At 35.4% G+C, this 137,184-nt stretch overlaps 1 protein-coding gene, 2 long non-coding RNA genes and 1 pseudogene across 3 annotated transcripts; 1 reads left to right on the top strand and 3 right to left on the bottom strand.

Annotated features, from left to right (window-relative positions):
- Window positions 1–29,613: 29,613 nt before the first annotated feature.
- On the top strand, window positions 29,614–45,875 carry LOC110709443 (annotated as a pseudogene).
- A 4,008-nt stretch (window positions 45,876–49,883) lies between these two features.
- On the bottom strand, window positions 49,884–50,213 carry LOC110709476 (uncharacterized mitochondrial protein AtMg00860-like). Its single transcript, XM_021887699.1, has one exon. It carries the CDS (start codon window positions 50,211–50,213, stop codon window positions 49,884–49,886), a length of 330 nt encoding a protein of 109 aa, XP_021743391.1.
- Window positions 50,214–67,411: 17,198 nt separating this feature from the next.
- On the bottom strand, window positions 67,412–71,957 carry LOC110709430. Its single transcript, XR_002508933.1, has 11 exons — window positions 71,803–71,957; window positions 71,612–71,704; window positions 71,404–71,541; window positions 70,346–71,282; window positions 69,927–70,183; window positions 69,190–69,442; window positions 68,918–69,103; window positions 68,707–68,828; window positions 68,527–68,612; window positions 68,315–68,412; window positions 67,412–67,974 (listed from the first exon to the last, which is right to left on the bottom strand). It is a non-coding gene; the product is annotated as an uncharacterized LOC110709430 (long non-coding RNA).
- A 2,854-nt stretch (window positions 71,958–74,811) lies between these two features.
- On the bottom strand, window positions 74,812–79,689 carry LOC110709431. Its single transcript, XR_002508934.1, has 3 exons — window positions 79,183–79,689; window positions 79,008–79,084; window positions 74,812–75,364 (listed from the first exon to the last, which is right to left on the bottom strand). It is a non-coding gene; the product is annotated as an uncharacterized LOC110709431 (long non-coding RNA).
- Window positions 79,690–137,184: the final 57,495 nt, after the last annotated feature.

Below are 137,184 nucleotides of genomic sequence, written 5' to 3'. Positions count from 1 at the left end.
CAACAAGGTGGTTATGGTAACCATAATCATAATAATCAAGGAAACTATGGGAATCAAGGGCAATTTCACCAAGGGGGAAACTCTAATAATCGGAACAATTGGAACAACAATAATAATAGAGGTTCTTCTAATCAAAATACGTCCAATTCGAATGTTAGAGGTAATAGGGCTTCCCAATACAACCACTATGCACAAGCACCACATAGTAGGTCTAGCTTGGAGGAAATGATGGAAAATCAAACTAAAATGTTCAATTCTTTCATGGCCTCAAGTGAAAAGAAATTTAGTGAAGTGATGACCCATAATAAAATGCTAGAGACACAAATTTCACAATTGGCCAATGCTTTGAAGGAAGGGACTAGCACTTCTAAACTACCACCCCAAGGACTAGATCCTAAGAGGCCCGTAAATGTTATATCAACAAGGAGTGGTAAAGTTTTGGAAGAAAGTGTTCCTAAAAAAGGCAATGAGAGAATGAACATGAGTGAGCCTCCCTTTAAAAGTGATTTAGAACAAGAGAGAGAGCAAAACCATGAGAATGAAAAGGAGAAAGAATGTGAGAAAGAAAAAGAATTTGAGAAAGAGAAAGATTTTGAAAAAGAGAGTGAAGAGAGAAGAGAAAAAGAGAGAGAAACAAAACAATTGCAAAAACTACCATATCCTCACAAATTTGTTAGAAACAAATTAGATGTGCAATTTGGAAAATTTCTTGAAACATTGAAACAAATTCACCTTTCAATTCCTTTTACCGATGCTATCAAGCAAATGCCTAACTATGCTAGGTTTTTGAAAGATATTTTGAGTGGAAGGAGAAAGTGTGAATTGGTTGAAACGGTGAGTCTCACCGAGAATTGTAGTGCAATCATCATGAACAAGATTCCACCCAAATTAAAAGACCCCGGTAACTTTTCTATCCCATGTGCAATATACAAGATGCAAATTGATAATGCTTTGTGTGACCTAGGGGCTAGTGTTAGCCTAATGCCATACTCGGTATACCAAAGACTTGGGATAGGGGAACTTCTACCCACCAACATCACCCTACAATTGGCCGATCGCTCTATTAAATTCCCAAAGGGTAAGGTAGAGGATGTTCCTCTAAGGGTAGGGAAGTTTGTAATCCCGGTGGATTTTGTTGTGTTAGAGATGGATGAAGATGTTAACATTCCAATAATTCTAGGAAGACCTTTTCTTGCTACTTCGGGTGCTTTAATAGATGTTCAAAGTGCTAAAATTTCACTAAAAGTAGGAGATGAGGTGATAGAATTTGATTTGAATGAGAGCATGAAATATCCAAGCTCTAGTCTTGATAATTGCATGATGATTGATACTATTGATTCTATTTTAACTTCTATTCATGAGCACTTTCTCACTACTAACGATGCCCTTGAGAATGTCCTTTTGAACAAGGAAAAGATAGGTGACCAAAGCAAAGAGATGGCATTGTATGAAGAAATGCTTGAAGGAAGTACAGAATCAAGCAATGAGAAAGTGTGCATGGGAATCACAACACATGATGCATTAGAAGTAGCTACCTCAAGAGAAGGTAAGGGTGTTCCAATGGTAGAGTTGAAACCTCTACCATCACACCTAAGGTATGAGTTTTTGGGCCCCAATTCAACTTTTCCGGTTATTGTGAATTCTTCTTTAAACGAGTGCCAAACTCAAATGTTATGTGGTGTTTTGAGAGATCACCAAGGTGCTTTAGGCTATACCATAGATAACCTCAAAGGTATTAGACCCGCTTTATGTATGCACCACATAACACTTGAGGAGGGTGCTAAGCCTTCCATTGAGAGGCAAAGGAAACTCAATCCTCAAATGGGGGAGGTGGTGAAGAAAGAAATCACCAAACTCCTTGATGCCGGCATCATCTTCCCCATTTCGAGTTCTAGATGGGTTTCCCCCATTCTTGTGGTCCCTAAAATGGGAGGAATGACCGTAGTTGAAAATGAGAATGGTAATCTCATTTCAACTAGAACGGTGACTGGTTGGAGGATGTGCATAGACTATAGACGTCTAAATGCATCCACCAACAAGGATCATTTTCCTCTCCCTTTTATCGACCAAATGCTTGAAAGACTAACCAAGCACAAGTATTATTGCTTTCTTGATGGTTATTCGGGTTTCTTTCAAATCCCTATAAACCCGGATGACCAAGAGAAAACAACTTTTACTTGTCCCTATGGAACTTTTGCATATAGGAGGATGCCCTTCGGGCTTTGCAACGCACCGGCAACCTTCCAAAGATGCATGATGAGTATTTTTGGGGACATGCTTGAAGCCGAAATGGAAGTTTTCATGGATGATTTCTCGGTAGGGGGCTTTTCGTTCGAGGATTGTTTGTCCAACTCGGGAAAGTGCTTGACAAGATGTGAGAAGGTCAATTTGGTTTTGAATTGGGAGAAATGCCACTTTATGGTGGAAGAGGGAATTGTCCTTGGTCACAAGATTTCAAGCAAAGGGATTGAGGTTGACAAGGCCAAAGTTGAAGTGATAGAAAAGCTTCCGCCACCAATCAATGTGAGAGGAGTAAGGTCATTTTTGGGGCATGCCGGGTTCTATAGGAGATTCATCAAGGATTTCTCACAAATTGCTAGACCCCTAAATGCTCTTCTTAAAAAAGATGCCATCTTTATTTTTGATGAAGAGTGTCTCCAAGCTTTCAACAAATTAAAGGAGGCTTTAATCTCAACTCCAATTGTGCAAGGGCCAAGATGGGATTTGCTATTTGAACTTATGTGCGATGCAAGTGATGTTGCGATTGGAGGAGTATTGGGGAAAAGGGTAGAGAAGAGGCTTCACGTGATTTACCACATGTCTAAGACCTTGAATGAAGCTCAACGGAACTACACCACAACGGAGAAAGAGTTTCTTGCCGTGGTTCATGCTTTTGAGAAGTTTTGGAACTACTTCATTGGTTCCAAAACTATTGTTTATACCGATCACGCAACCATTAGGTACCTTATTGCAAAGAAAAAATTCAAGCCACGTCTTCTTCGGTGGGTCCTATCTCTCCAACAATTTGATGTTGAAATCCGTGATAAAAAGGGGCCGAGAATGTGGTTGCGGACCATCTTTCCCGACTATAGAATGTGCAAGCTAGTGATGATGAAATCCCTATATGTGATGAATTGAGAGATGATATGCTTTACATCTTGAATGAAAAGGAGCTTCCTTGGTTCGCCGACTTGGTAAACTACTTGGCTTGTGGAGAATGCCCACCCGATTTCTCCAAGAATCAAAGGAAGAAGCTAAAAAGGGAAGCAAGACATTATGTATGGGATGATCCCATTCTCTACAAACGAGGAGTAGATGGTTTGCTCCGTAGGTGTGTCCCGGATGAACAAGTGCAAGGAGTGCTCAAGATGTGCCATTCCGATCCATGTGGAGGGAATATGGGAGCCAATAAAACTGCATTGAAAATCTTGCATAGCGGTTTGTGGTGGCCTCACATCTTCAAGGACGCTTGGGGATTTGTGAAGACTTGTGACTGGTGTCAACGAACCGGCAACATATCCAAGCGCAATGAGATGCCCCAACAACCGATTCTTGAGCTTGAGGTATTTGATGTATGGGGTATGGATTTCATGGGGCCATTCCCAAATTCTCATGGGAATCAATACATCCTTGTGGCGGTCGACTATGTATCAAAATGGGTGGAAGCCATTTCCTCCCCAACTAATGACCACAAGGTTGTCATGAAGATGTTCAAAAAAGTCATATTTCCAAGATTCGGTATTCCAAGGGCGGTGGTGAGTGACAATGGTTCACATTTTGTTCATAGTGCTTTTCAAAAGATGCTAAGAAAGCACGGGGTCCACCAAAGATTCGGCCTTACCTATCATCCACAAACAAGTGGACAAGCGGAAGTGTCTAACCGTCAAATAAAGCTAATCCTCGAGAAGACGGTTGCTAAGAACAGGAAGGATTGGTCAGAAAAGCTTGATGACGCTCTATGGGCATATAGAACGGCGTACAAGACCCCAATAGGCACAACTCCATATCGTCTAGTGTATGGAAAATCTTGTCATCTACCGGTGGAGCTTGAGCACCGGACCCAATGGGCGATCAAGAAGATTAATTTCGACTTGGCTAGCGCGGGAGAGCAAAGATGGCTTGATTTGCATGAGCTTGAAGAGCTAAGGTTGGAAGCCTATGAGTGTGCTAGCAACTATAAGAATCGCACTAAGGATTGCCACGACCGGAACATTGAAAAGAAAGCATTTCTAAAAGGCGATAAGGTACTCCTCTACAATTCTAGGATGAAATTGTTTCTCGGGAAACTTTTATCAAGGTGGAGTGGACCTTTTGTTGTCAAGGAAGTGTTTCCTCATGGAGCCGTGGAAGTTTGGGATATGGACGGCAAGAGATCTTTCAAGGTGAATGGGCATCGCCTCAAGCTTTACTACGAGGGTGCTCATGTGGGTGTTTTAGAATCAACTCAATGTAATCTTACCTCCTGAGTGTGGAGGTCGTCAAGCTATTGACGTTAAAGAAACGCTTCCGGGAGGCAACCCGAGTAAAAAAAAAAGAAGAAAAAAAAAGAGAGAAGAGAGAGTCAAGAAAATAAAAGGAGTGAAAAATAAAACAATGAATGAGAGAAGAAAAGAATATGAGTGTTGGGAATATCTGATTTTGGCCAATATTGTTGAATTTTGTTCTTGTGGTTTTGATATAGGTACTTGAAGCAAAAAGAGCCGAAGAAAACAAAACAGGAAGCTGTCACCGGCTTGGAGCGGGCGCTCCAACACAACTGCAAGCCCGCTCCAAGCTCAATGTACGAAACAGTAGGCTTCAAGACTGGTAGGAGCGGGCGCTCCAACTCAACTGCACGCCCGCTCCTGTCTGGGTTAGCAAACAGGTTTCCTACATAGCATTAGAGCGAGCGCTCCACTATCATTGCACGCCCGCTCCTGTCAAATGTCGTAGCCAAAATTGATTTCAGGAGCGGGCGCTCCAACTCACCTGCACGCCCGCTCCTTGCTGGGTCAGAAAGTCAGATTCTCAACTTCGGCTTGGAGCGGGCGCTCCAACATCTCTGCACGCCCGCTCCAACACGGTTTTAAAAGAGGCAGAAACTCTTTCTCAGTTAGGAGCGGGCGCTCCTACCCTTCTGCACGCCCGCTCCTACCTGTCCGGGTAAAAAAAAAAAGAGGAACTTATCTCTCTTTTAATCACTTTACCCATCATTTCTCACCTCTCATTCAAACATTCATACTCTCTCTCCTCCTTCCCATCTACTTCCCTCTCTAAAAACCTCATATTCTCCAACTTCTCTCTTCATTTTCATTATCAAATCTCAACTTTCTTCAACCGAAATTCACAAATTCTTAATCTACATCAAATTCTCTCTCCAAAAACCATAATTTTACAAAAATTTGGGCAAAAATTTCGAAGACCCACAAGTGGGAATTGAAAAAAATCAATAGGGAAAGGGGCAAGCTTGCTAGTAAAGGAGGAATTTGGGGAAATTGGAGGATTTTAGAGTATTTTCATACTCTAAGTGGTATAATTTTCTTCCTTACTTCACTTTCCCTCTTAAACCTAAGGGTTTTTCTTCAATATTTCTCTCAATTTGTTTATTTCATGATTGTTGTGTAATTAGTTGCATGATTAGGTGATTTAAACAAATTTTCTTGCCTTTGATAATTAAATTGTTGATTTTTGTGGATAATTGTGGAGTAAGGGAATGACTTGTGCATGAAAAATTAATTATAATTTGTGAATTTGTGAATTTTTGTGTGAGAATTGTTGTGTTAAGATTGTTGGTTGGTTGTGTGGAATTATTATTGAATTGTGAGCAGGTACCTTGGTTTAATTTGGGGGATTTGAAGTTAAGGAGGTTGTGTTTGTTGAATTTTGGTGCTTGTGTGAGGAGTTTTGAGTGAACCCTTTTTACTCCTTTTTCCAAATTTGTCAAGATGGTGCTAAGATTATTTGGAGGTGCGGGAGGAAATAAAAGAAAGACTTCCAGCATCCAAATATCCGAAAACCAAAACCAAAACCAAACTCAAAACCAAGACAATGCTCCTCCTCCCATTAGAATCCCCGAAATATTTAAAAAGTATCAGTCCGAGCTTTCAAAACGAAAAATCCTTCCAACAAGATTTTACGACCAATCAACTTGCCATCTTTTAGGGATAGATGAAGGAATTCGGCGAGTGGCCGATAATTTCGGATGGTTAAACTACCTCAAGAAGAGGGAGCTAACCTACGAATCGATCACTCTCGAGTTCCTTTCAACCTTAACCATGCGCCGAATCAATGGTGAGGGAGAGCCTCTTGAGTGCGAAATTAAGTTTAGACTTTTCAATCAAGAAAAGACTCTAACCTTAACTCGCCTCAATGAAATATTTGAGTGGCCCGTGTATAATCAGATAGACAACCCCGATAGTTTCTACCTTTCTAGCTACGAAGAGCAAAATTGGTGGAATACTATCGCGGAGTATCCTAATTTCACCACCCGGTCTAGCCACGCTAGCCACATTGTCCACCCCGTACTCCGTATATTCATGAGAATTATGGGGTACGCTTGTTTCTCGAAACAAGATCTCGAGAAGCTAACAAAAGAGGAGATCAAATGCCTCTTTATAGATTCCCGATTTGAGGGGGACCTTGAGGGTAATGTGAACATGGGATACTTGTTTATCCAAAGGTGCCTTGAGATTAAGAGAAGTACGGAGTTTAGAGGGGAGATAAAATGTGGTGGCATGATCACAATAATTGCCAAGGCTTTGGGTTTCTCTAATTGGGTTGAGCAATTAACCCCGGTGAACGGGTCCAATGTCCTTGACCTTGCCGGACTTGCCTCAATGCAAATGCTTGTGGAAATCCGTGGCAATGTCACCACATACTCTTGGTTGGTCAAGGGTAAGCACCGTTGCTTTCTCCCTAATGCGGCGGTAATGAACACCGTGGGGAACACTTGGCAAGTGCCAATTGAGCCACTCCCCGCGAATGTTCCCAACCCTGACCAACCATCTCAACCTCGTCGCCATAGTATTTCTACCGCTCCTAGGTTTTTCGGCGGCTCCTCCTCTTCTTCTTCTTCCTCCTTCGACCTTGAATCGGCTTTTCACCGCCTAAATCTTTCCAACCAAAGAATCCTCCAAGAAAATGAATATCAAAGTTATGTGTCTCAAATGACATATCAAATCCAAGTTGAGAGGGGAGACTTTCTCCCCTATGTCAATTATCCTAACCGCCCCGTTCAAGAGGGGCCGGTTGCGGGTTGGAACAACAACCAACCCACCTACTCTTATTGGCAAGGACCTCGTAGCTCCATTTCGGAGCTACGATCCTTTCCTCCCTACGATTATACACAACCCGGGGGTTGTGATTTTAGGGGGGACCCTTCTTATTACCACGTCCCCGAGACATGTGGTAATATGACTCCCGAGGAAATCGATAACCACCCCTTAAGGGGATACTTCGGGTTTCCACCCGGGTATGATGGTGGGTGGGGCACTAGTAATGCACCGGACTACGGTCACTATCGTAGTAGCCCCAACTATGATCTTCCTCCATACGTGGATCAACCTTCCTTTTCCGGCGATGTAGACCTCAACTATAACTACATGCCATCACCGCCTAGGGAGGATGATCGGGAGTAACCTTTAGACATTTGTTTTTACCATTCCCTTCTCTTCTTTTCCCATCATGTGTAACACCGAGGCCGGTGTCGAGTTCTGGCTTGGGGGGGAGATGTTTCTCATTGTGTCCATCTATCGTGGGAACGGTAATCAAATGTCTAGCTTGGGGGAAGTCTTGGGGTCTTTGTGTCTAGGGTAGTTTTCGGTTTTGATAGGAAATGTGCTTTCTTGTGATGCCTTTTGTGCTATGTATGGAGAAATTTGAGATTGTATGTGGAATGTTTGGCATGAAAGGCTTAGTCTAGCCTTTGGGACTTGTGGTAGGATTCATAAGGTACTATGTTCTAGTTTTCATGCCTATATTAGGTTGGTTGTTACCCTTTTCACGTTTTTATGGCATGCCTAGGCTAGAACAATTGCATATTGATGTTTTTGTCACACTTCTCTTTATGTGTGTGCTATTTGGAGCATCTTATCTATGGCTTTGATATGATCATGCTTTGGTTGGTTTGATTGTTGGTTGGTATCATGGTTGATTAGCATTGTTCTTGGTCTTGCTTGATGATGAATTTTGATGATGATTTCCCTTATTATCCAAATTTCTTTTTCTTATCCTCTAACCCCTCTAACATCCAAATTCCCTAATATCCAAATCCCTAATATCCAAATTCTTTAATTAGTTTCTCTTTCCCCCATTTTCAACCTTTTTCCAAAAAAAAAATAAAAAAAAAATAAAAAAAGGGATTTTGTTTGCCTGTGATCGGTTTGCAATGATGATATTGAATTGTATGTGGTGTGTTTCGGGCTTTTCTGATGTCCTGCGGGAGAGTTACAATTCCGAGACTGGAACCGGACGCCTGTACCTGCAAAATAACGGAGACTCCTGGTGGTGGGAGCTCCGCCTCCAACGGTCAAGTTAGTACTTGATTAAGGAGTAATTAATGCGGAAATTAAAGTGATTGGGTCTCTCTAGGTGAGAGTGTGTAATGTAGGTAATCTGCTTTGTTAGCGAGATCAGCCGGTTATTACTGTGTGTAATTAATGTGTTTTTTTCGTCATCCCCCTTAATGAGGATTAAGGGAGGTATTTATAACCTTGGGAAACGTGCCCATCCTAGGTTTAGGTTAACCTAGGGCTGATTGGGCTTCCCTCGGAAGTTGGGCCTGGGTGGCCGGTTTCTCCATTAGGCATGGAGTATGCCACATGTCATGACATAATAGGTCCAAGGTGGACGAATAAGCGCGTGCCACGTGGCAAGCCCTGACAGTTCCAACTGGGGGACACTTGGCAGGACCTGATTGGCCCACGTGGCGCATTCCGATTGGTGGGAGCAAAATCTTCTAATCATGGTGGATGTTTGTTTTCTTTTCGTAATAAAACTTCGAGCATGGTTTAGATGCCCTTGGTGGAACATAGAATTGGTTAGTTTAGGCTAGTGTGAGAATAACTTCCCCGAATGTGCGAAACTTAAAGTCTAGGTTTGTGGTAAGATGGAGTCGCCCATATCAAAGGAATTTGAACCCCGAAAGGTAGTAATTGATCCCACATTGTTCCCAAAAGTGAGGTTGTAATATTTTTTTTTCAAGCCTACTACATTTTGAATGAGTGGCGAGGATCCTCTTTGATTTAGTACCTAGATCGAGAACTTGAGTCCTGACTCCCAAGATCGCGGCCTAAACTACTCTTAGTAATATGAAGTTGTTATGTATTGTTCATTCGCACAAAGTTAAGGCATGTCATTCTTGTTTCCTTAGTTCAATCTTTAAGTTGTTGTAAATAATAGTTTGTGATGTAAATGCCCAAGTTTGAAAAAAAAAAAAAAAAGTAATGAATAGCACCACCCTAGCGATTAAACAAGCTTGGGGGTGCGTTTTTGTTTCAAGTTTATTCATAGTTTGTATTTTGGGTCAAAGTTAGAAACCTCTTTAGGTTTGCTCTTATATCTTAGCTTGACTTTAATTGCAAAGCACTTCTAGTTTTCTCTATGCCTTAACTTTGTGCCGTATTCCTTGAGTCTTGTAATGTTAGTAGAATAGTTGAAGCCATAGACGGTGGAGGGAGTTGGTTCACAAGCATATGGAGAGGGTATTTATCATTGAGATGTCAAGTGCTCTAAACCTTCTTTGGTCTATTTTTCTTTCGGCTCCTTCGAGGAGTCATGAGACATTACCATTAGGGGGAATTTGAACTTTGTGTTGGGGACGCAGTAAGATTGGTTGAATGGACCAAAGTTGAGTACATTCGGGAAGGTTAGCTAGGCCTTGGCTAGTCATGACCGTGGTTGATCTTAGGCATATACCTCATGCTCGAGTTTTATTGCTTAAGGATTCTCATATCTATGCATGTGCTTTTCTTTGAGCAAATTGATATTTGGGTTTGTTTTTGGGCAATGTGAATTGCTTGAGGACAAGCATTTGGCTAGCTTGGGGGGATTTGATAAGTGGTTTATTTGACCACTTATTGTGTAAATTTAAACCCGATTTTGCGATCATTTCCCCTCTTTCTAACCCAATTTTGAATGAAAATGTTTTGTCTCAGCTTTCCCCCCCTCTTGGTTTGTGTTTGTCCATGTTTTTCAGGTCTATGGACTCAATTAGGCAGGCTTTCGGTGCATGAATCGAGTTTAAGACAAGAGGATTGAAGATTGGAGAGGGCGCTCCAGGGGAGCGGGCGTGCACCTCTCATGGAGCGGGCGCTCCTCGACTCTAGCCACATTCTGCCCAAGTTCAGGTGCTGTTAGGAGCGGGCGTGCACCTCTCATGGAGCGGGCGCTCCTCGACTCTAGCTACATTCTGCCCAAGTTCAGGTGCTGTTAGGAGCGGGCGTGCTCCTCACCAGGAGCGGGCTCTCCTCGACTCTAGAGATTGAATTTGCCCATGCTGCTGGAACAGGGGAGCGGGCGTGCATCATGTGAGGAGCGGGCGCTCCTCCATGACACTTTCAAATCTGATCCTTCATTGAAGCATTCTGGAAAGGGCGTGCAGCCGAAAGGAGCGGGCGCTCCCAGCTTAGGAGCGGGCGCTCCTCATTGTGGAGCGGGCGCTCCTCGCTGGGAATCCGTTTTCTTTTGACGGATTTCCCTATGTGTTTCGGGGAGTATAAATACTTCCCCTTTAGCTCATTTAGAAAGGGGGTACAGTAACCTAGTTTTCAGAAACCTCTCTTAGTTTGAAACATTCCTTAGGATTAATTTAGCTTAGTTTTCATCAAATCAAATCATTGTATTAGTGAAATTCAAGAATTATTCTCAAAGTTTGGCAATTTGTATTCAACATTTGAAGCTTCAATTAGTAATTTCTCCAACCTTCTTCCTTTTAATTTCAGATTTTATTTGGTATTTGCATGTTATTTAAATCTTCTTAGTTCTTGGTAATTTGTTATTGGATGATAGTTATTTCAATTGTTAACCACTTTTCCCCAATTATTGAAGTATTTAGAACCCTAATTCTTGATTGCATGTTGATAAACATGAGTTGTGAGTAGTCTTCTTGCTAGGGGTTGGGTGAAGCTCGACCTTTTGGGTTAACTATGCAAATGTGGGAGAAGCATAGATGTTTGTATTGCAATTAAATTGATTATATGAGATTGCTTGTTAGTTCCTCATGATAGGTTTAGCTACCCTTGACTAAGGAGCTTGATAGTATGATATGCCTAATTTGACATGGAAGTGTAAATTGAGTACGTCATTACTTATTGTAATTTGATTATGTATCATCTATTGCTAAACTAATGAGGAATCTAAGTTTAGTAGTGTGAGTTGTTTTCTAATTGCATGAGGTTGATTTTACATATAGTCCTTGCTATATCTTGTCTATTTTACTCCCCGTTTGCCTATTTTCCTTGGTTGAGTGGATCTCATTCCCTAGTATCTTTAATTCATTGATTTAGAACCATAGTTTGTTTGTCTTCTTGACGAACCCCAATTCACCAATTGACTTCGAGTTAGCTTAAGTGTAAAGATCTTTGGCAATCATATCCCGTTCCTTGTGGACCGAACTCTTACTTGTCATTATGCTTGTTTTGTAAGGTGTTTGTTAATAAATGTGTTTGATTGAGTGTGGAATGTACGACCGTTCTAACGCCCATCATATATCTTTATTCTTATTGGTCAAAATAATGATATTTCTTACGTGGCAAACGAATTTTCAATTCCATAATAAAATATAAATTACGTGGCAAAATTCTTAAATCTTATTCGTCACTTTAGTTTAGGTGGCCAACGAATTTTGTAATTCCAAAATAAAATAGAAATCTAATTTTTAATTGGTCGAAAACATACCTTTGCTTACGTGGCGCGCCGAATGCTCTTTAAAAATGCCTACTTTATTTATATATATTAGATTATATATATTTCCCATTTTAGCTAACATATTTCTTTCATATAATTCTATACCTTTATATTAGGTATCTATAAATCATGATGAACTTAAATAAGGTAATAATAATAGGAATTATTAACTAAGATTTTTATAATTTTATTCTTTTCTTTCTTTGGTCATATATTTTATTTTATTGTAATTTATATATAGTCAAATTTTTTTGGTAACAAATATATGGAGTACTATGTACATAAGATAAAAGATGTATATTCCAATAATTTAAAGTCATAATAATTAGCAATGATGTGTCGAAATTTGGTGCACAAGTTTTTCATCAACTTATTTTGTACTTAAAAAATTAAGAATAACATGCAACATAGTTTTTTTTTATATGGAGTACTTTTTTAAATTATTCTTTTCCATCTAATATGCATATGTTTTTTAATAACAAACCCTTCAAAACTTTCGATGCGAAATAAATGCATGAGATTGCAACTATCTCTAACCTTATTAATAGTGCATTTCTTTTTTGTAAATATAATGCAATATGTAATTTTAACTAATCTATCAAAGATATTATAATTTACGTACAGTGATGCAGTTTCTTCAAAAAAAAAAAAAATTACTGGTGATAAGGAAAATTTTTCTATACAACTTCAGTAAAAAAAAACTCACTAAAGGTTGTAATCCATTATAAAAAATTTGTCAAAACCGTGCGTGGCACGGGATCTAAGCTAGTAAGGGTCATAAACAAGGAGCGAGCCCCAGTTGATCTCGGTGATAAACATTTTCGTTTATCTCAATGGAATTTATGTTAATAATACAAAATTTCAAAAGATGGGACCACTTTGTTCATGAAAATCGTGACTCACGGCGTTTACTTCAGACTTCCTTATTCCTCCTCCTTCCTCCTACTTATCACCATTATTGGAACAAACTGCCATCTCTTGGTTCTTCCGATAAACCACCACGGTAGTCCGGTAAATTTAAGTAAATTATTACTATATTTAATTATTAATTATATGGCTATTTTACAATGATCAAATATTTTATAAGTATTTCTAAAATATTAACACTAAATTATTTAGTCATTATTTTACTAATACAAGTTAAGACTCTAATCCAAATTACCTCAAAGCCCAACTTTACATCTTGTTTCTAACCCTTAGTATGTATTTGGGCCTAAACAAGCTATTCTAATTCTAATTGGATCAGGAAACCACAAAAACCCCACTTATTATTGCTATTTAATTTAAAACCCATCATTCTTCTTCTTTTTGCTCCCCTATTTCACGACACACAAATATATATATATATATATATATATATATATATATATATATATATATATATATATATATATATATATATATATATATATATATAGTCTTGCCTCCCTTCCTCCTTCCTCCCTTGTTTCTCCTTCTTCCTTATTATTATTAAAGATTGTTGTTTTAATTTATATTGTTAGTTTTAATTGCTTTAATCATGTTTAAATTCTTTAAAAACATGAGAAATTAACAAGTTTATAATTTATGATTTGAAGTTTAAATTTTCAGATTACATAATTTGTGAAATTAGGGCTTAAACCTTGATTATTTCATGATTTTAGGGCTTAAAACATGTTAATCTAGTTACCTAATCATACTATGTTTAAATTTTGTTAAAGCTTAATTATTTGGATTGATTTGTATTAGTTTCATATTTTCATGTTCCTAATTCCGTTAGATGATTATTATGGTTATGTTGTAACTATAAAATGTTAAAGTTTGAAGTTTAGTTTCATGACTTAATTTTCAGATTTTTGTCTATTATTTTTGGAGTCTTTAATCATTTTAAATTAATGGATTTTTGGGTTTAAAGTCTACTATTCTACTATATAATGAAAGTAGTAAGTAAGGATTTCGATAACTTCAAAATACTTGTTTAAATTAAAATTTCAGATATTTATAATGTTTTAAGCTTGCTGAAATTTCATAAATAAAGGTGTATTTTAAGGATATGGAAACTCATATTAATATTTCTAAACTACTAACCTAGACTTTAGGGAGGCTTAAAGTTGTCGTTTCAATGATTTTTGAAGCTTTTAAAGTTAATATTGCTGAAAATTTTATTACTTGGGTATTGATTGAATTATTGTTGTTTGGTTTAGGAGAGGACTTCGTAGAGGGCGATTTCTAGTTCCTAAAGTGGCCAACCAACTCGTTTACTCAAGGTACGTACAAGGATACGAAAACCTTGACTTTAGAAGCATGTTTAAGGACTTGAAAAATTTAGAATCATGTTAGGGAAACTTGTAGATTGGTTGAAATTGTATGGTAGTGAGTTTGATTGATGATTAATGTGATGATTGGTTTTGATTCGTGTATGAGAAATGCGTATTGATTTTTCTTGTAAGTATTATTTGTGCAATAACTTGCAAGATGAGCTAAGAGGCTAAAGTACATAAATATGTGGAATGAATTATCTTATTACTCGTTCATGTTTATGAATTTGAATGAGTAAAGGGATAATTAAAGTCGTATGAGACGAGGTTGAGGATTTGAGGTGCCTTATGCACTTAAGGTGTTTATACACCGAAATAGTTAAAGGATTCAACAATAAATATTGTTTATCACTAATAAATGTAGAATTGAATTGGAATTTGGATTGCTTCAATGATTGATGTTTGATTGGTTGTATTGCTTTGCATTTGAGTCATCACCAAGTTTAAACTTGTAAATCACGTACAGTGCAAGATGGATGAGCAATAAAACTCTGGATTTGTGCACATCTAGATTAATGACAAATAGGGGTTGGGGTACATGGGATATTAGCCGTGCACTTTTCTAGAGCCTGTTTGATCTACGAGTCTCTTGTTTTCAAATACTTTATAAAACTATAAGGAGTTAGATGAGATCTCATACTAGCTATGGCCACGGAGTCGCGCCCGTCTGCCATTGGATGTTTATTGATGTTTTCGAAAGGAGGCATGGGGTTTTTCTTCTACTGATGTTCCGAAATGAAGCATAGGGAGACAACCTTGTCTATTGCTTAATCCAATGAATAAAATGAAATGAAATAATCAATGATAGTTAAAGAAGTCTTAGTATTGTTAACAGATGAGTCATGTGTTCGAGTCAATAATTAAATCGTTGTGGGTTGATTTATAATTAGCACCATACTAGGAATTTTTTGTTATACTTCGTAGCTTGTATGTACTCAGCGTTGCTGATTGCGTGCTTTTGTGTGTCTTTTCCTGGTCATGGCCTTCGCCTTTCAATGACCCTGTAATGATCCAATCTTTACACTTGTAATATTGGGGAGCAGACTGATCACATGTGTTTACATATTCTGGACTTGCATCAAGGTGGTGGGATTTTGAGTGGAGAGTTAGTTATTGTTTGCAGTTTATTTCATTTCATAAGTTTGAATTTATTTAAACTCCAGTTTGATTTATTTACTACTTTGTTGGGTCTTGAATATGGGCCTTAATGGTTCCAATTTGTAAGACTTAATTTGATTTCGGTCATTTGTTTTGAAACTTATTTATAACTGAGTTAGTTTTTCCGCTGCTAAATTCTGAATTAGCCTTAACGTTATAACACGTGGCAGTAGCACATCTGTAATTCTCTTGGATTTTATTAAAGGAATTACAGGCTTAAAGAGAGAATTATTAGGGTGTTACATCCACAACTAAAAATCTAAAATCGACCACCATCTTGTTCTTCCCGCAACCCACCCACCTTCATCTTTCTTCTTCCCGCAACCAACCCACCTTCATCCTTCTTCTTCTTACGCCGACACTGGCACCAACACCGATATCCGCCAAAATTAAACGAAAACCCTATGAAAAATAGAGAAATTCAAGGCATAGTTAACCCCAAAGGGTAATTTATATTTCCCTCCTCCATTGAAATTCCACCATTGAAGTCTTGAAGATGAGTATGTTTTTGAACTCCATTGATAATGTTTATGAGGTTGTTTTATAATCTTAAACTAAATTTCCAGATTATAATCCTTACTTTAAAGTTGTTGGAATTTTATGTTATAAGCTATATTTTCATGATTTTTAACATATAAACTTATAATTGACTATTAAATTATTAACTTTGGCTATTGGGAACAATTTAAAAGCATTATTTCAATGGTTTAAGAGGTCTTAAAGTAAGTTAGTATTGCTGTAAATTATATTGCTTGGGTATTGATTGAATTATTATTGTTTGGTTTAGGAGAAGACTTTGTAGAAGGCGATTTCTAGTTCCTAGAGTGGCCAACCAACTCGTTTACTCAAGGTACGTATAAGCTACGAAACCTTGACTTTAGGAGCATGTTTAAGGACTGAGAAAACTTAGAATCATGTTAGGAAACTTGTAGATTGGATGAAATTGTTTGGTAGTGAGTTTGATTGATGATTAATGTGATGATTGGTTTGATTCATGTATGAGAAATGCGTATTGATTTTTCTTGTAAGTGTTATTTATGCAATAACTTGCAAGATGAGCTAAGAGGCTAAGGTACATAAATATGTGGAATGAATTATCTTATTACTCGTTCATGTTTATGAATTGGAATGGGTAAAGGGAGAATTAAAGTCTTACAAGACGAGGTCAAGGATTTGAGGTGCCTTATGCACTTAAGGTGTTTATACAACGAGGTAGTTAAAGGATTCAATACTAAATATTATTTGTCACTAATAAATCAAGAATTGAATTGGAAATTTGAATTGTTTGAATGATTGATGTATGATTGCGTGTATTGTTTTGCATTTGAGTTATCACCAAGTTTAAACTTGTAAATCACGTAAAGTTCAAGATGGATGAGCAATAAAACTCTGGATTCGTGCACATTTAGAGTATTGACAATCAGGGGTTGGGGTTCACGGGGTATTAGCCGTGTACTTTTTAGAGGCCGTCTGATCTACGAGTCTCTTGTTTTCAAATACTTTTTAAAACTATAAGGAGTCAGATGAGATCTCATACTAGCTATGGCCACAGAGTCGCGCTCGTCTGCCATTGGATGTTTATTGATGTTTCCGAAAGGAGGCATGGGGTTTTTCTTTTATTGATGTTCCGAAACGGAGCATGGGGAGACAACCTTGTCTATTGCTAAATCCAATCAATGAATGAAATGAAATGAATTATTGTTAGTAATTAGTGAAGTCTTAGTAATGTTAATAGTTGAGGCATCTGTTAGAGTCAATAATTAAATTGTGTGTGTCGAGTGTTTATTAGTACTATGCTAGGAATTATTTGTTATATTTCGTAGCTTGTATGTACTCAGCGTTGCTGATTGCGTGCTTTTGTGTGTCTTTGTAATCCCCCGTATTTTTAAATATTTTATAAATGAAATTTTATTTTATTTATAATATTTATTTTTATTTTTCCAGAATTTAATTTTCAAATTATTAATTTGGGTCAAAAATTATTTTAGGCTAAATTATTTTATGAAGCTATATCCTACAATCCATCGTTATAAAAACAAAGCCTAACCCATTTGTTTATTTAATTGGCCCATAATTTTCATGAGGCTCAATTTCACCCTACAATTATCTCCTATAAATACCCCATGTATCCCCAAATTTTCCCCCACACAAAAAGGTTAGTCTTATTTTCTTCCTCCCTCTTGTTTTCTCTTCTTTTGTTAATTCAACCCAAGTTTAAATCTTTATCAATTTTTGTTATTTAATTGTTATTATTATGGTTTGATTATGTATATGAATTATAAAAGATTATAAATTTATAAGTTTTATTATGTTTAAATTGTGCATCAAAATTTCAGATTTATTTAGTTAAGAAATTAGGGTTTAAAACTTGATTTTCATGGTTTTAGGGCTTAAAAACGTGTTGCTAAAGTTATTTAATTTAAGCATGATTATATTGTGATTCTACTATGATTATGATGATGTTTAATTCAAAAGCAAGTTTTCAGTTTTTCATAATCAATTTCTGATTTACGTTCTTAATTTCTATTAATTACGTTTTAATCACGTTTAGATTCTAACTCGTCCGAATTTTGCAAAAAAGTAGTGTTTTTCGTGTGTAAACGACGTTTTAATTGAAACTCACTACCTGTGGTACAGGTAGTGAGTACCACCCTCTCGTGGCCAAATTCGGCCTTTAAATATGGTTTTCGGGCAGTTTTTGATTTTTAACGAAGGTTTAATGTTTAAAATAAATTTTCAGATTTTTATAAAGCTTTAAACTTGCTGTAATTTTATGAATAAATATGTATTTAAATGTTTTTATGTAGGAAACTTTAAGAATAATATATAAGCTTTTAATTCTAGCAAAAAGGAAGGTTTTAAAGTGTTGTTTAATTGAATTTTGAAGGTTTAATTGAGTTTTTATGAAACTAATTGAATTCTAATTATATATTTCAAGTTTAGATTGTTGTATTCATACATTCTACTATTAAATTAAATTTTCAGATTTTTAATCTTGGTTTTAAAGGTTTTAAATCATGGTTTTATGATGGATTTTTAGGTTTTTAACATACTAACCTACTATATAAGGATTATTTCAAGTAGAGATGTTTATGAGGTTGTTTTATATTCTTAAATCAAATTTCCAGATTATAATCCTTACTTTAAAGTTGCTGGAATTTTATGTTATAAGCTATATTTTCATGATTTTAACATATAGACTTATAGTTGAACTATTGAATTATTAACTTTGACTATTGTTAGTAATTTAAAAGCATTATTTCAATGGTTTAAGGGGTTTTAAAGTAAGTTAATATTGTTGTTAATTATATTGCCTGGGTATTGATTGAATTATTATTGTTTGGTTTAGGAGAGGGCTTTGTAGAAGGCGATTTTTAGTTCCGTAAGTGGCCAACCAACTCGTGTACCACACTCAAGGTACTTACAAGGATACGAAAACCTTGACTTTAGAAGCATGTTTAAGGACTTGGAAAACCTTATAATCATGTTAGGAAACTTGTAGATTGGTTGGAATTGTATGGTAGTAAGTTTGATTGGTGAATAATGTGATGATTGGTTTTGTTTCATGTATGAGAAATGCGTATTAATTTACCTTGTAAGTATTATTTATGCATTAACATGCAAGATGAGCTTAGAGGCAAAGGTACGTGAAGATGTGGAATGAATTATTTTAATACTCGTTCATGTTTATTGAAATGGAATGAGTAAAGGGAGAATTAAAGTCTTATAAGACAAGGTCGAGGATTTGAGGTGCCTGATGCTCTTAAGGTGTTTATTCACCAAGGTAGTTAAAGGATTCAATACTAAATATTGTTTGTCACTAATAAATCAAGAATTGAATTGGAAACTTGAATTGTTTGAATGATTGATGTATGATCGGTTGTATTATTTTGCATTTGAGTCATCACCAAGTTTAAACTGGTAAATCACGTAAAGTGCAAGATGGATAAAGCAATAAAACTCTGGATTTGTGCACATCTGGAGTATTGACAAACAGGAGTTGGGGTTCATAGGGTATTAGCCGTGCACTTTTCAAAGGTCGTCTGATCTACAAGTCTCTTGCTTTAAATTCTTTTAAAATTATAATGAGTTAGATGAGATCTCATACTAGCTATGACCACGGAATCGCGCCCGTCTGCCATTGGATGTTTATTAATGTTTCCGAAAGGAGGCATAGGGTTTTCTTTTATTAATGTTCCGAAATGGAGCATAGGGGGACAACCTGGTCTATTGCTTAATCCAATCAATGAATGTAATGAAATGAATTATTGTTGGTAATTAGTGAAGTCTTAGTAATGTTAACAGTTGAAGCGTGTGTTCGAGTTAATAATTAAATTGTGTGTGCTGATTAATTTTTAGTAACATGCTAGGGATTCTTTGTTATATTTCTTAGCTTGTATATACTCAGCGTTGCTGATTGCGTGCTTTTGTATGTCTTTTTCTTGGTCATGTCCTTCACCTTTTCAATGACCCTGTAATGATCCAATTTTTACACTTGTAATATTGGGGAGCAGATTAATCACAGGTTTATACATAATCATAACTTGCATCAAGGTGGTGGGATTTTGAGTGGAGTATTGGATATTTTCACAGTTTATTACATTTCATAAGTTTGGATTTAATTAAACTCTGGTTTGATTTATTTACTACTTTTATTGGGTTTTGAATAAGGGTCTTAATGGTTCCAACTTGTAAGACTAAATTTAGTTTTGATTTTTGGTTTTGAAATTTATTAATAACTAAGTTAGTTTTTCCGCTGCTAAATTCTGAACTAGTCTTAACGTTTGAACGGCGGTAGCACGTCAGTTTTTCTCTTGCAGATTGTTAAAGGTATTTACAGGTTTTGAAAGAAAGAATTATTGGGGTGTTACATATTCATAATACTTCCTCCGTTTCTTTTATTGGTTATGTTTAGAATTTAAACATTATTCATTATACTCCCTCCGTCCCAAAATATATGAGACGTTGGACTTTTTTCACTATTCATGTATTAGTTTTGAACATAATTTTTTACTAACATAATAAAAACATATTTTATCATAATATATGTTGTTAAATAGGTATATATATAAAGTTTCAAAATATAATTTTTAAAATAATTTTCATTAATATTTAATTATATACAAATAAAGTCAAAGTAGCGCATTGACATGTGTGCAATGTTGACTGTGTCATGATTCTGAGATAGAGAGAGTATTAGATAATATTCAAATTTACTCACAAAAGTAAAAGAGTCATGTGAGATCATGTATGATTTATCTCAACGAATGCTCTATTAATATTCAATCGTTATAATTTTTTATAAAAAAAAAGCATGTAATGAATAATAATCAAATAGGTGTATTGACAAACGTGTAAAAGTCAAAATGCATTCAATAAAAGGGACAAAGGGAGTATTATACTTTAGATAAAGGGTAATTTTGTAAAAATTTAAGAAAATTTTACCAACAACTACCATTATAATGACTACTTTGAGAACAATAACTACCATTTATTTATTTATTTTTTTGTAAAAAAAAATTTAAAAAAAATCTACCACAAAAACCTTGGGTAACACAACTACATTTAATTTCTTGGCAATAATCTCCAATTGAGGGGGCTAAAAGTCGGTCGTTTCGACGACGAGGGAAGGGAGGAGGGGCGGTTTCATCAACCTGAGAAGGGAGGGGCTATTTTGGGGATGGGGGAAGGGGGGTGGTTTCGATGGTGTAGGTGGGTCGCCCGAGTGGTTTTAGGGGTAGGGAGGGGTCGACCGGCTGTTATCGGTTGTTAGGGGAGGCGGGCGGTCAAATTTCGATCGAGCTGGGGGTTAGGGCTAAGGGGAGGAAGGATGGTGGCTGGGAAGGGTTTTTAATTTATTTTTTTTCTTGTTTTACAAAAACAATTTGGACCAATTATGTTGCGACTCATCACACATGGCTTTTACAAAATAATATTCACCCTTTCTTTAAGTTACTAGTAAATCGACCTAGTGGAAGAAAATCAACCCAAAAGTTCATAGTGCTCCCTAATAAATGTAAGTTGGGATTGTTGAGAGTAAATCATTAAAAGCTCGGATTAATAAATTAACGTGAATTTTTCTAAAAAATAAAACTTAGATTTTGGAAGCACCTAATAAAATAGATCGAAAAGTGAAGACAAGTCGAATTCAGGGTTAATTGGAGGATGAAATGGAGTCGTTTAACTCTTGGAATTGCCCTTTTTAATCTCTTTAGTTTTAATAAAAATGTGTTCCTTTAATGGAAGTGGTGTTACTTATGTTTGTTGGGAGATGTAGCAAAATTTCAATTTCAGATTTACATAAACCCTTGTTGAAGGAGGATGGTAGTAGGTGTTGTTAAACCCATTTGTATGTGATAACGGTAAAAGTCATTACAACATCATGACCTTGTATGAGAATAGATACTCCCTACGTCCCACAATATAGTTTCTGTTTTCCTATTTTAGAGACCCAAAATTTTGTTCCTGTTTCTATTTTTGAATAGTATGTAAAGACCATTATACCCTTATTTTTTCACTCTCTCTCTCTAACTTTTGTCTATAATTGTACTTTTCACTTTTTTCCACTTGTATTGTACTTTTTTTCACTATCTCTCTCTAACTTTTGTCTATAATTGTACTTTTCACTTTTTCCCCCTCAAATTATCCACTTTCCTTGTACTTTGTCTTGCTTTTTTTCCACTTAACGTGAAAAAAACAATAGGAACTATATTATGGGACGGAGGGAGTATAAGATATGGTTTTGTCAGATCGCAAGAAATGTGATTGACATGTATGAAGCATAGATCTCAAGAAAATTTTATCCATTTGAATTATTGGGGTCCCTTAGGGTAATGCATACTGATTTTGGGTTGTCTCCATCATTTCAGCAACATTCATAGATTTTTAGTTGTATGTTAGAAAATACCTTGCACAACACGAAACATCATCACCATCTTCCCTTGTTCCATTAATAGTCTCATCGCATGTTTAAATGTATATTGGTAAGTCTTATATGTGTTGTCCTCACTCGTTGTAATAGCTTAAAGGTAAATATTGTTAATGACTTTAATTAGTATTGTGTAAGGACTTCTTATGCCAATAGTAACTTAAGTTACTTTACTGTCCTTTCGTTTGTTGTAAACTCAGTTTAATTAATGTAATTTCAGCAGTTTTTTTTTTAAAAAAAAAAATTCTAAAAAACTTACAAAGAATTGATACAAGCTTTGGTGTATGGAAATATTAAAAACTAGGTTAGGTCTCGTGCCATGCACGACAATTTTAAAAAATTAATATCAACTTTTCAATATAATTGGTTATTTTACAACAATAAAACAAAAAATCTAAAAACATTATGGACAATCTTTGATTAACATATGAAAGATAAGTGGATATTCTAATAAGTATAAATTGAATAATTTGATATTCTTAAATACAAAGTAAAATCGTCTATTAAGTAATTTAAATATTGATGTGTAGATATTGTATTCAAATATATAATTATATATAGTATCAACATGTTTTAGATGAGGGCAATAAATAATACTATAATATTGATCTTCATGAGATTTTTGTGTGTGTTTATATTAATATTATGAAGTATAGTCTAAGTAATTTTTATATATTAAGGTAATAATTAGTAATGTTTCTATAAATAAAATAAAATAAAATAATTTAATACAGTAACTCATTTTCACTTAGAGAAGGGAAAGAGCGGGGTTATTATCATTCAAGGGGTAGTAAAAGTATATGCACTACTCTATTGTGAATTCTAATCAATAAATAAACAACTTTAGGGGAAAAAAAATATAAATACTCTCGTGTAGTTAATCATTATATGTTGCAAATCATATTAATATTTTCTATTATAGTCATACATGTTTGTGTGAAAAGGTAAATCAAATATTTTATATTTAAAGTAATTATCTTTGTTATTAACATATATAATAAATTATTTTCGTATAAGATTTTATTCTATGATTCATTTTTTTTTTATAAAAAAAAAAATTAAGGACACACCAAGAAATGACACGTGTCATTGCTGGTGTGTCTTTGTTGATAATTTAGAGTGTCGGAGTGGAGCATTCGCTCTACGAAATCGCGCTCGCGCCAGCTACGCGCAACCCGCGACAAAACCGCGCATAAACCACGATGAGTTTCTGGAAAATCTGGAAAGTTTGGAGGCACGCCCGCGCCTCCGGATGGCGCGCCCGCGCCTCCGGATGGCGCGCCCGCGCCTCCGGATGGCGCGCCCGCGTCATGGTATGGCGCGACCCGCGCCCAAACTGCGCATAAATCGCGCTAACTTCCTGGAAAAATCGAAGTTTTTAGGCAAAGAAGGAAGCGCGCCCGCGCGGGCAGGTGGCGCGCCTGCGCTTCTTGCCGTTTTGCGGTTTTATGCAACGGTTGATTCTATTTTATATAGAATTGGTTTTTCGAAAGCAATAGATACAGAACATTATTCTCTATTCTTCTCCCTAAGAATTCTCCATATTTTCTCTAAATTTTCTTGCAAACTATTTTGAGAAAACTTCTTGATTTTAGCCTTCTTTGTGATTCATTCATCGGTTTTCGATTCTTTGTGCTAAGAACGGAAAGAGTTGTCAAGTGTATCTCAAAGGGAATTTCCGGATTAACCCTAGCACCGTGTGGGGGAAATTAATCCCTTTAGGAAAGTATTCATACGCCTTTGACAGTGTATCAAGATCAAAGTCTCAAGGGGCAATTTGATTCTCATGTTCATGTGTGGTTCTTCGGCTTGGAGTTTAGGCAAGTGTAATTAATCTTCTCACTAGTGTTTTTCTTTTGAAATTTCTGTAATTTCTAGATTATAATACTTGATTGGAACACCATTGTTGTGTTTGTTTAATTACATTACCTTGTTTTGTAATTATATATTTAGGTTTTGTTTCCCACACTCATATTATAAGTGTTTTCTAGTTTGAAATTCACTGTAAACCTAACAGTCATTTAGTATATAGTTATATATAATATTATTACTAGATGAAAGCCCATGCGTTGCACGGTTTTTTCATCAATATTTAATTATTTGATTTATTGTATTTAATAATTTCAGACAATAAAAGTTTAATTTTTTTTAGTATAATTTATAATGAATTTATTAAATCTAAATAAATTGTAAATATTATTTTTTCCGTTATATAAAATCTTTAATGTGAAATGATAAATTTTAATAATTTATTTCCTAAATCATTATTCATTGTTTTAGCATATCTTTTATTTCGATAGAATCACCAACCTCGTCCACAACCAACCTACTACATCAATGGATAAAAATGTTAGTCAAACTAAAATTGATATAAATTAAATCTTTACATTTATATAAAATAAATCAATATATTTACCAATAAATGAAAAATTGTTGCGATATAAAATCAAATCTATGCATTGGAATTTTTTCATCATCTTTAAAAATAACATCTAATCGTCCATATATTAAGTATATAACATCTAATCGTATGCCATTACATAAACAAATAATTGTTAAGTATCCTAAATAAATACGTAATAATAACAAATATAAATTTAAACATAAGATTTTAAAAATTACCCGGATATTGATGACCTAAAACTAACACAAAATTCGCTTGATGGGGTATTGTATTGATACGAAATTTTATTTGTGTCGTATGATGTGTTAGATCTGCATGTAAAAAAACATTTCGTAAATAAAACATAAACATATAATCGTTGAGTATCCCAAATTAATACAATGTAAGTAATAATTAGAAATACTAATTTAAACATAGGATTTTAAAAATTAAGCTAAAAATTACCCAACCATTGATGACCAAAAATTAACACAAAATTACTAACACAAAACTTGATGGGGTTTTTTATTGATACAAAATTTTGTTTGTGTCGTATGATGTGTCAATTTATAATGGTAGGTATCACAAATTTTAATTTAATTATAATTAACGAACAAGTTGTATTTCTTATCATAAATACTATAAAAATTTATCTTATATGATAGGTTTCAAACTTTATTATAAGCGTTATCATTTAAATATTTTTTAGTATATTTTTTTTGGATTTCTTATACTCGCAGTATTGAATTAATAAATTTATCTTTTCCTATATTTTTACTTTATTTTTTTCATTAAAATAATTTAATTCGTGGATTATAATCTACGTGGCATTAAAATATTAGATATATCAAATCTTATTCGTTACTTTTATATAGGTGGCAATGCATGGTTTTTATTTTCATACATAAATCTCAAGAAAAGATATTTTCCTATAGACTCTAAGTTTATATATATATAATTACTTGATTTATTTTACTACTTAATAATTTTAGATGGAAAAACACATAATAATTTAATTAAAGTGTTATTGCCTATTACAAAAGTATAACTTTATTTTTTGTTAATGTAATTTATTATGCGACTTTATTTATTGTTGTTTTGTATTTTATTCGTTGTTGTTAGTTATATGACAGCTAAATTTAATAATATGAATAAATTGTAAATATGATTACTAAAAAAAAAAATTGTAAATATGATATTTTATCAATTACTTATTAGGTTAAAATCTTTAATGTGAAAAGATAATTTTTTTTTTCATTTTTTGAATAATTTAAATCCTAAATCATTATTTGTTGTTTTTAAAAAATAGAAATAATAAAAAATAATAAAAACATGTATACTATTTATCTTCTATTTCAATAGAATCACCTACTTCGTTCACACCCATATCTCTTCCACCTAATAAAGTGGATAAATAAAACATGTCAGCAAAAAAAAAAAAATTATATAAAATTGATTGTTATAGTCTTATAAAATAAATCAATATATTTACCAGGAAGTGAAAAATTGTTGTGAAATTGATCTAAAAATTGTAATTGTACAAAATCAATCTAAGCGTTGAAATTTTTTCATCGTCCCTAATCGCCCGAACAATAGTATTTTGAAAAATTGAATCATTATTTTATTGTCACCGACAATGCCTGCAATATTGTAACCGTTATAGTCTTATAAAATAAACCAATATATTTACCAGGAAGTGAAAAATTGTTGTGAAATTGATCTAAAAATTGTAATTGTACAAAATCAAATCTATGCATTGGAATTTTTTCATCGTCCCTAATCGCCTGAACAATAGTATTTTGGAAAATTGAATCATTATTTTGTTCACTGACAATACGTGCAATATTGCTTCTTATTTGTAATGAATGAAAAGTATTTAATTGAGTAAACTTTTCTTTTAATTAATTTTGGACGAATTGTACAAAGTTTGCTTTAATTGAGGTATGAGCGTAATCAAGATTAAGTTAATTTGATGACTTGATTAAGCTACCTAAATCACAAAAAAATTGTTCTAATCATAAAATTAATTAATATAAACTACAAAGGTTTATACAAAAATTTAATAAATGCTAGCAATTTATAAAGATATAATACCTTCTCATCCAATAGGACCATCAGGCGAGAAACTCGTACTTTGATTTTCCAATCATTTTTGCTCAAATCTAATTCTCTGATTAAATCAGATCCGCGTGTAAAAACAAAATTTAGTAAACAAAACATAAACATATAATCGTTAAGTATTCCAATTAAACACAATGTAAGCAATAATCACAAATATACATTTAAACATGGATTTTAAAAATTAAGCTAAGAATTACTCAGCCATTGATGACTAAAACTAATACAAAATTTGCTTGATTTGGTTTTGTATTGATACGAAATTTTGTTGGTGTTGTAGGACGCGTCAATTTATAATGGTATGCATCACAAATTTTAATTTATTTATTATTAAGGAATAATTTTTATTTCTTATCATAAATACTATCTAGATTTATCTTAGATATATAAATCCTATATGTAAAGATGATTTTTTAAAAATAATTTTTAGTTTTTTAAATAAATTAAATCCTAATAAATCACTATTCGTTGTTTTAATTACGTGGCAAAATTCTTAAATCTCATCCGTCACTTTTTCTTAGGTGGCGAGTGAATTTATTAATTCTAAAATAAAATACAAATCTAATTTTTAATTGGTCGAAATAATACATTTGCTTATGTGGCGCGCCGAATCCCGTGCGATGCACGATTTTTCATATATATATCTCAAGAAAAAATATTTTCTATATACTCAATTTCAAACAAAAAAAATAAACCAAATAATAATTTAATTAAAATGATATTGCCAATCACAAAAGTATAATTTTTTTAATGTAATTTATAATGCAACTTAATTTATTATTGTTTTGTATTTTATTCGTGGTTGTTAGTTATATGACAACAATATGATATCTTTCAAAAAAAAAAAACAAAAAAAAATTGTTAATATGATATATCATTGATTACATATTAGGGTAAAATCTTTAATGTGAAAAGATAATAGTTTTTATTTTAAAAATAATTTAAATCCTAAATCATTATTCGTTGCTTTTTACACTTGAAATTAAACTCTCAAATGTATATATCATTTTGTATATTTCTTGTGATCTCTTGATATCTATATATCATTATGTATATTTCTTGTGATCTTTTGATATCTAACAAATTATCTGTCTTTTCAAATTTTTAGACATAAAATGTTTAAAGAAGGTAAAGTTTTTTTATTGCATTATAAGTTTTTAATTTTTTTTTATGAAAAAAACATCTTATTAATCGGTATTTAGATAAAACCATTAATTTCATAAGATAATTTTTATTTTTTTTAATAATTTAAATCCTAATATCCCACGGTTTTTTTTTTATAAATAAACTCTCATAAAAATAATTTTTGTAATTAGATCATACTCATAATATTTTTGAACATTAAAAATAATAGTTATTATATGTAATATTTCGATGTAAAAAAATTTGTATAAAAAAAAAATTCGATAGGATCACCAACTTTATTAACACCGATAACTCTTCCATCTAATAAAAGTGGATAAATAGAACATATTAGCAAAAATAAAATTTATATAAAATATAATTGTTGTGAAATTAATCTAAAAATTGTAATTATACAAAATTAAATCTATGCATTGGAATTTTTTCATCATCCCCAATTGCCCAAACAATAGTATTTTGGAAAATTGAATCTTTATTTTATTATCGCTTGCAATGCGTGCGATATTGCTTCTTATTTGTATCTAATGGAGTAAATTTATCCTTCAATCAATTTTGAACAAAATTGTAGTACAAAGTTGACTTTAATTGAGGCATGAACGTAATCACCCTGTAATTAAAAATAAAAAATTAAGTAAATTTTATGACTTAATTAAGCTACCAAAATCACAAAAAATTTGTTTTAATCATAAAATTAATTGATAAAAACTAAAAGGTTCATTAACAGATTAAATAAATGTAAACAATTTATAAAGATATAATACCTCCTCATCCAATAGGATCATCAGGCGAGAAACTCGTACTTTGATATTCCAAAGATTTTTGCTCGAATATAATTCTTTGATTAAATTAGATCAGCATGTAAAAACAAAATTCAGTAAACAAAACATAAACATATAATCATTAAGTATCTCAAATAAACACAATTTAAGCAATAATCACAAATATACATTTAAACATGGGTTTTAAAAATTAGGCTAAGAATTACCCAGCCATTGATGATCTAATAAAACTGACACAAAATTAATGACACAAAATTTGCTTGGTTTGGTTTTGTATTGATACGAAATTTTGTTGGTGTCATATGATGAGTCAATTTATAATGGTAAATATCACAAATTTCAATTTAATATAATTAAGGAATAATTTTTATTTCTTATCATAAACACTATCAAAATTTATCTAATAATAGTAGGTATATAAATCCTATATCTAAAGATGATTATTTTAAAAGATAATTTTTAGTTTTTTAAATAAATTAAATCCTAATAAATCAATATTCGTTGTTTTAACTTACGTGGAAAAATTTATAAATCTCATTTGTCACTTTTGTTTAGGTGGCAAACGAATTTTTTAATTCTAAAATAAAATAGAAATGTAATTTTTAATTGGTCGAAAATATACCTTTACTTATGTGGCGCGCCGAATGCTCTAAAAAAATGCCTACTTTATTTATAATATATATATATATATATATTAGATTAGATTATTATTATTATTATTATTATTGATATTTAAAACATGTTTACTCAAAACCTTTATAAAGCCCACCTGTCTCATGACTAGACAATCATATAAAGATCCGCCCCATTTATTTATCAGACCCATATTATAACTATGGCGGGTCATGGCTTTTAAAGGCGTCCATTCCTATTTCCTACCTCTCTGAGTTATTTCATTGAAGCGCACTCAACGTTCTCCATTGAAGCGTTCTCCGTTGAATCTAATTCTTGTATACCCCATTGAAGCAGCTTCTAAGGTAAGTTGTTTGTTGTTGTTATCATCACATCAATTTCACAATCTAGGGTTTATATTTGATCTAATCTAATTTAATTATCAGTGCTTTAAGTTTAGGGTTCGTAAATTCTTAGATTATGAAACATCATGTCCAAAAGAAAAGAAAATTACGAGCGTAATTTGATTATTGAATCAAATATCCCTAAAATTATGTATTTTTCGAGATGATTCAATATGAAATTAAATCTCTTTTCCCTGGGCCTAGGACGGCCGCCCCTCCTGCCCTGCCTCAGGGACGGGCCTGAATAACTTGTATCCCCCATTGAAGCAGTTTCTCAGGCAACTTGTTTCTTTTTGTTATCATCGTATCAATTTCACAATTTTAGGTTTATCTTTGATCTAATATAATTTAATTGTTAGTGCATTAAGTGTTCGAAAATCTCAACTATTGGTTCTAACTACTAAGATTATGAAACATCATAACCAAAAGAAAACAAAATTATGAGCCTAATTTGATTATTGAATCAAATCTCTCTTAATTTATGTATTTTTCGAGATAATTGAATCAAATTTGATTGCTAATGTATTTCACAACCCTTTAATCTTAGGATTCAACTATGAAATCTGGAGTTTACGGGCTTTGGCAGTGTGTTTTTGATGATTTTGTGGAATACTAGTTGTGCCATCCGCGCGATAGCTCAATAATGTGTGATTTGTTAGTGTTATTACAAATATGTATATATGTAGTTTGTAAAAAGTACTAACAACTATACCATATTAAAATGTCCGAGTTTGGTTTATGTTAATTGGATTTGTTTTAATGATTGTAATGTTTAGGTTTATTTGTGAATGGTAATAGCAACCTACTGGTTAAAGTACTTACCTAGGACTTCCTATTTTCTAAATTAAATTCTTCTGATTTGAAAAATTATACAATTCTTTAACTGTGATTGTTCTACAGCATCTGGTACATAATGTGTTTCTTATTTATTTTGATAAAAATGTATATCGATATTATAGTGTTTTATAATTCATTCTTGTTTTCACTCTAAAGTGATCCTTTATTTTTCTCTCTATTTATTCTTTTTATAAATTTGCAAATATTACAGTAAATCCCTACTTGCATATATACCTTCTTCAATTTGCATGATTTCACAAATATGAGAAGACTTATCTCTCTCGGTCTTATTAAATCTTATCAAATCTCTCGCCCCCCCCCCCTCTCTCTCCCTTTCTTTTTCGAGATATATATAACTATTTTTGATATTCTTATCAAATATTCAAAAAGCCATATGTTTCCATATTAGTGGCTCTACCAAAGTTGACAAATTAAAGACAAATCTTTATGCATGGTCCCCCAATTTGGTGAAATAAATTGACCACTTGCTCTCGGGAAATGATTTTAGCGATCGAGCGTCTTCTGTGTATAATAATCCCTAATTTTGGATATATGTTTATTAAGATTTAACATGGAAGGCATGATGATTTGTTTTTTCCTCATATAACTACTCATTCGTTTTTACAATTTTGCAAATTTCAAATAACCTTCTAAGATTTGATCACACCATTCCACCTCACTTTTATTCTTACTCGTTCTTTATGGTTTTGCATATTTCATAAATATTTGATTGTGTATTTTGTTTAGAATTTAGTTTTCATGAAACAAATCATTTTTTTCTCCTTCCGTTGCTCCCTACTTCCTTTCTTTATCTAATAAGTTAGCAGAGTTGACAAAGGTAATCCTTATTTGCCTTCTCAGTCCCCCTCCTCACCCTTTATCTTCATTTACATTTTAACACTTGACTTGTATGCTTTTATGAAATTTAAATCATTTCATTAATTTATCCTTGATTACATAGTAAAGATGGTCCTCTAAAATGTTCTTCATTTCTTTCTCCTTACTTGAAGCCTTCACTATTTTTTTTCTTCATATCACATTTCTAATTTCTCTTCCTCCATAGCTTCTCTCTTTCTGCCTGCCCTCTTTCTCTATGCCCCTTTTTCTCTCCCGACCCTTCTTTCTCTCTCTCTCTCTCTCTCTCTCTCTCTCTCTCCTGGCCCTTCTCTTTCCTGGCTCCCTTTCTTTATCTCTCGACACATCTTTTCTTCCGATCCCTCTCTTCCTTTCCCATCCCACCTCTTTAAACAAGGTAACATGCATGGGATGAATGACTCGGGTTCAGATTAGATATTGTCTACAGTGGAAAAATAGTTTTAAAAAATTATCAATACTGTGATAATTGAAATTATTGTAAATACCTGGGTAAAACGTTCATTAAAAAAAAAAAAAAAAAAGAAAATCCCCAATCAGTGTATAATTTTGCCCCAAGAAAAAGTGAACAAATACTGAGATAACTTGTAAGAACTCTTATACTCATTAAGAAACAAAGAGTAGTACAATGATCCTTGAAAATCTTACTGTTCTACAAAATGTTCCCGGATTACACGCGTTGAGATTTATCCAACAATCCAACAAAACAATGAACGGATAAAGAAATTGAAGTTACATGGTTTGTATACATATACTACTGGTTTCTGCATACTGCTATAGATGCGTCTAATAATCAAAATAGTGACTCACTTTAGTTAATCACTTAATTGCAATGAGTCTTTTACAGACTGAGCCACCCTCTTGTCTGCTTTCTAGACTTTAGGTCCCAAAATATAATTCACATCACCACTTGTCTGCTTTCTAGACTTTAGGTCCCAAAATTAATTCAACAAGTCTTTGAAAGCAGGTGTTCAGAGTTCTTTTATTGATGACTTGCTTGGTAGGTCGATTGATTTCTTCCTTGGTGTCAAGCAAGTTGGCTCATCCTCCTATTCAAACAAGAAGAATTAGGGATAGTCTATAGATTTACTGTTAAGTTACAGTTAAAAATGATCTTATTCAAACAAGACGAATTAGGAATCTTACTCTTCATAGAAAGAAGCAGTGACTTGTTTAGAGTTTCAGCCATGAGTATTTCTCATAGAAAGAAGCAGTGACTTGAGAATTTAAAATCCCTGTTTAGAGAAATACACCCTTTCAAGTTGGGAATTGCTACTCTAAAAATGTTGGACATGTAGTATAGTAAATTTATTCATGTTAACAATTACTATGCTAAGTTCACAACTTAGGAATTGTACCAATATAATATTATTTGCTTTACTGTAAATCAATATAAAATTTTTCAACAGGACAATGCTCTTTTTAGTAATGCTACAAAATATTTACATTGCTGCAATCAATCCCATGATATGAACATCAAATCACCACCACTTTTCCTAAACCCTAAACCCCCAGACATCTGCAGCAACCACCTATCAACAGCAACCCTAAACTCAATCACTTCCCTCCTCTTCTCATGGTAGCCTTCTTAATCTCAATTGAGCTCCTCACATTCAAATTTCTCAAAAAAATCAAATGCAATTTCTCAATTTTAATCACAGTTCAATTGAATCAAACTTCCCAATTTACCTAATCTTTCGGCTCAGATAGCTAAAATTCCCTTTTAAACTCCCATATTTTATCCTATAATTTCTCACACCAGTCCTAGAAACCAAACTACTTTACATTAAACACCACTACACCACTCCTTGGCTTTCCCTTCTCAGCTGCATACATCAATACAACCTGTTTATGGGAGTCCACTCCAATGTTTGACAATACCATGGGAAAAGAAGAGAGTACCTTTAGGAGAGGTGCAGAATATTAAGAAATAAAACATTCACCCAAACCAGAGTACACAAGTGTAGGAAATTTACGCTCTACCTAAAGATAAGAGTATAAGACAGTTCAAAATAGAAAATCAGGATATAGCTAAAGTAAAAAAAGAATTTATCAGTGAGTAGGATAATTTGTGCTGATATTGCAAGTTTCTTACCTACGTGTCCAATCCTTCAGCAATAGGAAGTCTAGCTAGAAGTGACATCGAAATTTGAGTAATGGCCTGAAAGAAATTAGAAAGTCATTAATAACAAAGAATATAATAAAGTAGCCATAAGTTAGTAATCATAGTCAATGTAAATCAGGTCCATATAAATAAAGAAAATCTTCAATACTTTGTATATGGGATCACATATCAGACTTCATTAGCAAAACAAGATATTGCCTCAGAAGCATATCCAAGATGATAAGTAGGGGAAAAAAAAAAAGATTTCCTATAGACAAATGTAAGAAAAAGCGCTAGCACAATGGGGAGCATGAAAATTTAGTGCAGAACATGGCTATGGTAAATAGGAGATAACAAATTAGAGAAAGATGAAAGAACCATATGTAAGTATACCAGATTTAACAGCTCCACAAACTACTCCCCAAATCAATAGAGGCCATGTAGGTTGTTGAATCTCCCATATGTTCTGTGGCAATAGAACTTGATAGTAGAATTGTGATAAGCATACATTAGACTAATAACAATTTTAATATTAATGCACTAATTATCAAGAACATGCTTCTTATTGTCAATATAAACACTTATTGTTAATATATAATGAAATTTGACCAGTTTCAATCATATGCAAATCACAATAAGCCTAACCTGAAGAAATGATAAGTCATACCATGTAATTCTGCTTAGAGTTGGTGACTGCAATCGAAAAGAGACGAATTAGTGGCCAGACCAATATTTCTTCTGTCCAAATTCCAATAGAAAGTAAATAACATTTTCCACTATGACACAATGTAGGAATTGTTAACATCACCAAAAAACCAAAAGAACTTTATATTTCACAAGACATACATACAAATAACCAAAATAACCATTCAAACACACATCAAGTGTAAATATCATACTCTGTATGATCCTGCATCCTTTTTTTTAAGCGAAAGTAGTAAATTTATAAGCCAACTGCAGAATCCTTGTAAATTCACAGCCTTGACCATCCAAAGAATCTGCATGGGCCAAAACTCACAGAATAACAATGCTATACATCACAAAACAACATGCACAACAAGAACTCAAAGATTAAAAAAAAATAAAAATTAAGAATGATACTCTAACAGCGTGAGTTATCATATTTCATATATAGCCATATTGAAAAAGAACCTAGGCCACCAATTAGATATGGATGCCGAACTAAACAAGTGCCTTATATGTATTTACTACTAATGACACTCACATAAACTTCAACTAACGAGCTAATTAAGAAGGAAATAGAAACCTCGGGTGATTTATTAACTCTGTGCATACCTATGACTTTATTATTCCCTTACCAAACACAAAATTCAAACCCCCAATATAAAAGCCCAATAAATATACTTCCACTGTAAATACAAAAAAAAATATTACTCTGACAGACAATACTGAAATTATATACCAATATATATCTGCTGAGCTTTGGATAATTTCACTAAAAAGGTATTACTCCTTCCTCTCTCGAGCTTTAGTAATTAAACACACACATAACTCATTCATTAATCAGTTCTTTCCTCAACAAAAAAATCACATAACATAATTGACCAAGCTCCTAAAACACAATATCATGATTATAGGGGTTCTGAAAACATTCAACAGTCTATCCATACAAAAATTGATCAATAGAACCCCTCATGAGACTGGAGATGCAGAAATTGTCAGTCTCATCATAAGTAGCAGGACGGTAGTAACTTCCATGAGCAAAAATTACAAACCACCCACAATTGGGAATCAACAAAATCAATCCACCTCTGTGAAGCTGCCTTTTCTACAAAGCAATCATAATCATGAATGAAGATACATGACATCACTTTCAAAAGCTGTTTTGACTTGCATGAGCTAAAAATCTAAAATTTATGTCTCAAATCAGCTGATTGAAATATCTTTCTTAATAATTGTGCATTATTCACTTCAATAAAGTAAATATGTCAAAAGGGAGGGAGCCACATTACTGACATGTAAATGAGGTTTGATCTTCCTGTCAGTGTAACTATGACAAAAACAGCATCATGTGGATTTTGATCCATAGCTTCTTTAAGTTTTCATCATACAGGGAACAAACTGAAGAGAGGGCAAACCCAGAGTTCTAATTGCATTTAAAATACTAGCAAACATTTTTTTGATGCAAGCCATAATAAACAAAACACTTTGAGGCAAACTTATATGGTATGAGGTCCCCGGCTAGCTCATCTCATTTGATATAACTTATCTTGCACTTTGTCATCAACATGGCTTCAAAACCTCACATACAAGGCATTATTAATTAACAGGAGCACAAAGCCACAATATTGACAATATTTCTATGGTCAATACCAATAAAAAAAATCACACTAATTATAGACTCAAGATCACGAAAAAAAAAAAAAAAAAATCAACAGCAAGACATTATTGTTTTACTGAAGTTGACAATAACAGAATGAGCAAAGGTAAATATCATACCTTCTTGCCAGGCCTCACTAGTCTTAAAGCAACTTCAGCAGCAGTGTTGGTTGCTGCAAGAACATCAGCTTTTCTGCCAGTTACCGGGCCTTATTGAATGACATGAGGGTGTGCAACAACAACAATAAAGCCATCAATATGACAACCCATATCACTGCAACAAAACAAACATCCAACTCTCATTACTCAATCAGCAAAAACTCATTAAGTTTATACTTAAACAAGATTAATTGAAAGAACAATTACGCATTAAAAACCTTACAATTTCACTAAGTCACCTTCTTTGAGCACTGAGTCGTCACTCGCAAGGGGTGAAATATGACAAACAACATTGTTGACAGATAAGCATGTTGGGAAAACAACACCTCGTTCAATATTCTTTCACATTCTTGTACATGTTACCAGTTTGCCTATACATCATAAACAAAGACCATTCAAAACATTGCATAGCCACTCAACATTCTATAGATATCATTAAAACAGAATAAAACCCAGACAACAAAAGTCTCATCTTAGTACAAACATCGTATAAGACCAAAAAAACCAACATTACAACCAAGGATACCACACTTTCAATCAAACCAAATATTCCAGAAAAAATAAATTAAAACCCAAATCAAGAAACTATTATGAGAAGGTATGATATTAAATAAAGGAGAGAGAAAGCAAATGGAAGATTGCCTATACATCATGAAAAAAAAAAAAAAAACCATTCAAAACATTCCCTTTGTTTCTCATAATCTTTCGCTTATTTTCTTGGGATTTCGGGTCCTCCAAATTCGACCTCGCCGGAATTGGCTTTTCTTCGACGTGAAACTATACCCAATTCTGCAAAACCATCACACTAATTGTCACCTAGGGTGCATCGAGCAAAAGGGGTGCGAAATTGAAGTAATTCCATCCCCCTATTCTATACTATCAATTAAATAGTTGTGAAATTAAACCAAACCCTAGATTGTCAAATTGATATTCCATGATTATAAAAAAAGCTAAAGATCATACTTCAGCTTCAATGAAAAACTTGGAATACGCTTCAATGGAGAAGAAACTACCCTAATATTCTGAAAGTTTCTGTTTTCGGTTATAGGGTCTCTATAGAGACTAGAAAAATTGGAGGGAGGAGAGATAAGTGGAGAGTGAAGAGAGAGAAAATGAAGTGAGAAAGGAGATGGCAGAAAGAGAGAAAGGAGAGATGGAGTGAGAGTGAGAAAGACCGGTTCAAAAGAGAGAGAAAGCAAATGGAAGAAATGAATGGTGGAACATAAAAAGGGGAAAAAGCAAGACTGAAGGACGACTAAGAACACAAAATGCTGAAATCAAGTGTCAACAAGCATGGAGGGCTATTTCGAAAATAAAAAATAGCTTGAGGGCATAAATGGAAGCACACTATAGATTTCAAATAGTAACGCATCTTGGGGCTTTTGAAAGGGTTGTAGAAGTAAATTTCTTTTTTTTTTTTTTTATTTTTTTTATTTTTTTTTTGGTTTTGTTCAGCATTCTTGTGTTTTTTATGATTTTTTTGGTTAATTGATTAAATATTTGAAGTGCGTATTATTAGATTGAATTGAAGTATGAAGTTGATGTTTTAATGGGTTAAGTTGAAATTATATAAGATATAATTTTGTTAGTTGATGAGTTAATTGATTGGATTAGATTGTTGCAAACTTGCTTACTTGTAAATATAAAATATTTTCTAATAAAACTTACTAATAATTAATAATGCTACATATGTCAGAAGTCAAATTCAATGAAGAGATCACAAGAAAGAAGTATTTCTAAGTTTTTTTTTCAAAAAGAACATAAAGAGAAAGTTCTCATCCGCCTAATAATCATCCCTCCAATCATCAAAACCCACACATTTTTTAAATTTGGTTTTGTATTAATTAATTTGTCTTAGCTCATTTTGAACTTATTATGCATTGCGCTACCCCTCTCCCCGATCCGCCACTGTTTTATGAGCCTTATTATAGGAGTCAATTTGTAATCTGCTAGAATTTAATCAAACTTTTGTTGCTTTTGTGTTGCAGGCTGTTGTTTACAACTGTTTAGGACGTAACTATGAAAATAGGTCTTTGCTCCCTGGGTCCAGGGCGGCTGCCCCTCCTGCCCTGGCTCAGGGGTGGGCCTCAATGTTCGGTTCGCTTTCGACCTTGCATCGGCCGCCCTAGGCCCAGGGGCAGGCCTCAATGTTCCATTCGCTTTCGACCTTGCATTGATATACACAAGGTTCATATACTTTATCTTTAAGACTTTCAAAATTTATGATGAAAGTTGTGAAATAGTTGATTTTATTGGTAAAACTATGGTGATTTAATGTATTTTTGGTAAATTAATTGTGGAAATTCTTATCCTTGTTTATGTGATTGTATGATTTACAATGGTTTTTGATGGGGTTATTATACATACACTGTTATTGGCCTAGTTTCGGAATTGCTATTTTATTTTTAAATGGTGAGCACTTTGATTCTTTTTGAGTTACACTGACTGATTAGTTGGTTTTATGTTGTTTTTTCTTTTCTAAATTGATGGTGGAAATTGTGAACCTTGTTGATAAGAATGTAAGATTACTGTAGGTTTTGATGGTAGAAGTGTCAATTCTTATTTATACACTTTTTGTTGTTTTGATAAATTTCACAGGGAAAAGTGAAGCAAATTGTTGGTTCCACCCTTTTGGATTTGAAAGAAGGAATCATCATCATCAGCTCTAGTTACCAATTTTGTTTCTGATAAGCCGTCAGCTGAATATGCTAGGTTGTACAAGGATGATGGGCTTTTGGGTGGTCATGTTATCATGCTTGGCGCAGACCCTTTGAGCAAAGCTGCTGCAATTGAAGCCTTGCATGCTTTTCCGGGTAGGTTTTTTTAATTTTGATGGAAATGATTATAATAAGGTTAACAATAACAAGATTATCGATGTTACTATTATAAAACATAGGTAGTAATTTATTCCATTCTATTCAACAGTTTCTCTTTCTTAATAGGAGCTTTCTCAAGTGTTTTTGGACTATGTCTTCTTTATTAGTCTTGGCCTGATCTTCTCAAAATATGAGATTCTATTGTCCTTTTGGGAAAATAGCAGCTTGCTCCTTACAAAGTTTCTTAGTAGCCTCATCTAGACAACCTAGTTATCTTTCTTTTGCTTCATAAACTTTTCAGTATATTTTTTGTTCTGCAAAAATGTTATATCTAGAAAAGAGAAATTTAATGGCTAATTTCATCATGACCACCTTCTCATTGATGATCAATATCTGTTCATAATCTGATTATTGAGGGGATTGTTAAGTGTGTATTTATCTCAACTTGATTCTGTTTTTGGCCACACAGTTTCAAAATTGTATCTCTAAAGATATGTCAAGAAAGACATTTCATCTACTGAACTAGAATGGTAACCTTCTAGGTGGTATGCAGGTTGGAGGTGGGATTAATTCCGAAAATGCGTTAAGTTATATTGAAGAGGGAGCCAGCCATGTCATCGTAACATCAGTAAGTGATTTCAGTTTGGTACTAACTTTATGCACCTTTTGTTTTTATGCATTGTTGGTGTGGAGATGGGGCAACCTAGATAGGCGTAAATTTTGGCTGACTGGGATTTGAAACTGATTTGAGTTGAGCTATTTATGATGACTATGGTTGCAACTCTTGCAAGTGTTATAGTATGCTTCCGACATGTGGTATAACTTGCTATATATATAACTAGCTGCAATATATCCGAACGAATATTTGTAATGAGTTGACTTATAAGTTGAGTGGAAAAAGAGACAAGGAAAAAAACCAAAAAAAAAAAAAAAACGAAAAAAAAATGGCTATGCAGCTTAACCTTGACCTATGTTTGATGGACTCGGGAACGGGTGTCAGACACAAATCCAATTGTCCATCCGGCAAGTTCCAGAATTTTTAGGACATGGGGACTCTACCCGATGTATGGACACACGTAATTTTACCTCCGTTTGAGAAGAAAAAAACAAAAATCCTATCCTTCTTTCTTCAAAATAGAAAAGCCCACTAGCCCAATCTATTACCTAAATGCCACCCAATAAAAATAAAATGAAAACACTCTTGATACCTTCCAGCCCCACCTATCCATTAAGAACCTTCACAATTGAAAGCACATAAATCTAACCCACGCGACTTTTTTACTCTTTGAACTTCCACTAATTTTTTTTATTTTTTATATCTCTTTCTGTAAATGTGTTCCTATCTTTCCCTCAAATATCCTATTTTTCTCCTCTTCCTCTAAGAAGCATTTTAATTACAATCTTCTCTTTTTCCCTCTTTAATGGAAGTGTCCAAATGCACAGTGACAAACACGGATTTCGTACCCATGTCCGTGTCATGTTGTGTCGACATGGGCACTCCGAGCGATTTGCCGTGTCCTAGTAACTTAGACCCCAACCACTAAGGGTAGCTATAAAATGTGCATAGAAAACTCACAATTGGCCGTCGCATTTTGTCCTCACTCTTGCGCACCTGGATCTTAAGCGTGCTTGGCTTGGAGTATTCTTGGGATGGATGACCTATTAAGTTGCATGAGTAAGGACAAAATGTGTGGGAAAAACTTATGTTGGTTTGTGGGCCAATTGTCACGATGCACATGTAGTAGATAATTAGATATCCTTGGTTGTTGGGGTGTCCCACATAAAATGTTTGATTATATCTATGTAAACATTTTTGTAAGGATTTTTTGACTTTTACCACCAAAAAAAATCACGAAATTGGTTTTTACCTCCAACACTTCTAAGTTCTATTTTACCACCAAAAAAATTTCTAAAAATTGATTTTTATCACCTACCGTCAAGAAAACCGTTAAGTCTAACGGTTATAAAAGAAATTCTTCGATTTTTGTGCGCTAAACATGTTCTTTGTAGGTTTAGGGGGGCATTTCGGCCCTATGGGTCCAATTTGAGGTCAGAATTGACAAAAAATGATCGGTAATGCCTCGTTTTGCGAGTTTCACGCAAATCGAGGTATTTTTTAGTAGGAAAAAGGAAACATTTCCGATCATTTTTGACAGTTATGACCTCAGATTGGACCCATAGGGCCAAAATGCCCCCCTAAACCCCTAAAGATCATGTCTTTGGCATGAAAAACAAAGAATTAAAAAAATTCCGATAGGTTTACCGGTTTTTTTTTGTGGTAAAAAACAATTTTTAATTCTTTTTTGGTGGTAAAATAAAAGTTTTAGAACTTTTGGTGGTAAAAAACAATTCGTGGTTTTTTTTTTTTTGTGGTATAAGTCAAAAAATCCTTTTTGTAATTAATAAATTATATTTGAGCCTATTCATTAGGCTTTTGATGTAGGCTTACTCAATTTGGTTTGTTAATGTTTTGAGCCAAACATGAACTCAAGTGAGCCAAGCTTTATTAAGTCGATCTCAAATAGTTCACGAACACGTTAGGCTCATTTTCACCCCTAGTTGGATGGGTGGGGTATTGCATACATATTTCAATGTTCATACCCATGTTAATGTTAGTGCTTACCAATACTCCTAATATTCAAGTAGTTAGTGTTGCTATGTACACTCAGCACCATGCACTTAATCTTTAGATGGTGTCATATAGGTTAATAATCCCTGAATTTGAGGGGTATTTGTAATTTGCTTTATTTATTTTAATAATTTTACAACAATAACAAAGCCTTAGTCCCAAAATACTTGCTTTTTTAACAAGTGAAAAATATTGACTTTTGGAGGGCCATGATATAAGAATATTTTTATGTTTGTGTTTCATGAAAAATGTTTCTACCGACGTGAAGTTTCTTATTACTTCTTGTTCCTTTGCATCAGTTGTCTATTAAAACTTTGCAAAGAGCTAAATGATTATATTTAGACTATTTATGTTGAAAATTTTAATTTTTTGTTACTTGCAATTGGGAATTTAAAACCCTAATTTTCTGTAGAATATCTCTGCAAAAGTTTACGAACTACTAGCTGAAGATGTTCTTTTTAATGTCTGCTATCTGGAGAGCTAGACTTTCTATAAAATGAATTTTGATTTGATGCACAGATCAATTAGACTAAGTGATTTTGTCCTTTTTTTTTAAACTCGTTATATTATAGTGCGTTGTTAGATGTATCATGTATGTAATGCCACTTGCTTATCCTTTTAATGCCATTAATTAAGGATTATGTGGCAGCTATGTGTCATTTAATAGACGAATTGCCTTTTTAAAATGCGAGTGAGTGGGATAAATTTTATGGTATCGGGTCTGAATATCCTGTTTTACCACTGCTAATATGTATCTGATTGCTTTTTAATCTCAGCTAATGGCGCTATTAAATTTGCCATGATGCTCTAAAATTTTCCCTTATGTTATTGCAGCTTTCTTAGACTGTCTTATTCAATTCATTATTTGCTCCATTGATTTTTTTTTGTTCAATTGTGCTTAACTTCTCTTAAGCAGAAACTAGGTAGCTTCAAATGACTACTGCACAGTGTTACTTCTATTTTTGGTTTCTTGAAAATTCTGTTTTCAATGCGTATTTATGCACTTCATGTTGACTTTACCTTACACGTGATTGCAGTATGTGTTCAACAATGGGCAAATGGACCTTGATAGGCTTAAGGATCTGGTCTGCACTGTTGGAAAAGAAAGGCTTGTGTTAGATTTGAGCTGCAGAAAGAAGGTACATCTCTCGTGTTAGATCCTTTCTCAAATCTAAAAATGTGATCTTTCAACCAATATAATAGGCACAATATCTAATCATTAAAGAGAATGCAGATCCTTAAAAGATTTAAGCAATTAGTTTGTGCAAGAGAACTTTTTTTTGACTGTTTCAAATGCTGATTTGCATTACTAATATTGTAACATAAAGCATATCAAAATATTATATGGTCATGGCTCATAGTAGTGTGCAACAGTTCAAATTTTTATACGAACGAACACTGTGCCCTAGAAAAAAAATGAAGGTCCAACCATTTCATATGGTAACTAAAAATTGCTTAAGTACACACAAAACATACCCTTCATTACCAATGCATTAAGAAATCATGTATATAGGAACAATAAATTAGAAGATACTGCGATACTCCCTCTGTTTTTTTTTTTTTTTTTTTTTTTTTTTTTTTTTTTTTTTTTTTTTTTTTTTATAAGCTAGAGTTGGGATTTTCCACTATTCATATGTCATCATTGACTTAATTTTTTTACCCATATATAAAACATAAATATGATTATATAATATGTTGTTGGATTTGTCATAATGTCTACTTTTATAAATTAATTTTTTCATAATGTTTACTAACCTCTAATTACAGATATTGATGGTCAAAGTTGTATCTTGGCAAATATGCAAATCCAACTCTAGCTTATAAAAAAAAAAAAAGAGGGAGTAAAATTTAAGTTAAAAGAGGCTCACTTAGCCATGTCCGGAAGTTCTTTCAGTTTGGAATTGTTAGTGGCACTAATTAGGGAAAATGAATATTTTTAGGGTTATAAATGTCCACACACTATTCTTAAGAGTTACAAAATAAGAACCAATTAACCTTAATGAGGGAAAATATATAAATAAATATTTTAGGGAAATTATCGTCCTATCCATAAAGTGTGGTCATTCCTTTAAGGGGTAAATACATAAATAAACACTTTTAGGGGTATAATAGTCTCAACACTATTCATAAGAGTTTATTTATACTCTTAAAAAGGTTGGGATTAAATTGTAAAGACAAATGATTAAGATTAAAAAAATTGACAATGATATATTAATTCACTATGATATATTAAGATTGACAACAACAAAGCCTTAGTCCCAAAATGATATGATATATTAAGATTGATAATGTGACAAAATTATACCTATGTTATAGATATATTTATTCACTATGTTCTCGAGATGGGACGGAATTTGCACATTAAATAAATAAAAAGTTTAGAAGAAATTAGCATTGGGGCTCTCTCTTTATGGGATGTAGGATCCTGCCAATGTCCATTTTGATCTTCCTAAGATATTGTAATTTGTGTTCCGTCAAGGTCATTCCACCTTAAGTTGATCATAAAGTCATAACCCTGCCAAGGGCTGAATGTTGATTGGTCTTAAGGCAGGGTTAATAGCCCATTTTTTCTCGTTTGTCAAGTGGCCTATGCTCACCCTTTCAAGATCCAAGGCTGCAATTAATCTGGTTGACTGTTCCCTAATTTCGTTTTATTCTAATAAAGAAATGCTGTTGCTGATTCTCTTGTAGGAAGGTAAATACGCTATTGTAACGGACAGATGGCAGAAATTTAGCAATGTATATGTTGATGAGCAGACTCTGGAATTTCTTGCTGCCTATGCTGACGAGTTTTTGGTACATGGTGTGGATGTTGAAGGAAAAAAGTGAGTCTGAGTTTCGTTTCTTCTTTGCTCTAGTCATTTCATTATCCTTGAATAATTTATGTCTACGTAGTACGTATAATGACAAATAGACTTTAGCCTGAAGACTTGTTAACTGTCACTTAGAAATTTTCTGAAGACTTGAAGAGTTAACTTTTGTTCTTGCTACATTAGATTGAGTATGGTATAATTTGACTGCTTGCTTATTGCAGATTGGGAATCGACGAAGAGCTTGTTTCTTTGCTTGGAAAATACTCACCAGTAAGTAAACAGTGTGTTTGGCTATGTTCTATACTTCTGATATTTAAACAGTCATATGCTCAGCAATTTAGGAATAACTTTTCTTTTCTTGAATTTCCATATTGATTGAAGGGAAGGTATGTTAATACTGCAATATATTAATGCGTTATGATGAGGTGTGCTGAAGTACACTTATGTGTAGACGGAAAACAAGGAGAATATTTTCAATCATGGTCTTTCTTTCTGGTTCTGCGTTCTGCATACGAAATTATACTACCAGACCACACAACATTATCTTGCAGGTGGTGTTAAAAAATAAGGGAAACACAAGATGAAAGAAAAACCTCCGTCTAGAATTGATACATTTACACTTTAGTATAATTAATCTGTCGCTGTGATAATGCTCAGAACTAATACCATGAAAACGTTATTGCAAAAGGACCTCTCAGATTCTCTTATCTTAACTATATAAAATTACCTTCTACTCCACATTGTTTACCCTTGGTCTTGGCGAACAACTGCTGATCTCTATTTCGGTGAAGCATTTTCTACTCATGGTTTAGTGGTTCATTGGCATGAGCAGTCTTATTCATTTTTGTTAAAACATGACACTATATATGGTAGTTACATATATCAGCTTGTCTTAGGGGTCAAGACACACAATTTCGGGATAAGGAGTTAAATCTTCCCGCAAGGTTCTTATATTATGGTGTAGAAATTGTACTATTTAAAGAGCATCTATAGAATATAAATTATATAGAATCAGCCAGGGTATTATAAATTATTGCTCAATAGTTCGATTTTTGCCTTTCACCTGAACAAGCTGTAGCCAACCCCATCTTTGGGAGGCTTCAATTGCTGTTGTTTTACCTTACCAATATGAGCATGCCACCAAAACTTGTACTGGTTATATGCTGATTTGATTTTTTTCTCAGATTCCAGTGACCTATGCTGGCGGTGTGACAGTTATGGAGGATCTAGAAAAGATTAAGGTAGCTGGCAATGAGCGAGTTGATGTAACTGTTGGTAGTGCTTTGGATATATTTAGGGGTAGTTTACCCTACAAAGATGTCATTGCATGGAACCTTAAGCAGGAGTCCGGCAGCTAGCTCTTCTCTATTTTTTGTCATCTTTGAACCGGTTCTCTTCTAACACCATTATTAAAGACACAGATCCGCTTCACTAATCAAATACACCTTGCTGCAAATACCATAATTTGCTTAACAAGGTGTTATTAATGACTCAATGTTATTGTTGTATTGTCCCTTTCGTTTTGTTTCGAATTGGCCTTGCCATTCTAAGTTCTCAATTTTGATGTTATGCTTCTTAGCTATTTGATTATTATTTTTTTGGCAATGGTTGAATAAAAAAGAATTTATTTTGACTTTTTATTGGAAGCTATTGAGAAAATATTGGACTGGGATTCTTAAATCGGATTGGACCGGACTAGACTCGGAATATTATTTACAAATTCAATGTGAGATTATATTATAAAGATTAAGGAGTATAAAATATAGCTAAATATAATACTGCCTCCATTTTTAAATACTTGCTCCATTTTTCCATGCGCGGAGGAGAAAATAATAAAATATAGAGGTGGTAGAATTGGTGGAAGAACAAAAAATTGTAAGAATAGGAGGAGACAGAATATGAAATCAATAAAATATGATTTATGTTGGGTTCACTAGTTCAGAGAAATAAATTAAATATTGTAAAAGCTTGTCAAATAAAGAAATGGGGCAAGTATTTAAAAACGGCCGAAAATGGAAAGTGGGGGAAGTATTTAAAAATGGAGGGAGTACTTGAAATCATCAATTGTAACACCCTAGACATTCCTAACGGAGGGAGTACTTGAAATCATCAATTGTAACACCTAAAAAACTTCTTTCCTATAAAATACCTGTTTTACTCTTTTTTAAATACGATATAGGAAATTTTAAGACATTACCGCCATTGTGAAAACGGCTAAGACAATTATCAAAGACACACAGCGGAAGACTTTCTTTAAAAACCAATTAAAACAAGTCAACTTAAAAATTCAAACCAACGAAAGTAAAGTCAAACCAAAGTGAAATGCAGTCAACCTACAACTTGGAACCATTGTAGCCTCTTATTAAAACCGAAATAAAACTTAAAACCTTTGTGTTATCTCACAAGCAAAATATATAATATTCAAAGCAATAAATCACATCACATTCTTATGGAAACTGAGCATGATTCGATCTTTACTCATGCCCATCATGAATATGGTTCATCACCTGAATAACTTCTCTTTACTTTGTCTCCACTACTCGCCATTAGAAATGAGTCGTCGTAGGGCCAAGATAAAAACAAGGCCAAACAAAATACAAACACACAATCAGCAATGCTGAGTACATAAGCGTAAACAGAACACACTATCATGCTTTCATTCAATCATCACAAAACTTAACTTGTTGCACCTGTTTAATTACAAGCATACAACATACAATATAACCAACTAACAAATTACTAAATTATTTATTTAGCATGATTACGCATTGAACGGGTTTCCCCCTAACCTGCCCCAATAAAGGGGTACTAACACGGGAGCTAACCGTGTCAGTATAAAAGAACCACTCGTAAGTGGCGGAATTTCTGCGCATAATAAAATACAGCGTCCTGTACTCCCAGTAAAAGTTATGGTCAAATATAAAGTCGCATAAATACCCATATATTCATACTCAAGGTATATATGTTCTAAGAGTTTTTGTGCGTAATCTCTTTCCCTTTACGTTGTTTACATATTTTTAGACTTGGTGATGACTCTCAAACCATAACACAATCAATCACTACAAATCATTCAAGCAATCAAACATACCAATTAAATTCTTGAATAATTAGTGGCCACATAATTTTTAATTTTGAACCCTTTTTAATCTATCTCGGTGTCGGTGTCAAAGACACCTTAAGTGCATAAAGCACCACAAATCCTATCCCTTGGTGTTTAGAACACCTTAAGTGCACTTAGGCACCAAAATATAATTTAATCCTCGCGTACATAGACACTTAATAGCTCCTTTCCCATGCTTATAGCACCAATAAAAATTATATGAATTATAATAAAATTTTCTTTAAAAATTCCAAACTTAATTAAACATGCTCTCAATCTTGCCAATAATAAAAGTGTGGTTCATATTCAACATGCCAACATAATTAATTACAATCATCAATTCACCACAAATAATCCATACTTCACAAATCATTCACCAACATCAATCCAAACAATAATTCCAATCAATGTCTATCTTGATACTACCTTGGAATTAATTGAGCAAAGCCTAACATGCTTCTATACACCTAAATAATTACCAAGTACCCGAACGTACCTTGAATATGATCTCAAAATCGCCACGACTACACAAAATCGATCACTTACTTGGAAATCTCCTACAACCCAAAATTACAAAGAGACATTAATACCTAATCAATATAAATTTTCAGCAATATATACTCTTTAAATCACTTATAAACCCTCTAAAACAAGCTGAAAATTAATTTAAAACCCCTACTTTTATACCCAATTAATGGGTAATTAAAAATCCTTTCAAGAAACATAATTCTAACCTTTATATAAAAATTCATGCTTTATGAAAACATGTAAAATTGTTGTAATTATGTTTAAAAATACCTATTTCAATAATATTAATCATCTACAATCAAATTCCATCAATATACATTAATTTAGAAACCTAGGGTTTTCAATTTGGGGCTTTTTAGCTTAAAAACAAAATCTAAAAATTATATACATAACAACTAAAATCAAACATCATAAAAATTATCACACAACCCAAAAACAATAATTAAATCAAGGCTAGATTAGAACTAAAAACAAAAGAGAGTTTTTATTTTTTATTTTTATTTTTTTTGGGTTGTGCACCTCACCACGGCAGGGCTGCTGCCGCGCGCACGCTCGCCGGTGCTGCTGCTGTCGGAGTTCGCAGGTAGCGGTGGCCGGCCGGTGGGTGGTTGTGGTGGTGGCCGGCCACGCGTGGTGGCGTGTGGCGTGAGATTGAGAAAAATAAAGGGGAGGGGGAAAATTAAGGGGAAAGAAAATAAGAGGAGAAAGAGAGAGGCCCTAAGATCATTTTTTCACTTATGTCATTCCGACATACAGGGCTGCGACACTTCGTTCCATATAATGCCTCAAATGGGGTCATGCCAATGCTTGCATGGTAACTATTGTTATAAGAAAATTCAATTAAGTCCAAGCTATCTTTACATCCCCCTTGGAAGTCTACGACAGAAGCTCTTAACATGTCTTCCAAGGTTTGAATAGTTCTCTCAGTTTGTCCGTCTGTGGCAGGGTGAAATGTTGTACTCATCTTTAGTGTTATTCCAAAGCTTTCTTGAACACTCTTCCAGAACTTTGAAAGAAACCTAGAATATCTATCAGACACAATATCCTTTGAAACTCCATGTAATCTCACAACATTCTTGATGTAAGCTTTTGCAAGTTGCTCCATCTTTTAGGTCTCATTCATTGGTATGAACACCGCAGATTTAGTAAGTCTATCCACCACGACCCAAATGGTATCATTTCCACTCTTTGACTTTGGGAGGCAAGTTACAAAGTCCATTGAAATACAATTCGACTTCCATCCAGGAATTTCCAATGATTGCACAGTTCCTTGCGGTCTCTTGTGCTCTATTTTCACTATTTAACAAGTTAGACACTTTGTTACAAATTCCGCAACTTCATTCTTCATTCTAGGCCACCAATACATATTTTTCAAGTCTTTGTATAGCTTGTCCCCTCCTGGGTGTACTGAGTATGGTGTATTGTGACCTTCTTCCATCAGATTTCTCTTTACCTCCTCGCATTTTTGTGGTACACACCATCGACCCTTGTACCTAGGCTTCCATCTTCATGAATTTTGAAATTTGTAGCCTTTCCTTGCTTTATATTCTCACGAATCCTATCCAACTTAACATCTCCTACCTGATTTTCCCTTATTTCATCAAATATTGTTGGTTGAATACTCAGGTTCGCAAGTATGCCTGCTGGTACTCCCCATTCTACCACATCCAGGTTCATTTTTTTCATTTCCCTACATAACTCATCAGCCACTATCAAAGTGTTCAGCCCATGGCTTAACTTACAACTTAGAGCATTTGCAACTACATTTGCTTTCCTTTCATGGTATTGTATGTCTAAGTCGTAGGCCGTTGTAAATTCTAACCATCTCCTTTGGTGTGAGTTTAGATCTCTTTGGGTGAAAATGTATTTCAAACTTTTATGGTCTGTGTAAATTCTACATTTCACTCCATACAAGTAATGCCTCCAAATATTTAGCGCAAAAATGATTGCAGCTAATTCTAAGTCATGAGTAGGGTAGTTTAATTATGAGGTTTCAATTGTCTTGATGCATATGCAATCACCTTCCCATTTTGCATAAGTACACATCCCAGACCATTCTTGGATGCATCCCTATATTCATCATAGATTCCACTTTCATCTGATAGTGTAAGCACCGCTGCTGTAATCAACTTTTGTTTTAAGAGTTGGAAAGCTTCCTCACACTTGTCATCCCATTCAAACTTCTTGTCCTTCTTCATTAGAGAGGTCATAGGCTTAGCAATCTTAGAAAAATCCTTCACAAAACACCTATAATACCCTGCTAAACCTAAGAAACTTCTAATGTCGACATCGTCCTTAGCGTAGGCCATCCTTTTACAGCCTCAATTTTGGCTGGATCTACTTCTATCCCATCCTTGGACACAAAGTGACTCAAAAATGCTACTTTCTTCAACCAAAACTCACACTTGGAAAACTTCGCATACAACTTGTTCTCCCTTAAGGTTTGTAGAATTGCCCTCAAATGTTTTACATGTTCCTCTTTATTCTTTGAATACACTAGTATATCATCTATGAACACCACGATACACTTGTCCATAAATGAATGGAACACTCTATTCATCAAGTCCACAAAGATTGCTGGAGCATTCGTAATCCAAATGGCATTACTGTGAACTCATAATGTCCATACCTTGTCCTAAATGCAATTTTGGGAATATCTTCATCTGCGATCCTCAATTGATGGTATCCAGACCTTAAATCAATATTAGAAAACACCGATGCGCCCCTCAATCGGTCACATAGGTCATCAATCCCTGGCAATGAGTACTTGTTCTTTATGGTGACCTTATTCAACTCCCTATAGTCAATACATAACCTCATACAGCCTTGGAAATGGTGCTGTTCCTAGGACCAGCTCTATTGTGAAATCATTTGCCCTTTTTGGTGGCATTGACAGGATAAAGTCGTATCACCTAATCAAAAGTAATTCCTAAAACCACTAACTAAAATAGATAGGAAAGTAGGGTCGAATCCACAGAGAAACAATGTTCTTTTATTTCTAATAAATTATTATAATTTAAATTATCAAGAAACGAGTATTTTTGTGAGAATTATACTACGACAATAATTAACTAAGGGAATAATCAATAATAAAAGACCTAGGGTCACTAGTTTACCAATAATTAATATTTCGGGATAAAACATAACAATCAATCATCAATGGATAAATTAACCAGATTATAAATTGCTTTCGCTACGTATTACAATCACAGAATTAACTTAGCTGTATTAAATCGCATATATCGAATCTTAATTTAACCATTTATAAATTAATTCTACCTATTGAAACTAGGCGTTAATATTAATTCTCATCTTTCGAATCTCGAATCAATATTGCGTTACTCATACAATTAAACATGCGCAAATCTAATTGCATAGCATTATAACAATCAATAGGAAATTAATCCAAAACATTAATAATGAACAATAGTAATTCATCCCTTCATATTAATCATGGATCCTCAAAAACCCTAGAATTAAACTACTCGTGCATAATTAAATCAAAACTAAACAAAGCAATTAAATTAAACATAATTAAAATCAATAAGCAATTAAATAAAATAATTAAAGTAAGCATATAAGAAACAATAATATCAAAACTCATACTAAGACAACAGTATATAAACTTAAACAAAACCACAAAGTTCCGTAAAAAACTAAAACTAATTACTAAAAACTATATTAAAGCAAAACTAAGAAAGGAAAATAAAGAAAAGTCAACTCAAACCAATAAATCAAGAAATCCAACTACTAAAACTAAGTCTACTGCAAATAATGAAAAGCTGCTGCTAATAACAATTCTCAAACAAAAGTAATAATGAAAAGTTGCCCCTAGTTCCCCAATTTACGGGTTTGTATAACTCACCGAATATGAAGACTGACTTAGTGAACTGTTATTCGAGGCTCCCAATTTACATGGTGACGCTTCCATTTAAATGTGAAATTACCGTTTTGTCCTTGTGTTAATTTGACCTATATAAGGCTCCACTATTTTGTCACATAGTATACCGAGCAGTTTAATATTATTCCCGAGCACTTTGACCCACCACTTGCATTTAATCAATTATTTAAAAAAATATTAATCACAACAAAAAAAACCAAAATTACATAACATTAATTATGAGTACAAAAAATTTAAGCACGAAAAAAAAACCAAAAAAAAAAAAAAAAAAACACGAATTTTAGGGACATCCGCCTGAAATTTCCGGATGTTCCCTTAGATCCGCCTGAAATTTCTGGATGTTCCTTGGGACATCCGGAAATTTTAAGAGGATGTCCTTTGGGACATTCAGAAATTTTAGGCGGATGTCCCTTAAGACATCCAAAAATTTCAGGCGGATGTCCCAAATTTTCAGGTTTTTTTTTTTTTTTTTTTTTTTTTTTTTTTTTTTTTTTTTTTGAATTTTCAGATTTAAAAAAAATTCTGTTTTTTTTAATTTTTGAAGAGAATTAGTTTTTAGAGGGAAAGTACGAGCGTAAAATGTGTTGTAACTGTCGTGAGTGAGTGTCGTGAGTTATTTATAAACGGGGCAAAAACGGAATTTCATGAAAAAAATGCGAGCGACGAGTTGTAATTTGGGAACGACGTTTAACAACACCCCTGACTTAACAAACTCGGTGGATGAAACAAGCTCGCCCGATCGATTATTGCGACGCCCGATCGGGCCCGCCTATTCTCACGCCAAATCAGCTGATCACCTTGGGGTTGGGCTTCCGTTTGCTTTAGGCCCAAACATCTTTCTAATCACTACTTGGCTCATCTAGTAAAATATCGTGATACTTATTTTGTCCATACTAGTAACATGAACTTTGTAGCTTGCTTATTTAATCGAGCCCTTAATCATCGGACTAAATTTATCTAGCTCGACCTTGGGCTTTTAACATACGGTCATAAAATACGATCTGACTCCAATGTCTTCGTAGTTGCTCAATAAGCTCAGGAATTGTCATAAATCTGCAAATTCCTACAAAATAATACCAACTCTACAAAACACTAGGAAACGTATATTAATAGTAAAAATAGCCCTGCAGAGCTCAAATAAGCACAAATATGACCGTGGGACGGGGAATATAAATACATATAAAATAGGCTCATTAGGCGTTCCTGAAATCTCTTCTGGAAACACATCCAGAAACTTGTTCACCACTTCTTGTCCTCAGGCTTAGCTGCCTCTTCATGTTCCAAATACCTCACACTACAAAAGTATATTGGATTCCCCTTCTTAAGATACTTAGCCAACTTTAACATAGATATGACCCTTGGGCACTTTGTTTCACCGTGCTTCCAATATGTCACCAACTCACCCTCAACTGTACTCATTTGTACTTTCTGTGATCGACAACTAATCTCTGCACTATACTTGCTCAACCAATCCATTCCCAAAATGATGTCGAAGTCACTTAACCCAAATTCAATGAGGTCAGACAGAAACACCTTTCCCTTGATCTCTAATGGCACATCCTTAAAAGTTTTGGTACATTGTACTACCCTTCCCGTAGGAATAACTATAGGTAAATCTATAACATCTATGGTTTTCAAACAGTGCGATAATTTTGAAACAATGGCTTTTGAAATGAAAAAAAAAGTTGCACTAAAATTAAATAAAACTTTAACAGAAATAGAGTTAATAGAAAAGGTACCAGTAATAATATCCTTTGTAGAATCAGCCTCATGCCTACACATCATATTCAGTATTCTTGGAGCTCCACTCTTCACCTGATTATTCCCATTATTATTGCCTTTCGCTCCATTCTGCTGTGCCCCCTTATTCCCTGAATAGTTGTTGTTTCCCTGAAAGTTCCTTTAAGCCCCTCCTTGGTTATTTCCATGCTTGTTTCGATTAGAATCTTTGGAGAAGCACTCGTTATCCCTATGTCCCAACTTGTTGCAAGCACGACAAGTAACTAGGTTGCCGTCACAGTCTCTTCCAGGTTGATTATTCTTGCACCTCTTATAGAAATACCATCTTCCTTATTATTTCCCTGGTTAGAGTTCTTAGCCCCTCCATTGAAGTTTCATCCACCTTGACGATTGTTACCTTGAAAATTATTGTTGTTGTTGTTGTGGTGGTATTTCTGCTTCTTGAAGTTGTTCTGGTTACCTTGCAGGTTTCCAGAGTTTTGCCCCATCTCTTTTCTCTTTTCCTTCCCTTCCACCTCAGCTAATTCTTTCTTTTTCTTCAACTCCAACGCATAAAGGTGTGCAGACCTCCCATACACATCATCCAAGGTTTTGCACACTTGTCTGCACAACTTTAGCTGCAAATCAGTGGTCAATCCACTCTCTAACTTCCTAGCCTTTGCCTTTTCTATAGCCACATACTCTTTGGCAAACCTTGACAGCTCAATAAACTTAGTATAATACTCAGTGACTGACATATCTCCCATTGTAAGGTTGGAAAATTCCTCAGCTTTCTGTTTCTGTGAGAAGCTAGGGTAAAACTTGTCCCTAACCTTCTCCTGAAACATAGTCCAGTTAAACCCAGGTAGTGCCTTAATGGTAGCCTCATTTTGTTGCCACTAAAGGTCAGCTTCACCCCTGAGGTAATAGGTAGCATAGCCTACTTTCGAATTTTCTAGGCACCCTACTGCCCCAAACAGTTTCTCAAACTCCCTTAACTAGCTTTCCAGCACTGTTGGATCAGGCTCACCTTGATAAGTTGGTGGCTTGCTTTGTGCCACCTTCTTAAACATCTCTCCCTAAGCATCTCCATTATTAGTTGAGTTTCTTGCTAACTGCAGGGCGACCGCTGCCAACTGCCTCACAACCTCACTCAGCTCATTTTCTTCGTTATTGTTCCCACTTCCTCCTTCCATCTTTCTTCGCCTGAATTAAAAGAAGGGGTCTTTATTAATTATGGTCGATCTTGGTTAGCTCTCAAGCTAGACACCCATCTAACTAACTTATACCCTCCCTACATACACATTTAACTTTAAGCTAACAAATTGAGATTGAAAAATTACAATTCCCAAAATGGCAGCTTGATCAACCAAATATTGATTGCTAACCAACCACACATTTAATAAAGCATCACAATAATAAATAAAAATAATTCCTAATGATTTCTCAGAGTTTAGAATTAATTTATTGGAATATTTGAGTAAGAAATGGCTTATTGGAGTAGTGATTTGAAATGAATGATTTGGGGAATGAATTATTTGGAAATAAAATGAATTATTTGATAAGAAAATAAATAGAATTTTATTGCTGAGTAAGAAAATGAATAGAAAATTGAAATGAAATGAGTTCAAAGAACCTACGCATCTCAATAGGTTTATTGACTCACTCTCACTGTGGACATGCCACTTATTACTTTACTGAAAATGAAATAATTGAAATGTAGAAATGAAACTAAGAATCCTAAGAGAAATGAAACTACAAAAATCTAGTTCTTTCGAACATTGTCCTTCTTGTCCTTCGATTGTTTGTAGCTTCCAGGATCGAATTCAGGATCATCTTCTTCCTCCATTGGTTCAGGTGTCTCTGGATTTTGCTTTACTTGAATGAACTCTTCATCTTCCTCATCGTCAGATGAAATGTCAATTATAATTGGAGTTGGGGGTGGATTAGGATTTGGAATCTCCATAATGGAACTATCTATAGTATGGTTACTCTCATCCATCATCTCTCCTTCTTCCTACCCTCCATCTGTTCCTGCTTGATTACCCTGTGGTGGAGAAGAATTTCTTGATTGATGACTAGTGGAAGGGGAATCATTCCCTGCTGGATTATCATAATAGTAATTGGGATATGGAATGTGTAAGCGCTCGCAATGATATTTCTCAACTCTAACGAGATAAGAAATCAAATATTTGTAATCAGGATACCATTGTCCATAGAAATCAAATATCTAGAAGACAGTGAATGATCATAGCTGAAACACGATCAGGAAGCTCATAATGCTTGTATCCTAGGACATCGCTCATATGAGAACAGTAGAAACGAAATTTCTTAACGTAGTAAAAGGGATGTTCATATTCTTTCTTAATTAGAGTACCAATCTGAGAATGTTTGCTAGGAAAGATTGACATCCTATAAAGGAAAAGACTTAGAAAAGAATTCCCTTCCCAAAGAAAATAAAATAACACAGTTCTTGCATGAATTTAGGTTTAATGTTCAATCAAACAATCTCAGTTATTTCTAGTCACATAATTACATGCTTCTAATCAATCAATTCACATGATCAAACATCATAACCTAAATATTAGTGCATACAAGAACATGATTAATTCTAACTTATATGCCCAAATTCTTTCCAACCCAAGTTCACCAACATGCTTTTTAAAGCTTTTAACACATAATTCTTACCTTAATCCTTGCTTTCCTGCAAAATGAACAACTAAAATATTTTTGATTCCTCTTAAAAAAAAATTTCGAAAATAAGTTCCGAAAAAGGCCAAGAATTTCGGCTCTCATAAAAAAAATTTCGAACACCCTATTTTTTTTTAAAAAAAAATCGGATGTTCCAAAATAAGAAAAAAAAAAAGTTCGGACCTCTCTTAAAAAATAAAATAAAATTCGGCCTTCTATAAAATAAAATAAAATAACTGACTTTGTAAAATTACTTGGTGTAGGGTATATTTCAAACATCAACTTTGAGCCCCACTGTGATCATGCATTTAAGCATGGTGGCTTCCAAAGGGAAAGAAGCTAGAGATAAAAGAGTCGCCAACAAGTTTTAGGAACTTGTAAACCATTCACGGGTGTGAAAGTTACACCCCATTCACGATCACGGAGATCGCTAACTCCATAGTGGTCCGGAACATGACCCTGGATATTCGGGGATGATGGTACGAATCCAACCTAAAAGAGATTGAACCTGCTTTAAATCGGCCTCTACTTAATTCTTATGATATTCATGTGCGCTTTCCGATCAACATACATACAATAAGTTAGTCCTAAACCTGTTTAATCTACGTTGGTTGATTATTAATGCACAAATAAACCTATTATTGGCAATCACTTGAATTAAAATCATATTAAGCCTAAATCAAATTATTAATGATCTTATTAGGAGTAATTTCAAGTACAAATTCCCTTTAAACTTGCAAGAAAGGGCGTGTCAAGCAATAACAATGAATAATAAATAATCAAGCAATGTATAATTGACACAACAATCATCATCATAATCAATATAATCATAATCTCATCAATAGTATAATTAGTAAGATCCTAGACATGATACTAAACGGATTAATAACAAACCCTAACATGTCACTAAATAAAAATCATAATCAAAGCATTAGCCTAAACATGATACTAGAAACCAACATAATATTAGAAATATTAATTAACACCCTAAACTTGACACTAGGAAATCATAATCAACATCCTAACATGATACTAGGAATCAAAATAACATCCTAAGCATGATTTCTATATCAAAAACAAGGAGTAAGGATAATAGATCTACTCACTTTGATGCCTCGTATCTCTTTCTATCAAAATAATACACACGTTAGTAACTTCAAGAAAGATTAAATCAAACAAATAAATCAAATAAGAATTGAAATATAGATTAGGGACTAAACCCTCAGAAATATCAACCTTTCACGTCGAGGTCGAAAGAAACTTCGAGAAGGGCTTGGAGTATACAAGACTCGTGAAAGGAGTATGGTGTTGGGATGTGTTTACGCTAAGGCTAAGAAAGAGAGAGAGAGAGAAAATCTTATAACTTAGAGAGAGAGATTAGATGATGATTGTTGGTGATCAAGCTTGTTGATGATCGAAAACGTGGTAAAAGACCTCTATTTATAAGAAAAAAAGAGGGTCGAAAGATCATAAAAGAGTCAGAATCCGACTCGGAGTAGAATTCCAATCAAATTAGGTTCATCGTATTTCTGTCGCGACGCGATATTTTCGTCGTGACGTGATATTTCTATCGCTCAGCGATATTTTTCAAAAGATAGAATCCGTACGGAATCCGACTTCCAATCAATTTGGGTTCATCGTATTTCCGTACGCATTCTAGTTTTATCAGAATTAAATTTATTGAAAAACAAGTGTTTTATCCGAAGTAAAATTCTTAAATTCTTTATCTTTTCAAAAACAGGATAAATTAGAACCTTCTAGAGAATTCTAGAAGCTAATAATAAATTCTAAGGGATTTAGGAATGATGTTTAAGGTTAATGGATCCTCCACATGTTCATTGGGTCGTAGGTAAGGCTCGATTTTGGCTCAATTTAGTATTTTGGCTATAACTTTCTCGTTGTAACTCGGATTTGGGCTTATGATATATCGTTGGAAAGCTCTTTTCAAACCCATCAAACCACACAATTATTGGACCTAGATTATGGACCAAAAAAAACTGGTTTGGACGTTTTATAAAAAGGACACGAAATGAGTGATTTTCAAAGACACGAAATGAATGATTTTGGGTTTAAGGGAACGAAATAAATGATTTTGGATTAAAACTCTTTGGAAAAGGATAGAGATATGGTCAAGGCTAAAGGAAATTCACGAGACTCTTCAACTCTTCACCTAACTCGATAATCAAAGACGTGAAAGGTACTCATCATTATGTTTGGTTTTTGGGGAGACACAATCAGGTGTCTACACTTGGTTAAATAAACACTTGACCAAGTTTTAAAACAAAATACTTTAAAACACGCTTTTGGCTTTAGTGGTAATACAAATCTCAACCAAAGCTCCCAGATACCACTTTGTAACACCCTAGAAACTCCTTTCCTTTAAAAATACCTGTTTTACTCTTTTTAAAATATGAAATAGAAAATTCTAAGACATTACCGCCATCGTGAAAACGGCTAATACAATTATCAAAAACACACAGCGGAAGACTATCTTTAAAAACCAATCAAAACAAGTCAACTTAAAAAAGGCAAACCAATGAAAGTAAAGTCAAACCAAAATGAAACACAGTCAACCTACAACTTGGAACCATTGTAGGCCCTTATTAAAACCGAAATAAAACTTAAAACCTTTGTGTTAGTCTCATAAGCAAAATATATAATATTCAAAGCAATAAATCACATCACATTCTTTTGGAAACTAAGCATGATTCGCTCTTCACTCATGCCCATCATGAATATGGTTCATCACCTGAAAAACTTCTCTTTACTTTTTCTCCACTACTCGCCATTAGAAATGGGTTGTCGTAGGGCCAAGATAAAGACAATGCCAAACAAACACACAATCAACAATGCTGAGTACATAAGCGTAAACAGAACACACTAACATGCTTTCATCCTATCATCACACAACTTACCTTGTTGCACCTGTTTACAAGCATACAACATACAACATAACCAACTATTAAATTACTAGATTATTTATTTAGCATGATTACGCATTAAACGGGTTTCCCCCTAACCTGCCCCAATAAAGGGGTACTAACACGGGAGTTAACCGTGCCAGTATAAAAGAACCACTCGTAAGTGGCGGAATTCTTGCGCATAATAAAAAGAAAAATATAGCATTCTATACTCCCAGTAGAAGTTATGGTCAAATATAAAGTGGCATAACTCCCCCCATATGTTCATACTCAAGGTATATACGTTCCAAGAGTTTTGGTGGGTAATCTCTTTCACTTTACGTCGTTTACATATTTTTAGACTTGGTGATGACTCTCAAACCATAACACAATCAATCACTACAAATCATTCAAGCAATCAAACATAACAATTTAATTCTTGAATAATTAGTGACCGCATAATTTTTAATGTTGAACCCTTTTTAATCTACCTCGATGTCAAAGACACCTTAAGTGCATAAAGCACCACAACTCCTATCCCTCAGTATTTAGAACACCTTAAGTGCACTTAGGCATCAAAATATAATCTATTCCTCTTGTACATAGACACTTAATAGCTCCTTTCCCACGCTTATAGCATCAATAAAAATTATATGAATCATAATAAAATTCTCATTCAAAATACCAAACCCAATTAAACATTTAGTTTAATTAAACATGCTCTCAATCATGCCAATAATAAAAGTGTGGTTCATATTCAACATGCCAACATAATTAATTCCAAACATCAATTCACCACAAATAATCCATACTTCACAAATCATTCACCAACATCAATCCAAACAACAATTCCAATCAATGTCTATCATGATACTACCTTGGAATTAATTGAGCAAAGCCTAACATGCTTCTATACACCTAAATAATTACCAAGTACTCGAACATACCTTGAATATGATCTCAAAATCGCTACGACTACACAAAATCGATCACTCACTTGGAAATCTCCTACAACCCAAAATTACAAAGAGACATTAATACCTAATCAATATAATTTTTCAACAACATATACACTCTTTAAATCACTTATAAACCCTCTAAAACAAGCTGAAAATTAATTTAAAACCCCTACTTTTATACCCAATTAATGGGTAATTAAGAATCCTTTCAAGAAACATAATTCTAACCTTTATATAAAAATTCCAGCTTTATAAAAATGTAAAATTGCTGCAATTATGTTTAAAAACACTTATTTCAATAATGTTAATCATCTGACAGGCTAAAGTCGTATCACCTAATCAAAAGTAATTCCTAAAACCACTAACTAAAATAGATAGTAAAGTAGGGTCAAATCCACAAGGAAACAAAGTTCTTTTACTCCTAATTAATTATTATAATCTAAATTATTAACAAGTATGATTTTATGTGAATTATTCTAAGGGAATAAACAATAATAAAAAGCCTAGGGTCACAGGTTCACCAATAATTAATACTCCGGGATAAAATATAACAATCAACGATTAATATTTGAAACATAACATGATTAAAAGGCGCTCGCAATTTATTAATCAACATAGATCTAACAGGCTCTCGCAATTTATTAGATCTAAGTTCCTATTGAAAATAGCCTTTAATATCAAATTAACTTCTGCTCGATTCATCAATTCAATATTGCAATACTGTTACAATCAAATCACATCTGCTCGATTCATAATCTAATTGTAAAGAACTAGAACAATTTAATAAGAAATTAGTATGCAATATCAATAATCAACCAAAATAATCATACCTTTATATTAATTATGGATCCCCCAAGAACCCTAGAATTAAACTACTCACACATATTTAAATCTAAACTACACGAAGTAATTAAATTAAGAATGATTAAAAACAATAATAATAAAGCTAATAAGAAAGCAATAACAAGGCTAATGTAAAAACGAAATAGATTAAACAAAAAGAAAAGTTAAAGATCCTCCAAACTAAATAAATAAAAGCAATAATAAAAACTAAAAGCTATAATTTGCGTAAAAACCAAAAACTAAACTAAAGTAAAGCATGAAACTTAATCTAAAGAATAAAAATCTAATCTAAAACCTCCTGCTCTTAGCCTACATACTACCCCCTTATATATCAAGAAAAAGCAGTGTGTGGTTCCTATAGACGTCTGTACCGTGCATCGTACAGAAGTTTCACGAAAAGAACATATCATACAAATGTAAAGAACATACAGCTGTAGTGAAAATAACATATTATTAAAATGTAATGAACATATACCTAAAGTAAAAAAAACATATTTGCACAAAAAAGAGTGAAAAGAACATATGTCCATGTTCTTTAATTGTCAATGTAATGTACTTTTATTTGTGATATAATGTTCATTGGTTATCGTGAAATGTTCTTTGAATTTTGTCTTTAAAATATGGTGGCTATATATGAATAATGGTCATTACATAATATTATCATGTTCTTTATTAATATTACAAATGTTCTTTAAATATAAAAAAAAAACATAAAATTGGATGTTCTTTACAAAACAGCTATATGTTTTTTACAAAACAGCTGTATGTTCTTTACAAAACAACTACATGTTCTTTTCGCGTTTTTTGTCTGTACCAAGCAAGGTACAACAGCCAAGCGCACACAATCGGGCCTTAGCCTGCTCGATCGGGCCCGGTATTTTTACTAGCCCAGTAGTATCCTCTTTGGATTGGGCTTTCTATTTGAGTCCAAATCTTTAGCTTGCTTGATTTGTGGTACTATCTTGTTCATTACTTGGTCCGATATATAAATTTGGACCTATTCACAAATCGAGCCCTTAATCACCGAACCAAATCTCTTTAACTCGGCCTTGGGCTTCAAATATACGATCATAAATGCTCTAATATTTTGTAGTGGCTCTATAAGCTCGAAAATTGTCATAATCCTGCAAATTCTTACAAAATAATACCAACTCTACAAAAACACCTAGAAAACATATATTAGTAATAAAAATAGCTCCGTAGAGCTCAAATAAGCACAAATATGACCATGGGACGGAGAATAAATATATATATAAATTAGACTCATCATCATCTACAATCAAATTCCATCAATATACATTAATTTAGAAAACTAGGGTTTTCAATTTGGGGGTTTTTTTAGCTCAAAAACTAAATCTGAAAATTATATACATAATAATTACAATTAAACATCATAAAAATCATCACACAACCCAATAATTAAATCAAGGCTAGATTTCTATTAAAACAAAAGAGAGTTTTTTTTTGTTTTTTTTGTTGGGTTACGCACACCACCATGGCAGGGCTGCTGCCGCGCGCACGCCCGCCGGTGCTACTGCTACCGGCATTCACAGGTGACGGTGGCCGGCCAGTGGGTGGCTGTGGTGGTGGCCAGCCACGCGTGGTGGCGTGTGTGGTGTGTGGCGTGAGAGTGAGAAAAATAAAGGGGAGGGGGAAAAATTAAGGAGAAAGAAAATAAGAGAGGAGAGAGAGAGAGAGAGAGAGAGAGAGAGAGAGAGATTTTACCTTGGGCAAAGTTTAATTTGCTCATATGATGGGTATTTATACCCTCTCTCAAAACCCTCCTTAACTTCGATTACTTTTCTACCCTTAATGATTCCTACTCCTATTCAAAGTAGACATTGACTTCTTTAAAATACCATTGACATTAAAACTTCCATTTATAAAATCATAAGCTCCAAAGTTTCTAACTAATAAAATAAAGTAATTTCAAAACTATTAAATAAATAACAATGGACCTTTAATTAAAATAAACCTTTTTAAATTAGTAAAATACCATAAATAATTCATTTTGAATTATTTAAATACTCTATGAAATACTGATTTAAATTAAAATAAGTATAAAAATACGGGGTATTACATTAATTATTGACTTAGTATCAAATGACTTAGAAATCTTCCTTTCAATAGAAATAATTGAACTATCGGCCAAAAACTCATCTTTCATCTTGTTACCCAGTCTTGTTTTCATGATCTTCATTGCTGAAAATGCTCCTTTTGTGGAGACAGAACGAGTCAAAAATAGACGTATCCATTAACTATTACTAAAATAAAACATTACTAACATTGTCAACTCTCAAACTATCTTATGTGTCATCCTTACATTAAAATTTGGAAAAATTGCCCGCAATAATCCCACCTTTGGGGCGTCCGCTAAAAATAATCTCACCTTTGGGATATTTTTAAATAAACCGACCTTTATACCCAATCCGCTCAAAATGGTCCCAACCGGTCATGTAACTTGTTATACCAGGTTACCTGACATGTGGCAGCTTGTGATTGGCAAAAAAAATAAAATAGAAAAACAAGTTAAATTAAAAATATTTAACAAAAATAAAAAACCTTTAAAAATTAAAAAAAAAAACTGCAAAAAAAGTAAAAAAAATTAATTAAAAAAAAACCCAGCCAGCCCCTCCTCTTCTACCAGCCCTTGCCGCCACCGTTAGGAGATAATGCGCCGGTAACCCTCCACTTCCGCCATCTCATTTCTGGCCCCCTCCCCCACCACGTTTTCCGGCTCCCCTCCCTTCCCCTCGCCTCGACCCAACCACCACAAAGAGCCATAAACAATGGTGTTGCTTCAATTCATTGATCCTCTCTCTCTCTTCTCCTTCTTCTTCCTCCCATCTTCAAGACTTCAACGCCTCTCCAGTCTCCTCCTTCAAAGACAACATCAACAACAACCCATCTTCTTCTTCTTCCCTCGACCCCACAACCACAACCAACCCCCCTCTCCTCCGATCCCATTTTCTTTCTCTTCCTCTCCTTTAACTTCTCCTCCACCGCCAACCGCCTCCAAGACGATATTTGTCACGCGAATCTCAGATCTGGGCCATCACCATCACCCAATTATCTTTATTTTTGGCTCATCACATTCACCCCACCATCACCACCATTTTTGTGGTTTATAGGCAACGAACTGGGTAGGAGGAGGAGCAGCGACTCCCTGGCTGGTCTGGGCTGATGGTGGCGGTGTGGAGGTGACTGGGGGTGGTTGTGGTTGTTTTAAAATAAATAATTAAAATAAATAATAATTAATTAATTAAAATTAAAACTTAATTTTTTTTTACCAATCACGTGGTGACACGTGTAAATTAAACTTAATAAAAAAAATTACCTACTTAACCGGTTACAGGTCACTTGGACCATTTTGAGCGGATTGGGTATAAAGATCGGATTATATAAAAATATCCCAAAGGTGGGATTATTTTGGGTGGAGGCCCCAAAGGTGGGATTATTTCAAGCAATTTTTCCTTAAAATTTTTTCCTCCTATGTGACGCCATCAATTATTAATGATTTTTTATTTTCATTTTTAGGCTACACTTTTGACTTCAATGCATAAGTGTCTATATAAAATTCAATTAACCAAGTTTCACTCCTAACTTATAGTTTCACATACCTAATTTGTTTGATGTTTGATCTTGGTTTCAATTTTTTTTACTTTCCTTAAATGTAAATTATTTTTATATCTAATCCTAATATTCATATACAATGTCATGCAACTAAACATAAATTACAAGAAAGATTAATTCTAATCTTGCATCGCACGGGAATAACCTAGTTAGTCTATCAAACAAAAAACATACATTTGATTTTCCTATTTGTGCCAAGTGTTCGCAAACTTCCTCCGAGGTAGAATGATTTTCAAACTAGGATCATATTTTGATTCACAATTAAAGTGTTGCAATCGATTATTGATACATCAAATTGTACCTTTCTTGCTCCGTAAAATTCATGGGGAATACTTTTTTGTAAGCAAGCAAACCTTATCATGATTAAAAATTTAAAATCCATATATCTTTGGGCTCTAATAAAGATGATGATAAAGCTAAGAGCTCTAAAGAATCATCATTAAATCTACGATTTAGCTCTTGTAGTTGTTTGCCAATTGCATCAAAAAATATTTCAACTCGATAAAAATGATTCATTGTAACTTGATTTTGTTGATGACGAGTTCGACCCCTACAAGCTATATAAGGAGAATTCATATTAGGTAACAAAATATAATGTTACTGATAGATTAAAACAATACCACTGACTCTAAAAAAATTTCCATCCATTTTCTGTCATATATTGAATAAGTGCATGATTTGTAGAGACTAATTTCACAACATTCACAATATCTTGAGACTTTTTTTGTAAAGCTTACCTAGAACACTAGAAAATTCAAAAATTTCTTCCATCAAACAGGCAATGAACACAAAATCAAAGGAAATCATTAGATCTAAAGCATCATCAGCATCCCCACATTGAGAAGAAGTACAATAATTATCATTCCAGATTTATTCAAGTACTAACATTGTTGCATCACAAATTTTCATCAAGCTGCGAATAGAGTAAAGATGTGAAACCTCAACGTGTATCTCCAACTCTATTTAAATTACTCATCTGATTAGCTCCTCTACCACTGGCTATTTCATCAATAAAACGTGTATCTCCAACTCTTTTAAATTACTCATCTGATTAGCTCCTCTACCACTGGCTTTTTCATTAATAAATAATAACCTTTTAATTTCATAAGATTTGACGGATTGCTATTCGTCAACACGTTTACGAGATGAAACAATGATACTGATAATGAAAGTCAAATTTGAAAAACTGATGTATTATTCTAACAACATTAGATGCGGCAACTAATGCTAATTGTAAGTGATAAGTGTCATTTATGTACTAATTTTTTAAGGATTTTCTAGTTAGTTTTTCATAGTTTTGATATCTTTTTAATTGGTTTTAATAACGTTTTATTACATTTGTCTTGTTTGCGTGTGAAATGTCGTTATTGCTCAATTTTGGCTTTTCTTGCATATTTTGGTTGCTTCTTGCATTAGATTAAACTTTATTTGTTTATTCTTATGTTTAGGAACACTTAGATAAGTTCATTGCTCAATATTGAAGAAATATTGAACATATAATTGAACAAATAATGAAGAAATGTGCACTTGATTTGCAAAGATCAAACTTCAAACGCCTATATCTTTTGATCTACAAAACATTTATGAGTGATTCTAATTGTAGATGAAATATTATCTTAAGTGCTTTCCAATGACAGGTCATATGCTCAATTCCGATGTAAAACGAGGGAGTTATGTTCGTTTGAAACTGAGCAGTTTTGTCCAACACGATAGGAGCGGGCGCGTAGTCTAAGAGGAGAGCCCGCTCCAAACTTTCTGGAATGATTCTACTTCTCACTGCTACAGCTAGGAGCGCCCGTGCACTGACTTTGGAGCTGTCGCTCCTATACGTGCTGCTCGACTTTTTGCGGAGCTTCCTAGGCAATTTAGTAAGGGGTATAAATAGATTTTTTTGCTCATTTTATAGGAAGAATTCATTTTTTCAGTAGTTTTTTTAGGTTAGTTTTAGGTTTTTAGAGAGAGAAACTCTCAAATTTTGGAGAGATAAAGTGAGAAACACAATGGTTTTCATGGATTTTGGGTAATCAAAGGAGGAATTTGATGATTTGAAGATCTCCATTTTATATCGATGAACATTTTTTACTCTCTCTTCTCTTTATGCTTTATTTAATTGCTTTCATCATGTTTGAGTAGTTTCCCTTCTATTAGGTGTTGAGTGAAGCTTTGTAATGATTAATTGAGTTATTTGAGATAATTTGATGATAATTGTGTGATTAAATTGATTGAATTGATGATGGCATGTTGTTTGTTTTAGATTGGATTGATCTCCCATGATAGCAAACTTAATTGCATATTGGTTCTAGTTTGACAAGGGATTGTGAATTAGAATTGATATATCTGATTGCATTTTGGGTAATTTCTTCTATGCACCTAGTCAATGATGGATCTAGGCTAGGAATTTGAGAGATTACTTTTGAGTGTAGTTAATTCTCATTTTAATTCTTTCTTTGCATGATTGATTATCAAATGGATTCTCTTTAGTTTATTAATTGTTCAAAGTGGATCTTTTCCCCTAGTAGACTTTATCATACCTTGATCTTTATATGTGTTTTAGTGTAGTGGTAGTGTCCTGTATCCATAAACCGACTTCGGCGTAGCTTAAGCATTACTACTACAAATATGCCTTAGAGACCTGTTAAAATAGGCATAAGAGACCTCTTCTTAGGAGGTCTCTAGCTCACAAGTCTCTTTGGTTAAGAGACCTGGTCAATAGAACAGGTCTCTTTGGTATTAATAAGAGACCTAAGAAGTGAGACAACAGGTCTCTTTACGCGTGATTATTTATATATTTCAGAAAGTAAAGAGACCTGTTACCATGGCCAACAAGTCTCATAGTTGTTATTTAAGAGACCTGTTAATAACGATAACAGGTCTCTTTGTTATTTTTTTTTTTAAAATTTTTTTTCCCGAAATCCAATTATATTTGTATTTGTTCATGTACGGTATATGAGCTGTCTTTGTTCTTATATGGCACCTGTAGGATATTTGTACCTATATTTTTCACCTTCTATATATATGCACATCATATACATTACTCCATAATTTTATAATATTCATGGAGCATACAATAATAAACAAAAGTTGACAAACACTTTTACAATTATCCATTAGTTATAGTATAACCTCCAAAAATACTATACATCAACATCTGTAAAATAAAATCCAGTATTCCCCAAAAATATAAACCACTAATTTAATTTCCATGCCATCTAAGATAATCTCCAAAAGTACTATACAAAAAATTCTAAAAATCGCAATACTTTTCCCAAAAGTAATGGACAAACTAAACTCACGCAATGTCCATACCATCTTCATTTCCTTCATTAACATCATCTTGTTCAAGCTCTAGAACATACTTAGCCCACAAGTCTCTAATTTCGTCAATATTTTCAGTTGAATATGTACAGGGGTCCTCTTTAAAAAACTGCAAGATAAACAATAAATCCCCGTATATAGTCATAACTCATTCATAATAATAATGGAAGATAATGCTATATTATAACTATATTAAAAAAAAGCAAATGAATATAATGATACAGGTTGAAATATGCAATGTCATGATTAAAATGAGCCATTTGAGGGTAATTTGCACCCGTGTTGTTTAAATAAGCCCTGAACAACCTTCACTTTATCAAATTAAGTGTAAAAATATCTAGAACCTTATTATAAAAGTTATTATGCATAAATGATATTGATTTTAGTAACTAGGATCGACTACTGCAAGGTTGAGATTGAAAACAATGCATAAATCAGATTAAACATACCTTATCAGAAACCCACAATACCCTTTTCTGTATAATCTCAAGCATATAGCGACAAACATAGTATCCACAAACCTGGAGTATTGAGGTTGTCGAGGACACTGTTAAAAAAGACATTCAAATTTTTAAATGCATGAAAATTTGGCATTATAACACAAGCATTTAAATAACACATTATTCTTTTAATATCAAGAGTATAAACTAAAATGACATACCTTAGGCTGCTTCCACTCAATATATGGATCCTTTTTTATCTTCTTGATGTCCTTTCGATGGACCATGCTGAATTTTTTTTAATCCCCTATAGAATTGTGACATTGTTTGACATAAATAATGAATTGAATAATTAATAATAAATCATATATAATACAAAAACAGATATGTTGGATAATTACCTAACACGTACTCATTTATGATCTTTTTAGCAAACTCATTGATCTTGTTTCCTTCCCCAGCCAGATCTAACCAACATACTAGTCCATTCCAGGTACTAATAATAGCTAACCTCCAATGCATACTACACATAATGATTGTGATTATATTAGCAAAATCAATGGTGAATATTGAATAGTAATTGTTTAGAATATGCATACTACGTACACTTACTTGTCATTATAAGGAGCAAAGAAGAGTTGATTGACATTCTTTCCCTCGTTGCATCCAAAAACACGAGCTAGATAGTCGAATCGAACCTCCTCATCTGTAGTTGGTGTCATTGGAGATAAAACATTTGTGTCACAGAATCCGTACATACCCGAGACACCTTCATTCTGACAATGACCTTTCAAGTACCTTGCCTCATAAAAAGTTTTATATGTTGAAGTTAATACACAAATAAATTCAAGACTAAAGGGGTAATTGGTAAAAAAGACACTCACTTTATGAAAATGTTCATTTGGGATTCTCCAACCTCTCTTTTAAATCACCAATCCAACAAGTCCTCGTAGTCAAGCATCACACCCACATCTTCATTAAGAAACATGCATTTTGGTATTGGTATAGAGAGTGTCACACCCCTTTTTTTCAATACCATAGCATGAGTATTTAACATACATAACCACGTGGAAGTCACCATCTCGTGAACCTTTTCGGTGATAACGTACTTAGGAGTTGTGGATACTTGAGATGACGCTGAATGTGGAGATGGTGTTGTTACAGTTAACATTTTTTCTGAGTGGGTAATGGTCTTTAGCGTGATGAATAAGAAACATTATAACATGAATATAGTATATATAAGGAAAATGCAGTAGTGATTACTTGTATTATGCAAGTCAATATAAAAATGATGCATGTCTGCATACAAATAGCATCATCATATTCAATACACGAAACATGTGCTAAAAGCACATCTTTTCATTTTCACCATAAAATAAAGTAAATAAAAGTCTAGAATATTCGTGGCATGATGGTTAGTGCCTAAGTCATTGCTTTCTTTTGATGAATGAATTAGAAAATAAAATTTTAAGTACTATATATGTTCTGACATTTCCTAGATATTTGGATGGATTAAGCTGAAATTTTTTAAAAAATTTGCATACATAACAAAGTGCCCCATTGATAACACATGCTGAATAATATTACACTGCAAACATATACCAGTTATTAAATTTCATACCTTTCTCGGAAAAATCAAGGTAATCGGCCAAGGTGTGTAGCTTTTCTTTGCATGACAAACATAGACTACTTCATCATTAGGACATGGCAAGAGAGCAGTTGGCACAATATATTCTGTAATTGTGACTCGAGCATGACCTGGTGGCATTAATCTAGAATGAGTAGCTCTAACATTTGTTGTTTTCTCTACCTGTCCGTTAGCAACAATTTGCAACTCTTTGTTGTTTCCTTCGATTGCTAAACAACAATCACTCTACCCTGAACATAAATACACCCATTTTCATCAAAAGGCAAAACTTACAAGAGTATAACGTTTAAATTTTTGCAACTAATCACCATTTTTTATATATTGAGTTCATTTCCTTTGTATTGGTTTAAACAATTCAGTCATGAGGACTTAATTAGAATGAAAAGGCATACCTTGGGAAATTCTTTCAAATCACAACTCTGATTTGCAAGGTTAGTGGTAGGCTTAAGTTGATTGTTACGATCTGTTTGAGGCCAGGGAAAATGATATGCCTCAGTCTCTAGGTTTTCAGTATGAGATTACGTTTTTGCGCAATTATCTTCTTTCCCATTACCTTGTGTACCATAAATATCTGCCCCCCCCTAATGAATCAGGGGTAAACCCATGCCCTTTTCTCCCTTGCTTGAAAATTTTGCCTGTTAACAGTTGAGTTAGAGGGATACCTTGAAGTCCTGACCAAAAGTATCATTCAATTGCGGAGCACGTGACCCACCTGCCAGACCACTAGACCCACCCTCCAGGCCACCAGACCTACTAGCCAGGCCAAGAGACCCACTACCTTGGCCACCAAACCCACCTATTAGGCCACCATACCCACCTATTAGGCTAACACCCAGGCCACTAGACCTACCACCCAAGCTAACAAACCCACCAGCTAAGCTACCTGTCAAGCCACAAACCCACCTAACCCACCTGTCTGGCCACCAAACCCACGTAACCCACCTGACCCACCTGTCAGGCCACCAAACCAAGCATCCAAACTACTAGCAGTATTGTCGCCACCAAAAAATCCACCTAAACGAACTTGTTGACCTCCAACAGCCATGAAAGATTTTATTTGCTCTTGGCTGCAGCATGAAATCAAGAAGGACATCATAAAATTTGTCTGTTATCCATGGAGACAAGTTTCGATTTCATCATGCCTATTTTAGCATGCAATTGGCTGGGTGGAGCAAGTTTGTTATAACCAAAATAATCCTTCACTGTAATGCCTGAACCAACAACTCTCACTGAACCACCATGCTCACTCTTATGCATTGCTTTTGCTAAGATATCATCCCGACCCTTAGCAATGATTTCACCTCTTTGAACTTGACTCTCTAATGCTATCTGAAAAACATACAAAAGATCAAGTTTAAAAAAAGTATTTGCAAAGAATATTATTATGAAAAGAAAAATTTTAAATGCTTGAAAAGTAAAACATTTAAAAAGATTAAATATACTATCTTACTATTGCATCATGGATTTCTTTATCAGCAAGATTGACAAATGTTATAACTCCATCTTTGACATGAGAATGAGCTTTAATCCAAGTTAGATGCCGTGGAACTTGTGACACATGGACTCCTTGCTTTTCAAGTTCTTTTACCTAATAGTACAGAAAACCAATTTTAAATATTTAGTTAATATTACAAAAACATCATGTAATTAACACTTACAATCTCCTCTTCAAAATATTGGTACCCAAGTCTACCGCCATGATAACTTGAGGACTTCTTCTTTGCCTTTTCACGATTCTTTTCGCTTAATTCCTACATATTTTTAAAGTTCAAAGTCAATTGATAAAACTGTTTACATGTACATATGTGTTCACATTATTCTTTAGATGATGCAATAAATCAAAGCATACCTTAAATTCATCAGAAGTGCAGATTTGAACAAAGGTATCCCAATCCGATTGTAACACCCCAATAATTCTCTCTTTAAAAACCTGTAAATACCATTAACAATTTGCAAGAGAATTACTGACGTGCTACCGCCACATGTTCAAACGTTAAGGCTAGTTCAAAATTTAGCAATGGAAAAATTAACTCAGTTATCAATAAGTTTCAAAACCAAAAATCAAAACCAAATTTAGTCTTACAAGTTGGAACCATTAAGGCTCTTATTCAAAACCCAATAAAAGTAGTAAATAAATCAAACCAAAGTTTAATTAAATCCAAACTTATGAAATGTAATAAACTGTGAGATTAACCAACATTCCACTCAAAATCCCATCACCTTGATGCAAGCTCTGATTAGGTAAGACCTGTGATTAGTCTGCTCCCCAATATTACAAGTGTAAAAATTGGATCATTACAGGGTCATTGAACGGCGAAGGCCATGACCAAGAAAAGACACACAAAAGCACGCAATCAGCAACGCTGAGTACATACAAACTACGAAATATAGCAAAGAGCCCTTGCTTGTTACTAAAAATCAATCTGGACACACACAATATAATCATTGACTCGAACACATGACTCAATGGTTAACATTACTAAGACTTCACTAATTAATAATAAATAATCCATTTCATTCATTTATTGGATTAAGACAATAGACCAGGTTGTCCCCCTATGCTCCATTTCGGAACATTAATAAAAGAAAACCCTATGCCTCCTTTTGAAAACATTAATAAACATCCAATGGCAGACGGGCGCGACTCCATGGCCATAGCTAGTATGAGATCTCATCTAACTCATTATTATTTTAAAAGTATTTGAAAACAAGAGACTCGTAGATCAGACGGCCTCTGAAAAGTACACGGCTAATACCCCGTGTACCCCAACCCTGTTTGTCATTACTCTAGATGTGCACAAATCCAGAGTTTTATTGCTCATCCATCTTACACTTTACGTGATTTACAAGTTTAAACTTGGTGATGACTCAAATGCAAAACAATACAACCAATCATACATCAATCATTCAAACAATTCAAATTTCCAATTCAATTCTTGATTTATTAGTGACAAACAATATTTAGTATTGAATCCTTTAACTACCTCGGTGTATAAACACCTTAAGTGCATAAGGCACCTCAAATCCTCAACCTCGTCTTATAAGACTTTAAATCTCCCTTTACTCATTCCATTTCATTAATCATGAACGAGTAATACAATAATTCATTCCACATATTCATGTACCTTTGCCTCTAAGCTCATCTTGCATGTTAATGCATAAATAATACTTACAAGGTAAATTAATACGCATTTCTCATACATGAAACAAAACCAATCATCACATTATTCACCAATCAAACTTACTACCATACAATTCCAACCAATCTACAAGTTTCCTAGCATGATTCTAAGGTTTTCCAAGTCCTTAAAAACATGCTTCTAAAGTCAAGGTTTTCGTATCCTTGTACGTACCTTGAGTAAAAATCGCCACTTTAGGAACGAAAAATCGCCTTCTACAAAGTCCTCTCCTAAACCAAACAACAATGGTTCAATCAATACCCAAGCAATATAATTTACATCAATATTAACTTACTTTAAAACCCCTTAAACCATTGAAATAATGCTTTTAAATTACTCACAATAGTCAAAGTTAATAATTCAATAGTTCAACTATAAGTCTATATGTTAAAATCATGAAAATATAGCTAATAACATAAAATTCCAGCAACTTTAAAGTAAGGATTATAATCTAGAAATTTAGTTTAAGAATATAAAACAACCTCATAAACATCTCTACTTGAAATAATCATTATATAGTAGGTTAGTATGTTAAAAACCTAAAAATCCATCATAAAACCATGATTTAAAACCTTTAAAACCAAGATTAAAAATCTGAAAATTTAATTTAATAGTAGAATGTATGAATACAACAATCTAAACTTAAAATATATAATTAGAATTCAATTAGTTTCATAAAAACTCAATTAAACCTTCAAAATTCAATTAAACAACACTTTAAAACCTTCCTTTTTGCTAGAATTAAAAGCTTATATATTATTCTTAAAATTTTCTACATAAAAACATTAAAATACATACTTATTCATAAAATTACAGCAAGTTTAAAGCTTTATAAAAAATCTGAAAATTTATTTTAAACATTAAACCTTCGTTAAAAATCAAAACGTGCCCAAAAACCATATTTAGATGCTGAATTTGGCCACGAGAGGGCAGTGCTCACTACCAAAAGTAGTGAGTTTTGATTAAAACGTCGTTTACACACGAAAAACATTACTTTTTTGCAAAAATCAGACGAGTCAGAGTCAAAACGTGATTAAGAACGGAAATCATAAATTAACTACGAAAAATTGAAAACTTGCTTTTGAATTAAACATCATCATAATCATAGTAGAATCACAATATAATCATTCTTAGATTGAATAACTTTAGCAACACGTTTTTAAGCCCTAAAACCATGAAAATCAAGTTTTAAACCCTAATTTCTTAACTAAATAAATCTGAAATTTTGATGAACAATTTAAACATAATAAAACTTATAAATTTATAATCTTTTATAATTCATATACATAATCAAACTATAATAATAAAAATTAAATAACAAAAATTGATAAAGATTTAAACTTGGGTTGAATTAACAAAAGAAGAGAAAACAAAAGAGAGGAAGAAAATAAGACTAACCTTTTTGTGTGGGGGAAAATTTGGGGTTTCATGGGGTATTTATTGGAGAGAATTGTAGGGTAGAATTGGGCCTCATGAAAATAATGAGCCAATTAAATAAACAAATGGGTTAGGCTTTGTTTTTATAGTAATGGATTGTAGGATATAGGTACATAAAATAATTTAGCCTAAAATAATTTTTGACCCAAATTAATAATTTGAAATTTAAATTATGGAAAAATACAAATTAATATTATAAATAAAATAAAATTTCATTTATAAAATATTTAAAAATACGGGGGATTACACCGATTCACATATAAAAGGATACTTGTGTGGTGGCTTTTGACGAAGTGTTTTATCTCTTTCATATAGCCACTTGGTTCTTAATCTAGTCTTAAAAGCTTTCCATTGAATCGATGCTCGTGTTAGTACATAACCTTTGCGATTCTCAGGAACGTAAAACCCCTTCTATGTTCAAATAAAACAAATTTATAAGTTAGTACACAAAAAATAAACTTAAATATAAAATGATCTTGCCATTCTAATACATGATTAGTATATCTTATCGAGATAAATCCATAAACTTCATCTAACACTCCTATTGGAACTTCATGCCAATCTTTGTAGGCAATGCTTATTCTTTCACGTGCCATTACACCAATGTAGGTGGAAAAATGAGTCTTGTGTTCACCAGTGGGAATTCTTTTACTTGGATGCCATTGTAATGGGATTTGGGTGCCAACGTGGATAGTCTTCCCCACCTTTTTAAGTACAGTACGACCTCTCTCCTCACAACTTGACTCTTCAGAATCATCATTCGGTTGTACTTTTTTATTCTTTCTGGCCATGTACCTACATTAAATTGACAAGTTAAATTCACTTTGTTAGTTATATAAAAGAACACGACACATTATTAAAATACTTGAGTAAAAGATAGCTAGCATGGTACGTGAGAGTATAGGATCTGAAGAAGCATGCATAACCCTACTAAATTCAAAGTTATTAGTATTTAAGAGGAAACATTCTCTTTTGTAATAAAAGTAGATATATAAAAGCAAAACTCACCTTGAACCCCTTAAGAGTTTTTACGACTACACAACGCTTTCTCTTTCGCTTTCGCTTCACTTTATTATTGTTATCATCATCTTCCCACAAACCTTCATTGTGGTCATCTCTTGCGTAGATCAAAGAATCATCAGCAACATCATCATCAACTAGTCCCTTTCCCAGCAAAGAACTACCTTCCAAAACACTATCATCGCCCCAATCATCTATGTCATGTCGTGGTCTCGGTGTTATAACAACTGACGTTCTCTTATTTGATGGATCGGTCATATAAAACACTTGTTTAGCTTGACTAGATAAAATGAAAGGATCTTCCTTGTGACCAATCTTATTAAGGTTAACAAAAGTCATTCCAAGGCTACTATGATCAACTTCGTTGTTATTATCAACCCATTGACATTTGAAAACTGGTATTGAAAAGTTGGATTAATGCAACTCACAAATCTCTTCAATAAATCCATAGTATCGCATTGTGCTAGAAACGGGATGCTTGTCTTTTGCACTAGCAAAATGAATAGCTTCAGCCTCTACAGTAACCCCACTATCTTGCAACCTTGTGTAAAATGTGAAACCATTGATAACATAACCTGAATAGTAAGTAGCGTTGAAATTAGGTCCATATGCTAAACTCTTAAGTCGATCAGAAATAGAACTCGGAGAATCCTGAAGCTCCCTCAAAACTTGATCTTTGAACCACCTAATGAACGATCTATTGTGTTCATCAGCTATTGATTTCTCATTTGCTCTTCTATTGTATTTCCTCAAGTCTCTCATGTGTTTTTGAATATATGGCATTACTTCATCCTCATTGTGAAGAATGTACGAATGGGCCTTGTGCCAATCGTCATAAGACATGTCAAGTTGTTTACGGACTAGGATCCCCTGACCACCCAATCTTCCCATATGTCGAGAAACGAGAAGCCCTATCTTCATAGAATTTGATATAAATTCACTAGTATATGCAAGAACTTCTTCATAAAAAATTCGTTCAGCGATACAATCTTCAGGGTGAAAAGCGTTCTTGACATAACCACCATATGTTTTCATTTGCCTTTCAAAAGGCCACTGATTTCTCAAGTACACAGGACCACAAAATCTCACCTCTCTAACCAAGTGAACTGGTAAATGAATCATGACATCAAAAAGCGATGGTGGAAAGTACATTTCTAATTGGCACAAAGTTACAACAATTCTATCTTCCAATGCAGTCAACTCTTTAGGATCAAAGACCTTGCTATAAATTGCATTAAAAAATAAACAAAGTCTGGTTATGGCAAAACGAACATTTTTAGGCAAAATTGAACGAATAGCCACTGGTAATAGATGTTGCATTAGAACATGTCAATCATGAGATTTAAGGCCCACAAGTTTCAAGTTTTCCATATTTTTACAAGGTTGCGAATATTTGAAGAATAACCCTCTGGCACTTTTACTCCAGCCAAGCTCTCACAAAACTCAATTTTCTCTTTTCTTGACAATGTATAAGCTGCTGGAGGCAAGTATGCTCGACCTTTGTCATTAACAACAGCATGGAGTTCACTTCTAATCCCCATGGTTTGTAAGTCATCTCTAGCTTTCGTGCCATCTTTAGTCTTCCCACGAATATTCAATAAAGTACCAATCAAACTATCACACATTCTTTTCAATATGCATCACGTCAAGCGAATGTCTCACAAAAAGGAATCTCCAATAAGGTAGGCGCCATAAATATGAACACTTCTTAAAGCCTTGCGTAGGAAGAGCAGACCTATGCTTTTTCCCATAGGTAATTTGAATGTCTTTAACCTTTTCAAAGACCTCTTCACTTGACAGAACTGTTGGGCGACCTTTAAAATCTTGTTTCCCATTGAAGGCCTTTTTCCTCTTACGAAATGGATGACTCGACGGAAGATATTGCTGATGTATAGGGAACACATGCTTGCGTGATGCGCTCAACCATTCTCCCCCGCAATCCTCCATGCCTATGGGACAAGGTTCTTTCTCTTTCGCGGTATACCCAGAAAGATTACCGTAAGCAGGAAAATCTTGGATGGTGTTAAACAACATTGCTTTCATGATAAAGTTCTCGTTACGATGTGCGTCAAACACCTATATACCATCCTCCCAAAGAATATTCAAATCATCAATGAGAGGTTCCAAATACACATCAATGTCATTTCCAAGTTGTTTAGGCCTAGAAATTAGCAATGCTTACAAAATATATCGTGGTTTCATGCACAACGAAGGAGGTAAGTTATAAGTAGCCAATATGACGGGCCATGTCCCCTATATGTGCTACTCAAGTTCCCAAATGGATTGAACCCATCTGTAGACAATGCAAGCCTTAGATTACGCTTCTCTTTTGCAAAGTACGGGTATTTTTCATCAATAAACCTCCACTGCGGAGAATCGGCGGGGTGTCTAAGCATTCCGTCATCTAGTAGCATGCTGAAGCCTGTATCAGTCCAACCATGACCTGCCTTCAAGTTGTATAACTTGATTATAGCAGACAATCTAGTATACTTAGTGCAACCGTCATACAAAGGCTTTTCAGAGTCATTTAAAATGCTCTCAAACATGGTAGGATTATCATCAAAGTTATCCTTCACTGAATGCAACAAATCTTCTAAATTATCTGCCTCATTTGTGCTATCACCTTCACACACACTACCCTCTACATTACTAGCAAGAGGTTTTTCCCTACATTATCCATGCCAAATCCAATTGGTATATGTTCTATCAAATGCCCACTTACTCAAGTGATTAAGTATTTCGTCTGACCTCTTACGTAGCAAATTGTGGCACATATAACAAGGACATGGTAGCTTGGGACGGCCACCACTATTAGTAGCTGCAAAATTAATGAACTCTGTAACACCTGCTTGATATTCTGGGTCACCCAGTTTTTTTGTTGGATCCAACTTCTATCCATTCTATATGCACCAATAGCAATTCAAGACTTTATAATAATCATAATATTTTCGAAAGTGATAATGCCTTCACATATATGTACATGTAAGTCTTGATTATAGCGAAGGGGGTGACAAGATATTAAATTAGAGAATACAACAAATATTTTACTAGATTAGACAAAATATTTTTATCAACCGAACAATGACAAAACCATACTTTTCACGGGAAAATCAAATTTGAAACCATAACCCAAGCAGCCACCATATATGCAAGCATAATTTTTAAGGTTATAAACTAAACATGAATCATCTGAATTTAAATATCATATTAATTCAGAACATTGTATTAAATTAGAGAATAATAAAAAGAAATATTAAATCCATTTACAGTACAGTAGACTTTAAAAGCAAGACAAAATTAGTATATATATACAATATATAAAAATTGAAACTAGCGAGTAGTATAGGTTTAATTAAGAAATCAATTTTAACCTTAGTATCAATTATTTTTTTGGGTAAGGGGCAGGAATGAAAAATACCTTAAAAAGAATAAGAATTTTCTGGTTGTGGCGGGAAATCGATCAAATGTAAAGTAGTGCAATTGCTTGTATTATGGCTGGAAATTGAACAATCTTTATCAATAATTAATAGTGAACAATGAAAGAAGAACGAATTTGTGGTTGGGGGACGTGGCCCGGAAAGCAAACGGCTTACCTTTGTACAATTGCCTGAAACGAAGTGGTTGATAGTCGTGACCCGAGTACGCTTCAGATGGTGGCAGCCTTGTAAACTAGACGACGGTGGCGGCCTTAGATGATGGTGGACACAATCTTAAAAATGATCGCCTCTAATTAGGTGGTGAAAAACTTGGGAGGGAAACCATGGAATTTCAAGGGTTTTGGATTATTGGAGGAGGAAGACGAAACTATTCAAACTACTACTGAACTGCTACTAGAAACTCCTTTTAACTCCTTACTTTAATTTTTATTTTTTTATTAGGAAGTGTTAGTCTAAGTTAGTAGTACACATTTCCTCAAAAAAAAAAAAAGAAGTTAGTAGTCTTTAATTTTTATTTTATTTTTTTTAACAAAATTTTACTCAATATTTCTAGAATGCTTCTTAGTATTTGATACTAGTGTACACGTGATACTAGTATATAAGAAATCATAAATAATTTTAAGATTAAACAAATAATAATAAAAACAAAGAGACCTCTTAACACTAACAATAGGCCTCTTTGTTTTTTCCCCCCTAACAAAAAGCTCATTAGAGACTTGTTATCAGTAACAACAGGTCTTTTTGACTAAAGAGACCTGTTAAGTCTTGTAACAGGTCTCTTTTAATAGATCTCTTTGCCTATTTTTGTAGTAGTGAGATAAAAAATAATCTAGTATTACCGTTCCTTGTGGTTCGACTCCGAACTTACCACTAGACTTGTTTAGGGGTTAGTTTTAGGATTTATAAATTTATTTGACGGTTAGGAGGTTAGTCAACAACCTAATTTCCCCGCGTTCAGTAAGCGATATGAAAAACAATGGACATAACAAGCACATGGACAATAAAAAAGAAATAATGCTTGCAAACCATTCCATTCACCTCTCATGTTACTAACAACACACCCTAGAAATTCCTTTCCTTTAAAATACCTATTTTGCTCTTTTTAAAATAAGAAATAGGAAATTCTAAAACATTACCGCCATCGTAAAAACGGCTAAGGCAATTATCAAAGACGCACAGCGGAAGACACTCTTTAAAACAATTCAAAACAAGTCAACTTAAAAGTCAAACCAAAGTCAAACTAAAACAACCTAAAACTTGGAACCAGGCCCTTATCAAAACCGAAATAAACATTAAGACCTTTGTTTTAGTCTCACAAGCGAATATACAATAATCAAAGCGAATAACACACATCATATTATTATGGAAACTAAACAGGAATCGCTCTTCACTCATGCCCATCATGAACCTGCTTCATCAACTGAAAAGCTTCTCTTTACTTTGTCTAAACTACTCGCCATTAGAAATGGGTCGTCGTAGGGCCAAGATAAAGACAAGGCCAAACAAACATACAAACACACAATCAACAATGCTGAGTACATGACATAAGCGTAAACAGTACACACTAACATACTTTTATCCTATCATCATTCAACTTACCTTGTTGCACCTGTTTACAAGCATACAACATACAACATAACCAACCAATAAATAACTAGATTTCTTATTAAGCTTGATTACGCATCGAATGTAACACCCCAATAATTCTCTCTTTAAAACCTGTATTAACCTGTAATAACCTGTAGTAACCTGTAAATACTTTTAATAACCTGTGAGAGAATTAATGGCGTGCTACCGCCACGTGTTCAAACGTTAAGGCTAGTTTCAAATATCAGCAGCGGAAAACTAATTTAGTTTTAAAAGAAAATGTAAGTTTCAAAACTAATAATCAAAACCTAATTTAGACTTACAAGTTGGAACCATAACGACCCTTATTCAAAACCCAGTAAAATAGGAAGCGAGTAGAGTTAGAGTCAAAATAACATTATCAATTTATGAAATGAAATAAGCTAAATGATTAACCAACGCTCCACTCAAATCCCATCACCCTAATGCAAGTTCAGTTTATGCAGAAACCTTTGATTAGTCTGCTCCCCAATATTACAAGTGTAAGAATTGGATCATTACAGGGTCATTGAAGGCGAAGGCCATGACCAAGGGAAACACACAAAAGCACGTCATCAGCAACGCTGAGTACATACAAGCTACGAAACACAGTAAGGAGCCTTAGCATGATACTAACAAGCATTCCATACACTCAATATAATCATTGACTCGAACACATGATTCAATTGTTACTTATTACAAAGTTTTTATCTAAGTAGAATTGACCACTTCATTAATTGATTGGATTAAGCAATAGACCGGGTTGTCCCCCTGTGCTCCATTCCGGAACATTAAATAAGAAAACCCTATGCCTCCTTTCGGAAGACATTAATAAACATCCAATGGCAGACGGGCGCGACTCCGTGGCCATAGCTAGTATGAGATCTCATCTAACTCATTATAATTTTAATAGAATTTAAAACAAGAGACTCGTAGATCAGAAGGCCTCTGAAAAGTGCACGACTAATACCCCGTGAACTCCAACCCCTGTTTGTCATTACTCTAGATGTGCACAAATCCAGAGTTTTATTGCTCATCCTTCTTGCACTTTACGTGATTTACCAGTTTAAATTTGGTGATGACTCATATGCAAACAACATAACCAATCATACATCAATCATTCAAATCATTCAAGTTTCCAATTCAATTCTTAATTTGTTAGTGACAAACAACATTTATTATTGAATCCTTTAACTACCTCGGTGTATAAACACCTTAAGTGTATAAGGCACCTCATATCCACAATCTTGTCTTATAAGACTTTAAATCTTCCTTTACTCATTCCATTTCAATACAGATGAATAAGTAATTAAAATGATTCATTCCATATGTATACTTGTAGCTTTACTTCTAAGCTCTCCTTGCAAAGTATTGCATAAATAATGCTCATAAGGAAAAATCAATGCAAATTTCTCATACATGAATTAAAGCAATCATCATATTTATCATCAATCAACTCATTACCAAACAATGTCAACCAATCCACAAGTTCCCTAGCATGATTCTAGGTTTTTCCAAGTCCCTAAGCATGCTCCTAAATCAAGGTTCCTCGTATTCTTGTACGTACTTTGAGTACACAAATTGGTTGGCCACCTTAAGACTAGAAGTCACCTTCTACGAAGTCCTCTCCTAAACAAGACAACCATAGCTCAATTAATACCCAAGCAATATATTTTACAGCAATACCAAACTACTTTAAAATCCTTTAAATCATTGAAATAATGCTCTTAAATTATTCCCAATAGCCACAGTTAATAATTTAGTACTTCAACTATGAGTTTATATGCTAAAATCATAAAAATATAGCTTATAACATAAAATTCCAGCAACTTTAAAGTAATGATTATAATATGGAAATTTAGTTTAAGAATATAAAACAACCTTATAAACATCTCTACTTGAAATAATCATTATATGGTAGGTTAGTATGTTAAAAACCTAAAAAAATCCATCATAAAACCATGATTTAAAACTTTTAAAACCAAGATTAAAATCTGAAAATTTAATTTAATAGTAGAGTGTATGAATACAACAATCTAAACTTAAAATATATATTTAGAATTTAACTAGTTTCATAAAAACTCAATCAAACCTTCAAAATTCAATTAAACAACACTTTAAAACCTTCCTTTTTGCTAGAATTAAAAGCTTATATATTATTCTTAAAATTTCATATATAAAAACATTAAAATACATACTTATTCATAAAATTACAACAAGTTTAAAGCTTTATAAAAATCTGAAAATTTATTTTAAATATTAAAACTTCGTTAAAAATCAAAAATTGCCCGAAAACCATATTTAGAGGCTGAATTTGGCCACTAGAGGGTGGTACTCACTACCAAAGGTAGTGAGTTTTTATTAAAACGCCGTTTACACAAGAAAAACACTATTTTTTTTTACGAAAATCAGACAAGTTACAGTCAAAACGTGATTAAAACGTGATTAAGGAGAATTACGAATGGAATTTAGAAATTAATTACGAAAAAATTTAGAACTTTCTGTTGAATTAAACATCATCATAGTCATAGCAAAATCACAACAAAATCATGCTCAAATTGAATAACTTTAGCAATACGCTTTTAAGCCTTAAAACCATGAAAATCAAGTTTTAAACCCTAATTTCACAAATTATGTAAATCTGAAAATTTAAACTACATATCATAACTTATAAACTTGATAATTTCTCATATTTTTAAAGAATTTAAACATGATTAAAGTAATTAAAACTAACAATATAAATTAAAATAACAATCTTTAATAATAATAAGGAAGAAGGAGAAACAAGGAAGGAAGGAGGAAGAAAGAAAACCGGCAGCCTGGTGGTTGGGCGACGGTGGTCAGGCGGCAGCAAGGGTCCTGGGCGGTGGTGGTTACGGTGGCAACAAGCTTCAACCCTTTTTTTTTTGTTTGATCGTGAATGCAGTAGGAGGGGGAAAGCTTGGTTTTTTTTTTTTTTTTTTTTTTTTTTTTTTTTTTTTTAACGTGAGATTAGAGGGGGAAATAAGGGTTTTAGTTTTTCTAGTTCTAATAAAACTAAGATTAAGGTTTGGGCTTAAAGTAAGTGGGTTTTAGGTAAAAGAATGGGTTTAGTAATTTATGGGTTGGGCTTGCATATTAATGCATGATTACAATATGGGTAGGGAAATAATTTAATGAAATAGTTTTACTAGTTTTATAAACATTAAATTTATTTGCTTAAATCATAGTAAAATAATTTATGTAAATAAATAACTATAATCAAATATTCACAAAAATATGTTTAAATATAATTTTAAATTTCACAAAATTACGGGGGATTACATCGAATGTAATCCCCCATGATTTTGTAATTACTATAATTATATTTTATTATTAATTATATGATTATTTTACGATAATTATATAATTATATAAATATTTTGAAAATAATAAATTAATTTTAAGTTATTTAGTCATTACTATCTATTGTCAATAATCATTCTATCCATACAAATTAAGAGCCTAGTCGAAATTACCTCAAAGCCCAACTTTACTTTTTATTTCTAAACTTTGGCATATATTTGGACCTAAACAAGTCATCCTAATTATATTTGGATTAGGAAACCCCAAAACTCACTTCTTATTATTTATACCGACCTAAATTTTTCCCCTTCTTTCACACCTCAATCTCACGTACAAAACAAGGAGAAATCCCAAAATTTCTTTTGCTTCCTACTGCTTCCAAACTCACGAACAAAAAAAATAAAATAAAATAGTTGCACTGTACACTGTTGCTGTTGTCGACGCACCATCACCACCGGCGACCATCGCGCCGCCCAGACCACCTCCGACCACCATCACACGCCCAACTGCCGTTTTCTCGTATTCCCTCTTTCCTTCCTTCTTTTTTTCTCTTATGTTAAATTATTTCAAGTTTTAATATTTATTAAGTTTTTGTTTTTGAATTGTTATTATTATTGTTTAATAATTTTTAATCACTCTAAAAGACTACAATTTTATGAATTATACTATGTTTAGTTTATTGAATAAAATTTCAGATTTGGTTTGATTAAGAAATAAGGGTTTAAATCTTGGTTTTCATGATTTTACGGCTTAAAAACGTGTTAGTCAAGTTACTTAAATATAGAGTGATTATAATATGTTAAAATTATATTTTTGATGATAAAACTAGTTTTCAGATTATTAAAGTTTTAATCTTGGGTTTAAATTTAATGTGTTTCAAGTCTCTAATTTCATTAAGCAAAGGTTTTGGATATTTTATGACTATAAAGTTGGGAACTTTAAAGTTTGATTGCAAGAATAAATTTTTGATTTTAGGCTATTGTTTTTGAAGCCTCTAATTGCATTAAATTGGTGAATTTTTGGGTTTAAAGCCTACTAACTTTATATATAATGTAGGTAGTTTCAAAGATTACTATAATTTTAAAATTTCATGTAAGAAATAAATTTTTAGATTTTTATAAAACTTTAAACTTGCTGTAATTTCATGTATAAGGGTGTATTTTAAGGTTTTGTTGAAGGATATTCAAGAACTATATATAAACCTTTAATTTTAACTAAAGGGAAGGTTTTAAAGTGTTGTTTAATTGGGTTTTGATGGTTTTAAAGTAAGTTAGTATTGCTGTAAATTTAATTGCTTGGGTATTGATTGAATTATTGTTGTTTGGTTTAGGAGAGGACTTTGCAGAAGGCGATTTTTAGTTTCTAAAGTGGCCAACCATTCGTTTACTCAAGGTACGTACAAGGATATGAAAACCTTGACTTTAGGAGCATGTTTAAGGATTTGGAAAATTTAGAATCATGTTAGCTAGGAAACTTGTGGTTGATTGAAATTGTATGGTAGCAAGTTTGATTGGTGATTAATATGATGATTAGTTTTGATACATATATGAGAAGTAATCATGTGGATGTTTATATGTGTATTGATGTATCTTGTAAGTATTATTTATGCATTAACTTGCAAGATGAGCTTAGAGGCAAAGGTACGTGAATATGTGGAATGAATTATTTTTATCACTTGTTCATGATTATTGAAATGTAATGAGTAAAGGGAGAATTAAAGTCTTATAAGACGAGGTTGAGGATTTGAGGTGCCTTATGCACTTAATGTAATACCCCGTATTTTTGAAACGTATTTTCTAATTAATTTATTGATTAATTAATTAGTATTTTCTTAAAAGGTTTATTTTAGTAATTTATTTTACTATTTGGATTTTGGAGCCAAAACGATATTTGAATTTTGGCGCCAACAACATTTTTAAAACTCAATGATTATTTTGGATTTTGGATAAGATTTATTATCCATTTATTTTATTTTAATAACCGGATTATATATATATATTTCGGATATTTTAATTAAGCAAAATTTATATTTTCTTATTTAATTCAAAGGGCCGAATTTCCATATTTAATTAGCTAGGATTTTTGGATTTTATAAGTGTAGAAAATCTGATTTTTTTAGTTAAATTAATTAGTGAATAATTGGTATTTTTTCTAATTAATTATTTTATACAAAATATATTATTTACATAATCATTTTTGTTTTCCTTAAAAACTAGCAAAATAATTGCCTCAATATTTAAAGGGAGGTCCGATAAATATTAGCTTAGGAAAGCTCAAATTTTCGGCCACCATATTGTATTTTGAGCAAAATTATCTTGGTAATTTTTGTATTTTAATTATCTTCCTCAATTCTATTATTTTCCTTCATTTTTATTTTCAATCTCCTAAATATTTGATCATCTTATTTCCCTACCTTAAATCATTCTTGGTTATTCCCCAAGTAAAGCTATTTGCCATATTATTTTTCATGACAACACTCTTTTCATAATTAATTATTTCTTAGTCACCATAACCTTCCTTAATTTTAAAACTTTCTTCTCCAAGTAATTTCCTTAAACCAATTTACCAGAATTCTTCCTACATTCTACTACCATAATTCTTCTCCTCTTTTCTAAAAGAAAATCTGCCCATATACATTTGGAGCCAGTTTTCGGGCACTTCTGGTCAGTTTTGGGGTTTTTCTATTTCACAAATAAAATTTTCTCTCAAAAAACCCTTGAGGTTAGGCTTAAGAATCACCCAATTCGGAGTTATATTGAAGGAGTTATGGCCTCTGCAAGTTCTGCCTATTCTTTCCGACGCAAATCCAATTTTCTTTAATCCTTTCCTTTATTTTCTTCATGGTTAGTTTTCTAAAATATAAATACCTATTTCAAAGTTATAATTTTATATTAAATTATTATTTTAAAAGAGTTTTATAGTCCATGCACATAAGATTTGGGTTTATGCCTAAAGATGTTGTGATAACCTTATGGTTATGTTAATTGCAAGGCGTATTCGTTATTGAACATTGAAAGTGCAAAGTGTTGATTGATATTCGGAATCAAGGTACGTTTAGGTGGCTAGATACCTTTGAAAGAGATTGGTTTGAATAACATGTTTTATTTGATTTTACTGGTGATTGAATTAAAATTGATTTGAATTATGATTTATGAAATAAAGTATGGTTGGAGGAATTGATTTTAATATTTGTTTTAATAAATATATTTTTGAAGGATTGAATTTATTATCATGTTTTGAATGGTTTGAAATTATTTATTATGTTTAAAGAAATTTGGTTTAAAAAAGTATGTTGGATTATTTTAAATAGTTTTTAAAAAGGTTTGATTTTAAAAGCTTACTGAATTAAATACAAAAGGAGTTTTTGAGTTATTCTATTATAAAGGTTGATTTTATTCAAAGAGGAATTTCATGAGAATTATTGAATTATTTATAAAAGCTTTACAAGCATGATTATTATATTAATCCCACTATGCGGATTCATTGAAGACTATGGACTTTGTATGACATAGTCTTTCCTCAAGAATAGTCTTGAAATAGTAGGAGACTAGCTTGGGGGGTGTGCACACTTAGAGAGGAAATTGGGTTTTTGAAAAGAGTTGATTTTAATAATCACTATTATTGAATTATTGAGTTATTGGAATTGTTTTGAGAATATTGAGAATTGGTTTTGAATCATGAGTTTTGGAATTATTGAATTAATTATTGGAATTGGTTTTAAAAGCATGTTTGCAAATAAATTGAGTTTACATTATCTTGCACTTATCGTCTCAGCATATTTTGCTAATCTATATTTCCTATTTGTTTTGGTTCGCCCTTTTTACCGTAATGGTAAGCAATGTTGACTCTTTTCAGGTGGAGTCATGAATGAGCATATGAGAGTCTCAGGATTTGCTTCACCTAGTTTAGGAATGTTGGTTTTGTCTTTATTTTGAGCACTCATAACAATGTTACTATTTTTATAAGCATTAATAATAGAAAGTTGAGTTTCCGCTGCAAGTTTGTTATTGACTTAAGTATTTTTGAGTAGCCTTGCGTAATCACGCGGCGGTAATACGCCTAAGTCTATCTCTACGATATAATTATACGTATTATACTAGTATTTCCATAGAGGGAGATTTGGGGATGTTACACTTAAGGTGTTAAAACACCAAGGTAGTTTAAAGGATTCAACACTAAATGTTGTTTGTCACTAATAATTCAAGAATTTAATTGAAAATTTGAATTGCTTGAATGATTAATGTTTGATTGGTTGTATTGTTATGCATTTGAGTTATCACCAAGTCTAAACTTGTAAATCACGTAAAGTGCAAGATGGATGAGCAATAAAACTCTGGATTTGTGCACATCTAGAGTATTGACAAACAGGGGTTGGGGTTCACGAGGTAATAGCCGTGTACATTTTAGAGGCCGTCTGATCTATGAGTCTCTTGTTTTCAAATACTTTTTAAAACTATAAGGAGTTAGATGAGATCTTATACTAGTTATGGCCACGGAGTCGCGCCCGTCTGCCATTGGATGTTTATTGATGTTTTAGAAAGGAGACATGGGGTTTCTATCTATTGATGTTCCTAAATGGAGCATGGGGAGACAACCTTGTCTATTGCTTAATCCAATGAATAAAATCAAATGAATTATTTATTATTAATTAGAGAAGTTTAGTAATGTTAATAGTTGAATCATGTGTTTGGGTTAGGAATTAAATTGTTTGTGTGATGTTTGATAATAAGTAGCATGCTAGGAATTTTATTGTAATCCTTCATAGCTTGTATGTACTCAGCGTTGCTGATTGCCTGCTTTTACGTGTGTTTTCTTGGTCATGGCCTTCGCCTCTCAATGACCCTGTAATGATCCAATTTTTACACTTGTAATATTGGGGAGCAGATTAATCACAGGTGTTTGCATAGTGGGACTTGCATCAAGTGGTGGGAAATTGAGTAGAGAGTTGGAAACCACTTGTGGTTTAATTCTTGCATGACTATTAAATTTCTCTTATACTCTGGTTTGATTTATTTACTACTTTGATAATTGGGTTTTGAATAAGGGCCTAGATGCATGGTTCCAACTTGTAAGACTTAATTTGGTTTTGAAACTCTATTTAAACTGAGTTAGTTTTTCCGCTGCTATGAATTTGCCTTAACTTTTGAACACGTGGTGGTAACACGTCAGTAATTCTCTTACATTATATTAAAGGTATTTACAGGTTGAAAGAGAGAATTATTGGGGTGTTACAAAGTGGTATATGGGAGATTAGGTTAGATTTAATTACCACTAAAGCCAATTAGTATGTCTTAGGCGCCTAACTAACTTAATAAGGATTTTGAATTTAAAAGTTAAAAATGATTTTTGAAACATAGTGTGTTTGAAATAATTGTTTTAAATGTTTATAAAATTGTTTTGAAGTTTGAATAATTATTTGGTGAGATTTGGATAGAATTAGAAAGGTCATGCAGGCATGCATATTGAATACCTTGTATCGTATTTAATTATTTTGCAAGTTGCTTATTTAATAAATTGTATGATTGTGTTCTAATTGTTTTTCTTTATGATGTGCTTGTGTCAATTCTTTGAATGCATGTTATGTTGGGATGGCGTAGAGAGATGGACAAAAATCCAGTGAATATAGGAAGCGATGACAGTATGGATACTTGGGAGTGGATCTTACATCCAAAGCAAAATGATGAAAGTGAGGAAACATACTAGGACTGGTACGAATATAAAACAACTAAGAAAAAGGACAAAGAAAAGACCTTTTGGAGGATCCTTCACCAGATATCAGATGACGAGGAGGACTTAGAACAGTTGATCATAGAACCGCCAAAACCACAAGTTGGGAAGACGGCTACCAGAAATCTTAACCCACTCTACAAGGCTGTTATTGAAGATTCTGACTATGAGAATGAGTCTAACTTTGACACTAACACTTATGAGGAAGAGAAAGACAAGAATTCAAATGTCGTCCCTTGAAGTTTATACTTACTAGCATAGAAATAACATTAGTAGTTCTTTATTCGCTAATAGCGATTATTAGGATTTTCATGGAATAAATTATTTATTTTAATAAGTGGCTGAGAGCTGCAAAACTATTATTGGGATTAGTATTTTCACCTGAGTTATAATAAGAGTTGTTATTTTATTTTAAGGATTCCATTTCTATTTATATTCTTGAGTCAAGACCAAGTTAAATTTTTGCGGCTACTTATAATTTTGAGGCAAACTCTTTTGTTTATGATTAAGTTTAGTAAGAGTAGCGCGGGATGGGAATTATTTTCTTTACTTCATTTACTCCTGCGTGTGGATTGTATTTTCATTCGTTTGAGTTTGCTTGGGGCAAAGGGGTGCAAAGACTAAAGTACCCTTTTAAACCAATTTATGTGATTAAATGTAGTTTTGTGATTAAGTAAATACATGTGATTGGTGTTTGAATTATGTTTAAGCTGGAGTGAATGTTTACTTTCTTTTAGGCGTAGAACTAGAATGAAAAACAATGCTGCCTTAGCTGAGGCTATACGTATGTTGGCTGAGAACCTGAATCAGAACCGGGCAGACCAACCTGAATCAGAACCGGGCAGACCAACCTGATCCCCAAGCTGAGATGTTTAAGAAGTTAGCTCAAGTTAGGCCATCAGTTTTCAAGGGAGGTGCAGTTCCTACTTTCTTGGAAAACTGGATTCGAGAGTTCGATAAGCTATTTGTGGCAATGAAATGACTTGAGGGTATGAAAGTTGACCAAGCTGCTATGTATCTTAAGGATGAGGCTGGCATTTGATGGAGAGATAATGCTGAAATGGTTAGAGCCAAACCAAATTTCGGGTGGGAAGTGTTTAAGACTGCATTGAGGGACAAGTTTTACCCCCCATTTTTGAAGAAGCAGACGGCTCAGGAGTTTATAAGCTTAGGGATGGGCCGAATGTCAATTTCAGAGTACTACAATAAGTTTATGACCCTTGCTAGGTTTGCTCCTGAGGTTGTCCCGACTGAAGAATTGAAGGCTCAGAGGTTTAAACAGGGATTGATCAAACAGTTACAAAAAGACTTAGCTGGGAAGGTTTTTAAGACCCTAGATAAGGTATATGAGAGGGTCGCACACATGTACCATCTGAACTTTAGGGATGTGGGTGAGAGTGTCAGGATTGGGGAGAAAAGAAAGGACTTTGGGAATTTTGAAAACCAAGGTAATTTTAGGAGGTTTAGAAGTGGGAATTTAACTGAGAGGGGTAACGAGGATGTTAGCAGTTCAACCAATGATAGTAATGGGGAGAGGAAATTCTTTTGCAAGTGGTGTAGAAAGAACCACCTTGGGAGAGATTGTGATGGGAATTTGGTGACTTGTAGGCTGATGAGTCTATTTTATATATATATTTATTCCCCGTCCCACGGTCATATTTGTGATTATTTGAGCTATACGGAGCTATTTTTTTTTACTAGTATACGTTTTCTAGTGTTTTTGTAGAGTTGGTATTATTTTGTAAGAATTTGCAGAATTATGACAATTCCCGAACTTATTGAACCACTACAAAATATTAGAGTCGGATTGTATTTTATGGCCGTATATTTGAAGCCCAAGGCCTAGTCAAAGGAATTTGGTTCGGTGATTAAGGGCTTGGTTAAGTAAGTTAAAAATGTCCAAGTTGCAATCATAGACCAAGCAAAAGAGTAGAAGATTAGGCCAAAGCATAGAATGGCCCGAGCTTACTAATGCTCTTGCTAGGCGTGAAGACTAACCGGGCCCAATCGGGAGATTGTGCTGCAAGGTGCATTAAGTCAATCTGATGTTTGATTTGGGTTTAGATACACTCCGTATCTAATTGGGGCCTTTTCATTATAATTGAGGAATCCTTGTTTTAGTGGGAGTTAGATTCTTGGATTATGTGTTTGACTTTTCTTATATAAGGAGTTAGTAGTTACGTAGGTGGAAAAAGTTTTCTTAAATTAGCTTTTAGAGTAGTTAGTTTTCTTAGAATTAGTTTTAGTTTAGTCTTACGTTTAGTTTTGTTATTGGTTAGACTTATGTTTTTTTATACTTTTAAATACTTTGTTTTATGTTTTTTTTTTAAAAGAAATATAAAAAATAGAACATTGTTTCCCTGTGGTTTCGACCCTACTTTCCTATCTATTTTAGTTAGTGGTTTTAGGAATTACTTTTGATTAGGTGATACGACTTTAGCCTGTCATAGGTTCTGCAATAAGAAGGGGCATAGGGAGTATGAGTGTTATACTATGAAAAATCAACAGGGAAATGGTGGAAATAACCAACAGAGGTCTAGCAATTCCTATAACTAGGCAAGAATGAGTAATGGGCAGAGTGGTGAGAATGGAAAGGCTGGGATTGGTAACAATAGTGGCAGTAATAACACTGGTAATGGCAACAATGGTAATCAAGGAAGGAGCAACACTTTCGGGCTTTTATTAGTAATAGGCAAAGGAGAGGTTGAGAAGTCCTCATATGTAATCACTGGTACTTTCACTATTTGCTCTATCCATTTGAATCGAGTTATGTTAATGTGTCAGTTAGTCTGCCTACAAGCAAAATTGTTCAATGTGATGTACTATTTAAAGGCTAGCCTTTGAAAATAAGATAATATATCTTTCCATCTAGTCTTATTGAGTTTGATCTAGGGGAGTTAGATGTTATTCTGGGAATAGATTGACTAAGTTTATACATGGCCAAAATAGATTGTGAGATACAGAAAGTACACTTGAGAGATCTTTTAGCAAAGTTTGTGCCTTATAGATGTTTTGGGAAACCTATGGGTTATGAGATTGTTTCTGCCTTGAAGGTTAGGAAGTTGTTAAGTAAAGGGGTGTCCATTGTACTTTTGTCGTGTCCAAGACTTGAGTATGGGTGAGAATAAGCGGATTGAAGATGTTCATTTTGTGAATGAGATTTTAGACGTCTTTCCAGAAGAAAAGAGATGTTGAGTTTACTATTGAGTTAGTCTGAGGAACTACACCTAATTCTAAAGCACCTTATAGGATGGAACCAGCTGAGATGGGAAAGTTGAAAGTCTAGTTCCAGGAGTGGTTAGATAAGGGGTATCTTAGGCCTAGTGCATCACCTTGAAGAGCACAAATTTTATTTGTGTATAAAAAGAATGATGTGAATATGAGATTATCTATTGATATGACCATGAGGAATAAATACCTATTGCCGAAGATCATTGAATTGTTTTATCAATTGACAAGTTCTAATATGTTTTCAAATAATGACTTGTGGTTGAGGAACCACTAATTGAGAGTAGCTAATAAGGATATGCCTATAGCCTCTTTTAGGACTAGGTATGAGTACCATGAGTTATAGTCTTGCCTTCTGGGTTCACCCATGCTCTAGCAATCTTTGTGGATTTGATGAATCGAGTGTTCCATGAGTATTTCAACAAATTTTTTATTTTATTAATGATATTTTGGAATACTCGAGAAGTTAAGAGGATCATAATGAACGAACATTTGAGGAAATTGGAGAAAAACAAGTTGAGGATAGTCATTACAAAAAGAAGTGATGAAAAAGAAGCATACTGAATTATTTATTGAGGTGAGTTACGGGGGCGTAACTCTTTTCTTTAAGAGGGGTAAAATGCAATATAATTTCGCGCTTTTTACCTTATTCATGCTATTTATTGCTTAATTTTGCATGATTTTTCTCGTTATTGCATAATATTATTGTGTTTGCATGCTATTAAAGTATGTAAACTTTGGCCAAGTACGAGTTTATTGAGTATAAGTTCGGTTTGTTGAGTATATGTGTTGAGAAGTAAGCAATTTACAACAATACAAAATAAAAAGTTTTTGAATAATTTTCAGAATATGGACTTTTGGGTTAAGTTTTGGGGCGAAACTTCTTTTAAGAGGGGTAGATTGTAATTCTCCATGATTTTGTAATTATTATAATTATATTTTATTATTAATTATATGATTATTTTACGATAATTATATATTTTTATAAATATTTTGAAAATAACAAATTAATTTTAAGTTATTTAGTCATTACTATCTATTGTCAATAATCATTCTACCCATACAAATTAAGTGCCTAGTCCAAATTACCTCAAAGGCCAACTTTACATCTTATTTCTAAACTTTGGCATATATTTGGGCCTAAACAAGTCATCCTAATTATAATTGGATTAGGAAACCCCAAAACTCACTTCTTATTATTTATACCCACCTAAATTTTTCCTCTTCTTTCACACCTCAATCTCACGTACAAAACAAGGAGAAATCCCAAAATTTCTTTTGCTTCCTACTGCTTCTGAACTTACGAACAAAAAAAATAAAAATAAAATAGCTGCACTGTACACTGCTGCTGCTGCCGATGCACCACAACCACCGGTGACCATCGCGCCGCCCAGACCACCTCCGACCACCGTCACACGCCCAGCCGTCGTTTGCTCGTCTTCCCTCTTTCCTTCCTTCTTTTTTTCTCTTATGTTAAATTATTTCAAGTTTTAATATTTATTAAGTTTTTTTTTTTTGAATTGTTATTAGTATTGTTTAATAATGTTTAATCACTCTAAAAGTGATGTGATTTTTAGTCCGAAAACTAAGCCTCACAAAGATATGAATCTAACCTAATTCTATACAGAAAATTCACCAAGAATTAAGCAAGAAACTTAGATTAATTAATCAAGAATCCACCTAATTAATCAACCTAGGTGATTGTTTTAACTAAAACAAACAAAACAGCAAATTGGAATCCACCAATCAAGAATTTAAGTAATCCCACTTAAACAAAAGCAATAATCAATATTATTATGAATGTATAATAAAACTTCTTATTATTCGAAGATTACAACCCTATATATATAGACTAGACTCAACCATCTATCCTATTCCCACTCAAATTAGAACTCTAACCCTAATCGAATTAGAAATCCAATTCACCTTGGAAAGCAAGGAAACAAATCCTTGATCCTCAAGTTAAGACTCACAGATTTGTATAACTTAATCAAGTCAAGATATCTTTGATTTAGTTATTCAATCCTACTTAAACTCTAACTACCCTTAAGATAGAATTTGATAATTCCATCCTAACTTAAGCTTGTTGAGCAAGTTCCTTATTGACGCCTAACTAGACTAGAAACAACTCCTAATCAACTTAGGAAATTACTAGGCTAAAACAAGTCCTAATGCAATTAGAAATCCTAAGTGCTTAAAACAAGAAAAACCCTTTCAAGTGAAAGGTAAAAACTTGTAAGCAAACTCTAAAATTAAAACTAAGTTAAGACTCTATGAATTAAGCTAAACAAGGAAGGCTACAAGGCAAACCGTAGCCTTACTTTGATGTCCCAAGAAGTGACTATGCATGGCGTGATTTGAGTCCAAATTTAGAGCCAAAGTTTCTTCATGTTGACTTAGCAAATCTTCCAAGTTCTTGCTCGTATCATCCTCCTCTTCTTCGAAGGAATTTGTCCTCAAATCGTCAAGTTCTTCATCCGGAATGTACTTAGCCAAATTTCCCACATTGAAAGTAGCACTAACTCCATATTCTCCAGGAATTTTTAACTTATAAGTATTGTCATTGATCTTCTCAACAATCTTGAAAGGTCCTTCACTTCTAGGCATCAACTTGTTTTTGCGTTTTTCCGGAAATCTTTCCTTCCTTAACTGTAACCAAACTAAGTCGCCTACATTAAAAAATTGTTGTTTTCTATGCTTGTTCATCCTTGCTTTATACATGTCATTAATCTTTTCTATCCTTGCACGAATTTGAGCATGTAATTTAAGCATTGATTTTAACTTAGATTCGGCATCCTTGTGTACTAGTTCGCCTCTTGGTAGTGGAACAAAATCAATTGGAAGTTTTGGATTCAATCCATAAACTACCTCAAAAGGAATATGATTAGTAGCATATGTAGGTGATCTATTATAAGCAAACTTTGCATGAGCTAACTTAATATCCCAATCTTTTTGTGTCTTGCTTACTAATCCACGCAAAAGTACACCAAGAGTTCGATTAGTTACCTCAATTTGTCCATCCGTTTGTGGGTGATAAGAAGTGCTAAAAAGTAGCTTAGTTCCCACGAGCTTCCATAGAGATTTCTAAAAGAAACTCATGAACTTTGTATCACGATCACTCACAATGGTTTTAGGAACTCCATGTAATCTAACAATCTCTTTGAAGTAAAGTTCCGCAACTTTCATAGCATCATCCACTTTGTGGCAAGGAAAAAAGTGAGCCATCTTGGAAAAACGATCCACAACAACCATGATTGAATCCTTTCCCCTTTGTGTTCTCGGCAATCCTACAATAAAATCCATAGAAACATCTTCCCATGGTGAATCTAGAACAGGCAAGGGTGTATACAAACCTTGATGAAAAGTAGCCTTTGCTTTTTGACTATTTGCGCATCTAGATATAACAAGTTGTATGTCCAAAAGCATTCTTGGCCAATAGAAGTGTTCTTGCAACATATTCAAGGTCTTTGTAATGCCAAAATGACTAGCAATTCCACCTCCATGAGCTTCTCTAACTACTAGCTCTCGAATAGAACATTTAGGAAGACAAAGTCGATTTCCCTTAAAAAGAAAACCATCTTGCAATAGGTATGAACCTACGGCCCCCTTTGAACATTCTTCAATGATTGAAGCAAAATCATCATCTCCCTTGTAATACTCTTTAATCAATTCAAAACCAAGCAACTTGCTATTGAGAATTCCAAGCAAATTATATCTCCTAGAAAGTGCATCCGCCATTACATTCGATTTCCCTTCTTTGTACTCGTTCATCAATCTCATGAAAGTGCTTGGAGCATTGGTAAGACCAAATGGCATCACCAACCATTCATACAACCCAATTTTTGTCTTGAATGCTGTTTTCCACTCATCTCCTTCTCTCATTCAAATTTGATGATATCCACTCATAAGATCAATTTTTGAGAACAATTTCGAACCATGTAATTCATCAAGTAAGTCATCCAATCTTGGAATAGGAAAACGATACCTGATTGTGATGTTATTCATACTCCTACTATCAATACACATGCGCCAATTTCCATCCTTCTTTGGAACAAGTAATGTAGGCACGGCAAAAGGACTCATGCTCTCTCTAACATAACCTCTTGTCATAAGTTCCTCAATTTGCCTTTGCATTTCTTTGGTTTCTTCTAGATTACTTCTATAAGCTGCTTTTTTAGGAAATGGTGCTCCCGGAATCAAATCAATTTGATGCTCTATCCCACAAATTGGAGGTAGTCCCGAAGGTAACTCCTTAGGGAATATATCTTGAAACTCTTCCAAGACTTCTTCTAATTTAATTGGCCTCTTCTCTTGTTCTTCTTTGTCAATTCGGACCTCATTAGAAACAAGTAGATACACCATGTTATTATTACCAATTTCTTTCTCCACTTCCTTCTCACTGATCAAATAGGAACTCTTAGAGGTAGTAATAGAAGGTTTATTGTTTATCAAAGGTTTCAATGCAATCGGCTTCTTGTTTTCTCCTTTCCTCACAACATACACATTATTCCTTCCATCAAATTTCACAAATCTATCATATTGCCAAGGACGGCCTAATAGTATATGACATGCATCCATAAGACAAACATCACACAGAACTTTGTCATGAAATTTACCAATTGAAAAGGATATTAAAGCTTGTTTATTCACCTTGACATCACTCGAATTATTGAGCCAATGAAGCTTGTAAGGGTTTGGATGCTCGGTAATTGGCCACTCTAATTTATCTACCAAAGTAGTAGACACTACATTGGTGCAACTTCCCGTGTCTATGATCATATCACACAACCTATCTTTCACCTTGCATCTTGTGAGAAAGATTTTCTCCCTTTGATTGCTTCAATAGATATAGGTTTTGAGTGTAGTGCTCTCCTTAGGACCAAACTTTGACCTTGAGTCTCGGGATCAATTTTCTCCATGTTTTACCGGAACCTGGCTTTGATACCAAGATGATGTGATTTTTAGTCCGAAAACTAAGACTCACAAAGATATGAATCTAACCTAATTCTATAAAGAAAATTCACCAAGAATTAAGCAAGAAACTTAGATTAATTAATCAACCTAGGTGATTGTTTTAACTAAAACAAACAAAACAGCAAATTGGAATCCACCAATCAAGAATTTAAGTAATCCCACTTAAACAAAAGCAATAAGCAATATTATTATGAATGTATGATAAAACTTCTTATTATTCGAAGATTACAACCCTATATATATAGACTAGAATCAACCATCTATCCTATTCCCACTCAAATTAAAACTCTAATCCTAATCGAATTAGAAATCCAATTCACCTTGGAAAGCAAGGAAACAAATCCTTGATCCTCAAGATAAGACTCACGGATTTGTATAACTTAATCAAGTCAAGATATCTTTGATTTAGTATTCAATCTTACTTAAACTCTAACTACCCTTAAGATAGAATTTGATAATTCCATCCTAACTTAAGCTTGTTGAGCAAGCTCCTTATTGACGCCTAACTAGACTAGAAACAAGTCCTAATCAACTTAGGAACTTAATAGGCTAAAACAAGTCCTAATGCAATTAGAAATCCTAAGTGCTTAAAACAAGAAAAACCCTTTCAAGTGAAAGGTAAAAACTTGTAAGCAAACTCTAAAATTAAAACTAAGTTAAGACTCCATGAATTAAGCTAAACCAAGGAAGGCTACAAGGCAAACCATAGCCTTACTTTGATGTCCCAAGAAGTGACTATGCATGGCGTGATTTGAGTCCAAATTTAGAGCCAAAGTTTCTTCATGTTGACTTAGAAAATCTTCCAAGTTCTTGCTCGTATCAAAAAGACTACAAATTTATGAATTATTCTATGTTTAATTTATTGAAAAAATTCAGATTTGGTTTAATTAATAAATAAGGGTTTAAATCTTGGTTTTCATGATTTTAGGGCGTAAAAACGTGGTAGTCAAGTTACTTAAATACATAGTGATTATATTATGTTAAAATTATATTTTTGATGATTAAAACTAATTTTCAGATTGTTAAAGTTTTAATCTTGGGTTTAAATTGTATTGATTTAATGTGTTTCAAGTCTCTAATTTCATTAAGCAAAGGTTTTGGATATTTTATGATTAATTTGGGAACTTTAAAGTTTGATTGCAAGAATAAATTTTCAGATTTAGGCTATTGTTTTTGAAGCCTCTAATTGCATTAAATTGGTGAATATTTGGGTTTAAAGCCTACTAACTTTATATATAATGTAGGTAGTTTCAAAGATTACTATAATTTTTAAATTTCATGTATGAAATAAATTTTCAGATTTTTATAAAACTTTAAACTTGCTGTAATTTCATGTATAAGGGTGTATTTTAAGGTTTTTATGAAGGTTATTTAAAGAACTATATATAAGCCTTTAATTTTAACTAAAGGGAAGGTTTTAAAGTGTTGTTCAATTGGATTTTGAAGGTTTTAAAGTAAGTTAGTATTGCTGTAAATTTAATTGTTTGGCTATTGATTGAATTATTGTTGTTTGGTTTAGGAGAGGACTTCGCAAGAGGTGATTTTTAGTTTTTAAAGTGGTCAACCAATTCGTTTACTCAAGGTACATACAAGGATATGAAAACCTTGACTTTTGGAGCATGTTTAAGGATTTGGAAAATTTAAAATCATGTTAGCTAGGAAACTTGTGGTTGGTTGAAATTGTATGGTAGCAAGTTTGATTGGTGATTAATATGATGATTACTTTTGATACATATATGAGAAGTAATCATGTGGATGTTTATATCCGTATTGACGTATCTTGTAAGTATTATTTACGCATTAACTTGCAAGAGGTTCTTAGAGACAAAGGTATGTGAATATGTGGTGTAGACATCTACTTTTGGTCCCCTATCCCGACCGGAAGTGCTATGACGATAAATAAAACCATCTTTGTGTTGGATCAACGTGAAGAATACTTATGGATTGTCGATTAAGGCTTAAGCACATAAAACAACTAGCTTGACCTAATATGAAATAAACAAAAGCTAACTAAAACTAAGCCCGATCAATAATTAGGCCTAATCCTGAGATTAAATCTAATTTTGATGGATTTAGAGGTGCCTAGGTTAAAGTCCGAGGCTGCCGCAGGAACAACCGTGCGCAACTCAGGGAGTTGCGCTGGCCTTGCGCGCGAGGGTGTTGTCCAGCGCAACCTTCAGTGGTGCGCTCGTGGAAGATTAAGAATTTTCTAAAAATACTGAATCGAATCTTACCAGGAAGTCTCGCGCAAGACAATTGGTTGCGCTGCCCTTAGTAGTGCGACTCAACTACTTGCGCGCAGCAGCCACGCGTGACCTTTCGAGATGCACGCGCCACCTGCTGCGGTAGAATGTTTAAAACCCTAAATTCATCCATTCCCTTTAAATAGGGGTGCAATACGAAGCTTTGAACACACAGAAATTAACCCGAAAGTCAGCAGAAACCTTTTGATCTTATGCACTAATCATTCCCCTTGTCCTAAACACCAACCATTCAATCATTTGTTCTTACGGTGGAGGTTCCCGAACAAGAAGGAGTCCATAAGTGTTCTAAACAAAGATCTAGCAAGGAAAAGTGGTAAAATCCCGAGCACTTAGATAAACCACCTTTTTCTTTTCTTGCTTAAACAACCTTTAATCAACTAATCAGTGTTGTTTGATCACTCTGAACGAAGTTTAATCAACTAATTCACATAGGATTCTTTCGTTAATCAAGACTAGAATTTGAATAATTAATTGATTGTTTTATCACTTAAGCCATGGCGAATCTTGTATACTTTTTGTTCTTTCACGGAATTGAATAAAAAAGAATAACGACTTTTGCGATGTAATTCTTACGTGATCAATGCTTGTAAATAAAATAAACTAACTTAGTTTTAGGTATCCCATTGCATATATGGTTTGGTAATGAAATTGTGAAAAAGGAAGAGCTAGTAGAGGCCGCACTTGGGCTAGAATAGCAATTCCTCCCTAAAAGGAACGTTATTTTAGTATCCTCGCTCCCGAACGCATTTCTGGTACACATAGACCAATTTGGGCATGGGTAAACTTATGAGTCATGCTAAATATCCCTTGAACCCTGCTTGGGAGATAGGCATGAACGAGGTTTATGAGTTTTCCTAAAACTCATTGGCGACTCCTTACTAGTTTCTTACAAAAAAGTATAATGATAGGATCAACTCTAATTCAAGATCCCCCTAAAAGTCAGGAATTCAAATCCTAACACGCGTTAAAATGGTGAAAGTCCTAGGCTTTTAAAGGGCCATGGGCATAGAGGAGAAGGATCCCCAACGACGGGCACACCCTCCTCACAGTGGCAACTCCACTGAGGACTTAGAGGTTACAAGATCAGTTCTTAGTTATGGTCCAAGGTTTCCAACACCAGGTTACCTATGGTTTCAACGAGAGCTAACTTGGATAATCTCTAGTTAGAGAGCGAGATTTGAAAGCATAATATCTTCCTTTTTCACAAAAGTAAAAACCAAACAAGCAACATTGCATCATGCATAATCATAAGCACCTTCTAACCATTGGGGATTGGCTCATTGACTAGGGGCTACCAACACCAGGCCTCTATCTCGAAATCAATAACAATCATCCCACCCATATCGCCAACAAAATGTTGGGAGAACTATGTCATGGGTCAACACGTTGAGTGATTGATTCGTGCATCATTTCTTAAGATATGTACCTTTGGACACCCGAGCCTTGACCTTAGAATGGCATTATGCAATTTAAAGGCTCTCTCGTATGCTTATATGATACATGACTATTTGCGACGTGTTTAGGATAGATTTTTTCCTTTTAGTCTTAACTTAGGTTCCTAATTACAAAGTTGTCCCTTCGTAATTTTGAGTCACATTTAAGGGGTATCATAAAAAAAAATCGTCAAAACATGTATATAAAAAGAAAATCGTTCGACAAAAATAGAAAAATCCTGCTCGAATAGGTGGCGCGCACAACTCATCGAGTCGCGCGACCACACCCCGCGCAAGTACTAGGGCTGTGCGCGCCAACCACGCGCTACCTAGTATCTTGTGCGCGCCTTCTACTACGAGACCATTTTGAATCCCCATGAACAATTGGCTCGTTTAAACAATATCATTATTAATGAATTGTTAAAAAGTGATGTTATCCCTTCAAATGTGATTTACGTCTTTTTCTTTCTTCTTTCTTTCTTTTCTTTTCTTTTCAAAAACGAGCGTGTCGGTTTTCATAACTTCTCGTACTTCCTTTAGGGCTGGTTACCAATCTTGGGAACGAAGACACCCGGGCACTCGCATTCTACGCTTACCATCAAACAATCCACCCCTTTCGAACCATCTCCCTTTGTCAACTCATCCTAGTCCAACAATGTCAACCATCGAGCAACTCCAAGATGAGATTGTCCGCATGAGAGAGGAACAGGCTCAAGAAGCCGAGGTTAGGAGAATTAAGAAACTTGAAAAGGCCGAAAAGAAAGAGGCCGAGGCTTTAGCTTTGAAACAAAAAATGGATGCTTTGGCTGAACGAGAGAAGACGTTAGAGAAGCTTGTTGTTCGCTCTACAATGGGGAACAAGTACTTTGACACAGAAAAGTTTGCTCCTCCCACAGGACTTACTTTACCTGAAAAGTTCGTAGCTACGGACTTACCAATGTTTAAGGTGACCAATAATCCAAAAAATCATTTAATGAGTTTTACTAGCACCATGGCTTTAAAGGGAGTTGATCCTAAGCTCTACGCTTTGACATTTCCTTTATCTCTAGACCCAACGGCAAGAGAGTGGTACTATGGGCTAGATGCCAAGTTCAAAAGCACATGGGAAGATGTAGTTTCAGCTTTCATCACCCAATATGAGAGTAACGTAGAGTTCAAATCAACTTTACGTGAACTCGAAATGCTTAAGCAAGGTGACGACGAAGGTTTCCTTGCTTTCTATGGTAGATGGCGTGAAAATGTGGCTCACCTTGCCTAAAGACCGCCCGAACACGAGTCAGTACAAAAGTTCATTGACAATTTCATGAAAAGTACAACAAACATCTATGCTACCTTGGTCTAGACACTTTTCAAAAAGTCTATTATGTGGACACTAGGATTGAAGATGATCTTGCTAAAGAAAAAACAAATAAGCCTCATCATCATTAACCTAAAAATAACTACAAGAAGGGGAATGATAACACTTCATCGCCTATCGATGTTTTTGCAACGTCCACACAATATAATAATACAACACAATATAATGATCCTCGAAAAAGATGGACAAAAGAAAGAAAATTCACGCAATTCCCTGTAAGTTATAAAGAATTATTAGAAAAACTAAACGAAAAAGGATTGTTGTCACCAACAGGGCCAACACCTCCTGCTCCTATAGAAAGAAGATATCCTCAATGGGATGGGAATGCTTATTACACTTACCATAGGGGTGTTGGGCATGATACTGAACGTTGCTTTGTTTTGAAACACAAGATTCAAGATCTAGTAGACGATGGGAAAATTCCAACGCCTAAACCTAATAATAATGTTTCCCCATTGGGAATATTTCATATTGATGAGGACCATGTGGGAGCGATGTGTTCAATCCCTTGGATTACATCACTCCCATAGGGAAACACCTAACCACAACATTCATAGGGGCAACTAATGAAGTGCGTGGGCTATGGGACGACGACTTCAAAGACTTATATGTCTAAAAGTATGCCGCAGTCCCACCTCCACCTTGTCTCCAAGTCGAAACAAGTGGAGTGCTTGATTGGGATCATTTTTTGGGAAAGTGACAAGATTTGTCTAACCTTTCCCTAGATGAACAAATGCGTCAAGCACAACTCATGGAACACTTAGAAATGGAGGCACATTCAATGCCTCTAAAAGAAAATTGGTTCACAAGTACCAAGACTAGTCCAAACGAGATTGATCACTTAACTCGTTCTAGGAGAGTCTATCAAACACAACCAAAATGGACATTCGACTGATCAAAGTCAAACTCAAATCCAATACCACCTCCACCTGAGGTAGAAGATCCATTGGTCAAACAACTTCATCAATTTAAGGCGAATGTTAGCATTTGGGAACTCTTAAGTACCTCTAAGGAACATAGGAATTCTCTAATGAATGCACTAACTGCTTTGTCTGTAAGTACAGACACAACTCCCCAAGATCTCGTTAGCTTGCTTACTAGCGAGAAATCCGACAAATCAATCATCTTTACTAGTGATGATTTGCCATCAAAAGACACTACTCACAATAATGCACTATATCTAACTGTGGGGTGCAAGGGATACAACATCCCTCTTACTTTAGTCGACAATAGGTCTGCCGTCAATGTATGCCTATTACAAACTGCAAAATATTTAGGCCTAGACCCAGAAAAAGATTTTCATACGACAACACAAAGCATTAGGGCCTACGACTATTCAAGGAGATCGGTGTGTGGAACTGTTAAGCTACCAGTCACCACAGGCCCAATACAAAAGATGGTTGGATTTCATGTCATGGACATAAAACCTACATTTAACCTTCTTCTTGGATGTCCTTGGATACATGAACTTGGGGCAATACCATCCTCGCTCCATCAAATGATTAGGTTGAACTATTAAGGTCTTCCTATGACTATACATGATTCTCCCCTCAAAGTCGCAATAAGTGATTAATCTTTTCTAGAGATAAATCATGACAATGATGAAGAAGACATGTGGGGATTTGCCGCGGAGGATATCTGCACACTAGAAATGGATGAAAATCTTGAAGAACCCTTCAAACTTGATCCATATTCCACCCCAATAGTAAACAACATCTTGTTAAGAGTAGTTACTTTTCTAGGATGCCTTTGGGAATAGGAATGAAGGAATCCATCTTAGTTCCTATCCCAAAGAAAAGTTCTCCTTTAGATTGGGATATGAACCAACCAAAGAAGAACTTAAGGCTCACGATGTTAAAATAAAGGCACGTAGAAATATCAACAAGAAAGGAAAAATTTCCTTGCTCCCATCTTATAATCAGAACCTTAATGGACAATTCATTAGGGAGGGGGGAAATTACCCGTGCTATGACTTTCCAGAACCACTAGTTCTTGAAGGTATCAAGAAGCCTGGATTTGAGATTTTTCACGATTGCTACTTCTTGAATGACGACTTAAATATCGTTCAATCAAAGCACCCAATCCCAGGGTGCTGTGATAGGCAAGCCTTTAACTTGCTATTTGGACTAGAGCGAAACCATGTTGCTGCTATAACTAATCAAAACGCTATCCAAGATGAAACTTTTGACCCAACCTCATTGATCACCCCTTCCAATAACACTTTTGAGCATGGATGTACTTTCTTTTGATTTCAATAATATGAGCTCTATTTTCGAGTATATGCCTTCTCTTGAGTCTTTTGAATGCTATAATAATCAATCTGATGAAAATGATGACATTAATAAATTGATTGAAATAATGAATGAACTAGAACTAAAGAATCCTGTGATTGAAGAAACTGAAACAATCAATATAGGAATAAACAAAAACAAGAAAGAAGTCAAAATTGGCTTAACTTTAAATTCGGAAAAGCGATCGACTCTCATATCGACGCTTAAAGAATTCGAAGACGTGTTTGCTTGGTCATATAAGGACATGCCTGGAATAGATAGGGAAATTGCGGAACATACCATTCCCTTGAACCCTATGTCGTAAAACAAAAACTTCGACGAATGAAACTTGACGTTGCCTTAAAAATAAAAGAAGAAGTGCAAAAGCAATTGGACGCAGGTTTCATTCGCGTATGTAATTACACGGAATGGGTAGCAAACATCGTCCCAGACCCTAAGAAGGATAGACGAGTTCGCATGTGTGTCGACTTTAGGGACCTCAACAAAGCTAGTCCCAAAGATGATTTCCCTCTACCCCATATTGATATATTGGTAGATAATACGGCTGAACACACAATGTTATCCTTCATGGATGGATACGCGGGTTACAACCAAATTTTGATGGCAAGAAGATGATGAAAAGACATGCTTTATTACCCCTTGAGGTACTTATTGCTATACAGTCATGCCATTTGGTCTTAAAAATGCAGGAGTTACGTACCAAAGAACGGCTACGACTCTCTTACATGATATGATGCACAAAGAAATAGAGGTATATGTGGATGATATGATCGTAAAATCCAAAGATAGAATGGGTCATGTAAAAACTTTATGTAAATTATTTACTCGAATAATAGAGTACAAGAGGAGATTAAACCCACAAAAATGCGCCTTCACAGTAACTTCCCGCAAGTTACTCAGATACGTAGTAAGCACACGTGGCATTGAGATCGATCCCTCGAAAATAAAGGCAATTATGGACATGCCTCCCTCACAAACTAGAAAAACAACTTAGGGGGTTTCTTGGCAAATTACAGTACATTAGTCGATTCATTAGTAAATTGACAATGACTTGTGAGCCAATATTAAAAAAAAATTAAAAACAGAGGAAAAACATGAATGTGACGACCAATGCCAAGAGGCCTTTGAGAAAGTCAAAAACTATCTCAAAAGTCTTCCAGTTTTAGCGACACCAGTACCTAAACTGCCTCTTAGACTCTATATCACTGTCACGGACACGGCTATAGGGGCCATGCTCGCACAAGAGGTAGATAAAATAGAACGTGCAATATATTATATATGTAAAAAGTTTATTCAATATGAGATAAAATATAGTACTTTAGAAAAAACGAGTTTAGCATTACTGTGGGCAACGAAAAATTAACGACATTATATGCTCCCCCACACTACTCATGTGATTTCTTAACACAATCCAATAAAGTATTTGTTTGAACAACCACCCATACAAGGAAGAATATCTAAGTGGTTGGTGATGTTGGCCGAATTCGAACTCAAATATATTCCCGAAAAATCAATAAAAGAAAAGGTAACATCCGATTTTCTGCCTCAACATCCTATTCAAACAAGTCATGCAGAATCCACTCATCTTCCGGATGAAGAAATTCTCATGACACAAGACGACAAATGGGTAATGTATTTCGACGGCGCATCCAACCAAAAAGGATGTGGCGTAGGAGTGTTACTCATAATTCCAGCGGGAGCACATACTCCAATCTCTGTCGAACTAGACTTTGAGGCTATTAATAATGCCGCAAAATGTGAAGCGTGCATTATTGGATTAGAAGCAACAGCTACCATAGATGTGCAAAAATTAGAGGTATATGGAGATTCCAGTTTAATAATAAATCATATACTCAAAAAATGGAAAATCAAAAACTCCACAATGATATTATACCAAGCACACCTAGAGCAACTCATCGAGCAATTTTATTAATTGATTTTAAGTATCTCCCAAGGGATGAAAATCAATTTTCTAATGCGCTAGCAAAATTAGCCTCAATGATCAACATTCCTGATCAATTAAATATGATGCCATTATACCTTGAAAGAAGAGATGAACTAGCTTATCGCAATGCAATAGAGGAATTAAATGACATCGAAGGGGAAAATCCTTGGTATGATCATGTCCTCCAATATATTACTCATGTCACATATCCTACAAATACTTCATCAAAAGACCAGGGCGCCTTAACAACGCTCGCATCCCAATATGGGATGGTAAATGGTCGATTGTGTAAAAAGGGACCTAATGGTCAAAACTTGTTGTGTATAGACCAACCTAAGTCCACACGCCTTATGGAAGATACCCACAAAGGTGTTTGTGGACCTCACATGAATGGAAAAATGCTTGCTAAAATAATCTCACGACTAGGGTACTTTTGGTCCACAATGGAACATGATGGCATCCAATATGTCAAGAAATGTCCAGAGTGCCAAATGTTTGCTAACTTACAACACCTTCCACCATCTGAACTACATAATCTCACTTCCCCTTGGCCATTCTCAACTTGGGGAATTGACATTATTGGTAAAATTTCTCCAACAGGAATGGGAGGACACGAGTACGTATTAGTAGCAATCGATTACTTCACAAAATGGATCAAGGCCGCTTCTTACGATCACTTCTCAACATGTCGCAAAGTTTCTTGAACGAAACATATTTGTAGATATGGAGTTCCACATGAACTAATTAGTGACTAGGGATCTCAATTCAAAGCAGAAGTTGAGACCCTCTTAGCTCGTTACAAAGTAAAACACCATCATTCTTCCCCATATTGACCTCAAATGAATGGAGTAGTAGAATCGGCAAATAAATACATAACAGTCATCATTAAGAAAATGGCTGAACATTATAAAGACTGGAAGAATAAACTACACTTTGCTCTTTCGGGTTATAGAACGTCCATACGAACATCAATAGGAGTAACTCCATACCCCTTAGTTTTCTGCATGGACGCAGTTCAACTAATTGAGCTAGAAATACCATCCCTACGCATCGTACTCTAAAGTAAGCTACCAGAAGCTGAATGGGTGCGAGCTAGGTATGAAGAACTTTTATTCCTCGACAAACGACGATTAAAAGATTTGCATCATGTACAAGTCTACCAACAACGCATTGTGCGACACTTTAACAAACAGGTACGCCCCCGTAATATTAAAGAAGGTGACTTTGTACTAAAAGAGGTTAGAGGTCCTCCAACTGATCCAAGAGGGAAATTCAAACCCAATTGGATAGGACAATACCGTGTATTTGAAATTCTATCAGGAGGGGCTGTTAGATTAATGGATATTGGTGCGACGAAATCCGTCAATTAATAAATATTAATCGCCTTAAAAAGTATTACATATAAATTCTGGATAAACTTGTTCATTTAAAATTCTAAATCAAATTTCATAGCATTCAAATAAAAGATTCTAAGTGTTATGAATTTTACCGAACTCCACGGTAAAACTCATAACACTTGGGGGGTAAAAAAAAATTCACAACGTTGGTTAAAAAAAAATACACTAGTAGCACAGGTGCGGCGCACAACTCACTAAGTTGTGCCAGGCTACCACGCGCAATCAAATTGGTGGCGCACAACCTAATGACGAACTACGAGCCTGAAATTTTTCGCTTGAAGAAATTAATTACAATTTTCACTAGTGATAAAATAAAGGTGTATTCAATCTTACATATATTCAGAAAAAAAAAAATTAAACTTTGATTTGAGCTATTAAACAAAGTTTAATCAACTTTTCATTTAATTTCTACAAGTAGGATTATAGAAAAATAAAACAAAAAAATAAATTTGCACAAGAACTACACGAGACCTAATTTCGTAATACGAATACATAGGTAATCTTTGATCCGGTCAAATAACAATAAAAAAATGAGCTCTTTAATTTTATTCAAAACATAAAATAGTTCAAAAGTACATTTTGGAACTTAGATAGTGAATAATAATGAAAAAAAAAAACTTCTAGTAGTGATTACACTTTATTGAAAAAAAAAGAACTACTAAATATTGTGTAACACTCTAAGGTTTTACTATATCCTCGATCGCGACAGTCAAAGGAGGAGTAGTATCCATTGCAGTGTTTTCAGCAGCCTTAGAACTTTCGCCTTCTCCCTTCTTTCTAACGCAAACATTGTTCTTCAATTTGGGAATAGGAGCCCTTTCTACCTTTCTCCCCTTATCTTTGGAGTTCGAAGGAACCTTTTTTCGAGGATTTGAGGATGGCTCCTTAATTTTTACTCCTTGTTGCGCATGTTTAGGAGCAACCGTTCTCTTAGGTTCTCTTGGACGAGCCTTGGGAGATGTGGAGAAATCTAATTTTCTCCTCACTCCTTTGTTTTGGCCACTAGTAGGAGTAGTGGTGGCCGATTGCATCAAAGGCTTGCGTGGATTACAAGCCAAAGCGACTTGATTTTGTTGACGAGCCTTGTTTAATTCTCCCTTGTCAGCCACGTTCATCCAAGCCTTATAAAAAGGAAGATAAAACTATGCTTGTTGTGGGATTATGCACTACCCATTTAGGAAGGCTAGTCTAATACTCGATCCAGCGGGGAATTCTTTTGGCCTTAAAATTTACATCCTTGGGAGCATCACAATCTTGTGGAGGGATATGTTTCATAACCCATATTGTCTCATAACCCTGCAAGGAAATATGTAAATAGTACTAGAAGGGCCTAAAAGGCGAATATAGGGATAATTAGAGCTATTCCCAACCATACTACTTATGTTCCACCAAGGAATCGCGAAGCGTATGTTAGGAACCTCGTGACAGAAAAAGGTCGTCCATTCTTCTTCATTCCTATGCTTGTAAAGAATACAACGACCAGGGAAGGATCTCACTCCGTCAGCTTCAAGGTTTTGTGGCTGATCAACAATTCGCAAGCGCTCCATGAGCCAAATCTAAAAAAAACAAAATAAATAAATAAAATGAAAATTAGATTCGAATATTACAACAGCAGGTGAAGTGCGCAAGCCAAGCAGTCACGCATGTCATCTGCGCGCAACCTCGAAGATTGCGCTGGACCTACCAGCGCAACTTCCGGAGTTGCGCGCATTGACGAGTACGTTAAAAAAACGTACATGTAAAAATAGTGGACTTCCGGTGAAACCATTCTTGTTTGGATCCCCTCTAAGGCAGTTCAAACACAGCACCGTTTCCGCCAACGCCAATTGGGCGGGTGAATGACATCCCTCTATTTTCTCTACTATGGACACCATCGAATAATCTCCATATTCTTCGCTTGTCCTAAGAAAACAATTGACAATAAGGCAAAAACATAAAGTACGAATTTTAAAACGTTGTTTCGAGGAGTTACAAAGTGTTTGAAGAATTGAATCAAATTCACGCCTTTCTCTGTATCAATCGTGGCCATATCATTGTCATTCAAGCCAAAAAAATCGCTAAAAAGCAGGTTTGGAATCCGACAAGTTAGGGGGCATAAGTCACAGGGAGAGTATTTGCAGGGAAGCCTAGTAGAGCCTCAAACTCGCCAGGTAGTGGGGTTATTTCATCCCCTTTGAAGAGAAGAAGATGGTGGTTTGAGTCCCAATGGTTAATGGCAACATGAAAAAAATCGAAATTGATGTTGAGTTGCATGTAGCTTAATAAGGCATCTAGGTGGTATATTTTGAAAGACAGTTTATCCTCATTAGAAAGAGAGGTGACCCATTGTTTCAATCGTTGTTCAAAGGTTTTCACCATTGTACTAATTAAAAGGAGAGTAATGAAATTCTTTTGAATAATACTATTGTCGAATGAATGTGAGATGATCAAAAGCCTAGACATATTGTGTTTAAATAGACCAAAACGGTCCAATTTTTGGCAAAATTCGCCAAAAGGAAAGTTCACCCGCAGGTGACGCGCGCAACTCAAGGAGTCGCTCACGCCATCCGCGCGCAACCAATTAATATGCGCGTGCCTTGTTTGTCGCAGTGTATTTTTGGTTACTTCCGTATTTCGTTAAACGAATAATGGAAACATTATTACGGCTCTTATGATTCATACGCTTGCCTTTTTATTTTTTTTTACTTCTTTTTTATTTTATTTCTTTTTTCTTCTTTCTTATTTCTTTTTTCTTTTTTCTTCTCTCTTATTTCCTCTTTCTTATTTCTTTTCTTTTTCTTAAGTTTCGGTCTCTTTCCTTTTTTCGTTCTTTTTTCGAGGGGAGTAAGTCGGGAACCCTTTCCCTCCCTCAAGATCTTTTGCAAAATTTTGCACACATATTTATTGAAAATAAAATACGATAAATGGCGATATATACAAAATACATCATATATACACAAATCGTATCCAAAAATAAAAAATAAAAAATATACATATACATTTTCCATAATTCAAAAATATACAAGGAAATCAAGATGCTCGGCGGCTCTCGGAAGGCTGCTGTACATCCTGTAAAATCCAAACCAAAGATTAATACACATACGTGTAATAACTTTGATAAAAAATTATATAAAAAACTTACCGCAACTATCCGATCATCACGGTATGAAAAAGCCACGAGGGCCTCCGATAAGCAGCTCGGAAAGCACGTAGAGTCCTCACCATGCCGTTCACGTTCTCCCGCGAAAACTGTTCCAAAAAATATAGGACAATTATAAAAAATGTATATGATAAATAATTAAAAACAACAACTTATGTACATATACGAAATAAAACGTACCAACTCGACCGTCTCTTGAACGAACGGTATGTCCTCATCCTACGCTGCTTGAAGAGTCTTGTGAATCACCGATCCGAAGGCATCGGTATACAAGATCTCTGCCATAGGAGGCACCCAACCACCCAGCTCGACCCTCTAAAAAATAAAACAAAAACAAATAGAGGGTCAAAAGTCTAAACGCCAAAAAAAAAAAGAAAAAAAAAAACAAAATAGAATCCAAAGAAAGAAAGGCTAACCGGAACGAAAGCCGGAAATGGAATCAGTCTGGATGCAACAAATGTCTGCTAAGACACTCCAGGAAACACCTGCTGCTCCGCTGGTTAACCAAGGATCGCCTGAGCCCGATCCTCGGTAGACAGCAGATCCGGACGCAGCATCCGGATTGGAGGATCCGTAGGAACCAAAGGCTCCTCAGACGAAAACTGCCAGATGATGCGCTCACCCTAGAACCACGCGTCCGTCCGGTGAAGCACAGAAAGTCCCTGATAGAGTGCTCGGAAATGGCAGCGAACAGCGCCTGCTCGGACAGCCTTAGGAACCACAACGATCAAGCCTCAAGGGCGAAGATCGACCTACAAAATACAACTTTATGTCAAAAAAACAAAAACAAAAAAAAGGCAACTGAAGAAAAAAGACATATGTTGTAAAAAAACTATACTCACCGACGCACGTGTCACCGAAAGAATCCTTTGGCGGAAGTTGCCGGCTGCAGTAGCCTGTTTCTTCTTTATCATGACCAAACGATGGCCGATAGGGAAACGAGTCGGCCCGAGTATCCAAGGGGCTAAGAAAGGCAAGTACGAATACCCCCAGGCCTAAATAGAAAAATACAAAAGGAAAAAAGTGATCAAAAGAACCATAAAAAGAAACAAAAAAAAAATAATAAAAATGAACACGTTCCTGAAGGATATGGTTGTGCCATGAAATGGAGATCCGGGGCACCTCAGTAGCTGCCGCTAAATTCATCACCCGGATCGCCTTTCCCATATCAGTAAGCATACGGGCATACGACACCTCCGCCCAACTCAAGTTACCCACCTGCCCCAAGTCACTAAGGCAAATAAGTAACCCAATGGCGAAACGCTCTCCCCGATCACTCAGAATAGTAACGGAAAGAACATGAACAATGTATATCCGAGTCAATTGCTCAGGACTACACTGTCGGTCAACCTCATCAGCCGACAACTCATCGGCAAGAACTAAGTACGGATAAGACAGCGCATACACATGGAGGGTCGCCGCAAGACGACCTACCACGAGATCACGCAGTCTCTCGTCTGAACCCTTCACGTTCTCCATAACCACAGGCTCACCTTCAAAAGGAAAACATGTGATCATAGAGAAATCGTAAGGGGTAACCGTCATCTCTCCCCACGGGAAGTGAAAAATAGTGTTGGTGGAATCCCACCAAAACTCCAACAACCCGCGAAGGAAAGCTAGTGACGCAGGCTGACTTGATAGATCCCGAAGGGCTGCTAGCTGGGGACCAACTCCCGAAAGCTCTATCACCTCCTTCACTACCTCGGGCAAGCTCTTAAAACGACCTCTCATGTCACCCGAGCTGTACAGATGCATGCTAGGCTCACTATAAAAAAAGAAATTCAGTTATGACAGGTCTCGAGAAAAAACAAAAAGAGAAAAGAAAATAAAAACGTAAAGAAACTCACGATGCCACACCAACCTCGAACCGACACGTGGTGGTCCAGGTCTCATCTAAGGACATGTGGAACCCAATTGGGAGGAGCTTCCCAAACCACCTCCTCGTGACGACGTCGCTCAACACCGGCGCGTCACTCAGCACCGACATGTCGCTCTTGACCCTCCTCGCGGGGACATGTCACTCTCTTTTGAGGGCGAGCCGCCTTGTATGGAACTGATCCTCAGGGAACCTTCTCAGCGTCGACAAATGGGGAAGAGTCCATGCTATAATCGATGAAATTTTTAAAAGAAAAATATTACACGATTAAGCACAAAAATGAAACTAGACCTAATACTTGGGGGTTACGACACCTGCAATTGAACTTAGTAAACGGAGGCTTAAAACACCCATAAGGCCAACCTATACCAGTTCAACTAACAATTCTAAAGATTATTCCGTAAATCTTAGGTATTAATTGTTTATAGATGAATAAAAACATAATTATCCTCTATCAAACAATTATTTTGAAACATGAAAATGGCAAAAAATTAAAAAGAAAATGCATTTCACGGCATTTCTTGAAGTCAAAATTTTTTTGGAACATGATTCATGAAAGTAATTGTAGGCATAGCACTATAATTCACTTCATAATCAACAAGTATAACCAAATGAGCAAGCAAGAAACAACAGATTCGAACCAAAAATAAAAAAAATACAAAGAACAAACTTGAACAAAGGCATGCTTATACAAGGTTCAATACTTAACCATTTTTCATGAAATTTGATGTAAAACACTCCTTAAACATAGCATAACATCATGGAACAAACAATTTCAAGAATAGTGAACCGAATCGAAAACCCCCAAATTCAAAATTTAGATTTTTTCGGTTTGATATTTCCCAATTTCGGCCAAAAAATGAGTTAAAACAACAAAATATTTTCATTGGATTTTGGCAAATATGAATAGGGGACGAGATCTACTTCCTTTAGCTTCGAAAAGTGATGAAAATCGAGGATTGTAAAGAGAAAGAGTCGAAAATGGCGAAAGAAGAAGAAGAAGGGGCGAAATGAAAATCGCGCCCAACGATTTCTTTTTTTCTGATTTAAATGTCGTGCGCAACTCTGTAAGTTACGCGTGACAGCCCAGCGCAACTTAGAAACTTGCTCGCGCCTGGCCAGCACGACCCACAGAGTTGCGCGCAGATACAGGTTACTTAAAAGACAAGTACTTGGATTTTGTCCGTTTTGGATTTTTTTCTAACGGTTTTGTGCGTTTTTAGACATAAAAACACGCGAGTCATCAAAATTCTTTCAAGTTACTTTTCATTTTGTAGTTTATGTTCTTCTTTGATAGTTTTTTGCATCATCCTGCATGCACACCGTGCTTTATGCCTGCTCCAATCATACGTTTTGGATGTTTTTCGTAAAGCGTCTTAAAATATCTCGTAGTGGTGCTTTACGTAAGAGCTCCCATAGACAGTTTGGCATTTTCATGTACTACCCTTTTATAAATGTCACGTTTTTGGTATTTTTGGCGTACATAACAAAAATACAGCATATCGTACACCGTAAATTGTATAGCGTATGTGCTGCTTAAAATTGCACTAGCAACGTGATCTGCCTCCCATTCAAAAACGGTAGAACTTCTACTACTGTCATGAGGCGTTAGCTTAACGAGTCGACAAGCACGTCGAACCATCGGGGTTAGACGCGAAGCAAATACGGTTAGCTAGGAAGCACTCTAGCTTTGCCGGACAGTTAGGGTGTCCGACCACCCCCTGTATAAAGAGCGGCCCCAACTGAAGCCGCACCTATTTAGACACGTGCCCCTAGTCTTGAGACTCGTGTTTTCATCTTGTGGACAAAACTGTTGAGAGAGTCAACGATTTTCTTCTCTCTCACTGGATTTGGATATATACCTCCAATCCTAAGACATGTATTTCTATCTTGTGGACATCGAGTATTTGTTTTGGCAGCAAATGTCAATCGTTTATTCAAGTGCTAGGCTACAAATGCCGAAACACACCCCATTTTATCACCTTTTACTTTGTTTAAATCATGGACTAAATTTTCAATGACATATTGAGAAGGTATCATCCTCTTTACACTTTTTAAACCCGGTATCTTTTCATAACATGACATCACCCAGGATAGCCTTTACTTGTAAAAGCGTTCTATATTAGCAAAGGGTCAATCTAGATTCCTTAGCACACTAAAACCAGAAAATACCTTTTCTGGTCTTAGCAGCTACTTGTCTTGAACATTTAGTGAATCGAGGATAGTTTCGACATTCTCAACACTACTGAAAGATTCCTTATCTTTAAGGAACTTCGCAGAATGAGTCTCAGATTTAGTTCCTTGGCTATTTTGATCATCGTCTATCATAGACTCGATCAAATTGGGGGCTAAGTGTAGACATCTACTTTTGGTACCCTGTCCCGACTGGAAGTGCTATGACGATAAATAAAACCGTCTTTGTGATGGATCAACGTGAAGAATACTTATGGATTGTCGATTAAGGCTTAAGCACATAAAACAACTAGCTTGACCCAATACGAAATAAACCAAAGCTAACTAAAACTAAGCCCGATCAGTAATTAAGGAAAAACCGCACGTAACTCAAGGAGTCGCGCTGGCCTGGCGCGCGCAACCCACAAGGTTACGCGTGACGTCCAGCGCAACCTCCAGTGGTGCGCTCGCGGAAGATTCAGAATTTTATAAAAATACTAAATCGAATCTTACCATGAAGCCACGCGCAAGACAATTGGTTGTGTTGCCCTCAGCAGCGCGACACAACTACTTGCGCGCAGCAGCCGCGCGCGACCTTTTGAGATGCGTGCACCACCTGCTGCGGCAGAATGTTCAAAACCCTAAATTCATCCATTCCCTATAAATAGGGGTGCAATACGAAGTTCTGAACATGCAGAAATTAACCCAAAAGTCAGCAGAAACATTGTGATCTTATGCAGTAATCATCCCCCTTGTCCTACACACTCACCCCTTTAATCTTTTGTCCTTACGGTGGAGGTTCCCGAATAAGAAGGAGTCCATAAGTGTTCTAAACGAAGATCTAGCAAGGAAAAGTTGTAAAATCCCGAGCACTTAGATAAACCACCCTATTCTTTTCTTGCTTAAACAACCTTTAATCAACTAATTGTTGGGTTTCGTAGAGTCCGACTCTAAGCGGAAAGGAAACCCACCCAAGACCCGCACACTAATTAAAGCGACTAATCATGCAATTAAACTACAATTAAGAGAGAGAAGGAAAAGACATTCTTACCCTTGGCTCGTGCTTCGCTCGAATCCCGAGCTCTTACTTGAACCCCGCAAATGCGAAGGTCTCCGATGGCTCGTACCCACGAACCTGACCCGAACGATCCAAGTCTCGAAGGATAGTCGAGACCCGACCAATAAAAACTAGAGTTTTACGAACTTAAGGTTTTCTCACTTTTCTAAGGAGATGCCTTTTTAGTTCCACTCAAGTGTTCTTCCCAAATCCCAAAACCTTGGTATTTATAGGAAAATGAACCTTGAATTCCCACTCTCAATCAATGTGGGAGATTTGCAATTTTCCCATTTTATTTTAATTAAAATAAAAATAAAATTGCAATATTCAATCAATAAGTTACAAGTGGCACAAGGAGGATGAGAGATTAGGTGAGGACCATTTCCAGGGGGGGGACCATAGCCTTGCTTCCAAGGCAAAGCCCACAAACTTGGTCCCCACTTAGCAAACCGGCAATCCCTCCATGTGGCTGGCTGGCAGCCTACCTTGGCTGCCAAGGCTGCCAGCTGGCGCCTAGCACCAAGGCTGGGCAGCCTGGCCAGCCAGCAAGCAAACACACGCACAAAGCCCGCATGCATGCGCAGCCAGCCAGCACGCAATGCATCGCTGCTGCTTGGTGCGTTGTGCTGGGCGCTGCTATGCTAGGCACAAGCGCACACACGCACAGGCCAGCACGCTGCTGGCTAGCGCATGGTGTTGTGCGATGCTGCTAGCGAGGCAAACGCACACACACGCGCGCACAGCCCAGCTCGCTGCTGGCTTGCGCATGGTGTTGTGCGATACTGTGCTAGCGAGGCACACGCACACATACGCACAGCCCAACTCGCTGCTGGCTGGCGCATGGTGCTGTGCGATGCTGTGCTAGCGAGGCTGCCAGTGCCTAGCATCACGCATAGCGTAGTACGCCTAGCATGCTGCTATGCGATGGTGCGTGGCTGCAATGGCTAGGCGCCTAGCACCACGCATAGCGTAGCACGCCTAGCATGGTGCTATGCGATGGTACGTGGCTGCGATGTGCGATGGCTTGCCAACACGCATTGTCCTAGCAAGCCTAGTGTAATACCCCAATAATTCTCTCTTAAAAACCTGTAAATACCTTTATCAATTTGCAAGAGAATTACTGACGTGCTACTGCCACGTGTTCAAATGTTAAGGCCAGTTCAGAATTTAGCAGCAGAAAAACTAACTTAGTTATAAATAAGTTTCAAAACCAGAAATCAAAACCAAATTTAGTCTTATAAGCTGGAACCATTACGGCCCTTATTCAAACCCAAATAAAAGTAGTAAATAAATCAAGTCAGAGTTAAAATAAATCCAATTTAAGAATTTTAATAAACTGTGAAATCATCCAACACTCCACTCAAAATCCCACCACCTTGATGCAAGTTCTAATTATGTAAAAACATGTGATTAATCTGCTCCCCAATATTACAAGTGTAAAAATTGGAACATTACAGGGTCATTGAAAAGGCGAAGTCCATGACCAAGCAAAAGACACACAAAAGCACGCAATCAGCAACGCTGAGTACATACAAGCTACGAAATATAACAAAGAATCCCTAGCATGTTACTAAAAATTAATCAGCACACACAATTTAATTATTGACTCAAACACACGCTTCAACTGTTAACATTACTAAGACTTCACTAATTACTAACAATAATTCATTTCATTTCATTCATTGATTGGATTAAGCAATAGACCAGGTTGTCCCCCTATGCTCCATTTCGGAACATTAATAAAAGAAAACCCTATGCCTCCTTTCGGAAACATTAATAAACATCCAATGGCAGACGGGCGCGACTCCGTGGCCATAGCTAGTATGAGATCTCATCTAACTCCTTATAGTTTAGAAAATATTTGTAAACAAGAGACTCGTAGATCAGACGACCTCTAGAAAGTACACTGCTAATACCCCGTGTACCCCAACCCTTGTTTGTCATTACTCTAGATGTGCACAAATCCAGAGTTTTATTGCTCATCCATCTTGCACTTTACGTGATTTACAAGTTTAAACTTGGTGATGACTCAAATGAAAAACAATACAACCAATCATACATCCATCATTCAAACAATTCAAATTACCAATTCAATTCTTGATTTATTAGTGACAAAAAATATTTAGTGTTGAATCCTTTAACTACCTCGGTGTATAAACACCTTAAGTGCATAAGGCACCTCAATCCTCAACCTCGTCTTATAAGACTTTAATTCTCCCTTTACTCGTTCCACTTCAATAATCATGAACGAGTAATAAAATAATTCATTCCACATATTCACGTACCTTTGCCTCTAAGCTCATCTTGCAAGTTAATGCATAAATAATACTTACAAGAAAAATCAATACGCATTTCTCATACATGAATCAAACCAATCATCACATTAGTCATCAATCAAACTCACTACTAAACAATTTCATCCAATCTACAAGTTTCCTAACGTGATTCTAAGTTTTCCAAGTCCTTAAACATGCTCCTAGAGTCAAGGTTTTCGTATCCTTGTACATACCTTGAGTAAACGAATTGGTTGGCCACTTTAGGAACTAAAAATCGTCTTCTACAAAGTCCACTCCTAAACCAAATAATAATAATTCAATCAATACCCAAGCAATATAATTTACAGCAATACTAACTTACTTTAAAAACCCCTTAAACCATTGAAATAATGCTTTTAAATTACTCACGATAGTCAAAGTTAATAATTCAATAGTTCAAGTATAAGTTTAAATATTTTAAAATCATGAAAATATAGCTTATAACATAAAATTCCAGCAACTTTAAAGTAAGGATTATAATCTGGAAATTTAGTTTAAGATTATAAAACAACCTCATAAACATCTCTACTTGAAATAATCATTATGTAGTAGGTTAGTATGTTAAAAACCTAAAAATCCATCATAAAACCATGATTTAAAACCTTTAAAACCAAGATTAAAAATCTGAAAATTTAATTTAATACTAGAATGTATGAATACAACAATCTAAACTTGAAATATATAATTAGAATTCAATTAGTTTCATAATTAGAATTCAATTAGTTTCATAAAAACTCAATCAAACCTTCAAAATTCAATTAAACAACACAATAAAACCTTCTTTTTTGCTAGAATTAAAAGCTTATATATTATTCTTAAAATTTCCTACATAAAAACATTAAAATACATACTTATTCATAAAATTACAGCAAGTTTAAAGCTTTATAAAAATATGAAAATTTATTTTAAACATTAAACCTTCGTTAAAAATCAAAAAACTGCCCGAAAACCATATTTAGAAGCTGAATTTGGCCACGAGAGGGTAGAGTTTACTACTAAAAGTAGTGAGATTTGATTAAAACGTCGTTTTCACACGAAAAACACTATTTTTTTTGTAAAAATCGGACAAGTTAGAATCTAAACGTGATTAAAAATAAATTAAGAACGGAGGTCATAAGTTGATTACGGAAAAATGAAAATTTGTTTTTATGCTTAATTAATCATTAGAAATTCAAAAGGAACAAAAGCCCCAAATTAATTGATCATTAGAACCCTAAAATCCCTATTGAACTAAATTAAAACCCTAGGTTTAAAATTACAAAATCTGAAAATTCAAACAACAATTATAATCTGAAATTATTAGTTTAAAACATCAAAAACATGATTTTGATACTAAATAAACTAATTTCAAGCAATAAAAAACCAAAACCCAAAAATCAATTATATAAGCTTTATGAAAATAATAAGAAATAAAGGAAGAAGAAAATAAGACTAACCTTTTTGTGTGGGGAAAAATTTGGGGATTTCATGGGTTATTTATAGGTGAGAATTGTAGGGTAGGATTGTGCCTCATGAAAATAATGGGCCAATTAAATAAACAAATGTGTTAGGCTTTGTTTTTATAATAATGGATTGTAGGATATAGGTTCATAAAATAATTTAGCCTAAAATAATTTTTGACCCAAATTAATAATTTGAAAATTAAATTCTGGAAAAATACAAATAAATATTATAAATATTAATAAAATAAAATTTCATTTATAAAATATTTAAAAATACGAGGGATTACACCTAGCATGCTAGGCTTGCGGCTAACATTGTAATGGGTCTCGTCTAGCCTAGCACTCACATGGCTAGGCCAATGCGAGGCTACGGCTAGGCTCGAACTTGTAACTTGAATCATTTCATGTCTCGTCGAATTCCAAATTCGACTCGGTCACGACGCTCTAAGCTCGATATCCGACGTCTTTGTTCGTAAAACTCTGACGACTCATCAAATCCTTCGAATTGATTCGTTGTCTCTGATCGGTTATTCGATTGGGTTCGACCCGAAGGGTTCAGTCAAGATTAAGCTGTAATATTAATTGTACATTAATATTACTGATCAGAAGCTGCCTACACCTAGGCATTCCGATCACTTGACCTTACTGAAGAATTAGCTATCCAATAATTCTGAACCCTCTATCGAAATAATACACTTGTTGGAAGGACACCATTCCTTTCAATCTCCTACTTGTCCTTCCGGACAAGTGTGCAAATTGTGTATAGCCCTTTTCCTATGTCGCTTAATGTCTCTTCATGAACTATAAGGTAAGATTCTTCGTCATCTGTATTACGTCCAGAAGTGTTTCTCGATTCCCGAGTCCGACTATCAATAAACAGATGATTTCTAAAATCCATCTGAGCACGGCCATGCATTTTCACAGTCTCGCTCTTCGAGAGGCCTTGTAAACAACAAAGTCATGTTCCCTATTGTTAATAGGGGGACATTCCCAGTCTTATACTGTAAGCTTCCCTTACTAAGAGGACCTAGTCGCCTGAGTGCTGCCGTTATAATCCCCATTTACGGCAGACGTTTGACAACATCAAAACGACTAGTACTCAAACAAGAGAACTCACAATACTCATGGTCGAGGAAAAAGGTTCCGATAGCTATTGATTAGGGGATTTTTATCCACCAATCACCGTCTGACAAGTGGACCAATCAGGTTCCGCCACGGGTCCTTCACGAAGGCCAATAGGAGCCTGCCACATGTCAATCACAGATACGTCCTCTACGGACCAATCAAGGCACGCCACGTGTCCACCCATGCGAAATGGGAAAACCGGCCATCAAGGCCCAATCCAGTATAGAGGCCCGATCAGCCCTAGGTTTACCTTAAACCTAGAGAGTGGCACGCTTCTCAAGGCTATAAATACTTAATTAATCCTCATTAGTTAGAAAATCAAGAAATCAAGCAGAGAAGAACAGAAATATTACGGAACACCAACAACCGGCTAATCTCGCTAACGACGCAGATTACCAACATTAAGCACTCTCACCTAGAGAGATCTTAGTACTTTAATTTCCGTATTAATAACTCCTTAATCAGGTACTAACTTGACCGTTGGAGGCGGAGCTCTCAGGAGTCTCCGTTATTTTGCAGGTACAGGCGTCCGGTTCCAGTCTCGGAATTGTAACTCTCCCGCAGGACATCAGAAAACCCCGAAACATTTGGCGCCGTCTGTGGGGATTGTTTTAGGTCTGTCCTACGGCCCTACGTGTGTGTTAGCCAGCAGCTGTGTTTCATTCATATGTTGAATGTGCTACTGCCCTTGCCCGAACACAGATGCTCTCAAACTTCAAGATATTCCACCACTTTAATGCTCCCACTAGGGTCACAAGCTTGCGTTACCAAACCAGTGGTAGCAGTTGACATCTGAGTCAGATGACCGCCTGTATTACTTGGGATAAATGCAGGGGGTACCTATTGAGTTAATAGCCAACAAACATTGGCGAATCAAGGGGTCTAGCCGGCCTACGCCGCCTGGCACCTCTACTTCTCAAACAAAAGTGACGGCGACTGAGTAACTCCAACGTTAACTCATAGTCACTCCTTCAAATTTGGTATAAAACCTAAAAAGTTTGAGTCGTCCGCCTGTTTCAAACAAACAAGGGCACTCAAACCCCTATTCCTACTAGGTAACCTATTGAGTTAATAGCCAACAAACATTGGCGAATCAAGGGGTCTAGCCGGCCTACGCCGCCTGGTACCTCTACTACTCAATATAGATTGTGACGAAGACTAAGTAACTCCTAGGTTAATAGTCACTCAAACTTAGTATGGAGCCTAAAAGGTATGAGTCGTCCACCTGTTTTTAATAAACAAGGGCTCTCAACCAATACTCTTGCTAGGTTAACAAATTACGAGTTAAAAGCCAACATTGGCAATAAAGGGAAACAACCGGCACCCGCCGCTTGTTATCCTACTTAATTCCTTGGCAACTAGGAAATACTATTTACTTGGTCAGACCAATTGAATAAATAGTTCGAATACCGATTGAATAAATGGCCGACTGATCATCTACCCTGGAAACAGACCACCAGTCGTCCAGGGGCATAGGCGGCATACTTACTATTTGTACCTGTCTTAACGTTCGGCCATACACAACAGTCGGTCTAGTGAACAAAGGGATATTAGATATGGAATACTTAGACAAATTTGAACCAAAACAAAAATTTGATTAAAAATGAGCCGGTCATTAAAGACCAGCAGAATATTCAAAACCCCGGCCCCCTGGCCGGGTAATTACAAAGCAAACGGCACGCAGGCCGTGGAAAAAATACTTAAAGCTTAAGAAGGGGGCAGTTCAGTATCAGCAGCTGCTGCCTGGTCAGCACTCTTCTTGCTGGACTCGGCTTTAGCTGCACCCTCTTTTGATGCCTTACCCCCAAGTGGCACAAGCGCCACAACCGGCTCTTCCTCCTCCAACGCACCTTCCAATGCCTCTTCTTCAGCAGCCGCCAGGATCTGTTGATTATATGTTTCCGAACACTGGCGGTACGTTCTTTCCCATGAGGCAAAGTCGGCACTGGGGAACAGTCGTTCCCAGGTCATGCGCTGGATTTGAGCGGAGTCTTCCACCATCTCCCGGACGAGCTCTTTCTTCTCTTGCTCGGCCTTTTCCGAGAGCTCTTGGGTAAGACTCTTCTCTTGGTTCACCAGGCGTTCTTTTACGTTGGCCAAAGATTTCTCCATGGCTTCGTAAGAGTGCATTTTTTGGCGAAGAGGTTTCAGCTCGGCCTTAAGGTTTGTGACGGTCGCCTCCAGCTCGTCAACCTTCTTTTGGGCCGCCTCTAACTGAGCCCGAACAGCGGCGGTAGCCTGCGCCTGATAATAAAGAAGATCAATGGTCAGTACTTCATTTTGGGCAATTTGAAACATTGCCTTATCACAGCTGGAGGCGGCCATAGCTTTTGCGGCCTTTACCTCTTTGTTTTTCCGATCAATCGGCTTGCGAAGGCTGTTGACTCGGAGCAGGGCCTAAGTACAAAGAAAAACAGGCGTCAGCTTCCAAACAAAAAAGATAACAGGCGTCCTGGAACTCAAAAACTCAAAAATATGCTAAGTATACCTCAGCAAGGACCCCTGAAATCCCATCAAGGTCAAGGGTGCCGGCACCCCTGACCGCCTCCCTTTCAGATGGAGGAACTACTTTAACCATGGACTTGGCTACCTCAACCAAGTCAAGCCCCTGAGGGCCGGCTGCATTAAGCGAAAGGAAAAAACAAGTTAGACCTAGTCAAGAAGGAAGCAAGTGTGAGTTTTTACAAGTGAGTGTCCATACTTCTAGGCGGCCCCGCCGGGGTTTTAGAAGAAGTGGTCGGCTGCTTCTCAGCCGCCACTGTTTTCCTGGAAGACCCAGGAGAGCTTGCAACAGTCGTCCTCCGGGCCTTGGGGTCCGGCTGTTGCGAGGAAGAAGCCCTTGGAGTGCCAGACTGAAAACAAAAAGAGTTAGTATATGCATAAGACAACTAAAAGAGGAAGAGTTTTCGAAGCTTACCAAGGGTGCCCCCTTGTTGGGGGAGTCGGCATAAGACTGTTGCATGAGCGAGGCCCGCAACATGGCCGCCGCAGTCTTGGATGCTGTTATTTTACTCATGGCGTCAGCTGCAAGAAATAAACAGCAAAGTTAGTAAAAATCCTAAGTAAACAAGGCGTGGAAAAACAGAGTATTTGTCAGGCCGGCTACCTCTAGAGCACCGACTGCTGAGGCCACAAGCGGCCAAAAAGTACTCGTCATAGAGCCACTTGAAGCTCGGGACGCAGTTTAGGGGTACTTGCTCTCGTACCCCTGACGTAGGGTTCACCCTAGTCTCTACTTTGAAGAGTCCTTTGTCTAGGATCTCTCTTTTAGCCTTTGGGGGAACAGGCGGCATGCTGCGGCCGCCTGCGAGAAGAGGCGGATCCCTATTCCACTTGTTAAAACGTTGGTTCAGCTCCGTGTCTGAACCCTCAATGATAAGGAAGGTGTTCCGCCAATCCTTCCATTTGTTCGCCTTACCTCTCGTCATGAGGTAACCCCTATGGCTTGTTAATTGGTACCAGCCGGTACCTCCCGACTTAGGGGTCCGGCTGAGATAGTTCATGTGGGCGAAAGCCTCAAAGCTTGGCTCCACCCCGTACATTTCGCACCCGGCCACATAGCCGAGTACGTTTACCCAAGAGTTGGGGGCTAACTGCCATAACCCCAGATCATACCCATCTAAAATCCGCTGAACAGCCGGATGTAATGGGAAGCGCAGTCCAGCTTTGATGGCCGCCACATAGCAGCCAAAGCAGCCGTCACCATAGCTGGTACCAGCCGGCCAGACGACAGTGTCTTCTGGATCCGGCACGAACAGTAAAAATTCCGGGCCCATTCTGTGGTTGGCAATAAAGCTCGCCACGTTGTCTTGCATGGTTGCGATCCGGCCCCGGGGTACCATGCAGTAGTAGGGGGCGTTTTCCTCTCTGTAAGAGGCGGACGGTTCCGCCCAATTGTCCCCCTTCTCAACTGCATGAGAAAGTCTCGCCTCTTGTAGGCGGCTATGTTTTTCTTCTGAGCCTGGAGAACTGTGGCCAGAAGAGCTGGACTCGGACTCGTCCTCTGACGAGTCCGAAGAGGACGACTCCTCCCCTCTCCCAGAGGGGCCCGCCTCCTCTCCCTTAGAAGGAGCAGGAGGAAAATTAGACATGTCAACGGTAAGATGGGAAGGGACCACCTTGGCCCCTCTCTCAGAACTGTCGGCTTGACAGTCGCCTCGTTTCAATTCTACATCTGGCGCCTGGTCAGATGTTTCACTAAGGAGCACCCTTTGGGAGGAGCCGTCTGAGTTTGATATCATAGCAGTCTGTTTCGTTCTGGCCATCACGTTCTGCATAGACACAGATACAATCGGACTTTGTATAAAGGGCAAAGATGGGTCCAGAAAAGGGCAGGCGGCACTCCTAGTCCTAGATTCAGCCGTCCCCGGTGACCGGCTGATCACTAACTTAGGTCGTGTCGTGTGCTTCCGTGGTGCCATTTCAAAAAATAAAAAGAAAATTAAGAGTAAGAGAACTGAGTTACCTGAACGAGTGACGGTTGATGAAGTCCTGGAAGTCCGGGGCAGTCGGCTTGTCAGAACAGGCGGTAGGCAGAAAAGGTCCGAAATGTCAGAGCAAGTTCAGGGGTCCGAATGTTCTCGCAAAGTTCTCAAATGTGAAAATGACCGAAGTCAGCACTTCCTTTTATAAGCAAAGTGAGAAGGCGAAAGGTCGCTTCCAAATTCAAAATTTGGGCGGGAAAATCTCTCGGCCGTTTGCAAGGTGACACCTGTAGCAGGCCGTCGCCTGTCACCGTGCGACACCTGTCACAGGCGACACGTGACCAGTCACGTGCCACCTGTGAGGGGCAAATGATTAGGGGATTTTTATCCACCAATCACCGTCTGACAAGTGGACCAATCAGGTTCCGCCACGGGTCCTTCACGAAGGCCAATAGGAGCCTGCCACGTGTCAATCACAGATACGTCCTCTACGGACCAATCAAGGCACGCCACGTGTCCACCCATGCCAAATGGGAAAACCGGCCATCAAGGCCCAATCCAGTCTAGAGGCCCGATCAGCCCTAGGTTTACCTTAAACCTAGAGAGTGGCACGCTTCTCAAGGCTATAAATACTTAATTAATCCTCATTAGTTAGAAAATCAAGAAATCAAGCAGAGAAGAACAGAAATATTACGGAACACCAACAACCGGCTAATCTCGCTAACGACGCAGATTACCAACATTAAGCACTCTCACCTAGAGAGATCTTAGTACTTTAATTTCCGTATTAATAACTCCTTAATCAGGTACTAACTTGACCGTTGGAGGCGGAGCTCTCAGGAGTCTCCGTTATTTTGCAGGTACAGGCGTCCGGTTCCAGTCTCGGAATTGTAACTCTCCCGCAGGACATCAGAAAACCCCGAAACAGCTATAATGAGAAGTATACTTATGACGATTAGATATCTCTTAAAGTATTCTCATAGGTCTATCCGGTATAGTTCCAAACTCGTACTTGTGCAAATGATTTATGACTATCATGTCCTTGTAGCACAAGAAACGGTGCTATAAATCATACTACACACTAATCTCAAGTGGTCATTAATCGTCCATCGTTTAAATGACCTAGATTAGGGATAATTTTCGATTAAAATATTCAATGTTCACTTAACAGGTGTTTCTTTATCCAAGACATGGTCTTGATACCCTGTTTTGAATATTCTCAAAAATCGAATAGACTCATTATTTAATTCTAAACCATAATTAAATAGATATGGAGTAATCATAAATTTACAAAAAATTTAATTGCTCCAAAACTGAATGGTTCAACATAGTGTTTTACATTAAGACATTGAGTTTAATTAAAACATCTATACAGGGAAATCAAAGCCAATCTCCAATGTGCTTGATTCCCATTGCCTCAACGTGCTTGTTGTGCTTCACTTGAGACAAAGTTTTAGTCAGAGGATCGGCTACATTGTCGTCCGTTCCAATCTTACAAATTCTGATTTCACCTTCGGATTTCCATTCCCTTATCATGTGAAATCGCCGCTTGACATGTTTGACCTTCTGGTGTTCCCTTTGGCTCCCTGGCCTGAGAAATAGCTCCGTTTTTATCACAATAGAGATCTATTCGACCCTTGATCGAGGGTACAACACCAAGTTCACCAATGAACTTATGAATCCAAACTGCCTCCTTAGCTGCTTCCGAAGCTGCCAACTATTCGGCTTCAGTTGTAGAATCTGCAGTGGTGCTCTGCTTAGCACTCTTCCAACTAAACGCTCCTCCATTAAGGCAGAATATGTACCCTGACTGCGACTTGGAGTCGTCTCTGTCAGTCTGGAAGCTCGCGTCAGTATAACCTTCAACAACCAACTCATTACAGCCACCATAGACCAGGAATTTATCCTTGTTCCTTTTCGGGTACTTTAGGACATTATTGGCCACAGTCCAATGCGCCTCTCCTGGGTCTGACTGGTATCGGCTCGTAGCACTCAAGGCATACGATACATTCGGCCTAGTACATATCATGGCATACATGATCGATCTAATAAGCGAAGCATATGGAATCAGACTCATTCTCTCTCGCTCATCAAGTGTCTGTGGACACTGTTTCATGCTGAGAGTTATGCCATGGGACATGGGTAGGTGCCCTCTCTTGGCCCCTTCCATGTTGAATCGTGCCGGTACCTTATCTATATAAGTAATTTGGCTCAATCCAATCATCCTCTTAGATATATCCCTATAGATATTGATGCCCAATATGTACTGTGCCTCTCCTAAGTCCTTCATTGAAAAGCACTTTCCCAACCAGCCCTTTACGGACTCTAACAGTTTAGTGTTGTTTCTAATGAGTAATATGTCATCGACATATAAGACTAGGAATGAGATGTCACTCCCACTGACCTTCTTGTAGGCACAAGACTCATCTGGATTCTTGATAAAACTAAACTTACTAATGGCTTCATCGAATTGCAGATTCCAACTTCTGCTTGCCTGCTTTAGTCCATAAATGGACTTCTTAAGCTTGCATACCTTCCCAGCATTCCTTGGATCAACAAAACCTTCCGGTTGTGTCATATACACAGTTTCTTCCAAATTCCCATTATAGAAGGCGGTTTTGACATCCATTTGCCATATTTCGTAATCGTAATATGCAGCAATTGCTAGGATTATCCGAACGGACTTAAGAATTGCAACTGGTGAAAAGGTTTCCTCATAATCAACTCCGTGAATTTGCCTGTAACCTTTTGCCACCAGTCTAGCTTTGTATATAGATACATTTCCATCTTTGTCTGTTTTCAATTTGAAAATCCATTTGCAACCGATAGGTGTATAACCTTTGGGCAAATTAACCAAGTCCCAGACTTGATTTTCAGACATGGAGTCCATCTCGGATTTCATGGCCTCTTGCCATTTAGCAGAGTCGGGGCTCGTCATAGCTTGTTTGTATGTCGCTGGCTCATCTCCATCCATAACTAGGATGTCTTGATCTTCTGTTAAGACAATACCAAGGTATCTATCTGGTTGAGATCTTGGTCGTTGCGACCTACGCAAGGTAATAGGTTTAGCATTTGCATTGTCGGTTTAGCTCTGAGTAATGTCAACAGCTGCTTCTAAAGCACTTTGATTGTCAGTTTTGTCATGTTGACTTTGTTGCTCTACCTTTCGAACTTCGTCAAGTTCGATTTTCCTCCCACTTGTCATTTTGGAAAGGTGTTCCTTCTCCAAAAAGACACCATCACGAGCAACAAACACTTTGTTCTCGGATTTATTGTAGAAGTAATACCCCTTGGTTTCTTTTGGGTAGCCCACAAAGAAACACTTGTCTGATTTTGGGTGAAGTTTGTTAGAAATTAATCTCTTGACATATGCTTCACAACCCCAAATCTTAAGAAAAGACAACCTCGGAGGTTTCTTCGTCCATAATTCATATGGAGTCTTTTCGACGACTTTTGACGGAGCACGATTCAATGTTAGTGTCGTAGTTAGAAGTGCGTGTCCCCAGAAAGAGATAGGAAGTTCACTAAGACCCATCATTGATCGAACCAGTCTAACAAGGTTCGATTCCTAGGGAAGTAGTGATGCCTCGCTTTGGCGTAGCCCATCACATACGCGCATTAGTTCGGTAAGTGTTATTCTTGGAATGGCATATTTTAGCTCAATATTTTAGGGACCTATGGTTTCTATGTTGGTTGATTTAAGTGAACTCAATTAATCATCGCAACATTTGAAATCCTAAACATGCACCTAACATATCATTCATATATATATATATAAGTAAAATTATATATAGCAAACATGAAATAAGATGCATTTGGCAACTAGCATGACCCCTTGAAATCTTCGAATCTTCAAGAGTCTTCATCTTGGCTCGTCTTCATAGAAACGTCGTCTTCATAAAATTACTAGCTACTACGACTAGGATTAATCTAAATATTAAGGTACAAAAAATAATCAACGGTACGCAGACCGTATTTAGATTTACAAAAATACATAACGGATCGCAATCCGTATTTACTATCCTAATCGGGCCCCACTAGTTGTCATTTTTACGAAACCTGTGAAACAATATATCTTCCATTCATCCATTCACTATATGTGAATGGCCTATGCATTTTACAATGAAAAACAAGTAACAATGCATAACGCGCGCGAACTAGTGATAGAGTCATAAAATATAATATTTATATCTATTAAACTCTTGATTTTATGTTGATATTTAATGGTGTAATGATATATTAAGTAATTTTCTTCCCGAGACACGTACTACTACCATTTTATTTATTTGTGTGTAGGAAAGAAAGTATTGGTACAAATTGCATTTTATGACACTTCCAGTTAAGAGAAGCAAATTGCAAGTGGTTGACTCTCAAGTATTTCAAGCCCAAAATTATTTTACTGGGTAAACATTTATAGTTGGGCTTAAAATATAACAATATGTCAAAGAGCTCAAAACTCTTCTTGGCTCTCACTGTTATAGCCTTTAACACACAAAACAAACCACCTTGAGCGAAATTTCTGGGATTGAAATGTCAAGCAAGAGATAAAGATAAAATTGGAAAAAAATTGGAGCGAGAAACTCGGATTAGCTGGAGATGAGCTACACCAAAACAGAAGGGAGGTTGTATTTCAGCAGAAAGCAGAGGGGATTTCAGGGAAACAATCTGGTTTTCTGGGGGTACCGAATTACAGAGAACAGAGACGAAATTGCATGCGAGACGAGGCAACTTTTGGGGCAGCAACGAAGAACTGCAAAGGAGGCTTGGTTGGGGTTGTGTTCTAGGCTCGCGAAGCTACTGCAAAGAGCAGCGGCGGTGAAGTAAAGGAGAGGACGGAGAAGTCGAGGCGACTTAGCGGTGCTCTGTAATCCTTCATTTTCTACGGGAATTCAGAGGTTTTGCTTCGGTTTTCTAGGCTGGTTGTTCGTGGCTGTTTCGCCAATTCTCACTCTATAAAAATTGGTATTCATTACTCTAGATTCGTTTGTGAAATTATGACTTTATTTTGCATGTGGTATTTCAATAGTTGGTAATTTGGTACTAAGTTAATTTTGTTTTCCTCAATTCAATATTATCAGATTAAGGAGTTTTTTCAAATATTATTAGATTCGTTTACTTGTTTATATTTATATCCTTATTTTCTTTAAACAATATGGTTTATATAGCTTCCATTGTTATACTTTCACTTTTCAATATGTCAGGCTAGATTAGTCGTGGATACGGAGATATAGTATACATTGGATTATTGTATTGTGAGAATAAGAATGTTATGATTGGAGCTTATTATGTTTATATCTTGATTGGAGTGATAATATGTTGTATTGGTATGAATTAGTTAAACTATATTATAGACCGGCCATCTTTAGTATAGTTTGCTAGTTTAATCGTTAGAATATTAATTTGTGATACGATATTGTCCGGATTAATATTCCTTAGTAGCACTTAGGTGTTTGATGGGTGACTGAAGCTTGTCCGATGCCTATGATTATCCGCCCTTTAAGTTGCACGAATCCGAGCTTGTGAGATTTGTGGCTTAAGTTAGCTACTTCCTAGTTATTAATGCTGCTAATTAATCGAGTCTAGAGAGCTTGTTCTAGATTGTTAGTTAGTTGGACAATATTCCAAGAGTTTGTTTGGTTTATTTGCAATTAAGGGAAGTGTCGAATGCTTGTTTGTGTTCATTGGCTAACATTGAGACAAAAATATGATTTATATAATTCGATGATCAATCGATTTTCCAATGCTATATTGTATCTCCCGATCCCTATTTCGTCACTCTTGATTTTTAATATTTATTCTTACTGTTAATTTTACATCTCCGTATTTAGCTTATTTTCAAGTTTATAGTCTTATATATTAGATCGTAATAGTCATTCTTCAAAACAGGGGTTTCTAACTTACACAAGTAGTAATTTGATAATCCAATTCTCTGTGGGATCAATCCTAGCTTACCCTACTACATTTTAGGAGGTTTTAGTTAGGTTTAAATTTGGTCGACACGCGACAGTCGTACCAACTAGTAACTAACTTAGGTGATTAATCCAGTTAACGCGCCTAATTGAAACTAGTCAAAGTTGTTTAACATTTTAGTGATTAAGACACAATTATTTCATGCAATAAACGAAGCTCCCACTAAATTCCGCATCCAACTTAATTAATCCAATTAATTAAGCCGGTTGACCTAAATTTTGTCAAAATTAAAATTTTGCAAGAGCCGGAAAAACCGAGGCCTAGCCTCGTTAAATAATTAAATAAATTAAAACGGCAAAATTATGCAAAAGCAATAGCCCAAGTTTAAGCAAAAATGGCCCACCCCTAAAACTCGTGGGCTGCACACCATGGTTGCTATGCAGCCCCTTAGTGTTGCGCCTGATTATGCTGGGTGCTAGCATGCTCGCCCAGCATAGCATGCCACGCTAGCTAGCACCAGCAGCACGCTACGCATGCTAGCATGCTCGCTTGCGCTAGCAGCGAGTGGCTGGCTGGCTGGGGCTTGCTGCCTCGCTACCCAGCAGCACGCACAAGCATCCTCCAGCAGCCATGGCCACGCATCCAGCATCAGCGCACAACAACCCTCGCCACACAGCAGCATCACCTCAAGGCACAGCACCCTTGTGCACACCTAAGGCAGCCACATGTGGGCTGCGTGGGCAGCCCGGCTAGCCTTGGTGGCGCTTGGGTATTGTTGCCTCAATTTACGTGCCTTTTCTCGGAATTTTAATCCCGTTGTACGTGTGACATAAAATCAACTCTAAATTTATTTTAAAATCAATTTAGGGCAAAATGAAAATAAAACAAGTCCAACTTAATTAAATTCAATTTTAATGGTGCACAAGCCTAAATCATCCAAAATTACTTTTGAAACAATTTAGGTCTTTCTTGATGCTTTAAAATTGGAGGGCTACACCCATAATTAATTTAACCAAAATGCAAATTAATAATGAGTTTTGACAAAATAGGGAGTTGGAAAAATAAACCCTTTCATCCAATGAAAAATTTCCCAACAATAACTTGTGTAAAATTGAAAAATTACATCTTCCAATATGAAGATTAATCAAAATTCAACCACAAGTTTTGAACTTTAAGGACTTTAATCAACACAAAAATGATTAAATCCCAAAAATTAGTTCAACATGGAATTTAGCAATCAAAGTTCCAACCAAATAAACAATTGAAGATTGAATCTTTGAAATTTTAGGGGCTTCAAAATTGCAAGTTCACCATAAACATTCACACTTAAAGCAATTTATTTGCAATAATGTGAAAAATCCAAGTTTATGTGAAAAGTGAACACACCAAATTAAGCACTAATTATGACTTTATAAACATGCTTAATGAGGTTTATAATTGGAGTAGATTAGGGATGCAACCATACATTTAATCTACCTTCAACATACAATAACTAATCAAGGTTAAAAGATTTAAAAAAATTCGTCAAAAGCGAAAAACCCCTCGAAAAATATATTTCTGGGTTGATTTTAGCTTCTGGACAACCCTAAAAGGGTCAGAAACGATTTAGAACATTGATTCCAAAAATCACTATTTTTGAGTCGAAATCTGGGTTCGTCATCCAAAATTTAAATAAAAATACGAGATTAAAAATAATTTAAACGAGCTTCTAATCCAATTAGAAAGCACAACCAGAAATTTAAATCCATTTTAAATCACCTTAATTAATTATTAGTCATAATAATTAAAGTGAGCGCGGCTCTGATACCGCTGTTGGGTTTCGTAGAGTCCGACTCTACGCGGAAGGGAAACCCACCCAAGACCCGCACACTAATTAAAGCGACTAAGCATGCAATCACTAATTAAACTACAATTAAGAGAGAGAAGGAAAAGACATTCTTACCCTTGGCGCGTGCTTCGCTCGAATCCCGAGCTCTTACTTGAACCCCGTAATTGCGAAGGTCTCCGACGGCTCGTACCCACGAACCCGACCTGAACGATCCAAGTCCTGAAGGATAGTCGGGAGCCGACCAATAGAAACTAGAGTTTTACGAACTTAAGGTTTTCTCACTTTTCTAAGGAGAAGCCTTTTTAGTTCCACTCAAGTGTTCTTCCCAAATCCCAAAACCTTGGTATTTGTAGGGAAATGAACCTTGAATTCCCACTCTCAATCAATGTGGGAGATTTGCAATTTTCCCATTTTATTTTAATTAAAACAAAAATAAAATTGCAACTCAATCAATAAGTTACAAGTGGCACAAGGAGGATGAGAGATTAGGTGAGGACCATTTCCAAGGGGGGGGGCATAGCCTTGCTCCCCAAGGCAAAGCCCACAACCTTGGTCCCTAATTAGCAAACCGGCACTCCCTCCATGTGGCTGGCTGGAAGCCTGCCTTGGCTGCCAAGGCTGCCAGCTGGCGCCTAGCACCAAGGCTGGGAATCCTGGCCAGCCATCCAGCACACACACGCACACAGCCCGCATGCATGCGCAACCAACCAGCACCAGGCCAGCCAGCACGCAATGCTGGCGTATGGTGTTGTGCGATGATACTAGCGAAGCACACGCACAGCCCAGCTCGCTGCTAGCTGGCGCATGGTGCTGTGCGATGTTGTGCTAGCGAGGCTGCCAGCGCCTAGCATCACGCATAGCATAGCACGCCTAGCATGCTGCTATGTGATGGTGCGTGGCTGCGATGTGCGATGGCTTGCCAGCACGCATTGTCCTAGCACGCCTAGCATGTTAGGCTTGCGTCTAGCATTGCGATGGGTCTCGTTTAGCGTAGCACTCACATGGCTAGGCCACTGCGAGGCTACGGCTAGGCTCGAACTTGTAACTTGATTGATTTCATGTCTCGTCGATTTCCAAATTCGACTCGACTTGTGAAGCTCAGTCTTGATGCTCTAAGCTCGACATCCGACGTCTTTGTTCGTAAAACTCTGACGACTCATCAAATCCTTCGAATTGATTTGTTGTCTCGGATCGGTTGTACGATTGGGTTCGACCCGAAGGGTTCAGTCAAGATTAAGTTGTAATATTAATTGTACATTAATATTATTGATCGGAAGCAGCCTCCACCTAGGCATTTCGATCACTTGACCTTACTGAAGAATTAGTTATCCAATAATTCTGAACCCTCTATCGGAATAATACACTTGTTGGAAGGACACCATTCCTTTCACTAATTAGTGTTGTTTGATCACTCTAAATGAACTTTAATTGATTGATTCACATAGTAATCTTTCGTTAATCAAGACCAGAATTTGAATAATTAATTAATTGTTTTATCACTGAAGCTAAGACAAATCTTGTTTACTTTTTGTTCTTTAACGAGATTGAATAAATAAGAATAACGACTTTTGCGATGTAATTCCTACGTGATTAATGCTTGTAAATAAAATAAACTAACTTAGTTTTAGATATCACGTTGCATATATTGTTTGGTAATGAAAGTGTGAAAAAGGAAAAGCTAGTAGAGGCCGCACTTGGGCTAGAATAGCGATTCCTCCCTAAAAGGAACATTATTTTAGTACCCTCGCTCCCAAACTCATTTCTGGTACACGTAGACTAATTTGGGCATGGGTAAACTTATGATTCATGCTAAATATCCCTTGAACCCTACTTGGGAGAAAGGCATGAACGAGGTTTATGAGTTTTCCTAAAACTCATTGGCGACTCCTTACTAGTTTCATACAAAAAAGCATAATGATAGGATCAGCTCTAATTTAAGGTCCCCCAAACAGTTAGGAATTTAAATCCTAACACGCCTTAAAACGGTGTAAAGTCCTAGGCTTTTAAAGGGCCATGGTGACAGGTGTTAGAACGGTCGCACATTCTACACTTGATCAAACACATTTATAACAAACTCCTCACAAACCAAGCATAATGACAAGTAAGGGTTTGGTCCACAAAGAACGGGGTATTAATTGCTAAAGACTTTAATACATAAGCTATTAATTCTAAATTGGTAGTTGAAAGGGAGGCGATTAACAAGTAAAATACAACTAAAGATATAAATCAAGCGATTAAAAGCACTAGGGGAATGGGATTCACTCAACCATGGAAATTAGGCAAATATGGAGAAATAGAGACAAAGGGATAGCAAGGACCATATGAAAGATCAACCTCATGCAATAGGAGAACAACTCACACTACTAAACTAGATTCCTCATTAGTTTAGAAACAAGAGATACATAGTCAAAATGCAATACGTAATGAAATACTCAATTCACATTTCCATGTCAAACTAAGTATAACATGCCATCAAGTTCTAGAGTCAAGGTTAGCTACTCCTATCATGAAGAACTAACAAGCAATCTCACACAATCAGTTTAATCACAACCCAACATCAAAACTACTCCCAAATCTACAATCACCATTAGGTTGGGTTTCACCCAACCCCTAGCTGGATGACTACTCACTACTCATTTCAAATAGCATAATAACTAAAGGTAGGGTTTCAACTAGCTCAACAAACTTGGAATAGTAACTTGCTAAAAATAGAACTAACATTAAACAACAATCATCAAAGAACTAAAAGGGATTCAAATAACAAGGTATAACATAATAAATAAGAAACTAAGTAAAGTGGAAAGAGAAAAGTTACTAAAATGAAGCTTCAAGATCTTAATTACAAATGTTGCCAAATCTTGGTAATATCCTTGAATGCTAGTACAAAGTGTCAAAGTTGATGAAATCTAAGCAAAACTTTGAAGGAAATTGTTTAAAACCCAACAAGGGTGCTATTACAAGCCTTTCTCTCTCTAAAATCTGGCTCTCCTCATAAATGAGGCAATCATTCTATTTATATTAATAAAAAACAAAGGGGGCGGAGAGGGCGAGAAAACTGCTCTAAAACAGATCGGCACGGACGTGCCAAACATCGCACGGTCATGCAGCACGAGCAGAAGATCTGGAAATCTGGAACTAGGGCCTGGCACGGACGTGCCACATCCGACACGGGCGTGCAGCCTAAGTGAAAACTTCAACGTATCCAGTAGAAATCTTGCACGGGCGTGCCACCATCTTACACGGCCGTGCAGCTCCTAGCACGAGCGTGCCAAATGCTGCACGCCCGTGCAGCCTTCACAGAAGACTTTGCCAATTTTCAAACTTC

This window comes from Chenopodium quinoa, unplaced genomic scaffold, assembly GCF_001683475.1.
Source record: "Chenopodium quinoa cultivar QQ74 unplaced genomic scaffold, ASM168347v1, whole genome shotgun sequence".
In the NCBI taxonomy this organism is placed as follows: domain Eukaryota; kingdom Viridiplantae; phylum Streptophyta; class Magnoliopsida; order Caryophyllales; family Amaranthaceae; genus Chenopodium; species Chenopodium quinoa.
This window is presented reverse-complemented; position numbering and strand designations above follow the sequence as displayed.

Bases quoted from the DNA above. Each gene is read 5' to 3' on its own strand.
- LOC110709476 (XM_021887699.1), bottom strand. From the start codon at position 50,213: ATGGCCTACGCTAAGGACGATGTCGACATTAGAAGTTTCTTAGGTTTA.